Source organism: Schistocerca cancellata, chromosome 8, assembly GCF_023864275.1.
Source record: "Schistocerca cancellata isolate TAMUIC-IGC-003103 chromosome 8, iqSchCanc2.1, whole genome shotgun sequence".
NCBI lineage: Eukaryota > Metazoa > Arthropoda > Insecta > Orthoptera > Acrididae > Schistocerca > Schistocerca cancellata.
This window is the reverse complement of record NC_064633.1, coordinates 428225620-428341808: the sequence shown is the minus strand read 5'-3', so window position 1 is coordinate 428341808 and position 116189 is coordinate 428225620. Positions and strand designations below refer to the sequence as shown.

The 116189-nt window shown below is 41.0% G+C and overlaps 1 protein-coding gene across 1 annotated transcript; it reads right to left on the bottom strand.

Annotated features, from left to right (window-relative positions):
- Positions 1–23401: 23401 nt before the first annotated feature.
- Positions 23402–84886, bottom strand: LOC126094696 (myrosinase 1-like). The gene is made up of 11 exons (XM_049909222.1): positions 84713–84886; positions 67617–67750; positions 65789–65923; positions 63672–63794; positions 57690–57873; positions 51362–51456; positions 47472–47616; positions 43195–43343; positions 37363–37497; positions 34661–34767; positions 23402–23794 (listed from the first exon to the last, which is right to left on the bottom strand). Exons 1-11 carry the CDS (start codon positions 84864–84866, stop codon positions 23671–23673), a joined length of 1485 nt encoding a protein of 494 aa, XP_049765179.1. The 5' UTR covers positions 84867–84886; the 3' UTR covers positions 23402–23670.
- Positions 84887–116189: the final 31303 nt, after the last annotated feature.

Below are 116189 nucleotides of genomic sequence, written 5' to 3'. Positions count from 1 at the left end.
TCGAATGTTGTTCTGTGTGCCATCGATACCAATGATCAACTCATGATGGGAGCTGGAGAGATGGGGTATTAAAAGAGAGGTAGCATGAAGCTATGACGAAAGGCGCGGTTTTAATGATTGCATGTCTCCTCATTCTTCTATATTCACTTAACAGGTTGTTAACTGCTGTGTTAGTTCCTCATTAAGTGGTCTTGTGAAAGAGGCATTCTTACAACATGTCTCACAAGCCAACGAATATGCTTATCTTGTTTCTTTTGGTTCTCTGGCACTGTCTTCTTTCTGCTGAATGTGTCTCCTCATTTGACAGACAGTGTCTTAATGTGTTGCCTGGCCCACTTGTGACGTAACAGATTGCTTCCTCCTTCCACCCCTGTCTCTGGCATGATGTGAATTAGTTTTAACAATTTTTCTCTCGATCTCTACCCCTTACTATTCTAGGCCATAACGGAATGCAAGCGTGGGTTTCTGCAGCCACTGTCACAGTCCATAAAATTATTCTGAATATGTGTCCATAAAATTCTTCTGAATGTGTGACCACACTGTCAATGTGTAGAATCCACAAATGTTGGAGAATTTTACATATTGACAGTGTGTTCACATACCAAGAAGAATTTTGTTGAGTATAATTGTAGAATTAATTCTGTTTCAAATAAGGAAGGCAGTCTAAATGCAGGGAAATAGTAGAGAACCTGAAAAAACCTTGCAGGAGAAACTGGCGCTTTATGAGAAAAAAAAATTTTAAAATGTGTGTGAAATCTTATGGGACTTAACTGCTAAGGTCATCATTCCCTAACCTTACACACTGCTTAACCTAAATTATCCTACGGACAAACACACACACCCATGCCCGAGGGAGGCTCGAACCTCCGCCGGGACCAGCCGCACGGTCCTTGACTGCAGCGCCTTAGATCGCTCGGCTAATCCAGCGCGGAGCGCGGCGCTTTATGAGAACATCAGTCTAAAAACGAGGAGAGTATTTCAAGTAAAATAAATGCTGTGCCTACTTAGGAAGAAATTAATCAGGTAGAGGAACAAATAGCTAGTCATATTATTGCTTCGCAGAATGTTGAGCAAGGGGTAAAATTACTTAAACTCAACACAGAATAGAAAACAACATGGACTGAAGGGGAAGTTCATTAAATGGCTATCAAAATAGATGAGTTCAGAGCTGTGATAGAAGAGCTGTTCGTAAATGTTGAGTGGATGTAAGATGGGACTGTACATATAGTAACTGGGGACTCTAAGGGAGTTAGGTCACTTTTGCTGTTTAAGGAAGGTCAGACAGAGATACGCCAGAAGAGGTACGAATTAGACTAGAAGTTGTAATAAATCGTATCATTTGTTGAGGAAAGGCTGGGCGATGAACTTTTTAACAAAAATGGTCTCATTAGAAGTCATATTTCTGATGAACAATACAATTCAGAAGCTGTTCGTTAACAAGAACCGCAGCATACGGCAGAAGACAGATTCACCGCAGTTGTAACATTTTAATATTGGAACTGTGTTTTGAGGAGGCTTGCCAGGATTTAATTACACTACATAATCCTACACATAAGAACTTGGAAATTCATGTCTTCTTTACTGTCATAATTCTCACTGGTTTTCGGAAATGTAAATTAGCAATTTTCAACGAATTATTAATGAGTTATCGAAGGATTACTCTGAAGAATTAATATTCTCAAGAAAAGAGTTTATAACAAGTATGTGCACCTTTATTTTCGAAGCTATGGCATACTGGATAAGACTGACATGGGTAATCGTTCAGCACGCAGTTTAGAAGCGGAAAAGCTGCTAAGTCACACAAGAAGCGAGGGCTTTTACTGCAGGATTGGAGGTGTTGGTAAAGTTATGCAGATTGTCGAATAAACTACACTAACTTAGTCATAATTCATTCTTATTTAATTTTATCTATGCAGATGATAAGTGTGCTACATCTGTATACACTGGAACCACGTGGGGAAGCTGAAAACCAGGTCACAAGGCTCATACCAGCTGTCTAATGTGAAGGCTTTTCATGCTTTGGTGCAATGACATACATTCTGCAGCAATCTCTTCGAATTTCGTTCTTAAGAATGTGGCACATGTGGTAGGATTTAAATGGTATGATGTTAATTTTTAACCTTGATTTTGGATAAAATGTGTGCAACAGAAGCCTATTCCTTTTTTTTCCTTACAAGTCAGCAGATTTCAGATTGATTATTTTGTGAAGATGAATGAAGCAAGACGGGAAAAATTTCCGTACATGATTAAAAAAGAAGGTATGTGTGATAGCATGATGAAAGGAGGGTTGGCCGTAATGAATAACCCCTTTCGCAATAATAAAGAGCCTTAATGTCACTCAGTATATATTGCTACTGCACCATAAAAGAAAGCAACTGAACACTACAAATATTTTCATAGTGGCAGTCATATTAATGTCTCTTTGATGACTTGTTTCAGTATCTTATATATTGTCTTTCAATTCACATTATTTGTGTGTAGTTTTCACTACAGTGAGAAGGGTCTGTAGTGCTAAGAATGGACTAAGAGTGTGCTCCCACGGTGAGTACTATTGCTCTGAGAGCGAAGGTGGAAGATAATTTTTCTTACTTCTAGCATGCAGCATGCTGGATGGTATATGCTCTTGCTTATGATATTGTTCACTAACTATCAACTTCCCTGCCTTTTTCTAAAGGAACCGCTGGTAGAGATAAGCTATAATTGAGGATGTGATTCATATGGGAGATAGTTTTTTGAATAATAATCTTTTAAATTTTTTATAGGAGTGTTTCATTCTGTCAATGTATATAATTTTGAACCATCGAGTGTTATGAAGTGTTATGTTTTCTACTAGATAACAGAGTACATGCAGTTTGCTGCTGCAAAGAGTGTACCTGCACATGTTTTGTGGTCATTGTATGTTATTTCTTTTTAACACATTTTCTAGGTCAGTTGACACACTATTGATTAACCATTAAATAGTATGAACTGGGATCTCTGTACTAAACATTTGGTGGTGTCATCTGCGTCTAGTGCTTAAATGATCATGTAAACATCCTCGATGGTCATGACAGTTGATCACACAGTTCATCAGTAGTATTTCTAGGCTCATAGTAGTAGCTAGGTAACAGGGATAGTTACCTTGCGTATCTTTATAATTTTTTTTCTGCTACTAGTAACGATTTCCTTACATTTATACACTGCACAATGCATTTTGAAAAATGATTCCAATTTTCAAGTGTGTTTTATGTGTGCTACGCCATTTATTTGTGATGTTTTCGATACATAAAGTGCAGCGTTGTTTTGCTGTCCTTACTACAGTACGTAAAATTGTAAGAAATCGAAAAACAACACGATATGCCATCTATGTTACTAAATGGCTACAGACATACTGTCACAAAGGAGGTTGCCTATCAACCCGCTCCCAGACACAATGAAAAATTGATGTTCAATGCTTCCCGTAATCTCTGACCAGATAGAAAAAATTAAAATATTGTCATAATCTACTCATTAAGAGGTGTAATATTAAGTAAAATATTAAACACTATAAGTCAAGTATTAAAGTTAGAAGCTCTGTATACCCACCTTGAAGCAGCTTACATCACGCCACACAAATTATCCAGACCTTATTCAACAATCTCAGACTTCCAACAAACGTGACACATAATTTCCAATCTTTTCTCATCTTTTTACGGCTGATACTCCACAAAATAATGAATATTTTGTTGCTTACTACATTTCAGATGTTATTAAGTAGAATATCAGCATTAGTCATGATGTTTCAATTTATTACGTCTTTACTGCTAACTCCGTTAACAACACATACTGCAAGCAGTATCCTCACAAGCCATTTAATGTATCTGCAAAATTATGACACGGAACTACGTATGATTCGGGAGATATGCTTTCACATACATTGCGATCGATGAAAATCTGGCTTTTATTAAAACGAAACGCAGTTTACATAAACTTTATTCACCCAGTGTCTGATAAGAAACTCATTTATCTTCAAACTAACTTTATACATAATTTCGAATCATTTCTAAACTTTTTATTAGTCTATGTGTGAACAACCCAAAACAAATAAAAGTAATGTAGTTAGGGCTTGACCTCTTAGACCATAATGGTTTTATATATGTTAGGCACTAAAAACCCATGAAGTCAAGATTACACATGAAATAATCTTTGTTTGGATAAATTATTAGTTTCGGCTAACAATGTAGCCATCTTCAAATAAGATGATACCATACATTTGTTGATTTCTATTATGAAGTAATGTACATACTGATTGAGTCAGTTACTGAGTTTTAACGGTATAATGCTCGTTTTTATAGCCACCATTCAATTATACTGGCTACTAACGTTGAAAATCTGTTGTTAACTATGTCTTCTATGTATTTTGTTTTAAGACAGATTTTAACGATGTCTGAAACTGTAATGGTGCCAAAAATAACAAAGGACATTTTACTATCTGAACATGGCTTGATTGTTAGTAAAAATTAGTAATCCATCCATATAAAGAAGAGTTCCTGTGTGTTGTGGACTTCATAGTTCATTTACAAGATAAGACATATCACCTATTTGACAATATTAACAAACTTGATAAAGCTTTTCATGCTTAATGTTAAATATTTAGCACATTAACTCTGTGGTAAAGTAACTAGACGTTTGTAGTTGTTTTATACATGGTAGTTCGATGTTTTAAACAACTCGAAGGCAAGTATTACTGGTGCTTACTAAGGACTTTGTACCTAAGTACAATTTGGGGCATATCTTCATTACTAAGTGCAAGATGCCAAAAATTAAAAGTTGGTCAAAGCATCCTTGTGACTGTTTAAAACCACTAACTGACTAACATGTGTGTGCTTGTCTGTGCCAGCTGTGGTTTGTAGATTGTGACACAGGTGGCCCACTAGTATACACAGTTATAATTTAAAAGGACACATAGAAATAATTATTAATGTCTTGACAACATTTATTTATAACAATTAGTGAGATAAACGCGAAAACGTACATGAAAATGGGCCTCACAACATAAATATCAAATTCACAGTAGTTGTGTTGAGAATACATAAGTACAGATATTAACCATAATTATCAAACAGGAGGTAACTATTAAAACGATGGTCAAAACCAGGAAACGTAATTTCCATGTTTTAAATAAAATGAATACCATGTTTTAAATAAAATGAATACACACGAGAAAAAATGCTTAAATGTTTCAATTGTGGCTAACGGTCAGTGGTCTGTCATTGCGACTGACGCATCACTTTCAAGCAGGTATATGTAATGGAGATGATGTCGAAGCGTGTGTGTTGTGAAATTTGGCAACGATTGTGGATCCATGCTCACAGGCGTCCTTGCAGAACACATCAAGACCGATACATCAGCACAAGTGCTTTCAAAACTGTAAGCTTCCATCACTTTTGAAAGTAGTTTTGTATACACCTCCTCTTGCTACGCCCACTAATCTCGGTTGTCTAGAATGATGGGAGAGCCCTACCAAGTTCTGTCGGTCCAGAAAGTTCAGGTTGGATGGAGTGGTGAGGAGTGGTACTATTTTGAATTGCCTGGAAGCAGGCTCTGTCGTAGGGAGAAAAAACAGGTCATAAGATAAGAACGTAAAGGCAGAAGCAGTAAGGCTGGGAGAAACGTAATTCATCCACGAAATAAATGGTTTACAAAACACTACTACTAGTATTACTACTACTGCTTCTGATAAAATCACGTTACATGATAAGTTGCGGCTGATCTGCGAAGCAACCACATCATGTTTCTGCTAGAATTGTATAGATTGGTGCGCTCTATTCGATAATGTAGCAGATAAGAAATCGGGGGAAAAGTCGACTCATTTATCCCAAAACAAATGGGGGTCTGGAGTACGTATTGAGGAGTATAGACAATAATCTTTTGCTGTGTCAGGGCGTGAGTAGTACTGATATGTTATGCGCTCCTCAGTGCACTGTATGGAGGCTTGTTAGGTATTTGCTTGGACGTAGGGTATTCATGGATGACGAAGTTGTGTATAAGACAGCAGTAAGAAGTCGTTGGAAGGTCAGTGAGGGGGGCGGGTGTCGGGCGTTTGTGACAGTGTAGGAAGTGGTAGTTGATCTGAACATAAACAAATTAAAATATTGCGCATAAACAGGTTCAGATATCGTCTGCACTGTTGCTGCAAACATTAACTGCCATAAAATACAAAAGCATATGTCAGGCTCAGATTCATCTGCAGGAATCTTAAGGCAATGAGTTTAAAAAACTCTACTACTGATAAGATAGCGATTCAAGATTGGTTGTGGCTGTCACACTAAGCAGTCACATCGGTATATATGATCCAGCGAGTGTTCCAAAAAACTTCGGGCGTGCAGCCGCATGAATTTCTCTTCTTCTTCTAATATTTCGGCTGCATATCGTCCAGCCATCTTCAGAGTGAGCCGAGGTGACTGACGCTCCAGCACTTGCTCCGTCCTCCTAAACCCCACGGACCGCGCTACTGTACATGCGGCCACAGACGTTGATCGGCGGAAAAGAGGTATAACATATGAAAGAAGTTAGATCCATGCTTCCACTGACGATACACATGGTGATTTCGATGTATCACAGTGAGCGGGACCGTCGCATCTTTGTGAGTTGATCACATAAAGTGACGGATTCCATGATTTTTCCAAGCTGAAGCCGCTATCTCTATTAACTGAAATCGTCGCCAACCGAATTTCAATGCTTCTTTCACTACTGAGTCCCAGAAAGATGAAATCAAGGCTAAAATTTCGACGTTATCGTACAACGTAGAACGCCCAGTGTCAATACAGTGCTCCTCCACCGCAGATTGATTAGCCTGTAAAACCGGGTGTACCTGCGATGCTCTGTGCATCTTTCATGGACTGTACATATCGTCTGTCTGATGTATGAACGGCCTCACTCTCAGGGGGTTTTTGTGAACCCCAGGCTTCCAAAGCACCAGATCGTCTTTAACGGAACACATAAGTGCTGCTGTCTTTGGTGGAGGACGAGAAATCACTTTCACTTTGTGTTTTCTGAGAATCCATCTTATCGTTGACGATAGGCTTCCAACATATGGCAGAAAAGCCATGGATTTAAAACTTTTCGTGTCTTCTTCTGTGTTCCTTATACCCACTATTGGTTTCATTTGCAGTGCCTCACGTACCTGCTGTGGAGACTACAAGTTGGCTTTAAGAACTCTTCTCGTGTGTAGCAGCTCGTCCTCCAGACTGCTCTCGTCTGCAATGACGTGTGCTCCGTGTAGGAGAGTTCTGAGAACACTCATCGTCCGCGAAGGATGGTGGCAGCTATTTGCACGTAAGTATAATCCCGTAGGGGTCGGTTTCTGATATACTGCATGTCCCAAAGTGACAGCGTATCAAAACATCCAAAAATGGAAGGAACCCATCTTTTTCGATTTCCATATTGAATTTCAAGCATATGTTCTATCTCTTTGCCGCCGATCAACGTCTCTGGCGGCTTGTGAGTCCGTGGGCTCATGAGCACTAGCGCGGTCCGCTGGTGTCAAAGAACGGAGCAAATGCAGGAGGGTCAGTCCCCTCGGCTCACTCAGAAGATGGCTGTACGAAATACAGCCGAAATGTTAGAAGAAGAAATGAAATTTCTGCGGCTAGACGCCAGATATTTTATGGAACAGTTATTGCGCTGCGAAAATATGAAGATGAAGATCCAGTGAATAGCTCTGTATACTGCTAAGTTCATATTATGTTGTGGGGAGACGGCATATTTCTCGTGAAACACTATCGGGTGAATTTGAAGGCACTGTATTCTTCTACAACCCTGATCGGGAACTCCGTATGTGGATGTCCGACTTCTGCATCTGTACGAGCTAAATCCCAGCCACATGCCACATAGAGCGTGTAAAGTGCAATTGGCTTCCCTCTTTGGATATAAGTGGTTCGTTTCTAAAAGTAACTACTAACTGGTGCATTTATATCGCTTATCTGGGAATCATCAGGGGTCTCTGAACATAGGAGCTACCACTCAGTGCGAATCAAGTTTTATAATATATAGCAGATGTTTGCTGTCATAGGGAAGACATAGGAACAGTAATTTCTTATTTATCGAGTGCTTTTCCGACTTTAGAAAAATCGGTATATTAGGAAACATTCAAATGATTGCTGAATTATGACGTTGTAGGAATTATATAAAGAGAAGTGCTGTTGTTGATAAGCATGTTACATTTCAACATCATGTTTTGTATACGACTTCGTTCAATTTATCGGGAGATACGTAAGTTATTGATCACATAATCCTTAATAGTACCACCTTGTGTTGACAGAGTGCATATGGATTTTCACTATTCCACACATGGCATTCCTTCTATTGAACACGCTCTGTCTTGGTGACATGGTCTCATTTATAAACAACACAAAAGCAGAAAAACTGTGATATTTTAAGCATTGCTGTAGAAACCTTTTTGAAAACTCAAAATAGCGTGGGGATACCGCTGGGTGCAATGACTACATCTTCCGTTTTTTGATGTGGGACGAGATGTTGCTCATGTACGATTCTGAAAACAACTGTTTGGCTTGTGCTTTGAAATACCTAGTTGAAGGCATCTGAAACGATCTAAAGTAGGACGCAAAAACCATATGGTAGAGGTAAAATCATTTGCAGGAATACTGAGGGAATGCACTCCAGCCACGAAACATCACTACTATTAGGGTGGTGCATAAGGTTGTAGCGTTCTTCCATAAGTTTGGTAAGACATCAAACACATAATAAAGTCTTTAGTCGTCAATAATATATTATTTCACCATTTTCAATAGTCTGTCAACGCTGGGGCAACTTTTTCATTCCACGACTGTACAAATCACACATGAACTCGTCAGCCATGTTCGGACCGCATTTTCATCCCCACAGAAAGTTCTTTCCAGGCTATGGAAAAAAATGAAAATCTGAGGGCACACGACCAGGTGAACAACATGGGTGTGTAACAACTTCCCAACAAAACACCTATACTGTGTTTTTTGACAGCCTAGCAGAATGGAGGGCGTATCGTTTTATTTTTTTTAGGGGCTCTTCTGCAAGACGTTTCAGATATTGACAATAAATGTAACTAGAGCTCGTTACACCTCAGGAAGGCAATTTGAAGAACACCATACCACCGCTGTTCCACTTGATGCATAGCATAACTTTTTATGGACGTGACAAGTCGTTGCGTGTGGAGTTACTCCTTTTCTGTGGTCAACCGTTCCTTACTTTTCCTTAAGTTAGCATAAAGACCCCATTTCTCGTCACCAGTAACGAACAGGTTAGGAATTGTCAGGTTGATGACGAGCCATTTGATGACGAGCAAGCAGAGATGCTCATATGGCTACCTGCTCACTTTTGTGACTTTGACTTAGAATATGTGGTGCCCACAAACCTAATTTTTGAACCTTCCCCATTTCATGCAAATGGGGCACTATGGTGGAATGACCGCAGATCATCACATCTGCCAGTTCTTGAGTACACTGACGGGGATCATTGTGGATTAACGCGTTTAAACGATCTTCATCAAACCCCGAAGGTCTTCCTGAATGTGGAAAGTCACTAATGTCTAAACAGTTCTCGTTGTAGCGGTAAAACCATTTATCCCGCAATGCTCTGCCCTATGACATTATCACCACACACAGTGCTAATGTTTCTAGCTACCTCCGCTGCTGGCAACCCTCTTCTGAACTCAAACAGAAGAATTACTTTTGAATACATTATGGGAGTGACAGTGATCAGTGTGTTACAAATATTTGCTATTAAAGACTATAAAGATAATTAATCGTGATCAAGACCGTCTTTAATAGTAAATATTCAAACAGAAAAGTATGTCGGAAATGTTTCGAATTCTCCAGTTGGCACTCCATTTTCCAGCGTCCGCAGCTCCACTCACTATCTCCAAACAACAAAACAACAAAATGTAAACTCAAGTAGCAACAGTGAACTACAAACAAAAAGTGAAAGTCGATAAATAAACCGATATCAACAGAAATACCAACTTGCAAAAAAAAAAGAAAAAGAAAAAAATGCTACGAACTTGTGCACCAACCATATTTTTGTAAAATCTCCTTGCATGATTGTTTGCAGTTCCTTTGAAAGCAATTCTCTTTCTAACACAGTGGATGTCTGGGGTGCTGGAGAGGTACATCTGTGTTAAGTAACAGTTACACTACATATTCTTCATGAATGGTATGTGGATGGATCGTACTAACAGCAGAGGAGGATACGCGTAACGGCTCTTTGGATTGGCACACTGTACCTCTGATTACTACGATAGTGAAATTTACAAGAGGGGTGAACTACTTGCTGCGAGCTAATAAAGTATGAGTACCTAATGGAATGCCAGTCGTAGATTAATCAGATGCTATGCTGAAGTTTGAATATCCTACTACATGTGTTTCACAAAATGACTGCAACTAGAAATAGAATCTAATACAGACCAAGTACTTTGGTGGTAGGCGCTGCATTCTGTATGTCGTTACTATACAGGAGCTTGTAGTCTTAGAGTTTGCAACCAAAGGGTATGTATATCTTTATGTAAGTCAGAATAGTGTATCAGAATGCTGGAACACTGATAATACTATATAATTCATGGCGACTGAGGGGTCTATTTACGAAATGAGAACCTAAGATTAGTGGCATCTACCTACATACAGTGCACATGTCGTAGGCAGTCTGTGTACAAGGAGATGTCTCGTCCGCTATGGCGCTGTGTGTGGGATGGGAGGATGCTAGGACAGAAGTATATGTATTCTGTATTGTGAGGGGTAGGAGAAGGAGGTGGCTGATGCACCTGCGCATGTGTACTCTGTTCATCTGGGGTTCCTAACGACCTTGGCGAACCATATAAGATTCCCTACTCAGTGAAAAAAGTACTCAATGTACTGAACCTGCCACAGAAGAAATTATGTTAATAACACTTCACTCTTAGGAGGGAGAACCTGTATCTATGATGCTAAAACAGCGTGCTTCAACATCTACGTGATTACTCCGCTGTTCACAATAAAGTGGCTGACAGAGGGTTCAATGAACCACCTTCAAGCAGTCTCTCTAGCTTTCCACTCTCGAACGGTGAACGGTGCGTGGGAAAAACGAGCACATAAATTTTTCTGTGCGAGCACTGGTTTCTCTTACTTTATCATGATGGTCATTTCTCCCTATGTAGGTGAGTGCCACCAGAACGTTTTTGCAGTCAGAGGAGAAAACTGATGATTGAAATGTCATGAGAAGGTCCCGCCGCAACGAAAAATGCCTTTGTTTTAATGATTGCCACTCCAATTTACGTATCATGTCAGTGGCACTGTCTCCCCTATTTCGTGATAATACAAAACGAGCAGCCCTTCTTTGTACTTCTTCGATGTCATTCGTCAGTCCCACCTGATCTGGGCCCCACACATCACAGCGAAGCTCCCGAACAGGGCGGACAAGAGTAGTGTAAGCAGTCTCTTTAGTAGACCTGTTGCACCTTCTAAGTGTTCTGCCAGTCAATCGCAGTCTTTGGTTTTCTCTACCCACAACATTATGCCTAAGTATTAAGTTAAGTTTACAGCTTTAAGATTTTTGTGACTTTTCGTGCAATCGAAAATAGCAGATTTCGTTTAGTACTCACACGAATAATTTCAAATTTTGTATAGTCAGGGTCAATTGACACTTTCCGCACCATACAGATATCTTATCTAAATCAATTTGCAATTCTATTTGGTCATCTGACGACTTTACAAGACGGTAAATGACAGCATCAGCTTCAAACAGTCTAATAGGACTACTCAGATTGTCTACTATGTCGTTAATATAGACCAGGAACAAAAGGAGACCTATTCCACTTTATTGGGGAACGCTGGATATTTCTTCTGTTTTACTCGATGACTTTCCGTCTATTACTACAAACTGTGACCTTTCTGACAGGAAATCATGAATCCAGTCGCATAACCTAGTTGATATGTCATAGGCATGCAGTTTGGTTTGAAGACGCTTGTGAGTAACGGTGTGGAAATCTAAAAATATGGAATCAATTTGCCATCCCCTGTCGGTAGCGCTCATTACTTCATGAGTATAAACAGCTTCTTGTGTTTCACAATAACGATGTTTTCTGAATCAGTGCTGACTATGTGTTAAGAAATCGTTTTCTTCGAGGTAATTCATAATGTTCGAACACAGTATACGTTCCAAAACTCTACTGCATATCGACGTTAGTGATATGGGCCTGTAAATCAGCGCACTACTTCTATTTCCCTTTTTGGGTATTGGTGTGACTTGAGCCATTTTCCAGTCTTTAGCTACGGAACTTTCTGTGAGCGAGCGGTTGTATATAACTGATAAATATGGAGCTATTGTATCAGCATACTCTGAAAGGAACCTGACTGGTATACAATCTTGACTGGAGGCCTTGCCTTTATGATGTTATTTATGCTCCTTTGCTACACCGAGGATATCTTCTTCTATGTTTCTCATCTTGGAAGTTGTTCTTGATTGGAATTCAGGAAAATTTACTTCGTCTTCTTTGGTGAAGGAGTTTCGGAAGAACATGTTTAATAACGCTGCTTTAGTAGCTTTGACATCAGTGAGTTCACCGTTGTTACCGCGCAGTGAAGGTATTGATTGTGTCTTGCCACTGGTGTCCTTTATGTATGACCAGAATCTTTTTGGGTTTTCTGCCAGATTCCGAGACAGAGTTTCGTTGTGGAAATTATTAAAAGCATCTCGCATTGAAGTACGCTCTATATTTCGAACTTCAGCTATACTTTGGCAATCTTGGGGATATTGCGCTCTTTTGAATTTTGAATGCTCTTTCGCTGCTTCTGCAACAGCGATCTGACCGGTTTTTTGTACCATGGGGGATCAGCACAATCACATGTTTATTTATGTGGTATGTATCTCTCAGTTACCCTCGACGCTATCTCTTTGAAATCATTCCACATGTTTTGTACGCTTACGTGATCAGATCGGAAGGAGTGGTGACTGTTTCTTAAAACGGCGTTAAGAGCATTTTATCAGCTTTTTCAAGTAGATGTACTTTGCGTATCTATTTGATGGTTGTGGGTGTTACGTCATTGAGCCTAGCAACAATTGTCTTGTGCTCGCTAATGCCTGTATTCGACATGATACTCCCTATTAGCCCAAGATTATTTGTTGCTAGGGGTCAAGTATGCTTTCGCAACCATTTACGCTTAGAGTGGGCTCATGAAGTAATTGTTCAAAATAATTTTCTGAGAAAGCATTCAGTACAATTTCGGATGACGTTTTATACATGCCGCCGGCCTTAAACTAAAAATTTTTGAAACATATCGAGTGTAGTTTGAAGTCACCACCTCTTATAATTGTATCAATGGGGTACCTATTTGAAATAAGACACAGGTTTTATGGAACTGTTCAGCAGGTATATATTCTGAGTCGGGGGGTCGGTAAAACAATTTAATTAATAGTTTAATCCGATTGTCAAGTATAACCTCTACCCATACTATTTCGCAAGAATTATTTACTTCAGTCTCACTACAAGGTAAACTACTTCTGACAGCAACAAATACTCCACCACCAACTGTATTTAATCCATCCTTTCTGATCATTGTTAAGTCGTTTGAAAAAATTTTGGCTAAACTTATTTCCGGCTTTAGCCAGCTTTCCGTACCTACAATTATTTGAGCCTCAGTGCTTTCTATTAGGGTTTGGAGCTCTAGTTCTTTCCCAACACAGCTACGTCTATTTACAACTACAACACCGATCGTTTCTACAACTACGTTACTGCTTTTTACCTACCCCCTTTTAGTCGGACGCCCTTTCTGTCGTTTCCTGAGACCCTCTAACCTGAAGTGTGTTATTATTATTATTTCTTTCTTTCTTTTCTCAGACGTTATGTCTGGTCAAAAATCGAAAGTGACGCGGACCTTGATCAAGCGTGACTTCCTTTTAACTGTCGGGTATATGTTATATTGCATTTAGGAACTTTCGAGTGATTGAACACGTATCATTAATTACGGATTTCTGTAGTTGTATATATAAGTTTGGATGTAGCTGTATTGCATTGATGTATTGGTGGATATTGTGTGGTATGACTCCTGTAGTTGATAGTATAATTGGTATAATGTCAACTTTATCCTGATGCCACATGTCCTTGACTTCCTCAGCCAGTTGGATGTATTTTTCAGTTTTTTCTCCTGTTTTATTTTGTATATTTGTTGTATTGGGTATAGATATTTCGATTAGTTGTGTTAATTTCTTCTTTTTATTGGTGAGTATGATGTCAGGTTTGTTATGTGGTGTTGTTTTATCTGTTATAATGATTCTGTTCCAGTATAATTTGTATTCATCATTCTCCAGTACAGTTTGTGGTGCATACTTTTATGTGGGAACGTGTTGTTTTATAAGTTTATGTTGTAAGGCAAGCTGTTGATGTATTATTTTTGCTACATTGTCATGTCTTCTGGGGTATTCTGTATTTGCTAGTGTTGTACATCCGCTTGTGATGTGTTCTACTGTTTCTATTTGTTGTTTGCAAAGTCTGCATTTATCTGTTGTGGTATTGGGATCTTTAATTATATGCTTGCTGTAATATCTGGTGTTTATTGTTTGATCCTGTATTGCAATCATGAATCCTTCCGTCTCACTGTATATATTGCCTTTACTTAGCCATGTGTTGGATGCGTCTTGATCGATGTATGGCTGTGTTAGATGATACAGGTGCTTGCCATGTAGTGTTTTCTTTTTCCAATTTACTTTCTTCGTATCTGTTGATGTTATGGGATCTAGAGGGTTCTAGAAGTGGTTATGAAATTGCAGTAGTGTAGCCGATGTATTTAAAAACCTCTCTCACACCGGCCTGATTTAGCTTCACTGATCAGGATAGTAAGAACATGCTATATTAAGGGAATTTTCATTGACAAAGCAGGCTTATCACATTCACACAGTTCAATACTGTTCTATCCTGATTAAACTAAGCTTAACTTAAATTCCATAAGGCAGTGAAGCAATTTCGAAGTCTCGGTGCGACGAAAATTGTCAGTAGATCTCCTGGAAACATTTGTAATAATTATTAACTTTCGGTGATCATATGGGGAAGACCGGAGATCTGCTGGTAAGGCCGTGTTAGCCTATTTATTTGAAGTAACTGGATATCTTGAGCATACAAAACGGCAGGTTCGTCCAGTGTAAATCAGACGTTCCCCACTGATCCCGTGCAACACAGCGTAGTAAGCAGACACTGTCAATAATAATCAGTTAAATAATACGCGAACACACTTACTTTAGTTTAGTTCATGTATTAAATTCCTTCTCATACAGAATCTCATCAAGATGGCGACTAGCTCAACAATACATACATATACATCCTTCTTTCACGACTAATCGGTAAGAAGTCCACTATTCTTTTCGTAAGAGAAAACATAGATAGCAGAGAAGCTATTCCATGGAGTAAATGGACGCTCCAAGGAATAATTGGGCTTGAAACTACCTTGCATTGATAATCGGTAAGATAAGAAGAGATATTTCGAGATATGTACCGAGTTATATAATTTATAAAATTTCTGAAAATATCGCGGAGAGACCGCTGCAAGAGACATTACAATTGCTTTGTGTATTTTGCTAGTTTCTGCTCGTTCTAGAAAGAATTTTCTTAAATTGTCTACCTGTCCATAATGTAGGTTTTTTATGTCAATAAATCCCCTTCCTCCTTCCTTTCTGCTTAATGTGAATCTTTCTGTTGCTGAATGTATGTGATGTATTCTATATTTGTGGCATTGTGATCGTGTAAGTGTATTGAGTGCTTCTAGGTCTGTGTTACTCCATTTCACTACTCCAAATGAGTAGGAGTATTATTACTATTATTATTAATATTGTTATTATTATTAGATGTTCAATTAATTTAGGTGAGATACAGTATGTGGAGAGAGACTGTACATCTTAAATTTGCGCCCTGGTTGAATAAGTTTCGTATTAAATGCGATTTTGCTGTATGGTTCGTTTGAGACTTGTGGCATGATGCGCCACTGCATCCCATTCTCTCTGAGCTCGTTTTTGAGACCGTTGCCTTTGGCTGTTCACTCTGGCTGCCAGATTAGAAATGATAAGGTTCACTCTGCCAGGTGCGAACTGTAAGCACAAAGTGATCGGTTCCCTCTACCCTCAACGCTATGTAAAACAAAAGTATCTTAGCGGCAGTGGCTGCATTCTGCATCTCGGATGTGAATCGACTGTAAGAGCAACCAGACCCAATATGCAGCAGCGGTGGCGGGATGAGTCTCTAAGAAGTAATTGTTACACAGTAGGCATTTGCAGAAATTGCCAGCTGTGGCTATCCTACAGGACATGTTCCACATTGTTGGAGAGGTGCTGAATCGTTTTGTTTGTTTTTAATATAAAGTGCATAGCTACTCTATTTCCTACTCTTGGTGGACAAGTGTAGGTGATAGGGTTAATTAGTGATGTCCTGCGTGTGTCTGTATAAACGCCTGTACTTAGACTTACCACAATTATTCACAGTTCCATAATAATCTTACGGTTATAGACTCCTCTCAGGTGAAATGAGAGTGATTTACCACAATAATAATGCACACAATAATTCCTTATGTTGAAATAAATGTAGCAGGAGTATGTTTTCTGCATTATGATTATTTGTACTCCGTGAACTACTGGGATATCAACGTATATGTTTAAATAATGCGTAGTGAAAATAGTGAAACATTTAAAAGTCCTGTATTTATGTGTAAATTCTGGAAAATTCGAGATGGTTTTCAAAGTATTAATGAACTGTAAACAGCGTCACACGGTGCGCTGCAGGCAGAAAATTCACGCTGGTAGTATCTGTTGAAGACTTACAGTTCCATGTTTGCATGAGTAAGTAATCTTAAAAAATACGAGAAAATGACCAGATTGTAATTAATCGCACAAAAACTTCAAACAGTGTCATGTATTTGTGTGATTTCTCGGTACAGAGTATGGTGGTAAATGTTGACATTTAAAGAATCTTATTTTCATGTTTATAGTTGAAAAGTGGGAGAAAACTGGCAGATTTTTAACAAATTGCCTCAGAACGGTAAATAGCGTCATATGCCTCAGAAATTACCATTCAGTACGATAGTCTGCTGGAAAGAAAAAAAATGCTCAAATGTGTGTGAAATCTTATGGGACTTAACTGCTAAGGTCATCAGTCCCTAAGCTTGCACACTACTTAAACTAAATTATCCTAAGGACAAACACACACACACACGCCCGAGGGAGGATTCGAACCTCCACAGGGATCATCCGCACAGTCCATGACTGCAGCGCCTTAGACCGCTCGACTAATCCCTTGTGGCTGTTGGAAAAACCTAAATTGGAGTTGCTAATATCGTTTGAATTTACTGGTGTTCATCGACCAAGGTACAATGCATGAATGCTAAGTGTCTAATAGTAATGCGTACCCACAGAGTGGTGATGGCAGGGGGCTGGTGGTTGGGGACCAAAACGAATGTACTACATGGCATGGGAGGGGACATTTTTGAATCACACATTATGGTAATTTAGATTTAGTTGAAGCTATCGGGATACATGGGTAAACATGAACGCAAGTGCACTACTCAACAACGCTCTTTTGACATAAATTACGATAATACAAATTGTATTGATGGGCTATTAAGTATATCCCAATTAAACAAGACTAAGAGTCCAAGTGAGTGTCTTGTTTACATGAGGGTCACTGAAATAGGATAGGAAAGTGGCCGATTTGTTTACGTAAGAGAATTATGTGCTCTTGGTCTTATAACGTATATAGCTCCCCTGTTAAGGGTATAGAGTGAATGCCAGACATCACTCACTTCCTGAATCAATGACCCGCTTCCTCCGTCTGACATTACACTCTGACTAGGGTTTTCTGCTGCTACTGTCAAATGGTTTGCTGTATCTACTACAGTGGCCCATCTTCTGTTGTTGGATGTACTTCACAAGTTGAACACTAAATAAAATTTTAGAAGTGACTGTAATCATACTAGTTGACAGTACATGATGAGTGATCTATAACGTTTCAGCAAAAGTCTGAAATGCGAAAAAGTTTAATTGCAAAAATCATAATAAAGAGACAACAAAATGTGGACATCCCCATACACCCGTTTATGGAATTATGACTGGTAAACCTTCAGTGATTCATTTCCTGTATTATAAAAGTTCATTTTTTTAAAAGTACAGTATCCATCGTCGAGAGCCATGTTTATCACAAGTTCCTCTCCATTTGTTCAGTGGCACTTGTGTGATGTATCTCGAATGCTACATATCTGGAAACGTGTAAAAACGGTGTTCTTTGATAAACTTGTTTCAGAGTTGTAGAGAAACATCTTACATATGCGTTCGCGATTGTTATGCCTCCACAGAAGACCCTGTTTACTCAGCTTTAAAAACACATTGTCTCTTGTGGGCAAGCAGCAGCATTTAAATAATACCCGCAGTTATTACTAATGTCATTCCCACCCACCCATTCGTACACACACGTGCACACACACACACACACACACACACACACACACACACACACACACTTGGTAAAACTGCAAAACAATGCTAGAAAATTATGTGCATTCTGTGGCCGTAAACGACTCGCTCGGTTGTTACCTTTCTTATTGGACACGCACATCTCATTACGATTGTATTTATGTTATTATAGTGGGCAACGTATGGCATAAGACATCATTAGCTTGGTTCACTTCAAGAGGGAGCAGCTGTGAGCCATTGCTTTTAAGCCTAAATATTTTGGAAAAAGATACTCTATAAACCATTAAATAGTAGAAATAAGTAGTTAGCAAAATTGAATATATATGGAAGTTGTTCAATACAGATCACCAACCTACCACTGTGAATACTGGCAAATGAAAGACCATGAAGATTATGACAAAACAGCTTCCTGACCATCTGAAATTCCTATGAGGTTATAACTGCTGTATTCATATTACCTGTTTCAATTATGTAGACAATTACGTGGAACCACAATACATTAATAAATTAAGCAGACACAAAGATATAAAAGATTACAGAGATGCTTGGCAAATCTCTCTTTGTGTCGTTTTCAAATTCAGATTAAAATTATTTTTAAAGCATTAAACTATGAATATTCATACGTTCGGAAAGGTGGGTAAGGGTCTGGGAATATTCTGATGTGCTACATTCATGTGAAATGAATTTGTAGTAATGGGACAATTTGAGTATGAATTTAGTAAACTGTATAGAATTTTGTATACATGTGCCTGATCATAAAAGTAGCAGAGTTTAGTAATTACTGATATCGACAGCTTTCATACTACACATCATGTGCAAGCGATGTATGATTGTTTGTTATTAACTGTATAAACTATTGTAATTAAATCATTTGTAACTTTGGAAGCATGCGGTTTAGAGTGAAGGTTAAAGATGCATTCGCCTAGTCCTGTCACTGTAACTTGTATGAAGTGTCTGTTTTCTGCATAGCATGTCTGTAATGCACATGATGCATTATACAGGATGTAAATTTTAAGTTGACAAACCAGAATAGCTCGAAAAATAGGCTTCACAAGAAAAAATGTGTAGACTCCAAAGTTGATTATTTTTGAGGGGGACATCTGCTGGTGCTAAAATTAGCCCGCCAACATAGACCCCCGGGGTTGGGGTGGGAGGCAACTTTAAAATTTCGAATGGAAATCCCCATTTTTTACTGCACAATCAGATTCTACGTAAAACACTGCGTACTTTTTGTCTTAAACTTTTATATTGATTCTTGGTAGTTGTCGCTGTAATTCAAGAAAACCCATGTTTTCATTTTTGCGTGGAAAATGGTTATGGACAAACAAAAAGTACTTATTTACTTCGTAAATTTTGACTCTCTAAAACTAAAGCTCTCCCTCTCTCCCCATAGGTCGGGGTTTGAGAGAGGAATTAGAGTTTTACAGATGTTGACCCAATATTAATTTTTTCCGCAGATTTATATTTGGGTCAACATTTGTAAGACTCTAATTCCTCTCCCTCAAACTCTACCATGTGGTGAGAGAGGGGGAATTTTATTTTTAGCGGATCAAAATTTACGGAGTAAATAAATATCTTTTATTTATCCGTAACCATTTTCCACGCAAAAATGAGAACATGGATTTTCTTGAATTACAGTGCCAACTACCAAGAATCAAAACAAGTGTTTAAGACAAAATGTACGTAGCTTTTATGTAGAATCTGTTTCTGCAATAAACAATGAGGGCCCCCCAGGGAGCTGGGCTGGCGGGCTAATTTTAGTACCAGCAGATGTCCCCCTCGAAAATAATCAATTTTGGATTCTACACGTTTTTTCGTGTGATGCTTATTTTTCGAGTCATTCTGGTTTGTTAACTTAAAATGTACACCCTATGTATACATACAACCCACTGTGACCGCCTCTGCCTATTACATCCAAAAGAAACCAGCTCTGCTAAAACTGCTTCGGGACCTTCCCCTAATCTTCAGAAGTCTGTTGGCTTCTACATGCGTGCTCCAACAGCTGCTAGCCAAGCCTCGGCCTGCTTGTCCACTAGCTGGCCCGTCAACTACACTCACTGTTTCTGGCCCTGCAAGCCTGTCGCTCGTAATGTCACAGTGCGTCTGTGACAGATTGACGTCTGACGAATATTTAAATAATCATATCCTTTTTATTAGTTATCAGTCAACTGACAGCTTTGATGCAACCCAAAACGTATTCCTCTCCCAATCCAGGCTTCTCATCCCAGAGTAGCACTTGCAGCTTATGTCCCCAGTTATTTGCTGAATATATTCCGGTCTCTGTCTTCCTCTACAGTTTTTATCCTCTGCAGCTCCCTCTACTACCATGGAAGTTTTTCAGTGATGTCTCAACAGATCGCCTATAATCCTTTCCTTTCTTCTTGTCAGTGTTTTCCATTTATTCCTTGGAACTTCCGCCTTCCTAATCGGCCTACTGGAATACGATATAAGTGACCGTGGTTGCATATGCCTAAAGAAATTTTATAGTGAATAAGGCTATCGTTACCAAAGGAAAATAACACCTGTTAGTTAAAGTGTACAACAGATCCTTCTGAAGAAAGAATCTATTCTAAATACTTATGACAATTCTGAAATGGGAGGAATATAGTGCAATCGGTCACGAACCACAGAGGGAGGAAAAGGTTACCAGGTAATATTTACTGCAAAGATTACTGATAATACGAAGAAAACACTAATTTGCTAAAAAGGGGGTAATTAAACGGTTACCAACTCCCTAGGGCAATGAATCTCCAGAATCTTAAGAAAGGCAATGGCCAAGAAATTAAAGCAACAAAAGGTTGTCACGGTTTTCCATGACACAACAGTTCACAAGAAAGTAAATGAGTCAGACAGCACTGAGTTTGCGGTCACTTACTCTCAAACACTAAATTTTGAAAGTAAAGTGGAGTTACTGGTTAAATGAATGACTGGCTTAACTTAAACTTTGTTATGTAAAAATGACTTCCCGTAACCTCAGAGTAACGTAATCCAAAATTCAGAAAAAGGCCAGCAATTTACTTCTGTTCAATGTAAGATTGAATTGAATTTACTTTAAGCAAATGAGCAGCTGATATTACTTTCAAAATACATACCAAGCCAGCAGAAGTCACTCGCTGAGCTAAATACAGAATAAATAAAATGTGCAAACTTAATTTGTGATGCATCTTTAGTTATTGGTTTACCTCGTGGAATTTTACATAACTTTATGTGACTGGGGTTAATACCCAAAACAGTAAATTACTTAAGGCTCTGTTATGCAATACAAGAATGAGCAGTTACTGTGTCGGAAAATTTAGACTGAAACTGGTCATTAGCAAACACGCAACCCTGGCAGTAAATAGTTAATCACTTTTCATATTCTTACGACACTCAGTGATCGCATCGAAAGGAAAGGGACCCACCTGGTAATGATATCTGAGAACATGACAACACAGGTGTCCTACAAGTTTTAACTATTGCAAGTTATTATATAAGTGAGTCATACTTTATGTAAGAAATGCAACTGGGTAAAGCCTCTACAGAACTGTACCTGTCAACCAACGGTCTTACGATGTTGTAATGTTGTACCCGAGCGGACGACGAAGAATATAGCCGACGGCAATGCTGAGCTGCTGCTGTTGCTGCTGCTGCTCTTTGATAAACCCGAGTCGCTTCCAGAGCCACGGGACAGGTGACAGTTCGTACTGCAGTTTCCTCCACCTGTCCACTCCAACAGTGCTCCCAATACTCGCGGGTTAACGAATCAGACGCGCCCACACTGGCGAGAGCATAGCTGCACACCGCATCCGTGAGAGCGCCCGACAAACACTTGCGCACTCTGTCATCACTCAGGATGCCCTGCTTCCTCTCTGCTCGCAACGCGACAGAGGCTCTCCACAAGCAAAGATAAACAATGGTATAGCTACTGCCATTTCGTTGTTGCTATCGATAAATTTAAATAAAGGACCCTTGGCTATTACCCAGAAATTTACAATATTTTTTGTGTTACATCCTTTCCTCGCCGATTCTCTGGTGAACAGGAATTAACATACTTTCTGATTAATTTTACATTTGTTGTCATAGACTTAGAGAGGCGTTCTCTAGTCTTGCGATGCTTCCGCGACCTTTGGCAGTTATGTGAGGCATGATTTTATAGACTTCGTGTTCCGCCTTGATCTGGCTGTTATCACATTGCCTTCTCGACCACAGGATCACTAGGCTTCTCTTCTAATCTCTGCTATTAACAACGTGGATATCCCACTGCCCCCTCGGTCCAGCTTACCAACATCACTTACCTCTACAATAAATCGTCTATCATTAGTCACCTCGATAGTTATTCATAGGCAACACAGCTTGGACCATTCCATAAGTCGTCTAGATTGTTCTCATCTTTAATAATATTTTCCTTTCACTGTCGCGAAGTATTTTCTTCCGATTTGTTGTCATATCACATGAGAAGAACGATCGGTGCTCTAGTTGTCACTGACCTCCCCTCTATGGTAATGTTTACTTACGTCACCATGCGGATTTAATGCACTACGTAAAAGCTTATGTACAACCAAAGTCTTAATGCCGTTTATAAAAGGACGTTGTGTGTATTAAACGACGAAGTCAAACGCCATTTAAATAAGCCCATCCTTATGTAAGAGAATCAGGAAGACGTTCAACAGTTTGACAAATCTTCACAATAAAATTGTTAACTTTGAATTGGTACGTCAGAAATTGAGATGAACATCAAGTAGATGATGTGGCAGTCATATGATAAACAGATACAAGCAGAAATGCATCGCTAAAGGGCACAAAAGGAAGTCGAATATCAGTAAATATAGTACGTGTAGGTTTGTACACTCAAGAAAAGTTAAAATGTTGAAAGATGATGTATTAAAAAATGTGAAGTAATTTGAAGTATAGCAGTATCTCTCGGTTTATTAAAACACTGAGCTTGAATAAGAATTGAAAAATACAGGTATGGATTACTTTATTGAAACTGGTGCATGGGGCAGGTGGCCACATTTAACGTGAACAAGGCGTTGACATTTACCAAAGAATGCTAGAGAATGAACTAATATAGTGATGATTTCATGGAAATAAACGGTAGGGAATAGCAGTATATTTCCTATCATACTGATATTGATACAAACCTAGGACTATATACAAGTTAAATACATTTTTGTCGAGAAAGAAAACCTAAAAGAGTCAGGAGTTACTTCGAATATCTACCAAGAAGAAGGTATATTACAGAGTGTAAGGCTGAACTTAAAATTAGAAGTACTCCTCAGGAACAGTCCTGTTCCTGTAAATGCCACCAATGAAATTCGCCGACGCCTTGGGAGTCCTCGTTCGCTCTGTGCTGTTGAAGTCCACGTGATAGACGCCGAACTTCACCCTACAAACAATCAAATAAGACAACATTCTTTGGCTTATCCAAATGCCACAAACTAAAAATTAGTTTACTGACAGACAGTATAAGGGATATGCTTGTATTTACTTGTATGTGATATTGTAACGAGCGTCTACAATTATTCACGTTCTTACAAAGGAATTACCCCAGCTCCAAGACTAAAAATGGGCTCCATGCACTATGGGACTTAACATCTGAGGTCACCAGTCCCCTAGACTTAGAACCACTTAAACCTAACTAACATAAGGACATCACACACATCCATGCCCGAGGCAAGATTCGAACCTGCGCCCGTAGCAGCAGAGTGGTTCCAGACTGAAGCGCCTAGAACCGCTCTGCCACAGCGGCCGGCTTCAAAGTGTGAAACCTGAAAGAAAATTATTTTAAAATACAAATATACGTCTGTTATAGCTTCCATAATGGTTATGTATGAACAAAACTCTGCTTCTATGTAGAATTAACGTTTGAGGATTAACAAATATAAGACCTTCTAAAGCTTAAGTCTGTGTAATTGGCAATTTCGATCATCAGATCCACAAGATTCACTAAGGAGTTACTATTTGGTAAAAGGGTGGACACATGCTTCTAACATATAAGTTAACAGATGAAGTAGTTACACATCCATATTGCCCGACAGTGAAGCTCCTATGTTGTACTTTCTTCACTTATCCGTCATCGAAAAGGAAATACGGGGTTTCTGTGAAATCACTAAAGCACAACGATGTCAGACAGTCTCTGTCAATGTGTGTCCAGCATGCAGTGGCTGAAACTGGTCTATAATTTTTATGTGGTTACAGTAACTATTAGAGGAACTGTTTTGTAGAAAGTTTTATTTATTAATTGGTGAGAAGTTTCAGACAGATTGTCCTTTATCAAATCATGCTTGCACACAAGTTTTACAAAAAGCTACTGGCCATAAAACAAATAAAATTGGCAATATACAATGTAGTGTCCACACACGAATGTATCTCAAAAAGTTTTGAGGTTAAGTGATGTTAATGTGTATTGCAGCGGTTATATGGTTTGCGGCCAGTAACTCACATGCATTCTGGCTATAATGCAGTACTTACGTTCATGGATGTTTTAATAAAAATACAAGCCGTCCGGAACTAGTCGTCAATAAATAAACTTTCTACGCAACTTGAGACTTTTCCTCTAACAATTTTTTAGGGCTGAGGCACTGATCTCAATAGTGTGATGACTGTGGTGTTTGATTCTGGACAACTCCATTACACATACACTGGTAGTTATGCAGCATGTCCTCATACATTCGCAAGTGCGCACGCTCTCGGTGAAGTTAATGGCTGTAGATTCCAACGATACACTGACATAAAAAACTGAAAATGGCTCACAAACGTAGAAATAACACGTACTCTATAATAAAAGTAGAGCAGTCAGCGTGTCTGTCATATGAAGGGTCCGGTTTCAATTCCCTATATTTATCATGGTGGGGTATAATGCCTACGCATCTACCTGTCGCTGCTGTGGTAGATATGATGATGGCTGCAAAGCTGAAGGAGGTAATCAATTTCAATAAAGTTATGTATGACCAAGAGAGATTTTAATCAGTTATTCAGATACAAAGCTCACAGTTCCGATCAGGAAACAAGGCGAACTTAGGCTGGAGAGGCCAGTTCAGGAGCTCCTGAGTGGGAAGTAGCTGAGCGGGAAGATTGTAAAATAAACAACGCCGTTTCACACCGTATCCAAATGAGGCTGCTCGGCGAAGATAAGTCGTGAAATATTCAGTGCCTGATCGCGGAGTTCAGTTCAATAGCCTCTATCACATACCACATTAGCGTCTAATGGCTTCCTGAGGTGTTTACCTAAAACAAAATCATAGAGTATGCGGAATAAGGAAAATGACTGCTTAACGGTGAGAGCACTGACGCTCAGCTTCACAACTAGATGTAACAGACTAATCAAGGTAGTGGCTGATATGGATCATAAAACGCGGTACTATGTTTCGGAAAAAGACTATGATATTTGAGAGTAGGGGAAAGTTGATACAGTCTGTAGCTCCGAGTAAACATCAGGTAGGAGGTGGGGTGACTGGATAAAGGAGTGTGTAAGCCTGTCTGTGGGACATTCAAATACATTTGTGGTATCGATAGTGGACATAGTGAAAATATGATATTACTTTTTAGACATTTCAGTAAGTGTAACGTTTCCTGGTAAGAAGCTGGAGGCCAAAAATTACAATCCTGCAAGCAGAGTATCAAGTTTCGCACCATCGTCGTACACCGAAGAGCAAAAGAAATGCTGCACCTCCCTAATATCGTGTAGGGCCTCCGAGAGCACGAAGAAGTGCCTCAACACGATGTGGCATGGACTCGACTAATCTCTAAAGTAGCGCTGGAGGAAACTCACACCATGAATCCTACAGGGCTGTACATACATCCGAAAGACGGCCAGGGGCTGGACATCTCTTCCAAATAGTGCGTTGCAAGGCATCACCGATATCCTCAGTGATATTCATGTCTGGGGAAATTGGTGGCCAGTGGAGGTGTTTAAATTCAGAAGTGTTCCTGGAGCCACTCTGTAGCAATTATGGAAGTGAGGGATGTCGCATTGTCCTGCTGGAATTGCTCACTTCCGTCAGAATGCACAATGGGCATGAATTGATGCATGTGGTCAGACAGGATGCTTACGTACGTGTCACCTGTCAGCGTCGTATGTAGACGTATCAGGGATCACATATCACTCCAACTGCACACGCTCCACTCTATTACAGAGCTTCCACCAGCTCGGACAGTCACCTGCTGACATACTAGTACACGTCCATCTGCTCGATGCAATTGGAAACCTCCGACCACACAACATATTTCCAATCATCAACAGTCCAACGTCGGTGTCGACGGGCCCGGGCAAGGCGCAAAGCTTTGTGCCGTGCAGTCATCAAGGGTACACTCTGAAGTTCCACATCGATGTTCTTTCGTTGAACGGTTCGCATGCTGACACTTGTTGATGGCCCAGCACTGAAATCTGCAGCAATTTGCGGAAAGGTTCGACTTAATCACGTTGAACTTCAGTCACGTTGAACGATTCTCTTCATTCGTCGTTGGTCTCGTTCTTGCACGATCTTGTTCTAGCAGTAGCGATGTCAGCGATTTGATGTTTTACCGGATTCCTGATATTGGCGGTACTCTCGTGAAATGACGTACATGAAGTCCCCACTTCATCGCTACCTCGGAATACTGTGTGCTAACGCTCTTGCGCCGACTATAGCACCACTGTCAAGGTCAATTAAATCCTGATAATCTTCCATTGTAGTAGCAGTAACCGACCTAACAACTGCGCCAGACACTCTTTGTCTTATGTAGGCGTTGCTGACGGCAGCGCCTTATTCTGCGTGTTTACCTTTTTTTTTTGGGTCATCAGCCTTCTGACCGGTTTGATGTGGCCCACCACGAATTTCTCTCCTGTGCCAACCTTTTCCTTCAGAGCTGCATTTCTACCCTACGTTCTCAGTTATTTGCTGGATGTATTCTAATCTCCGTCTTCCTCCACAGTTTCCGTCCGCTACAGCTCCCTCTGTTACAGTGGAAGTCATTCCCTCATGTCGTAACAGATGTCCTATCATCCTGTCCTTTCTCCTTATCATTGTTTACCACAGTTTCTTTCCTCTGCGAATCTGCGAAGAACCTCCCATTACTCACCTTATCAGTCCACTTAATTTTCAAAATTCGTCTGTAGTACCACATTTCAAATTCTTCGATTCTCTTCTGTTTTAGTTTTACAACAGTCGATGTTTCACTATCATACAACGCTGTACTCCAGACGTACATTCTCAGAAACGTCTTCCTCAAATTACGGCCTATGTTTGTTACTAGTAGAGTTCTCTTGCCCAGGATTGCCCATTTTGCCATTGCTAGTGTGCTTCTGATGTCCTACTTGCTCCGTCCGTCCTTGGTTACTTTACTGCCTAGGTAGCATAATTCCTTAACCTCATCTACTTCGTGGCCATCAATCTTGATGTTAAGTTTCTCGCTTTTTCTTATTTCTGCTGCTTCCCACTACTTTCGTCTTTCTTCGATTCAGTCTCAATCCATATTTTGTACTCATTATATCGTTCATTCCATTCAGCAGATCATGTAATTCTTCCTCACTTTCACTCAGGATAGCAATGTAATCAGTGAATCGTACCATTGATATCCTTTCACCTTAAATTTTGATCCCACTCTTCCCTCTTTTTTTGCGTCCATCAGTGCTTTTCGATGTATAGATTGAACAGTAGGGACGAAAGAATACATCCCTGTCTTACAACCTTTTTAATCAGAGCACTTCGTTCTTGGCCGTACATTTTTATTAGTCCCTCTTGGCTCTTAGACATATTGTTTATTAACCGTCTCTCCCCACAGCTTACCTATGTTTTTCTCAGAATTTAGAACATCTTGCACCATTTTACATTGTTGAACGATTTTTCCAGATCGACAAATCCTATGAACGTGTCTTGATTTTTCTTTAGTCTTACTTCTATCATTAACCGCAATGTCAGAGTTGCCTCTCTCGTGCCTTTACCTCTTCTAAGGCCAAACTGATCGTTATCTAGCACATCCTCAATTTTCTTTTCCATTCTTCTGTATATTATTCTTGTTAGCAACTTGGATGCGTGAGCGTTTAAGCTAATTGATGGTTCTCTCGCACTTGTCGGCTCTTGTAGTCTTCGGAATTGTGTGGATGATATTTTTCCGAAAGCCAGATGGAATCTCACCAGACATAGATTCTACACACCAGCGTAAATAGTCGTTTTGTTGCCACTTCCTCCAATTACTATAGAAATGCTATGGAATGCTATCCATCCCTTCTGCCTTATTTGATCTTAAGCCCTCCAAAGCTCTTTATAATTGTGATTCTAATACTGGATGCCCTATCTCTTCTAAATGGACTCCTGTTTCTTCTTCTATCTCACTCAAAAATTTTCCTCTTCATAGAGACTTTCAATGTATTTTTTCCGTTAGTCCACTCTCTCCTCTACACTTAACAATGCACTCTTAATGTTACCACCCTCGCTTTTAAGCCTTTTTACATATCTCTGTATTTGAATACGCATGCCTATACCAGTTTCTTTGGCTCTTCACTGTATAAACTAGTCAACACGAAAAGAACTGATTTGTCTCTTCCAGCAACTACATCTAAATCATTATAGAGATATTTAATATTTAATACTGACACAGCGACCTACAGCCGACAATTTAACGATTTCTTCACCATTAACTGATGCTTAAAGCATGCCTTAGGGTCTTGAGATATATGCATCCATATTGCACCTACATCTTTTCTAATGTCATTAACTCACGATTCACAGGTCGTCGTCTCGATCCTTATTTACTACTTGGAATCCAGCTAAGAGCTCCCTGGTACATCTAATTCTGATTTCTATAGCTGCATGCCCCACCCACCTCAATTTTAGTTTGTGAAAATTACGTTTTATACTCCAGCTGTTTCTCCCACGTATTCTCAAGATGCATCTCTTCATTATGTACTTGTTTTTAATGTCGTACGCACTAAAACAATCGATCTCACATCCGCAGCTTAGAACTGGTAACTGTGAAGCTTTTTTCCCGGATATTCTGAAAACTATTTGTTTATCCATAAGCACTCGGGGCCAGTGTCTATATGCGGCTTTAGCATCCATCCGCGTTCAATACGGAAACTTGTCTAGTCTACGACTATACTGTTTATTTGTACTACTTTTTTTCGGTGTGTTAACTGAAATAGAGGCTAACAGTATGTCAACGAACATGGGACTGACAGGTATGTGTAATCTCCTTCCTGAGTCATCTTTCAATTCAGAATCCGTACTAACTGAGTGTAACGGAATCTGAAACATTAGCAGATATGTTGTGAGACATACTAACTTAAGACGTTCGAGATACGACACGAATTGCTTGCAGAAGGAAGGAAAACCTGGTAGAAGCAAAAATTGGAGAATATTTGTTCGTGTTCCAAGATTATACCACTACTGGATTTACAGAGGGTCTTTGAAAATGAAAATTAGAATAATCTCTTTCAAATTTTGAAGGTAGCAGTGATAAAATACAGGGAGCGATAAGCGACCTACAAGTTTTATAGAAACTTTACTGCATATGTAAAAGTGGAAGGGCATGAAAGAGAAGCAGGAAGAGAAGCACGGAGAGTGGGCTGGACATGGCTGTAGCCTCTACCGGATGTTATTCTCTCTGTACATTCAGAAAACACTAATGGAAACCAAGGAGGCATTTGGAAAAGGAATCAAACTTCAGGGAGGAAAAATAAAACTTTGCGGTGTACCGATAACATTGTAATTCTGTCATAGATGGCAATGGTTTTACATGAGTATTTGAACGGAATGGATATACTCTTGCAAATGAGGTTAACGATGATGTCAGCAAAAATAAAAACAAGGGTAATGGAATGTAATTGATTTAAATCAAACGATTCTGAGAGAATTATATTAAGAACTGACACACAACAAGTGGTGGATGGGTTTTGCTATTCGGACAGAAAAGTAACTGAGTATGGGGAAAGCAGAAATGACATAAACTGTCAACTAGCAATAAGTATAAAAGCGTTTCTGTAAAAGAATAATTTGTTGAAATCGAATCTGTAAAAGAGGAATTTGTTTAACATGCACGTAGATGTAATTGTTAGGAAGAATTTTCTGAAGACATTTATATGGAGTGTATCCTTGTATACCAAAAAAAAGGCCGAGACAGGTAGAGAATATAACCTTTTGAAGTGTGATGCTACCGAATAGTGTTGAAAATTAGACAGGTAGGTCGAATAACTAATAAGGAGGTTCTGAATCGAATTCGTAGAAGAAACAAAATTTCTGGCAGATTATCAGTAAATGGTGGCATCATTTAATAACACAAATCCTGAGATGTCAAGTAGTCACTCTGGTAATGGAAAGAAGTTGAGGAAGTTTGGAGGGCAAAGATTATGAAGGAGTAACAGGGTTTGAATACAGTAGGCAGGTTCATGAATGTTGTCGTACTAACGCAGATGGCTAATGGTTCAAATGGCTCTGAGCACTATGCGACTTAACTTCTGAGGTCATCAGTCGCGTAGAACTTAGAACTAATTAAACGTAACTAACCTAAGGACATCACACACATCCATGCCCGAGGCAGGATTCGAACCTGCAACCGTAGCGGTCGCTCGGTTTCAGACTGTAGCGCCTAGAACCGCACGGCCACTCCAGCCGGCACTAACGCAGAGATGAAGAAGCTCGCATAGGATGAAGTAGCGGGCAGCACTGCATCACACTTGTCTTTGTGCTGCAAGACTAAATCACGACAGCAATCGAAAGCTTCCATCAATCCACGAATACCAGACGAACCTGTTGTCCCCTCCCATTGACATTTTACACAATATTTTTCAGGACTTTCTAACGTTTCTGAGTCTGTGTGTTTGTGTTTCGTTTGTGTATGCGTGAGCCTTAAGAGGGTTCAACGGCGAGGTTAATAGCACTGGTCGGCACTTACAAATGGTCCATTGTGCAATCTACATTTCTGTAGCCACCTTGTTACTTTTCCCGAATACGATGCTATGCCCTGGGATTACAAAAGTTATGCGGTAGCGATATGCACATACAGACGGCGCCAGTATCGCGTACACAAGTTATAAAAGGGCATTGTATTGGCGGAGCTGTCATCTATACTCAGGTAATTCATGTGAAAAGGATTCCGTAGTGATAATGGCCGCACGACGAGACTTAACAATCTTCGAACGCGAAGCTAGACGCACGGGACATTCCATTTCGGAAATTGTTAGGAAATTCTGTACTCCGAGATCCATAGCGTGAGGAGTGTACCGTTAACAGCAGATTTCAGGTATTATCTGTCACAATGGTCAACGCAGTGGCTGACAGCCTTTACTTAACGACCGAGCACAGCGTCGTTTGCATTGAGTTGTCGGTGTTAACAGAAAAGCTACACCGCACGAAACGGCAGCAGAAATCAATGTGCGTCGTAAGACGGACGAGTCCGTTACGACAGTGAGATGAAATTAGGCGTTTATGGGCTGTGGCAGCAGGCGACTGAGACGAGTGCCTCTGCTACCAGCACATCATCGCCTGTGGGGCTCTCCAGGGCTCGTGACCATATCGGTTGGACTCTAAACGACTGTGAAAACCGTGGCCTAGTAAGTTGGTGAGAGCTGATGATGGGCTTCGAATGTAGCTCCCACCCCAAAAAGCCATCAATCGAAGTTGTCAACAAGGCACTGTGCAAGCTGATGGTTCTCCACAATGGTGTGGGGTGTGTTTAGACTGACTGGACTGGATATTCTGGTCCAACTGAACCGATCAGTCACTGGAAATGGTTACATTCGACTACCTGGAAAATTTCTACTGTCATCCGTATACTTCATGTTCCGAAACAACGAAGGAATTTTTACGGATTTCAATGCCCTGTATCACCAGACCAGAATTGTTCACGATTGGTTTTAATAAAATTCTGTATAATTCGAGCGCATGATGTGGCTACCCGTCGAATATTTATAGGACATAATCGACAGGCCATTTCGCGCACAAAATCATGCACCAGAAATACTTTTGCAATTATGGACGGCTACAGAGGCAGCATTGCTCAGTATTACTGTAGGGGACTTTCAACGACTCGTTGAGTTCCTGCCAAATCGAGTTGCTGCACTACACAGGGATGAAGAAAGTCCTCAAGATATCAGGATGTATCCCAAGATACATCAGTCTATTTTATTTCTATACGGTTATCAAGTATATAAGAGTTTTCTAAATTTATTCACAACTGCGGAATATTTGTGACATTAGCTGCATTAGGTATGAACATATAACCTGTAGTAACACACAACAATTTGCCCCGAGTCCGGACTCGAACCTGGATTTCCCATTTGTAGCCAGCCATGGCCTTCATAACTTCAGCTGTCTGAGCACACTTCCACAATCGACACAAACTTCCATACTTGTTACTGCCTACGTACGACTCCATCACCGACAACTTTACTTGGATTCCCTCCAAAGGGGTTCAAGGCGGCAAAGGTACTCGACGTTTGCCCATCGAGGCTTCTATTATTTGGTTTTAAAAATGTCTGAAGAATCAGACATTGGTGACGATCTTTCAGTTGCACGAAATTTATGAAATTTCTTCACAATTCATAACTTTAGTTCAGCTATAAGATCGTCGTTCTAGATATTGCATGTTCTGAACGAAACTATCGAAGGGAGCTAATCATGGCTATGTACAGGGTGTTTCAAAAATGACCGGTATATTTGAAACGGCAATAAAAAACTAAACGAGCAGCGATAGAAATACACCGTTTGTTGCAATATGCTTGGGACAACAGTACATTTTCAGGCAGACAAACTTTCGAAATTACAGTAGTTACAATTTACCAACAACAGATGGCGCTGCGGTCTGGGAAACTCTATAGTACGATATTTTCCACATATCCACCATGCGTAGCAATAATATGGCGTAGTCTCTGAATGAAATTACCCGAAACCTTTGACAATGTGTCTGGCGGAATGGCTTCACATGCAGATGAGATGTACTGCTTCAGCTGTTCAATTGTTTCTGGATTCTGGCGGTACACCTGGTCTTTCAAGTGTCCCCACAGAAAGAAATCACAGGGGTTCATGTCTGGCGAATAGGGAGGCCAATCCACGCCGCCTCCTGTATGTTTCGGATAGCCCAAAGCAATCACACGATCATCGAAATATTCATTCAGGAAATTAAAGACGTCGGCCGTGCGATGTGGCCGGGCACCATCTTGCATAAACCACGAGGTGTTCGCAGTGTCGTCTAAGGCAGTTTGTACCGCCACAAATTCACGAAGAATGTCCAGATAGCGTGATGCAGTAATCGTTTCGGATCTGAAAAATGGGCCAATGATTCCTTTGGAAGAAATGGCGGCCCAGACCAGCACTTTTTGAGGATGCAGGGAGGATGGGACTGCAACATGGGGCTTTTCGGTTCCCCATATGCGCCAGTTCTGTTTATTGACGAAGCCGTCCAGGTAAAAATAAGCTTCGTCAGTAAACCAAATGCTGCCCACATGCATATCGCCGTCATCAATCCTGTGCACTATATCGTTAGCGAATGTCTCTCGTGCAGCAACGGTAGCGGCGCTGAGGGGTTGCCGCGTTTGAATTTTGTATGGATAGAGGTGTAAACTCTGGCGCATGAGACGATACGTGGACGTTGGCGTCATTTGGACCGCAGCTGCAACACGGCGGACGGAAACCCGAGGCCGCTGTTGGATCACCTGCTGCACTAGCTGCGCGTTGCCCTCTGTGGTTGCCATACGCGGTCGCCCTACCTTTCCAGCACGTTCATCCGTCACGTTCCCAGTCCGTTGAAATTTTTCAAACAGAGCCTTTATTGTATCGCTTTTCGGTCCTTTGGTTACATTAAACCTCCGTTGAAAACTTCGTCTTGTTGCAACAACACTGTGTTCTAGGCGGTGGAATTCCAACACCAGAAAAATCCTCTGTTCTAAGGAATAAACCATGTTGTCTACAGCACACTTGCACGTTGTGAACAGCACACGCTTACAGCAGAAAGACGACGTACAGAATGGCGCACCCACAGACTGCGTTGTCTTCTATATCTTTCACATCACTTGCAGCGCCATCTGTTGTTGAAAATTGTAACTACTGTAATTTCGAAAGTTTGTCCGCCTGAAAATGTACTGTTGTCCCAAGCATATTGCAACAAACGGTGTATTTCTATCGCTACTCGTTTCGTTTTTATTGCCGTTTCAAATATACCGGTCATTTTTGAAACACCCTGTACATGCCAAATGCTCAAAGTGCGTATCATACATACAACTGGTCTAAAATTTCAGAAACTGCACATGATTCAACAAATTTAATATTATGTGACTTACGAGAATCCAGAAGTCCATTCAAGGTTGTCGATGATGCTCCATGTCATGTACCCAAATACATTCACTCCATCTTCGTTGATAGCTTTAAGCATTTCAGCCAGATAACTCTGAAACAGAAACAGTAAAATATTTGAAACAGTTATAGACTAACTGGAGACTGACTGTGAACTAAGCTATCCCTCACAACGTGGGCCTTTGCGATGAATATTCGGCACTTTCTAAGTTAGGGACGCTACTGACGCTTGCATGAGGGTTCATTCACAGCTGGCCGAGAGCGTCTTACAAACAGCTAATGATTAAAGTTACACAAGGCAGCCAACATTGTGGTAGTTAACAACAATATGATAAAAACTTCGTATCTGTAATACAGTTTTTATGCATAAAATAATAATTTTATGTAATGGTATCAGCATAGAAGCTTTATTTTTGATACAATAAATATGATACTTTAACTTAGCGTCATACTTTGTCCTAACTAATTCACATGATGACCTGTTATACCTTAAAATACCACAATTTGAGTAAACTTCTCAATAAAGCCATTATTCAATTTGTAAGCAAAATACAAAGTACTTTAAGTACGTAAAGATACGAAAAAACTTCTTATTTTGCAGATCAAGTTTTCACAGAAAAATTTCGTATGTAGTAGTGACTTTCGAAGGTGCTGAGTAAGCCCGCATCTCGTGGTCGTGCGGTAGCGTTCTCGCTTCCCACGCCCGGTTTCCCGGGCTCGATTCCCGGCGGGGTCAGGGATTTTCTCTGCCTCGTGATAGCTGGGTGTTGTGTGATGTCCTTAGGTTAGTTAGGTTTAAGTAGTTCTAAGTTCTAGGGGACTGATGACGATAGATGTTAAGTCCCATAGTGCTCAGAGCCATTTGAACCATTTGCTGAGTAAATGAGTACTTCCAGTTTTACGATAATTTGCTTTCAGTAACACGCAAACTAGTCTCTGCTGATACTTGCAAAGACACACTGTAACCAAAAGCGATATACAGAGTGTACGTTCTTTGAGTTCTCTCCCTGAGATGTTGTAGGGGAAGTATGGTCACCTGTGACATTCTTGGGCGCTTTCAGGCAGTCGCTGCACTGTTAATTGAAAGCGCTGGCTCGTGGACAGCTTTGAAACACACTTGTTCTGAGAGGTCAGATGTCAGATGTGGAGCTGCGTGTTTGCAGTTGTTGGTGAGAACGCTTCATGTATTCGAAATACTTGCTCATAGGCAAGATCTTGTAGTCAAGTCTTTCGTATGGTGTTTGCCTTCCATAGCTTACTTTTATTAATTCCGCCTGTTAAACTTGCTATGAATTACAAAGGTGAGCTGACACTCAGGCATGTGCTTTCACTAAACGTGAAGCTGGTTGCAGGATCCTATTCTAGTCATTGAGTCCGAAGTATTATGTTTTCTAAATCTACATGTATGTTATTACTCTGCTATTCACAATAAAGTGCCTGGCAGAGGGTTCAATGAACCACCTTCAAGCCGTCTCTCTACCGTTCCACTCTCGAACGGCGTGCGGGAAAAACGAGCACTTAAATTGTCTGTGCGAGCCCTAATTTCTTTTATTTTACCATGATGATTATTTCTCCCTATGTAGGTGGGTGCCAACTGAATGTTTTCGCAATCGGAGGAGAAAAATGGTGATTAAAATTTCATGAGAAGATCCCGTCGCAACGACAAATGCCTTTGTTTTAATGATTGACACTCCAATTCAACGGATGTCAGTGACACTGTCTTCCCTACTTCTTGATAATACAAAACGAGCTTCCCTTCTTTGTACTTTTTCGATGTCATCCGTCACTCCCACCTGATACGGATCCCACGCCGCACAACAATTCTCCAGAATAGGGCGGACAAGCGTGGTGTAAGCAGTCTCTTTAGTGGACCTGTTGACCTTCTAAGTGTTCTGCCAATGAATCGCAATCTTTGGTTGGCTCTATCCACAACATTGTCTATGTGATCGTTCTAATGCAGGGTACTTGTAATTGTAATACCTAAGTATTTAGTTGAATTTACAGCCTACAGATTTGTGTGACTTGTTGCGTAATCAAAATTTATCGGATTTCTTTTAGTACTCAAGTGAATAACTTCACACTTTTCTTCATATATCTTATCTAAATCATTTTGCAATTCGTTTCGGTCATTTGATGACCGGTAAATGACAGCATCACCTGTGTACAATCTAAGACGCCTACTGAGATTGTCTCCTATGTCGTTAATATAGATCAAGTGTTATTTTTCAAATAAGTATATAGATTTGTTCCTCAGCTTTCCATTTAAGTCTTCCGATGATTCTCAAATATTTGTTTATGGAGATTGTAAGTCTGTTTCCACATTTCATTTTCCTGTCACTTGCTAACGTTACGTGACCTTTCTTTCAGATATTTTTTCACAGGAAATTTGTGGATCCACTGTGATTCTCTTTCCACTGAGGGCTATTTCTGTCCAATAGGTCTACTTTATCATAGAGCTGCTTTTCGTCGCTCATTGTTTTAATTGTTGCATGTGTGCTTCCCGGGCAGCGTGATTGCCATACCGGTAGATATACGCAGACTACTTCTGCTCAAATTAGTTAATACTGCCTTACTCCACAGGAAAAAGAAGTAAGATTCATGAAAAGAGATACAATGTGATACATTTTTTACCGAGATAAATCGATGCTGAGTCTACTTTTAACAGAGAATTCAGGCATTGTATACTTACGCCGTAGTAGTTGATGCGCTCTTGGTCATCGAGTTCTCCATAGTCTGCGTAACCATTCTCCGTTACAATGATTGGATATCCTGCGTACTCTGTGGACACCCAGTTCAGCACCTTTCGGAATCCCCATGGCACCACCTGTAATTAGTAACATAATGCGAAGTGAAAAACAGGTGTAAATGGCAAATATGTTATTTCTGGCGCATAGATGATAATGTGAGTACTATTCACAAAAGTATAAGCCAAGTTAAAATAGAAACTGGAGAAACAAATGAAGCATCAGTAAGTGAAATAATCCGTAATTTTACAACGGCTGTACACTTGCCTAATTAAAATAGTGCAAAGTTACATATTGCAGCAGACAAGCTTAGACACAAATCGTTCCAAGCTGACAGATGGAAAATAGGGCTAAATGATACTGCAGATGATAATATAAGCGAATTACTGCTCTGGTTTCCTACAAGTATTTCTTACTTTGGGCCTACAGCAGGGGTGAAATGTCAGCTTATGTTTTCCTTCCGGTCTTGCGGTGCTTCGAGGAAATGTAACAAACCGTCAACGACACAAAAATGCCTCTCTCTTGTCAGGTTCCTCCAACTGCAGCTGTACATACTCTCTGCAAGCTACCGTGCGGCGCGTGGCGGAGGGTACCTTGTACCAGTACTAATCATTTCCTTTGCTGCCCCACTCGCAAACAGGAAGAGGGAAGAACGAATGTCTATATGCCACCGCATGAAGATTACTCTCTCTCATCTTGTGTCCATGGTACTTACGCGAAACATATGTTTGTGGCAGTAGAATGGTTCTGCAGTCAGCTTCAAATGTCAAAAATGGCTCTGAGCACTATGGGACTTAACATCTGTGGTCATCAGTCCCCTAGAACTTAGACCTACTTAAACCTAACTAACCTAAGGACATCACACACATCCATGCCCGAGGCAGGATTCGAACCTGCGACCGTAGCGGTCACGCGGTTCCAGACTGAAGCGCCTAGAACCGCACGGCCACAGGGGCCGGCTTCAAATGTCGGTTTTCTAAATTTTCTCAGTACTTTTCCTCGAGAAGAACGTCGCCTTCCCTCCAGGCTTCCCATATGAGTTCCCGAAGCATCTTCGAATACTTGCGTTTTGCTCGAGCCTACCAGTAAGAAAACCAGCAGCCCGCCTCTGAATTGCTTCAATGTCTTCCTCTATCTGAGCCGGGGCGGATCCCAAACACTCAAGCAGAATTCAAGAATAAGTCGTACCATCGTCGTATATGCGGTCTCCTTTACAGATGAACCACACTTTCCCAAAATTCTACCAATAAACTGAAGCCGACCATTCATCTTCACTACCACAATCCTCACATGGTCATTCAATGTCATATCGCTTTACATCGTTACGCCTTGATATGACAGTGTCAAGCAGGACATAGGCAATACTGTATTTGAACATTATGGACTTGTTTTTACTACTCATCAGCATTAAATTACATTTTTCCTAGTTTCCATTCATCACACCAAAGATAAATTTTGTGTAACTGGGCGAAGAATATTAATGAACAATGGAAACTGATAAACGAAGAGCGATGAGTACAACAAGAAGTATCTATTGACGTGACATCGTCAAAAATATATTTCGTTCTGTAAGACCACAGACAGAACACATAGAACTGCGGTGGCACCGTCATTCACTGCGAATCAGGCAGGAAATCTTTCCCATCAGGTTACCTTCCATTCAGAAGGCTGTTTCACTCAGCAACTGTTATATTGACTTGTATATAACAGATTTCAGGTATCAGTCGCATTTTTTTTAATTTAATCGGCAGATATCGATTTGAGCTAGAAACTAGCCATTCTCAATGCACTATCATCTTTGATCAATGCACGTAATGCCCGTTGGTCAGGCTTCATCCACAGTTCATTGGTCATTCAATGAACTGTGGATGAAGCCCGACCAACAAGCATTACGTGCATTGATCAACAATGATAGTGCACTGAGAATAGCTAGTTTCTAGCTGAAATCGATATCTGCCAATAAAATTTAAAAAGGACGACTGATAGCTGAAATCTATTATTTACAAGGAAATCTTTCTTCCGCTCAAACTAAAAGATCTGCTTCTCGTTTTAAGACTTATGTCTTACAAAATATCACTAGCAGGATATTTTAATAGAGGCAAACCAACAACCTGGATACTGAATAATAAAGGCGTACCTGTAGTAGGCCGAAACTGTGACCTAAAAACGAGAGTGAGTAGGGTGAGTTCCTGAAACTAACAAACACCTGTTACTGGAACGTGTACGTGGATCAGCGACTGCTCTGTTAGCTTCTTCGTTACGAGTACACATTTGGCCGTGAATCGAATGTGATTAATTTCTTTGCCATCGATTTCATTATGACAACTGAAATCTTTACATCTCTCATAGCTTCGATAACGTAATAGAACTACCTTATCTCCCTGATGAACTTCATCGATAATGTGGTGTTGTAAGTATGAAATTTTCACCTTTGGCACGCATCGAAGTTCTCTTGTAAGTATAGTTCAAGACTTTTACGTAGTTTTGATTCACGTTGACATTTATTAGGCTATTCCGCACACTCATCTCAGCAAATGCTTTGTGGCACTCAATGAATTCTTGATGTATTTTTTTTAGGACTAGTTGAACGATTTGGGTATGTTTCACGTTGGGAATAGATAACAAAGCTTTTAAAAATTATGTTTGACTTGTTGGTAGAAGTATAATTCTTTGGTAAGTTTATTGGTTGGTAATTTAGTGAAAACCTGAGATGCTACGCTCAAAGATTTACAATATACGAGTATCAATTCTAATTTTGACTCGGTCACCCAAATTCATTAACATGATTCCTTTACCATTTTCCTGATGTTTTTTATCTCACTAGTTGGTGATGGTGCCTGTTGTCTTGGATGTGCCTCAATGGTTAACACACAGAGCGACCAACACAAAACACATCTAAAACCTTGGTTACTGGAAATCTGTCGCCCTTTGCTCATATTACTACTTGTTTTAGACCCTCTAGTTGCTATTTCGGCAAAATTTTTTCCTTCTTCTGTTTTAGTTTTGTTGCCTGAAGGTTTTAGGTACTGTGTCTGTGAGAGGTGTGATCTAATTTTGAGACACCAGCACTTCCACTCCAGCAATCCATTTCCATGGCTAGTTGTTGATCCTATACTCCACCTGTTCTGATAGTGCGGTGGTGCTAAAGGAAAACCCACTGTTTTCCTTTCGTACGTGAGTCTATATCTTGAAGGTATTTCCAAATCTTATAACTTCAACTGCGTCCCGTCGAAGAAATAGCTTTTAGAAAACCATTCTGATGCACCAGTCCTTTATTTTGTCTTAAGAAGGAATTGTTTCTTTCTGAAAACAATCTAATTTGAGAATGCCTGAACTAGTCTTTGATTACCAACCGTCTGACATGTATGTATCATAGTTACTTCTTCAATGTAATTCTTTTTGTTACTGAGGAAATATTCTATCGCATATCTGATCCCCTACGAGGATTGCTACCTTGTCTCTGATGGAGTGCCTCAAATGATCAGTCGGGGAGTTCTATGTTAGAAGGAGATAAGGGAAACGGAGTGCGATCCACAACGGTGCACCGTTGCTTCCCAATTAGGAGACGCCTCAGGAGTGGAAAGTATCTTTAACGACGTGAAGCCAAACTTGCTAAGCAAGCAAAGCCCAGTTTTAAATTCTAGTAGGCCAAACTGTGGTTGATGCCATGGAAATGCACCAGAAAAAAAAGTGGAATGCAATAATTCACAACCAGGTCTTGAACCTGGATGGATTTAATTGAAGACCGCAGTCGGTAAGATAACGGACAGTCATTAGAGGCGCATGGAATATAAAAGGGATCGTAAATAAATCAGATGTTTTAAAGAAATAAATAAAGCTAGAATGGATGTAATAAGTCTAACAGAAACGAGAAGAAAAGGAGAAACATGAGTAAATGTCTGAATACAGTGGTAACCGAAAGCAGAGTTGCATTGCACTCCAAGTGTCTTCTATTGACTAGGGCAATGCTTCACCACAACTCGAACCAGTCGAATAGATCACATCACAGTTCTGGAAATACCTGTACTAACAGTTTACTAGGGCTGTGCTTCAACACAACTCGAACTATTCAAATAGCTCACTTCACACTTCTGGAAATACCTGCACAAATAGTTTACTAGGGCTGTTCTTCAACACAACTCGAACTGTTCGAATAGCTCACGTCACAGTTATGGAAATCTAGTTAATAGAAGAAACATTACATCTCGGGAACTGTCAAGAAAATGTGCCTTATAAGTAGAATTAGACATCAGGACAAGAAGCAAAATTGTGGCAAAGGACAGTCCGTATTAGGTAAGGCAGGTATCTTGGAATAGGTCAAAAGAAATGGAGACCTAAGTGAAAGAATAGTGTTCTGGACTAAGAATAAGGAAGCCGCAGGATTAAGTTTCCTTAATGGCCAGAAATGAGAAAATCGTTATCAGAATCTTTTGCCTGGGATGGAGCTAAATTCGAGAATAAAAGCTCGTAAGAGGAAGTCGAAGGAGGCAAAGAAGATATTAAAATACCAATAAAACCAAGGCAAAATGTTAGCAGACTGAAAATGTTAAATGTGCTAGTGCAGGAAGTGGTGGCAGTTAACTGCTAAATCTTCGCCATCATTTTTACTAAAAACTTAAATGTTAACTCTCCGTCTTTTGCGTTTACGAAAGGAAGTAGAAAGTTTTGTACAAATTATAGGAGTGTAATATGGTTAGTGGCTAGCCTCTACGCAAGAGTTCTCACACAGAATTCAGGAACATAAGACAAAACTGCTCAGGGCCAGTCAGTCATGTGTAGGCATTAACTTCATACATAAACAACGAACAGAAAATTGTACTGAACGAGGGCATACAGACCATTTAACATTTTTTGAACTAGAAAAGACGTATGACTCATTGTCACTAAATAAGTTGTGGCTGTGCATGATGAATAATGGTGTCGTAATAATCTATATTAATGCAGTTTGGAACCTGTGTACGCGCCAGCTCAGTGGAAATGAGTAACGCGTTACAAAGGAAACCAAAATTAGCAAAAGGTTTCAATCGGGTTGTCCGCTGGCTCCGCTATTGTTTAAATTTTATTTGGAAGGACTGTTAAAGAGATCGAAGAGTAAATGTAGCGTGACGGAAACGTCAAAACGAGATGATACACTGTACTCTCTCTTAATCTTTGACGATTAGGTGATAATAGGTGAAAATAGTATCGGCTCGATCTTTAAGGTGACATAGTTGTTGAAATATATGGCTAACGTAGTTCAAAAATACACATAAATCAAATTTAGTATACGGCAGCTGGAGGTGACGAGCAGCATGATTTTAATTCTGATCTTCGTAATATGGAATTTTATTCTCCTTTTAAATGCCCGTCTGTAACCACAACAGCGAATTAAAAAAAGGAGGGTGTAAGAAAATAAACATAAAAGTGGACAAGAGCAAAACTTTATTGCTAAACTGAACTGAATTCTTTGGTATAATAATCGGAATGAAAAAGGCTGTATACGAAATGAGAAATGAAAGCATTCCATACATGACTCAGAAGTTTGCCATATAAGAAAGAGGCTAAAGGATCAATAACTACCCATGGAAATGGATTACTGGAGTTGAAGTGCTGGTGTCTCAACTTTAGACCACATAAAAAATGGTGGAAGTGGAGCGTATAGACAACTATAGAGTGTAAAGAGTTATTATTGTATTCCCATTTATAATGGGTGATAAATTGTTAACAAATTATTGTTCGAAGTGCACCAGTAAGATACATCAGGAATATTCGAAGACACAGCGGCTTCTGAACCTTACCCTGAGCCACCGTACTGCGCTCTCTGGCCACGACTCGTTGAAGGAACTGGTAATTCCGCTGTCTCGTTCCAACGAAGGTGAGGCGCCCCACTCTCCAGGCTTGACTAGTTTCGTCGTGTAACTGTTGAGCCCAAAGAAATCCGCCGACCCTTTGAAATACAAAACAGATTCATTAGCAACGTTCCTTGAAGAAACGTTATAGAAACACTGTGCAGAGCGACTCTGTTACCAGCTTGTAGTCTGTCGACTGATCGTAATCCAAGGATAGCATCTTTTAATTCAAACTAAAAGAATCGGTCTCCCTAGTTGGATCGCTCTTTTGTTTCAGAATCAAAATCGTGAGTCACAGTGGCTGAAGACTTCCCGTAGGAGGAGTCATCGTCATAATGACAACAGGTTTTTCAAATAAGGAGGAGGAGCGAACAGGTTCTTGATTCCTTCACATTCCCCTAAAGCGGGACAATACAGGGTGAATAGTGAGAAATGATCGGCGACATGATGATTTCGACGGCAGTGCGTAAAGAGTGTGCAGCTGGACAAGGAGTCTGCTAAAATAATATCGCGATGACAATAATCTTTGTTCGCACTTTCGGACCTCAGGCTGAAGACAGCTTACGGTGGAGTTACAGGAGGTCAATGCATGAAGTAGGTGTCTTTGAATCGGAACGTGGGACGATAGAAATATGAAAATTGTAGAAAAATCGGGGAATCTGAAAAGAGAGATTAACGGCTTATAGTAGACAGAGATTTCCGACGTGTAATGGAAACAAACTGATTTCTGGACAGATGGTTATAGCGTAACAAAAACAGCATCAATGAATGGTGTAGAACTATCAGAGGTTGGCTTCGATACCAAAAAAAGTTGTTAACAGGCTGAGTAAAATTGAGACACATTGTAAGTGAATTAGTTGTATGACTAAAACTAATCCACAACCAATGACCATATAGACGACTATGAGGGTAAATAAATTAACTGATAAAACCGTAGATTCCATACAATACTGGTGATGTACGAGTTCTACGATACATCAGCCATGGAATGAAAGTACGCTTTTCGTTTGTAGTGGACATGAATATGATGTAAGTGTTGCGCCGAAGTAGTCGATTGAAATAAAATTCTTGAATGATACGGCTGTGCTTGTTCGTTTTCTGCAATTATATGCCTCAAATTTCTTATGATTCCATGTTCAGGTATGCACAGATTTACTTGTTGCCAGCTACGCTTCGCTAAAACCTACATTGAAGTTCTGTTTGCTGCCGTGATATTTTCTAGCACAGCTGTTAAATCATAGCGTGTCTTTCCCATCCCTTAAATCCTCGCTCGACACGTTCTTGTCGAAGGGGTACTGAACAATACTTTTGAACTTTACCCATTTGTACTCACGTGCTCAGAACGGAACAGGGGAGTTTCGCTACTCAAATACTATACATTTTGTACCCAGTAACACTTCTTAAGCGAAAATATGATCCTACCTTTCTTATCATTCCGCGTAAAACACGAAGTACTTGATTGTATCGCAAACTTACGGTCGGTGATATCCTCATCTGCGTAAACTGGTTCGAAAATCACTGTTTGTTGTTTGGAGATATATGGTGTTAGCTTCAAGACTTAATATTCCTCTCGAATACTCGAACTTCTTTTCGGATGCGACATTCTGAATAACCTCTCACTAATCCTTGTATCGGACAAGATCTCTGATCGCGTGAGTCTCCCCGACAAATTGAAGTCTCCAGCCATTATAATAGTACGATCAGGGAAAGCACTCACGATTCTGTGCTATTACTTTCTGAAGCGAACTTACACTACAGCGCCTGACGCAGGTGGTCTGTCAAAGTATCAGATTACCATGACTGACGCACGTTAAACAGTAAACTTCACTCAGATTCTGTCGACTATATGGACTTCAATTGGAGAAACCCACTGACATAGGCGGTTTCAACGAATGGTGGATTCTTGTGGCCCGGCTGGTCTCGTGCTGCTGTTGTAAGAATCAAAGGAGAGTAGTTGAATATCCACGACGTTCAGAAACTTGCCTTCTTTGTCACCCCTGACAACAGAGTATCATCCTGGTGCAGACACAGGTGATTAGGAGCTGATCGGTCAGCGAAATTGAGGAATCCCAGCGGTCGTCCCTTACTTGAACTTGTAATGACCCAACGACATTGACAATTACGATTGCAGTGGGCACAAGATCATCAAGATTAGAGTGTGAATCTATGAAAATGTGTCCCCTAGACGGACGAATCGTGTTTCTTGTTAATCTATCTCGGTGGTCGTCTCCAGATACGACGTCAGACAGGTGATTATCTCGGAACATAAACCACGCCACTGACTCAGGCCGATGTAGTATGCTGTGCGGGAGATTCTCCAGGATAAATATCCGTGTCAAAATGCCAGAGTCGCACTTCACTGGTTTGAGGAGCGTGACAGCGAACTCACGCTGATGTCATGGCTGCAAATTTCACCCAATGTGAGCCCGATGGAAACACAGCTGAGGCGCTATGGCGCACCAGTTTAGCACTCAATAACCAATTGCCCGCAGTTTACTGGAATCGAATGATCTGTGTGTGTGAACGTAATTTATCACTTACCATTTTAAATTTAATAGACCAGTGATAATCTGATGGAGATGATGTTGGTTACGCATTATCAAAGAAAATTAATGGAGGAATGTCGATTTTTAGCTTCTTCTGGCACATTTGATGACAAAACAATCCACTGTTGTCATTTCGGCTGTTGGCGCCCGAAGGGCGTAATGTTTCGGCGACTGGTCCTGAGACGTTCATGAGGTGCTTGGTCGGCCTGATTATTAGTAAGCCTGATAAGAGCGTGGCCCACTCGACGTATTGTTGTGTCTTTCGGATGCCAGCAGCCGGCATTATGCCGCGGATTACTTTTATAACACGCGACTGTGCCCCTTCAGATCGTATAACCATGTTACGTACAACCACTGAACTCTATAAAATTAAACCACGATGCACCATTAAGAAATTATGCGAATGGGACAGACACCGGTAAATGTGACGTACATGTGAGGGGAAACAAATCTTTACAATTTCAGAAAACTAGATGATTTATTCAAGAGAAAGAGCTTAACAAAATGAGCAAATCAGTAATGCATTGGTTTACCCCTGACCCTTATGCATGCAGTTATTCGGCTTTCTGTGATTGACACGTTTGTTGGATGCCCTCCTGGTGGATGTCGTGCCAACTTTTGTCGAAATGGTGCATTAGACTGTCAATATCCCGAGCTGGTTGGAGAGCCCTGACCGTAATACTCCAAACGTTGTCAATTAAGGAGAGATCCGGCGCTCTTTCTGGCCAAGATACGGTTTGGCAAGCATGAAGACCAGCAGTAGAAAATCTCACTGTGTGCGGGTTGGGATTAACTTGCTGAAATGTTAGTCTAGGATGGCCTGCCATGACGGGCAACAAAACGGGGCGTAGAATATCGCCGAGGTGCCGCTGTGCCGTGATAGTGGCACAGATGACAACGAAAGGAATGCTGCTATGAAATAAAGTGGCCACCCGGTCCATCACTCCCACTGCTGCCCTGGGCGTCTCCAGATTTGTCTTCGGTCTGGAATCTCATTGACTGGAGTGGAATTGTCTTCAGTGGGTGAGTATCCCTCACACCGCGTTGTGTTTCTACTGCTTGTCTTGGTGGTTGTGAAACACTACCTTGACCAGCTAGGCCGCCGGATCTTCCCCCAATTGACAAAGTTTGGAGTATTATGGGCACAGCTCTCCAACCAAATCCCCTTTCTGACGATCTAACGTGCCAATTTGACAGAAGGTAGCACGATATCTCTTACGAGGACATACAACAATTCAGTCAATTAATGCCTAGCCGAATAACTGTTTGTATACGGGTCTGACTTGCTCAATTCGTGAAGCTCTTTTCTCTGACACTATACTCATTTATTTGTCTGTACATGTACATTGCATCTACGGACTTCAGTCCCATTCTGATAATTACTTCGTGGAACATTTTTTGGTCTTAGAGTATGTGTCGGAAAGTAAAATGGGAATATACGCTGGCTTACAAATTGCGATGAGTTTCAATGCCTTTATAACAGTTCAATGTGGCCATTCGCTGCGAAAATTTCATCAAAAAAAAGAAAATAAAAAGCAAACGATTACTCAAGCGCCTTTCCCTCAACTGAAGCAACAGGGTTCCTTACAGGGTGGGCTTCGAACCATGCCGGAGACAGCAGAATATACATTACGGTGAAAAATATTGCCCTCTAATGACGGCCCCCATAAGATGTCCTACCTTTGATGTACTGCTTCTCCTCTTCGGTGAAGCTGGGCAGGCGGGACCTCGGCCGCCCCTCTGCCGCGCTGTTGTTGTCAACCCTCTGGCGGACCACGGCCGGGTAGTCTCCATCCACGAATATCGGGTGGCCGTACAGCCCCATCTGTAATCAAATTGTCCAAAATGCTTAACAGTTCTTCCAGTTATTCCATTACCTAATTGCCAACATTTTTATGCGCTTATCAAGATCGTTTATGATTGTTGTTGTTGTGGTCTTCAGTCCTCAGACTGGTTTGATGCAGCTCTCCATGCCACTCTATCCTGTGCAAGCTTATTCATCTCCCAGTACGTACTGCAGCCTGCAGCTTTCTGAATCTGCTTAGTGTATTCATCTCTTGGTCTCCTCTACGATTTTTACCCTCCACGGTGCCCTCCAATACTAAATTGGTGATCCCTTGATGCCTTGATGTCCTACCAACCGATCCCTTCTTCTAGTCAAGTTGTGCCGCAAACTCCTCCCCAATTCTATTCAGTACCTCCTCAGTAGCTATGTGATCTACCCATCTAATCTTTAGCATCCTTCTGTAGCACCACATTTCGAAAGCTTCTATTCTCTTCTTGTCCAAATTATTTATCGGCCATGTTCCACTTCTATACATGGCTACACTCCATACAAATACTTTCAGAAACGACTTCCTGACAATTAAATCAATACTCGATGTTAACAAATTTCTCTTCTTCAGAAACGCTTTCCTTGCCATTGCCAGTCTACATTTTATATCCTCTTTCCTTCGACCATTTTCAGTTATTTTGCTCCCCAAATAGCAAAACTCCTTTACTACTTTAAGTGTCTTATTTCATAATCTAATTTCCTCAGCATCACCAGTCTTAATTCGACTACATTCCGTTATCCTCGTTTAGCTTTTGTTGATGTTCATCTTATATCCTCCTTTCAAGACACTATCCATTCCGTTCAACTGCTCTTCCAAGTCCTTTGCTGTCTCTGACAGAATTACAATGTCATCGGCGAACCTTAAAGTTTTTCGTTAATGATTAAGAGAACAGAAAATATTTTGAAATTGGGAGTTCACCACATATTGTGTCTCAGTTTCTGTGGAATAGTAAAAGAATAAGGCTGTATCAGCAACCAGACCATTAAGTAAATCAGCAGAATGTGAAAAGCAATTTGTACAGAAATGTGTGACTATTTACAAAAGGAATTTTAAAAGTGTGGAGCAGTGTTTCTGAGCAGAATTCATTCGTCCTATTCAATGGAGCTATTAAGTAGTTGGAAGAAGTAAGTTTTCAGGAGCGGCTACCTGGTAATCATGACAAGAAAACTGTGACTGTGAGGCCACATCGGTTTGCTCGGTGCGGCTGAGAGTGACCTAGTGTTCAGTGCTTCAGATCAAACTTTTTGTGAGGTTATGAATTTTGTCCTGAGTCGGCAATTTCTCTGTGTGATCATATGCATCGAGTATCTTAAGAATTTTTTTTTTTCAGGAAGAGCTTCAACTGAAACTGACTGGAGATAGTAGATAAACCAAAGTCATTGTGAGGCATTACCGAGATACACGTATCAAACGTAGGTAACATTAGTTGTCTGAAAATATCACGAACACTGTGAGCAACGATGCGTGAGATTTGAAATGGAACTATCACATTATGATAAGCTTTCTTAAGACACCTGTTAACAGCCGAGTGTTATAATATACATGATGAGACAAAATGAGTCACATTCATAGGGGAAATTTCATCTTTTTTTCATTTTTTTAAAGGACATTTCATTAGTTCAGCTTGCGGGGTTTCTCAGGGCAGAGCAGTTTTATCCCTGGTAAGCTCAGACCAACGATATAACCAATTCCTTAGTTATCACCTTGGCCGAACTTTCCGTGGTTTGATGGGCAATGAGGCACCCTCATGGCCATTATAGAGCTCAGTTAGGAATATTATGGACCGTGTGAGGAGGAGGGGAGCGGCATTGGGTGAACGGCTCGTTTTTCATATCATGGCTTTCAAAGCCACTCTTCTTGCGGCCGTGGGACTCGCCAAGGCTGGATAACACTGCTGCGTTGCTCCACTTACTGCTGGCTTCGTTTCCCGATTTCAGTTGCATTTCACGCATTTCAGATGCTGTAGTATGTCATGCCGCGAGACTTGATTTCTGGAATATGATTTGGCGTTATGTTAAGGGCTTAAAGAACTCAAATACTGGATGTCGCATGAACAAAAAGAGCGCTACTAATCCTCATTTTATAATGAACAAATCAGTTTCGGCTATGTCCCAAAACTTTTCCTCTACATTACTTTTACCGTTTTCTAAACGGTTTTCCCAATTTGCTGGCATTATGTTAGCTGCAATATGCTATTTAAGATCACAGACGGTCATTATTCAACATGTGTCGGTGAGAACTCGATAACACGGTTCCTTAACCGTTAACATTGTTAAATTTGATGCGGAATGGTTGTCTTTGTAAAGAGGATCTTGGAACTGGAAAACGTAATTAGACCTTCTGCATAACCATTACATAATGCCTTTTCCCTTTGTGAGCATAAGAACCCATTGGTGGCCTCGTAAATTAGGAAGAGGATTGTATTTAAATATTGGAACAAGGCTGATGGAAATGAGTAAAACTACTGGGACAATACTACAAGTTATTTCACGATGTGATAACCACTGATACAGTCCGAACAGTTCATAGAATGAGGACTGCGTTACCTGTTCGGGAAACATAGATATTCAAATAGTCAAACCGAATAAGTGATTCAAGTATTGATAGTAACAATATACAGGCATCACCTTTAGCTGGATGGATACAGAAAATCAGACTACTTAAGGTACAATCTAGAACTAAGTGTAACGATAAAGAAGTACACAAATTAATCAGCATTACAATAATAGGATCACGTGTTACTATGAATGCTTTACTGACTCATAGTGATAATTATTTCTAAATTACTTCAAAAATACAATTTTCAAATAATATATATGAAATAAAAAACACATGAACCACGATTTTTTAAGTAGTTAACTGATCTCAATAATGAGAAACAGGATTCTGGACCACTTTGACCTCTGCAATTCATGTCGCCTATGTGCCCTATATGCAAAGGCAATGATGTCATCAAGATGGTGCGAAATTCAAAAATGAAAACTGACTTTGGTAGGATATTCCAAATTACAGTTGGTTGGGATTTAATTTTTTTAAGTCAAAGATGTCATTTGGGGGGTGGGGGGTAATTTAAGAAAATAATCTTTGGAATACTATAGACTCAGCAGTAAATTCTGTATAGGTAAGAAGTAGAGGTGGCGTGTTTTGGATACTTACTTCTGGATAGATTTCCAGATCACCCAACTACACACCTCTGACTACTTTTTGAAACATCATCGAAAAAACACAAAAAAATGAGATGCGTTTAGGATTTTTGAGGGGCAAGCAATTAGGAAACAAATGCTCTGATACAAAATAATTTCTGCTTGTAGAAAGAGCTATCTTTGATGTGAGAGAATATATATATACTCTCACACACACACACACGCACACGCACACGCACACACACACACACACACACACACACACTCACTCTCTCTCTCTCTCACTCTCTCTCTCTCTCTCTCTCACACACACACACACACTCACACACACACACACACACACACACACACACATATATATATAGACGATAATAATAAGCAGTCACAAATTCACTTTCCAGCGACAAATTTCTGAAACTCGCACTGGTCTGCTGCCTCCATAATATTAGTCTTATTAATGTAATTTTATCTGGGTCGTGCAGGTGACACTTTTCTTAATGACATAAAGAGCTTCATGACTATTTCAGTCTACTTGTCAAAGAAATATGTTTCTTATGATTACTCCTGTTTGTAGCTAGTTGTTTGTCCCTACCTCAAACTCGAACTTCCGCCTCTGAGCATCGCGGCACTCTTGCGTGTCTTCCGCCGGCTCATTCCAGTCAGTGCTAAGGGTAATGCCGACACTCCCTGCAAAACATACAGATTCACATGGATAAAATGTATGATTAGCACTTAAAAGTTATTCATTTAGTGATGTTTTCAATTGTTAAGAAAGTAAATAAATTAAAATAGACATAGATTCTCTGACTGGCGGCACTAAGCTGGAACAAATCAGCAAAACCTTTTGTAAGGAAATACGACCGAAGTTTCTACATATTTAGTTTAAGCTGTGAAAACTGAGTCATACTTGATATTGGAACGGAAGGCTTGGAATCCTTCCTTCATAGTTCACAATTTGATAGGGTGTCGACGATTTAGTTTGAAACATGTTTCACGGTCAGTTAACAATAAGGACTCCATGTGGAAATACTCTGAATTCAAGGCACCCACCAGCAGACTCTAACAGTAACTTATGCAGCGAGCATCACGTCAGAATGGATTATTAGAGAAATATCTTACTCGTAATGCTGGTCATTAAAGTTTTTTGTCATAAATATAAGATAACTGCTACTTGACATAAACAACTATTATACATTTTACTTTTGTTCATAACTAGACACGTGCGCCTTTTGAGTCTAGGTATTTTCGTTCGTGTCTCTTGTATTTTATCAGCCTTAAGAATCATACCAAATTCTTCATCTAATAGTACTTGCATACAGTCTCCTTAAATATATCTTCATTATATTCCAGTCTCGAGCTGCACTTACTTTAAAGTTCCATCTATCCCCATGGAACTTGCTCCCTGATGTCTTAAGACCAGTCTTATCAACCACTCCGTTCTTCTATTCAGTATTTTCCTCATATTCCCTTCCTCGACGACTCTGCGGAGAACTTCTTCTTTTGTTACTCTACCAGTTCAGTTAACTTTCAACAGACTTATGTATCTTCTATTGTCTTCCTTCCCGGTTTTCCCGTAGTCCATGGTTCACTACCACACAATGCTGTACTCCAAACGTAAATTGTCACCAATTTCTGCTCCAAACTGCGCCTTATGTTTGATGTTAGTAGATTTCTTTTAACAAGAAATGTTCAACTTGACTCTGTTAGTCTGCTTCTAGCTTTTTAAAAAAGAAAAAAAAAAAAAAACGTGTATCTTTTTCTGTACAGTAAAAAATATCCCACTTCCTATCAACCTAGTACCTCAATAAAAAATCATATTTGCAACTTTAGCGATATAGAAGTCAGTAAGTTAATATACTTAGCATATTTTCATTTGTATATGCCTTATTGGATAGTATCCTGCGGTAACTCTTCCCTTAGGCAAAAATAGGCAAAAATTATTAACTGCAAAAAGAAAGTAATTAGATACATGTGTGAATTTCACACAAGTATGTCCTACAGGTAACTCTTTTAGCGGCTGCGAATATTAACCACAGCTCCACAGTATATTTACTGGCATACAAAAGTGTTATCAACAACCTATGCAAGTATGAAGGTAACAGAGACATTCACAACACTAGAAAAAAATTATCTGCGTTACTCTTTAATGAATCTAATTATGTCACAGTAATAGATGAAATACATGGCTACAATCAGCAACTTCCTGCTATGAATAACAAAATAATTTTTTGACAGCCACAGGGAGAATTGATCATCGTAATAAAACAAGAGAATTCAGATCTCGCATGGAACAATTTAAGTAATAGTTTCCTTTCAGCGCAGCTCGAGAGTGGAACGTTAGAGAAATATTTTCAATGTGGTTCAGTGAATCCTCCGCCAAGCACTTAGTTATAAATTCGAGAGTAGTCATGTATATAAAACTCTTTGACAATATATCCATGGAAATAAAATGTCCGGCAGATAGCAGACGTTTTTTCAAATGTGTATTAGAGATGTTTCTCCTTCACAGTTCCTTCAATAAGACAGAGGAGAGCTTAGGTAGAGTTCGTTGGGAAATAAAAACCTATAAATGACCGGTATGTAGCCATATTAACATAATGTTTTCGTTTTATGATTTGTATATAGTGATCTCTGTTTGTTCTATTGACACGTTCCACACCATAATCTATTTCGTTAATTTGCTCTATGGTGCATGTAACTGCTGTAACTAACTAACTGGTTAACTAATTGACTAGCTCCTTCTTGCCGTTCTCGTTATGGGTTATTTAGCTTCCAAGATAGCAGAAGTCTTTCAACTAGTCTACTATCGAGCCTCAATCTTTTATCTTACCTTTATCTCTAATCTGATTTCTGCTAATTATCATTACTTTCGTCTTTGTACTGTTCATTCTAAACCCACAACCTTTCCTCTCTAGACTATTTCATTCAATACGTAATACTAGCGTTTTTCACTTTCACTGAGGATAGCAATGTAATCAGAGAATCTTATAATTTCAGTCTGGCTTTTGATCATAGTTCACAGTCTGTCTTTTAATTCCATCATCGCTTCTTTGATACATAAATTGAACAATGGAGGAGGAAAGCTGTATGTTTTACACCGTTTCTAATCCGAACATATCCCTCTTAGTCTTCTATTCTTACTCTTCCCTCTTCGTTAAACATACTGCGTAATATATGTCTTTTCCTACAATTCAGACCTGGTCTTTCTTTTATATTTTAACATGTAAATTGTGTTTAATACATAAATAATGTTTTCAGATATTCTTCCTATTTCTTGCATTGTATGGCATGTGTGCTATGTTAATTTTCAGTTCGTCATGAACCTGAGAATGACTATAAAGCCGAAAACACGATTGTGTAAAATAAATGAACAATTAACAGTCAAACGGCGCAAACTTCTTTAAAAAAAACTTTAAATTATCATGTCCCCCAACGAAGCCAGGACCTATTTTTCTGTGAATTTCGAACCTTTTTCACCAAATTAGTTGTCCTGAGCAAGTACCTCCATTCTTGTCCTGTCTTCCTTAATTATCAAGGATATCGGAATTGCGTCTGTGATGCCTTTACTTACGCTGAAATCAAACAGATGTAATATTTTCTAGTCCTCTTAATTCATTATTGTCAACAACATCAAAGTTTTTAAGATGGCTCTGCGAAAGTTCTCGCATTCATCTGCCTTGATAGCTTCACTACGGTGTGGACGATATAGTCCCGAAAATCAGATGTTTTGTCTCCACTCTCATAGATTCTACTCCTTTAGGTAGCTGCTCCACACCAAGATATTACTAATCCCCTCAGAGTCTACTAATGGATTCTCTATGTCTTCTAAATCAACACCTCTTCCTCCCTCTGTCATTTATGCATTCAGTTCTTTCCCCAATACACCCCATCAATGTGCTTTTCCCAGCTATTCGCGCTCTCTGCTGCCAATAATGTCTCAGTCTGCAAAAGAATCACTAGCGTATTTATTTGTAGCCAGAAAAATGAAAAATTTGTTTCATCTGGCAACATGAGGGACTTTATGCACTCCCTTGCTTAAAGACATAAAGAACTGATGTTCACGTGTATGCTCTCTGCCATAAAACCAGGCCGGTGGCCGACCGCAGCAGAGTCTAAGTCCGCGAGGGTTGCGACCTGGAATATATTGGATGGCAGTGCTTGTAAGTCCAACTATCTGCGCTGGCCGGCACAATGTAGACTCCAACAGTCTTCTGTTGGTCGTTTAGTCGTTCTCTGAGACCTCTATGCCGAGGACCTATCGGTAAACCGCGTGGTGTCTCAATACAATGTCTGGCACTCGAGTCAACTCGTCGTCTAAATTGTAGTACTGCCTTTCGTCTCAGTGCTGAATTCATAAGTGTAGTGGAAGAACAGCTGCAGTTCATTTCACTGACTAACACACTAATACTAACAGTTCTGTCCAGTAATAGATTTCTTGGCAGAGTATCTGTCTTCAAACGCCACTTAAGTCACCACTTTCCTGGACTCAAGCGCTGACGGTGGTGATGAGCTTCCCCGCCCTTTGTCGAAAGCCGCAGTTACCTCTTATTGCTCTGGATAGTGCATAGTGCTTTGCTGTTTATGAGTTACACATCACAAAAAAATGTCTACGATTTACATTTCGTGTTGCAGACCAGTGCACTCTCAGTTACTATCATCTGTTCTATTTAATGGAGCTGTAGATTCCTAGAACAGATACTTTAACAAAATCTGAATATAACCTTTACACAGTAAGTGTTCTCACAAGGTCGACTGAGTTGCCTGTGTTAACAGTCACAGATATCTGCTTTGCCACTATCAAGCTACTGCACTATAAAAACATCTACGAAGAGCTTCGAGTCGACTGTCGTAGATACTAATTTGCGTTTTGTTCAGCACGTAAGACACATATGTCACGGTAATAGTTATGAGGGAAAGATACCAATTAATATAGCGCCTCTGTGCTAAATCTCTGTAGCAGTAATTTTGCACCCTGGAGACATTTGTTAACAACTTTCTTCCACAATACATAGGTTAAATATAGAGAATTTTGTTCGTTTCAGTCTAATTGAATACCTTAAATATGTATCGCTTTCGATCAGAATTACTTTCTCCATGAACAAATATGAGGATCCAAAATGCATAGTTTTCCTACTTTGTTACCGACCATGCACTTAAGATATTCACACAATTTGTGGTTTGTATTTACCGTAGGAAATCGAACGACTGTAGAACACATTACACCACAGTTACTCACTGTCGCTTGAAGAAAACATACACATTCCGGAATTGCGTGTGAATTGCTTGTGAAACGAAAATAAACGAGATTTAAGGCATTAATAATAACATTAAACAATATAGCGAGGTATTTTCATTGGATTACAAACTACGAACTCATGTCTTGCATGTCAGCATAGTGCAATACTTCTAACATTTAAATGGGTCGCCTGTATGCGTCGCTATCGAGCGAGAAATGTAAATCGTAGACACTTTCTGTGGAGCATCACTCAACAACAGTAGAACACTATGTAATATCCATAGTTAAGAGCGGTAACTTGCGCTTTCTACAAAGGGCGAGGGAGTTCAGGACCGCTGCGGCAGCCGTTGTCGAGTGCCAGAAAATGGTTCCCAGACAGATGTGGGGCATGTGGCGCACAATGGCAGGCATTCTGCCCAGAAATTTGTTGCAAAAATGTTATTGGACGGACTTGTTATGACCGATTTATACGAAAGTAAAAAACATTGTATTTACTTAACCATTCCACTCAATGACTTGAGCAGTTAGGGAAAAGGCCCTTAGTAAATTTAGAGGATGATTGGTGTCGACTGTTAAACGTTGGCTGCGTTCAGACACCACGCAATTTACCAATAGATCATGGGTGTAAAAATCACAGAGGTCCTCGAACAGAAGACAGGATTTCATTCAGAAGCTGACATAGCCTACTGCGTCGGCAGTTTGTGCAGACAACACTACCTAAGAATACTAACATGTTCTTTGTCCCATATTGTGTTCGGTGCGGACTTAAGACTGTGCGGTGTCTGGCCGTCGGCCAGGTTTAATGTCAAATAGTGTACTTATGGTTACAGTAATGAACATACATGATATTACAGTGTTGTTAGTCTTATTGGCATCGTAAATAGTTTTATTACCATGTTACTGTGGAATGGGAGCAGTGGCATAATGTGTAAGAAGCTTAGCAGCAGTACCGATGTAATCATACATAGAGAACAATTTGATGGGTACAAAGAAGAGCTTGAATAAAAACGAGGATGAGAAGGGGATATTAATAATTTGGGATAAGGAAACCTGGGATAGTGATGACAGATTGAGAGAAACACTGATTATCTTCTGTTCCAAATAAAGAAATATCGAATATTCCTAGAGGGAAATTTTGCCTACGACACCATATAAAACACAAGAGTCGCCGTAAATGTTGCTTGACGTTGGAACAAACACAAGTAAACTGCTACTTGTTTCGAATGGATAAATAAATAAATGAATCGTAATGTGTTACTGTTGACGCCGACAGTCTGGATCACGTTGGAAAGCTGTTGTTTTTAGGATCCTAAAACGTAATCTCATGTTGTGGGGGTACACAGTTAACATCGCTTTTCCATTTAAATCGAAGTGATCGTGATTTTCCAGGAATGGATTCACTTTGTCTATGATCTTTTAACGTTGCGAGTTTATTTTAGACATTACTGTATTAATTTTAATATCTACAGAATGGGGCTGCGCGTGATGATGTGGCTTTAGGCCGAGTAACTGATTGTGTTCTAATATACAACAATTTTAACAGCTGTTAGCGGAATTCTTCCTAACATCATGCATTTTATATCATTCTTAGCTGAATAATCTGTAAACAGTGTAAAGACGCAGCTGCCATGTAGCAGCACGTAACGTTTAACTTAGCCAGTCTGTCTCCTAGTGAAACGCTCACCATTCTGTGTGGCGCGGAACTGCTCGTCGTACAGGCGGTAGACTTTCCCGTGGGCGCGGATGAGTGTGTGCGCCGCCAGGTAGTTGCCGATGCCCGGGGCATTCTGAGAGGGCGCCCGCACGCCCACGCTCGAGTAGCCGCTCGTGACTCCCACGGGCTCGTTGAACGTGATCCACCACTTCACCTGCAACAGGGCACAGACTCTTCTAAACAGGAGTCCTTCACCTGACTTAGAAACAATTCAGGCATCAAAGATTCGCTTCTCTAGACTCCTACATTCCCTCCCCTCATATGTAACTAACAATCACCTCAAATTTCAGAGCGACACAGAGCCTAAAATTTTGACAATAATAACGCTAAAGTAAGTACACTGTGCAACGGTATAACAGGGTCACTTTTTCGAAACCCTGTAATTGTTTGCCATTCCGTTTCGTAAGTCTGAAACTTGTCTCAAAGTTACTTACAACCCTCCTCTGTAATGATGTGTAATGATGCAAAAGCGTGACGAACTGCGACGTCACTTACGGGCTCAGGGACGCTTCTGTCAGCAGTGTCGACACATAAAAAATAAGAAAAGTCCACATCTCAGAGGTTCATGTGAGTTAGGTTAGTGATGTCACAGTGACACGACATTTTACCGCATTCTGCCGAACTCCACCACGGATCAGTCACACCATGGGAAAGTCGTCATACCTCCTCTTACCCACATTTCACGCTTTCTATCGATCCTCTGGCAGGAAGGACAGGACCACAACAACGAACGATGAAACCACGTTGTTTTCTTGTGGATGGCCGAGGAAAATATGGTTCTGCTCTCCCTTGCAAAGGCGACAAAAGAAAGAGCGGAATGTGTGTAAGAAGGGCTCTGGGTGGGGGGTGGTAGTGTGTGACGACCTTGCCATCGTGTGACTCGTCCATGTTGGCTCTGCGCAGAGGTTTTTGACGCCGACGCCTTGCTGTTTGAAGCGTCGTCGCGCCCGAGGGTGACGTTGCAGGGCATCATGCTTTTGCACCGTTACAGAAGAAGGTTTAGACACCTTTGGGCCAACATTTCAATTTATAGGGCAAAAGGAAAGAATTAAGTGGTGGTGGTGGTTAGTGTTTAACGTCCCGTCGACAACGAGGTCATTAGAGACGGAGCGCAAGCTCGGGTTAGGGAAGGATTGGGAAGGAAATCGGCCGTGCCCTTTCAAAGGAACCATCCCGGTATTTGCCTGAAACGATTTAGGGAAATCACGGAAAACCTAAATCAGGATGGCCGGAGACGGGATTGAACCGTCGTCCTCCCGAATGCGAGTCCAGTGTGCTAACCACTGCGCCACCTCGCTCGGTGAAAGAATTAAGGGCTTTCGAAAAAGTTATCCTTTATTTCTGTTGCGCAGTGTAAAGTGTTTTAATATAAGATATACTTATCTTCTTTACCCATTTGTGCACCGTATACTTCTTTGTCGTTAAGTTCAAAATATTGCGATAAAGGTAAATGCAGTATATTGAAAAGTATTCATCCTAAAATTGGAGAAGTATTTGTCTCATTCAAATCATTTAAAAACCATAATAGCAGAAAACTCTCGGCTTTGAAAACATCGTAATTCACACTATATAAATATGTGTGTTCTTACCACTGAGAGTATTTTTCTTAGCACTAAAATTCTGATCCCGTACTTGCAGACATGGCGTCATCAGAAATTTTCCGGGTGTGGGAGGAGGGGCAGTGGTGGTGGGGTCCGGGTGATGGCAGGTGTGAGGAGCAAAACAGTAAAATTGCAATTTTTTGTTATAAATCGTTCAGTCTCGAGTTGTGTAATGCCACAAAAACTTAATTGTAGGCGAGAGAGTTGATTGTTATCAACTCACCAGGAACCACTGCAATGAATCTCCGTGTACAGTAGATTTCAGATTTGCAGAAAATGTCCCAGTATGAGAGCGAAGTACTCTTTGAACCAAGAATGCTCTCTGAAGTTCCTCAGACTGTGGTAGGTGGCGAGGACAAGACTGTGTCGATATGCTATCAGCAGTCGTGAAACCAACACCGTTTCTTCAGAAAACACGCACATAAACGCCAAATCGCACTATTTTACTGTTGTGAAAAGTGAAACAACCATCGGCACGTACCCCCGAACAGCCATCCTGCTCTGCTAGTACGATCTGTAACCCATGCTCCGTCATATTTGTTCTTGTAGTTCGTTCTGTGTACCCGCCTCTGCGCCAAATTTACGACAGTTCGATGTCTTATCACTGACTTTTATCACTTGTCATTTTGTAGAAGTTTTTCACTGATGATCTTCCTCACCAAGCACCATTTTAGAGGGGAAGAAGATAAGGTGTTATGTTCAACACTAGGAAAATACAGTTGTTGTTACTGACTGTCTTTAAATTTTCTGTACATTGTGAAAATTCCAACGTTAGTTTATGTTTCAACAGGTGTCCATCGTGGTTACTATACAAAGGAACCATAATACTTACCTCTAGAACGTTTACTGACTATATCGTGTTCTCTTCTCATAATCAACTACTAAGTAACAGCAAGAGCGAATTCCAAGGTAATATGTATGGCACGTTCAGTCACTTGACACTTCAGGACAACAGACCGTACTGAAAATGATTACTGCCGTTCGGCAGCGCTTCTCCCATTCCCCCCACCCGTCCCTCGCACCCCCTCCCCCGTCCCACACTGCCACTTGTACACTGGGGTATTTGCATGTCTGATGAGGTAGCCACATCACGCAACATGGCGTTGGGGATTATGTGACGTGGAACCAGAGGTGGGAGTCAAGGGGCAGCATTCAGCAGCTTTCTAAAATGCGTTTCGGTTTTGCACTTGCAATGGATGAAGTTTTACCAGTCTTCTCAATTTTACTTGTGTGACAACACGTGGTGATTGGTATCTTTCTGTGAGTTAACTATCTGTAAATTCAACTGGTTAACAAACGAGTTTCACACGGCAGTAAGATTATGTCTCAAGACTTTGTAAATCTATTTTTGTGTACCTTAACGTCATGATGATTACACTGCTTTTTCTTACATTACTGCTTTTTCTTACATTACTTCACTAATTCTACAACGTGTATCCAGCCTCCCATGTTTAAATACTTAATATCTGTTTCATATACAACGCGCCGCAATCACTTATACTGGAGCTGGCTCATGGACTAGGCGACATATGCGTACAGCGATCGCATTTATCTTCTATAAGAACATTTCGGCAATCTCGCTAAGCTAACGCTGATATAGACTGAGGTAACAAAAGTCATGACATACCTCCCAATCTCGTGCCGGACCTCCTTTCGCCCAGCGTAGTGCAGCATCCCGAAGTGGCATGCACTAAACAGGTCTTTGGAAGTGCCCTGCAGAAATATTGAGCCATGCTGCCTCAACACACGTCCATAATTGCGGCAGTGTTTCCGGTGGATGTTGTTCATGAACTAAACTCTCGATTATGTCCCTTAAATGTTCGATAGGATTCATAGTGGGTGATCGTTCAAATTGTCCAGAATGATCTTGAAACCAATCGCTAACATTTATGGCTCGGCGAAATGGCGCTTTCTTATCCATAAAAATTCCATCGTTATTTGGAAACATGAAGTCCATCCAAAAAATGGTTCAAATGGCTCTGAGCACTATGGGACTCAACTTCTGAGGTCGTCAGTCCCCTAGAACCTAGAACTACTTAAACCTAACTAACCTAGGGACATCACACACATCCACGCCCGAGGCAGGATTCGAACCTGCGACCGTAGCGGTCTCGCGGCTCCAGACTGTAGCGCCTAGAACCGCACGGCCACTCTGGCCGGCATGAAGTCCATCAATGACTGCAAATGGTCTCCAAGTGGCCAGCATAAGCACTCCCTATCACTGATCCATTCAGTTGGGCCACCAGGAAGCTGTCTACTCTGTGTAAACACAGCCCACACCATTATGGAGCCACCACCAGCTTGCACAGTACCTCGTTGACATCACGGGTCCATGACTTCGTGGGGTCTGCACCACACTCAAACCCTACCATCACCTCTTCCCAACTGAAATCGGGTATCATCTGGGCTTCTCATGGTTATTCAGTCGTCTGAGGTCCAACCAGTATGGTTACCAGCCCAGGAGAGGCGATGTCGTGTAGTTAGCCAAGGCACTCTCGTCGGTCACCTGCTGCTACAGTCCATTAACACCGCATTTCGCCGCACTGTCTTAACAGATACGTTCGCTGTACGTGCCAAATTGATTTCTGCTGCTATTTAACGCAGTGGTGCTTCTCTGTTAGTACTGAAATCTCTACGCAAACACCGCTGCTCTCGGTGGGTAAGTGAAGGGCGTCGGCCACTGCTGTGTCCGTGGTGACAGGTAATGCCTGAAATTTGGTATTCTTGATACACTCTTGACACTATGGATCTCGGAATGCTAAATTCCCTAACTATTTGCGAAATGGAATGCCATATGCCTCTAGCTCCACCTACCATCGTGCGTTCACTGTCTGTAATTCCAGTAGCGCGGTCATAATCACGTGGGAAACAGCTCTGCCAAGGCACTGCCATTTTATACGTTGTCTACGCGTTGCTACTTCCACCTGTATATGTACGTATCGCTAACACGTGACTTTTGTCACCGCTGCTTAGTTTATCTACGTAGATTCGGCATCGTCATAAATTATGATTTCTCCATTTTTAGGTTATCAATCTGTGACAGGTGACCAACACATTTGTCCCACACGAACTGTCCCTATAAATCTCGATTTTAGTACACTTTGAGGCAGTACTGTATGAGGTTCACAGTCTATTTTCTAGTCCAGTTGTGTTCCTTGCAAGTAACTCCGTTCCTTCGTAACGCTTTGCGCATGCTTTGTCGTCTTCGAACTTAAGTTGTCAAATCTGATTGCGTTGTTAATGGGCCAGATTCAGTTTCTGGGGCTAAAATTCAAGGCAGAAGCCGTGTCCTAATCTTGTGTGACCACTCAGGTACAGTTTTTAAAGGAATGGTAGACTTACGAGTTGGTAACGTTAGCCGTACATAACGAAGAAGAGTCTGTGCACTTTGACGTCACAGGACGGCTCCCTATATTCTAGGAGAACAGAAATGTCCGCACCCAGATTTCTTCCTCTTCTTATTTCCAGCATATAATGGACATCACACAATGGAAATGGAAATGAGTGTTTGGCGTCATTGGCCGGGTGCCGCCTTGGTGCAGATATTACAACATTCGACGCCACATTGGGCGACCTGCGCGCCGGATGGGGATTAAATCCCCATGATGAAGACAACACAACACCCAGTTCCTGAGCGGAGAAAATCTCTGACCCAGTCGGGAATCGAACCCGGGTCCCTTAGGACGGCAATCCGTAACGCTGACCATTCAGCTAACGGGGTGGACATCACACAGTGGTAATCTGCTATATTGTTATTACATATGCAGTAAGTATCTTCATTGAATAAAGTACTGCAGCGCCGGCCAGTTGGTTCAGTACATAGAGTGTTACGTTAGATTCTTCAAGGTGGAGGGTCTGATATATTAACTAGGCAAAATCGCGTTTGCTAATTTTAGTCTGAGTACAGAAGTATCCAGCTTCTTAAGCAGTTACAGAAGATCGTGTAGCCGTGAAGTTACTTATAACTAACACAGAAATGAGAATACAGCCACCATTCCACTTAAATATATATCTTGCCTTCAGAGATTGACTGTGTTCTACAACGCACTGCATTTCTTTTGGATTTCCTATCTATCGTCAGCATCACTTCCTCTGTCTTTGACAACTCCACCTCGTTAATATAAAACATGAATACCACACATCCTCTTTTTGCTCCATCTCTGCTTCGCTTATCCTCCATTGTTACATTTTCCCACATGCAAAGCACTTACTTTTATTGAACCATACTGAATGAAGAGACACGTACTAAATTTGATCACAGTGTTGCAATTTTCCATTCATTAATTTTCATTTTGTGCTTAAAACATCTAATAGACAATTTTTTACGAGAGTTAATGTAATTAATACTCACCCTGTCACCAAAATTCTGGAAAAGTATCCTGGCGTATTCAACGAAATAGTCCGCTAGGATGGGGTTGGGCCAGCCTCCGATGTACTGCAGAGCTTGCGGCAGGTCCCAGTGGTACATCGTCACCTGAACACAAATGTGTGTTTCAGGAGCCAAGTTCAACATGTCACAGCTGCTCACGGTAGTAATCAAAAACGAGCCAGCATGAAACACTGTAAATAACTAATTGTTCCTTCTCTAAGCTAATTCTCCTCTTTTGCTAAACTTATTTCTCTCACCCCCTGCCGCAACAGGCTTTTACTTGGCATTGAAGTGTATTTTCAGTACCATATCATATACGGGCGTTATTATTTCATCTTTACAGTCACAATTATTGCTTCATTACTATGGCTATTAAAGTGCTTAAAATATAACGTTGCCCTTGCTTTCCTTAATCACAACATTCTTTTCTCTTGTTCACCATTTTTCTTCTTTCAGATGCATTTATTCAGCTTGTCACCTACTACAGCATCCAGAGGTCAGAAAATATTTTTGTTAAATGTGACATTGTCATATTGGAGCACTAGATCTATTCTAGACAATATTATTTTATTCACAACAGTCTTCTTCGCTTTTGATTGACAACAGTTTACCGGTTTCAAATAATCGGAACTATCAACTTGCTACTTCAGCAGTACGTCGTACAGACAAATCAGTTTAGGCAACTATTCGGTATCTGGTTTTCGTAACAAGTAGCTGGTTCTGGAGATTTTCAACAAGGGTCAAAACTGGTAATCTGTTATGAGTCCATTCAATGCGTTCAAGACAGTTATGAATTTAAAAAAAATCAGAAAAAATATAACTTCGTAAAATGTAGGGTATTTGCTGTCATTAAACTGAATTCACGCTCCATTTTAACTTAATGGGTCTTTTCATATAGATGTAGAGAATGTGGTCAACCGACCATCGTATTTTGACGTTTTTGTGCTTTAACTATTTTTAAATAAAGCAATTTCCTGACGTTTAAGCTAATGTGTAGGTTTATTATTATTCATTACGTTGTAGATCACACATTCGGCTTGATGAGGTGACATTTAGATTAGATGTGCCTATTCATCATAATCTTCATGATCATAATCATTTTGAACAGTTTCCAGCCCCAGGCTGGGTCTGTTTGGAACATAAGCCTCACCATACAGTCTTGTTTTCACACCATCTTTCCCAATTCAGTCTGGCCCAGTCCTCGCCACTTTTTCCAACACATTCCTCCACATCTTTCAGCCATCTCCCCTTGGTCTTCCTCTTGATCGTTTAATTCCCATCTCCATTTCATGAATCTTCTATCAACTAACTCAAAAACTTTCTCTTCATTTTTGCTTTTTTTTATGTCTCAGTTGTGTGTCATATCCTTGCTGCGTAAAGGTAAGAGGTCAGCTTTAGATTTTCTACTGTTGAAGAACCGTCATAGATGACAGCGATGTTCAAATATCGTAAACGGAAATTGTGTCTTGTGCTCCGAGAGAATGTTAAGACATTAAAAATCTTCTAGTGAATTTGACATTACATGCTACAAAAGTGTAATTACTAGTGTTCATTCCTCATATTTTTCTCCTGGTATCAACGAAGTCTAATTTAGAATAGCGTTCATATTTCTGCGTGAAGCACAGATCACTTAAGGGCAAACTGTAACATCTTACAGTGACTGCTATTATTTTATCTGCTAAGCTTATCTCTATTGGGCAGATAAAGCGCAATGTTTGGGAGCAGCTTCAATCAGTTGGCCTCTCCGATTCTCAGATTAAGAGATAATGTAACAGTTATCTGGGAAGAGATGAACTCTACCTTTGGGTAACTGTAGAATCGGTAAATTTTGTGACCTTTGATTAGAATGTTTTCTACTGACGTTGTATATGAAATGTTTATGTAATGAGCTCACTTAAAACTACAAATGAGATTTATTCTTATTATACTTTTACCGACGTGACTAGAAGCTCAACCTCCCACGCTTAACATCTCTATCGACAAATAATGTGCGGTATGTGCTTTGAACAGGCCTTGTTAAAATGTTCACCTTACACTACATTTGAGAAAGGTTATGCATTTTATGGCACATTTCTGGAACGTAAAACAGTGAATCTTACAATTGGTTCGATGCCGTTCTCGAGGAGCAGATTGATGAGGTTGTTATAGTAATCGATACCAGCTTGGTTGATCACGTCCAGGTCTCCTGTAGGCAAAATCCTCGCCCACGAGACGGAGAAGCGGTATGCGGTCGCCTGTAGGAAAATACAAACTTAGTGCTGATACTGAAGTCAACTAGCAGTAAAAGTACTACAAAAGTATTGGCACTAGGAGGAAATAAGGAAATAAAAATTATGCTAAATGGAGAAGCACTAGAACAGGTGCAAAATTTTAAGTATCTTGGAAGCAGGATAGACACCGACTGGAAATGCACCACAGAAATTAAAACAAGGATAGCAATGGTAAAAGAGGCGTTTTATAAGAAAATGAGAATCTTCTGCAGCGGTCTGGACAGAGAACTCAGAAAGAGACTCATAAAATGTCTTGTATGGAGTGTTCTTGTATATGGCGCTTAAACATGGACTATGAGGGAAAATAAACAGAGAAAGGCTGGAGGCTTTTGAGATCTGGACATGGCGGAACATGGAAAGAATAAGTTGGATGGACAGAGTAAAAAATGAAGAGGTACTGAGAAGAGTGGGAGAGAAAAGACAGTCACTACATGTAATAAAGAGAAGAAAAAGAAATTGGATTGGGCATATATTAAGAAAGAATGACGGACTGATAAAAACAGTTTTAGAAGGTTATGTAGAAGGGAAAAGGAAGCGAGGAAGGAACAGATTCCAGATACTGGATGACATGATGGACGGTACAACATACAGCAGCCTTAAGAAGGAAGCAACGGATCGCAGAAAATGGAGAGGCAAAGGAACTGCTAATATAGCAGATAACTGATGATGATTAGCAGTGAAATGCAGGTAAGATAATAAATATTTCCTTAAGGAAGTGATCTACAGAGCAAGATAACCCCATTTATGAGTTACTAATTTGTAATCTTAAGGAAGTGTCTTCATTCACAGAGCTAAATTATTACATACTGCTTAAATTTTCTTTTTTGAAGATTATTACGTAGGAGTAACTTGATTTTCTTCATGTTTTCTGTTTCCTACCATTGTATGAAAACGTCCTTTGGGAGTTAGTGCTATATCTTTATCATCGTCTGCTACCTTTCACGTCTGCTACATCCTCCATTACAAGATTAGATAATTGAACTAATATTGTACCTCATTTCTTTGGTCCTTTTCCGGCTTACCCTCAATCCATGTTATGCCCACTTAAGACAGTTCGTTAAAGACGTCCTGTAATTCTTCACTGAGGATAGGAATGCCATTAGCGAATCCTATTATTAATATCTTTTCATCTCGATTTTCAATCCCACTGTTGAACCTTGCTTTTACTTACGTCATTACTTCTTTGGTGTACAGCCTGAACAGCAGGAGTGTAAGACTGCATCCCAGTCCTACATCCTCCTTAATCCGAGGACATCGTTAGGGGTCTTCCAGTCTTATCATTCCCTCTTCGTCATATTCCACTACACGTATAAAACTGATTCGTTCCACATAATACCGAGAAGTCCCTACCATGATCCACGGAATACGTAAATATCTGTTAACCAAGCAACAAAGGACTAAATTGATGAAAAGAGGTGTCATTCGGGCATTTAAATTACACTTTCGTAAAGCATGAGACAAAATGTTAAATCGTTTCTATTTCTACGTCACATATATTTTTTAAATGTAGCAGTAAGCGTGTATCGTATTTGATCTCTCTGAATACATTTTTAATTGGTGCTCTTCATGCGAGTCGGCTTCCATCACTGGATGACGTTTCTGAGATACACACTGGAAACATTTCAAATCATATGAGGCGAAGATATGTTGGACTTACCCCGATGCCTTTGAGAGCCTCGACGTCCTCAGCATACTTGTGGTACGAGTCGCAGGCTACGTCACCGTTATCACCATTTTTTGAGAATTTCGGATGTTCGTGCAGCATATGATCCCAGATGTTTTCGCCTTTACCTGTAACGTAGCGTTGAAGACGACTTGAGAGACAAGCGGTGTATGCAGATGTCAGAGAAACTGAAATAATCGAAACTCAGGGAAAATATTAAATGCTGTCTAGAAGTTCATCAGAATCAGTTTTCGCCTTTTCTGCTTCAGTTTGAAAGATGGTGAGACGAGAGAAAGGCTGTCACTAGTCTCTGGGTTAGTCTGATTCTTCTCTTGTCTTCATTACGCAAGATGTATCTCGCAGGAAATTAGTTGGTTTTGGAACTTCCGGCCGAAAAAAATTTAGAATTAATGCATTTATTAGACAGCGTAAATTGCGCACGTATTTCTGTCATATTAGCCAACATACAAGGATAACCCTAACTCCACCTAAAAAACTGCATTGTCGGCGCTTCAGTCTGGAACCGCGCGACCGAAACGGTCGCAGGTTCGAATCCTGCCTCGGGCATGGATGTGTGTGATGTCCTTAGGTTAGCTTGGTTTAAGCAGTTCTAAGTTCTAGGGGACTGGTGACCTCAAAAGTTAAGTCCCATAGTGCTCAGAGCCATTTGAACCTTTTTGCATTGTCGGTGTTTCCTGAGCGTTTTATTATAAGAGACAAGATGTCTCTGGTGCCTTTGTAACACCATAGCTCTTATACTCTACTGATTTATTTTGCTTTTGTTTTATTTAATGTTACATCGTTGAGCTTCTGTAAATGTTTTTGTTTGAATCGATAACATAAAATTTTATACTCCTTTCTTTGTAAGAACTTTGATGTCATAATTTGATTCTATGCAATGTAGTGTATCTGTCATTTAAATTCTTTGTCCAATTTGGAGGAAACAAAACTTACGGTATATACTTGTAATTTCTGTGTGAATAATTTTTATTTTTAGAAATGTCAATATGTGCAAATGTTCTGTTTTATTTAATGCATTTGTTTGTTCTCTGTTATGTAAACTGCTGACCTTCACTTAGGATCCTTAGTTCTTTAGTATATAAAAGGTGTAGTGGTTGCCCTCGGGAACGGAACTGTGTAGCGCGCGCAAATTGTGGTTGGCCTAGGTAGAAAAGGTGGAACCAAGAGTCAGTCGGGGGCGAGCTACCAAACTGTGCACTGCCCGTGTAAGAGTTGTATATTGTGCTGGTTCCGAGAGCGGCTTTTCCTGCCGCTTACCAATGCCTCGGATGGATGGATAAATAGCTGGAACGATTCTGGAATTGGTATCCATCATCGCCACCAAGAAGGGACAGAGTCCAGCAATTCTGCCTGCAAATCCACCTACCAACATGCAGTTGCCACCACATTGCGCAATCACTTTCAAGGAGTGCTATAATAATGTACAGTGAAGGATCAGCTTATTGGACGTGTTAGTGTGCACAAATATAAGGTAACTTATAACTGAATTTATGTAGCTACCTTGATTTTTTCCCTATCACAACACCTCTCAGGTTCCTCTCCATCTGAAATATGATTACCGAGTGTCCTATTTTGTGGAAAAATATGAAAGCCTCAAAGTTAGACAGTTAATTACATAATATTGTTTGATCTTTGATGAGAAGGGCATATTCAGATTTACTGTGGATTTAGTGAAATTGTGGGAGGCAGTAAATGTAGTTTTGTGAAGTTTCAAAGTCACCTATTTAATCATTTAGCCTACTTGAAAGTAGAAGACTGTGGTAATAAAAATATTTTTTTTTCTTTTTATAAATTAAAGTTCTTAAAATTGAGGCTTATAAAGTTTTGCTTAGTTAATGATCACAGTGCTGCCTGTAGTAAATTTTAAAAGGTGAGTCAGTTTCTTGTAAATTTGTCAACATCGTGTCTCACTGTAGTTAAGATCGTGAACTGCATTTATGGAAAGTTATACACTCATGCTTGCTAAGCACTTGTTTCCTTTGGCTATTGAAAGTGCATACTAATAGTGTGATAAAATCCACAGGTTATCCTTTACTATTATTTATGAAAACAATAATTTCTTTATGCAAAAGCAGTAAGAAATAACCTGTTAGTGAATTCCATGTAACTTTCATTCTAAACAGAATAGCATTCAGTTGAGAGATACTTAACCCGTGACCAGTCCATAATTTTGCAGTGTACTACATTTATAATTTCATGCCAGCTAGGAAAATGTTTGAACAATAATACTGAACCTATGTCCTATTAATGATCCTGCAGTGAATGTTACTAGTTATAAAGACCATTCAGTTTGAACAAGCCCTGAATGTAATAGTGTGTTTCGGTATCTGTTATATTTTTGCGAATAGTTTGTGCTGCTCTAGCTGTTAGCTTCAATCTTACCGTAAACATATGTATTTGCCAGAGTTTATTGCACTCACGTGTGACAAAGTATAGGTTGTGTTTATCCGTTAAAGTTACTAATAACTATTTTCTTGAACAAGAATGTTAATCATTCTCTTGCCTAATTAGGCTGGCGACCGTTTTCTTTATCCGTTAAACAGCGCAGATAGGCAAAAATTTTGTTTGTTACTGTTCAAATATTTACGTTATTCTGACTTTCATTTCCGATAAGCCACCCCCGTTAGGTACAACTCGATCAACACAACAAAATACCTCTCAGAGGGCAACACTGCTCTGTTGCTTTATACCATAATTGTTTTAACTAGATAGTTATATTTCACGACCTGCCTCCTACTTTAAGGTTATGGTATAGCAGTAGCAGACAGGAGTGTTATACCTTGTTTCACAGTAATCGCGTTTTGTCGACTTTCACCGCCATGTATCTTTGTATCATATTACAGAGGGAATATCTACACAACATTGGCAATCTAGATGGTATGCGCTGCGCCTGTTTGAAAACAAACGTTTTCCTTGCACTCAAGGTACTTGCTCTTTTAAACAGTGATGCTCACTTAACTCTTTGGCCTCAACCTTGGATTCGGTGCTGCTCTGTTTCATGTCGGGTTGGTTTTTCCAGCGGTGTTGTACAATAGTTGTATGCATAGTTTCACTGATGAAGATTTGGGCGATTTAGATGTCGTTTATAGATTCAGTGAATGCAGTGAGAAAGCTGCACAGCGAAACTACACTAAGCTGTTGTTGCAGCGACTGGAACCGTTGTATGTGCTGTGTGTTTGTGTGTGTGTGTGTGTGTAGTTTCAGGGTCTTTGCCTTCACATTCTTTAGGTGTTGTATCCATGACAGTACTAAATCAAATACGCTTTCGGGGAAAAATTATCACACCTCGAAACATGCCGTCGATTGTGATCTGATGACGGAGTATGCCACCTGCGGGATAGAAGATATGCTAATAATGGATAAAACTTAAGTTTCAGAGGTTGGAGAAATGAGCTGCTGACAAAAATTTTTGAATTTTCTTCAGATGAATGTGTGCCTGTTGACTTTCAACGTTATTATTGGAGTTGACGAGGCTTGAAAACAGCGAAGATTTTATCCAATCATGCCGCCGCGAAAAAGACTCCGAAGACATATACCGATAATTGTTTCAACGTCTTCCGCCAATAGATAGCATTGTGCCGTAGATACCAGAGTGCCACATGTGTCTACATTTGCATAGGGAATGTCCACAGCCACAAGGTTGAGTGTGGTGCAAATGAGTGAATCAAGCAGGCAACCATGCCACGTAGACGTTCTCATGCTTCCTGCCAACAACTGAGCTAGTTTGAAAGGCGTCCGATTGTAGCCTTCCGAGTCACGGGACGATAATTTCTTAGAATTGCTACACTAATTGGACCTGTTGCAACGATGCTGGTGTCACGTGTCAAGTGAATTCTCACGCCCCTACATGAGGTTCTGACGCAGTACAGGCGCCAGCCAGGGTGGTCGTATTGTAAGCGCACCAGTGGCTGATCGTCCGGCTACCACGGTACTGATAAGAGGACTTGTGAGCCCAGATATGTCAACAAAAACTGTTTGCGAACCAGTTGTTAGGAGTGGGATTACTGGTACGCACACCTCTAGCCCATGTTCCACTCACACCACAGCACTGACATACGTGCCTCGACTGGTGCCACTTGGGTCAGTTGGGAAGATGGAATGGCTCACCGTGGTCTTCGGCGATGAAAGTAGGTTAAGCCTGTGCGCAAGTACCTACCGGTCCTTGCACGTTCGACGTAGACCTGGTAACCACCGTCTCTTAGAGTGCAATCGTCCAGGACACACTGGTCCCACCGCAGGCCTTATGGTCTGGGGAACAATAAGCTACAACTCTAGTTTACCTATGGTTTTTCTGGAGGGGAATGGTGATCTGCAATCGGTATGTGCTGAATGTTGTTAGGCCCATTCTTTTTCCATTCTTACAACAGGAACGTGATGTGTGGTATCAACAGAATAACGCTCTCCCACACACTGCCGATGAAACTCTATGTCCTCTGCAAGACATGTAATAACTTTCCCTGGCCAGCACGATCAAGCAAGTGTAGGATATGATGGGACGAGAAGTGATTTGGGTGAGTCGTCAATCAGCATCTCTTACAGAAGCACCGTGAAAAGGTCGAGGAGGTGTGACATGACGTATCCCAGGGTAGTATTCGTCATCTATAGGATCGACTGGATGCCAGAGCTTATAGCTTGCATTGCCGCTCCGTGGTGGCTACACCATGTGCTAATATGTGTGTTTTAGTGTGGATCGACACCGGGATCTCACAACCGCTTCTTCTACTGATTTGTAAAAGTAATCATTTCATCTACTCCATACGCACTGCTGGAACAATAGATCTTGAGTGAACTGGAAATCTTTAAATAGGTGTACTATTTTTTCCAGCATTGTATAAGGGTCAAAAACCACATAGACTCTTTAACATGTAGAAAGGTGTATCTCATTTACAAGTCACGAAAGTTAAAAAAAAAATGTGACGAGAACGTTGAAAGTCAACTGGCACTCATTCATCTGAAGAAAATTTAAAACTTTTCTCAGCAGATCAGTTCTCCAACCTCTGAAACTTAAATTTTATCTGACGAATATACGTTTGCAGATTTAGGATAGGCACAAAAAAATGCAAAATCGTCCATAAATAAGGAGCATTCCAAGGCGCTCCATACAGTGGAAATCCTGCTAGCAGCTATGGCACAGAATTTAACACTTAAATACTCCTCTGAAGAACAACATTCCAGTGCTGAGAACGATCAGGCAGCGCTTCACCAACCACGTACTTCTAGAAGCATTTTGACGTAAAGGGCCGAAATAATATGAGTGGGCATCCATGGAAGCCGCATTTATGAGATATTTGTAGACCAATATCTGTTTTTCTTGGTTGCAACAAAGATTGCTTTGCGGTTGTTATACCTGACTGCCTATGGCATTGGAAGATATTTTGCAAAAAAAAAAAAATCTCTTTATAATGCTGTCTAAGTAGGAAACCTGGCTGCGTACCCGTCCCCAACAGTCAGACTACCGACAGTTAATCGTCACCTACTGAGCCCCTACTGAGAAAGGCTTAACAGATGAATGGTCACTGATCTCCAGATCAGACGACGGTTAAGAATTCGCTGCAAGATCTTTCCTACACAGGTCGGTAAAGCGACACTTCTGTAACTGTTGGGGCAGGTGTGGTCCTTTCCTGGTTTGAGAAGAGTTATCAAAATTACCTTCTTCCACAAGTTGATAGCCGGCCGGAGTGGCCGTGCGGTTCTGCGCGCTACAGCCTGCAGCCGAGCGACCGCTATGGTCGTAGGTTCGAATCCTGCCTCGGGCATGGATGTGTGTGATGTCCTTAGGTTAGGTAGGTGTAATTAGTTCTAACTTCTAGGCGATTGATGACCTCAGAAGTTAAGTCGCATAGTGCTCAGAGCCATTTTGAACAAGTTGATACATTGTCATCCATAGAATTAAAATACCGCAGGGAAATTTTATTTGATTAGTTTGAGAGCATCGCAGATTGCTGCACTTGATCCGGTCATAATCAGGCGCAGTATCGTGAGGGGGAGTTACCCGTCTTAGAATTTTAGGGTCAGGAGTCCAATCCACTCCTCTCGATGATCACACTGTCAGAGCTGAATGCTGGATGCTGGCTGTCAATGACAACGGTCACCGCAGAATTATCTGCATTACTCCTGGAGACCCCTCTGGATGTTGTTTGGAGACAATCCTGCTTCAGCACTGCTGCTGTATACAACTAACTGCTTTTACCGGAAATCCCCCTGATGGATTCCTCTTCTTCTTTAATGCAAGTGGTGGGAATAATAGATTTAAGTAACACTTTCCATAATCTTTTCTTGTTGACCTTGACTGTTCCACTATTGATCAGTACTTTAGATGCTCGATGGTTGCCTCGGGAACACATTACATTTCCATAGTCCCCAAAGCGGAGCAATTAAAAAGAGGTCTCCATGATCTCACTGTTTACTACCTATTTATTTTTCTCCATGTTTGAAACTACCCTTTTGTTTGTCTATTGAACGTTTGTAGCATTGCCAGTTGTTCCTTGTTTACCGTGGCGCGTCTGTCGAGGTGCTGGAACTTCTGCAATGGAGGCAACCATGGCCATTTCTGAGTTTCTGGACAGAGCTAGATGTTTTGTGGCAATAGTGATTTGGCAACTGCACTTACGAATGCAGGTGTCAGTATGGCACCGCGTACCTGTGTTTCTCTAGTGCCATTGGCTTCCTGATATTGGCTTTTCCAGAGCCAAAGCGACCAGTGTAGTGAAAGTAGGGGCTTGCATAGCTCTATTTACATATTTGGTTTCAACATACGTAATACAGTAATTTATGAGAACATTTCTCTTGGTGCACAGCAGGTTTTTTTATTAGTTAAAAATGAACACACCCGCACTAGCGGCTGTGACTGTTCATGTTCATTCTGAAGACAATCCTGCTTCTTTTCATTTTGACTTCTGTATCTTCTTTTCTGCGAATCATACGTCACGATCTCTATTCCACACAAGGTGATCTTCAGGGCAATTAACAAACCTGGAAGGAGACGAAAGTCGACTCCAGAGTAGGCACCATTCCCATATTTCTCGCAAATGGCTTTTCAATTACATGCTAATGAGGTATGTCTAAAGTGGCATTTAAAACGCAGCACGGATTTGGTATAAAACGTTTCATTCTTAAACTATTAAAATCCTTCCATAATGTGTTGGGAGTGTGTTGTTGTTGAATGGGAAAGGAAGGGTATACCACGGTTGCTTCATGTTTTCTACATCTATCGCACGTAACTGCACCTACTCATCTTTCAGATGTATACGTATTTTTAATCTTTATAACATCGCTGCATTATATCACAACATCACTGCCGTTTGAGGTGTTGCGCAGCACTGTTTCGATGACATAGTCATCCAGACCAGGGTCGGACACGGCATGTAAAGCTTCACGCGTGCGCAATAGCGTGCTTCCTTGCCGTCTGAGGCTCGGTCTGTCTCGGCCCTATTCGGTACGTCTCGGCTTTACTCGGTCCTCCTCGGTGTAATGTGATATTTCATTTAGCAGTGCAATGCGACACTTTGTTCCAGCATTTTGTGTGGCACATTTTAGTCGGCACTATTTGCTGCAGTTCGGCAAAATCGTGGGTAATCGCTGTTTATCCTTTGCTGTTTGTTCGTGGTATAAAGAAACTTCACAGGTGCTGCGGCTGTTTGCGCAAAAAGAGGCGGGGTACCGATCTATCATCTGAATCCTTAAAAAATTAATGGGAATCATCGAGGATAATGATGAGAACTCTCAGCATTTGTTATACATTGCATGATCGACGGGTACCATAAATTTGCTCTGAAACAGCGTTACACCACGCAGAAAGAATTTAAAGATTTAGGAGACCATGAAAGAAGTAAAATTTATAACGATCGACAGACGATTTGTACGGGATTCTGTGCACTGAGAAGTACTTTGTGATAATTATACAGGCATGGAACACGTAATGGAGTTTCTTGATGCAAATAGTAAATTTTTCAGAAGTCTGACGCATCATAACATTCTCAGCTGAACAGATATTGACGGAACTGAAGGAAGCGGATGGTGACGTTATTTATTACTGCATACTACATGGGTTAAGTGAAATAGCGTGCCTGAAACGAGTTTTCTATTTAAAGCCTTCTACTGATGAACTTCTGAAGAAAAAGGGAAGAAAGCACGAAAATTAGAAGATCCATAATGAACTGTAAACCTTTGCATTTCAAATAGAGTTGACAGCAGACTGCCCCAATTACAAGATGAGAAACAACATATTTCTGATTTCATGGTGAATGCGGATGCACTTAAGAAGAAAATCGTATTGTAGAAGGGAGAACGTCTCACAAGGAACACCGTCCATATCCCTAAGTAACTGGTTACGGAACTAAGTAGGTCCCGATTACATGGTAACCTTAGGTGAGGAAAACCTGCGAAACAGAGTCTGTCCAAAAACCGACAGTTTGTGCCAGATATAAATTTTGTTAAATATTCAGTGCGCCCAAGATAATTAAATAATACGAAAACTTGTTGGTGAGAAATCTGAAATTAAGCTAAATACCGCAAGTGGTCCTTCCGCTGTTCCCTCGCCCTACCCCTTCTTGCCACTCAGATACTGTGGCTCGATAGAGGAGGAAGTCTGCACTCAGAGAGTTGGGAAAGTGTGCACGGGTGCCACACACACAAGCAGATTTTTTTGGGCGTCCCTGATCTGGACGTTAATCTGCTTACAGTTTTGTTGCTTCTTCTGCGCTAGATGTTTCAAAGAACAGAGTCTCGTTTCTCAACCTATTTATAGATTGCAAAGTTTCGACATTGACCCATTTGAATAATGAAAGGTGAAACTTTTCCCAATTGCCCACTATTCTCTTAACGACTTAGAACATATTCGTACGACCATTTAGGGAACAAAAGGTCCATCCAGACAGGGTCCTACTTGCTCTTGTAACAGCTGGGCTCTGATAGTTGCCAAAGAGGTGGCTTTTTCACCCTGACTGTCACTCTGCCCATCAAACGTTGCACCGTCGAACCGCACTGTGATTGCTGAAGCGTGCCCAGAGCTTACCGATGCGTAGCACTCGCGACGCCAACCAGCTCCCAGCTCAGGAAACCTAGACCGCCAAATCTGTACGCAGCAAAAGGATACTGAGCTGCTGCCCACTGGGAACGACGCGGGAGACGAGTGTGGTTTATCGAGTGCCACGGACGCCGTGAGCATTATCCCAGTCGCCACCAGAATCATAGTAAAACTTCCTGGCAGATTAAAACTGTGTGCCGGACAGAGAATCGAACTCAGGACTAAGTCTCGGTCCGGTACACAGTTTTAATCTGCCAGGAAGTTTCATATCAGCACACACTGCGCTGCAGAGTGGACATCTCATTCTGGAAAATCATAGTACTTTCGCACTATTTTATGTTTCATGTTTTACATTTTGTAAGTTGCTTATTACAGCCTTATTATTGTTGTGAAGGTATTTTCACAGAAGCAAGCGTAAAGGCGATCCTATCTAATAAACCATAACTAAATTATAACTCTGCAATGAATTAATGGAGTCAGCACGTCCCTTTACCAAACTATAAGGAAAATTTCCCGGACCAATCTTCCAAACTAAATCGAGGAAGCCCGGGTTCACCTCAGCTCCTCCTTTGACCTACAATACTAATTGTTTGACAGCAAAGATTGTAGACTCGATATTGGGAAACGTCGAGAGAAATGCGGAGCAACAAGTGGATTACTGTAATTCAGTTACGTATCATCGGGGTCGACTGAAGACCAATGTGCGGTTTCCTGAAATGATATGTAAGTCGTGGTGAAAGTCATGATGGAAATCAAATAAGCATTACCAATTCTACGAAAGCTGTCAGGGGGTAAGTGCACAACACATATTTTCCAGTATGGGCGGTGTTACTGTGGACAGCTGACGACGCGCCGCTTGTCGCTCACACCTTCGCAGAAGATACTTGTTAACAGGCCGCCACAGCACCGCCGCGAGCCTCGCTGCCTGCCTGCCTCCCAGTTCGCCGTTGCCTCGTGCGTGGCGCTGCGGACGCCACCAGAGGGCTCCGACTTCGCTTCGAATCTCTGCATGCGAACGTAAGCCTCCATGCAACTCTTTTAAGAGGGGGTCGTACATGAAAAATACACACTATTTGAAGGATGCACCTAATCCACACTTTTGACTATACAGCAAAGAGATTTTGAACCATGCTTCACTGAAATTAACACATTTGCTATTAAGTTCCTTCGATGATAGATATTTAACATTTATACCGATTAAACAAAATTATTTTCAAAAGGTAAGATATGTAACTTTTTCTCTGGAACTATTCGAGAGATTCCTACAAAGTCTTCTCTGTTTTATCTCTTACATACAGTAAGCTTCCCTGACAAGGTTTTTTTAGATATACCGAATAGGATAATTTTAATAATTTTTTAAGTCATAGATCTATAAGTACAATATAAAACTCAAGCAAAATTCTATTCATTTAGCCCCATGTCTCAGCTTACACGTACAAATTCTAAACTTACTCTTGGAACTACATTAGAGAAATAAACGTACGAAATTTTGTAAGCCTCCATAGTATCTGAGAAAAAGGGACATAAACTTCAAAAAACATAATATTGTGGAAATGCAACTTAAATTTCAACCTAACTGTTTTTCTGAAATCACCTATTCAGAAGGCCTTAGATTTATATTTAGAGTCCTCTGTCTCATTGGGCTGCTATCCTGATTTCTCCTTTTCGGCCTTCTTTCCATTACCAGGTTTCCAACTGACTTTCCAGAGTCGCTGTAAATCTCATTTTTCTTAAAATGTCTTGTGCGAAATTTTCTTTCTATAAGTATATTCTCCTAAGTTGCCATTATAAAATACAAGAACTACATCATATGTTGTAATTCTAGCAACTGTACTGCATGAAAATGTGGGTTTATCGTTTCCGTTGTTGTTGTTGTGGTCTTCAGTCCTGAGACTGGTTTGATGCAGCTCTCCATGCTTATCTAACCTGTGCAAGCTCCTTCATCGCCCAGTACCTACTGCAACCTACATCCTTCTGAATCTGCTTAGTGTATTCATCTCTTGGTCTCCCTCTACGATTTTTACCCTCCACGCTGCCCTCCAATGCTAAATTTGTGATCCCTTGATGCCTTAGGACATGTCCTACCAACCGATCCCTTCTTATAGTCACGTTGTGCTACAAACTTCTCTTCTCCACAATAATATTCAATACCTCCTCATTAGTTATGTGATCTACCCACGTAATCATCAAAATTCATCTGTAGCACCACATTTCGAAAGCTTCTATTCTCTTCTTGTCGAAACTACACTCCTGGAAATTGAAATAAGAACACCGTGAATTCATTGTCCCAGGAAGGGGAAACTTTATTGACACATTCCTGGGGTCAGATACATCACATGATCACACTGGCTGAACCACAGGCACATAGACACAGGCAACAGAGCATGCACAATGTCGGCACTAGTACAGTGTATATCCACCTTTCGCAGCAATGCAGGCTGCTATTCTCCCATGGAGACGATCGTAGAGATGCTGGATGTAGTCCTGTGGAACGGCTTGCCATGCCATTTCCACCTGGCGCCTCAGGTGGACCAGCGTTTGTGCTGGACGTGCAGACCGCGTGAGACGACGCTTCATCCAGTCCCAAACATGCTCAATGGGGGACAGATCCGGAGATCTTGCTGGCCAGGGTAGTTGACTTACACCTTCTAGAGCACGTTGGGTGGCACGGGATACATGCGGACGTGCATTGTCCTGTTGGAATAGCAAGTTCCCTTGCCGGTCTAGGAATGGTAGAACGATGGGTTCGATGACGGTTTGGATGTACCGTGCACTATTCAGTGTCCCCTCGACGATCACCAGTGGTGTACGGCTATTGTAGGAGATCGCTCCCCACACCATGTGTTGGCCCTGTGTGCCTCGGTCGTATGCAGTCCTGATTGTGGCGCTCACCTGCACGGCGCCAAACACGCATACGACCATCATTGGCACCAAGACAGAAGCGACTCTCATCGCTGAAGACGACACGTCTCCATTCGTCCCTCCATTCACCCCTGTCGCGACACCACTGGAGGCGGGCTGCACGATGTTGGGGCGTGAGCGGAAGACGGCCTAAAGGTGTGCGGGACCATAGCCCAGCTTCATGGAGACGGTTGCGAATGGTCCTCGCCGATACCCCAGGAGCAACAGTGTCCCTAATTTGCTGGGAAGTGGCGGTGCGGTCCCCTACGGCACTGCGTAGGATCCTACGGTCTTGGCGTGCATCCGTGCGTCGCTGCGGTCCGGTCCCAGGTCGACGGGCACGTGCACCTTCCGCCGACCACTGGCGACAACATCGATGTACTGTGGAGACCTCACGCCCCACGTGTTGAGCAATTCGGCGGTACGTCCACCCGGCCTCCCGCATGCCCACTATACGCCCTCGCTCAAAGTCCGTCAACAGCACATACGGTTCACGTCCACGCTGTCGCGGCATGCTACCAGTGTTAAAGACTGCGATGGAGCTCCGTATGCCACGGCAAACTGGCTGACACTGACGGCGGCGGTGCACAAATGCTGCGCAGCTAGCGCCATTCGACGGCCAACACCGCGGTTCCTGGTGTGTCCGCTGTGCCGTGCGTGTGATCATTGCTTGTACAGCCCTCTCGCAGTGTCCGGAGCAAGTATGGTGGGTCTGACACACCGGTGTCAATGTGTTCTTTTTTCCATTTCCAGGAGTGTATTTATTGTCCATGTTTCACTTCCATACATGGCTACACTCCATACAAATATATTCAGAAACGACTTCCTGACACTTAAATGTATATTCGATGTTAACAAGTTTCTTTTCTTCAGAAACGCTTTCCTTGCCATTGCCAGTCTACATTTTATATCCTCTCTACTTCGACCATCATCAGTTATTTTGCTCCCCAAATAGCAAAACTCGTTTACTACTTTAAGTGTCTCATTTCCTAACCTAATTCCCTCAGTATCACCCGACTTAATTCCATTATCCTCGTTTTGCTTTTGTTGATGTTCATCTTATATTCTCCTTTCAAGACACTGTCCATTCCTTTCAACTGCTCTTCCAAGTCCTTTGCTGTCTCTGACAGAATTACAATGTCATCGGCGATCCTAAAAGTTTTTATTTCTTCTCCATGGATTTTAATACCTACTCCTAGTTTTTCTTTAGTTTTCTTTACTGCTTGCTCAATATACAGACTGAATAACATCGGGGAGAGGCTACAACGCTGTCTCACTCCCTTCCCAACCACTGCTTCCCTTTCATGTCCCTCGACTCTTATAACTGCCATCTGGTTTCTGTACAAAATGTAAATAGCCTTTCGCTCCCTGTATTTTACCCATGTCACCTTAAAAATTTGAAAGAGAGTATTCCAGTCAACATTGTCAAAAGCTTTCTCTAAGTCTACAAATGCTACAAACGTAGGTTTGCCTTTCCTTAATCTTTCTTCTAAGATAAGTCGTAAGGTCAGAATTGCCTCACGTGTTCCAAAATTTCTACGGAATCCAAACTGATCTCTCTCGAGGTCGGCTTCTACCAGTTTTTCCATTCGTCTGTAAATAATTCGTGTTAGTATTTTGCAGCTGTGACTTATTAAACTGATAGTTGGGTGATTTTCACATCTGTCAACAGCTGCTTTCTTTGGGATTGGAATTATTATAAACATCTTGAAGTCTGAGGGTATTTCGCCTGTCTCGTACATCTTGCTCACCAGATGGTAGAGTTTTGTCAGGACTGGCTCTCCCAAGGCTGTCAGTAGTTCTAATGGAATGTTGTCTACTCCTGGGGCCTTGTTTCGACTCACGTCTTTCAGTGCTCTGTCAAACTCTTCACGCAATATCGTACCTCCCATTTCATCTTCATCCGCATCCTCTTCCATTTCCATAATATTGTCCTAAAGTACATCGCCCTTGTATAGACCCTATATATACTGCTTCCACCTTTCTGCTTTCCCCTCTTTGCTTACAACTGGTTTTCATCTGAGCTCTTGATATTCATGGAAGTGGCTCTCTTTCCTCCATAGGTCTCTTTAATTTTCCTGTAGGCTGTATCTATCTTACCCCTAGTGAGATAAGCCTCCACATCCTTACATTTGACCTTTAGCCATGCCTTCTTTGCCATTTTGCACTTCCTGTCGGTCTCATTTTTGAGACGTTTGTATTCCTTTTTGCCTGCTTCATTTACTGCATTTTTATATTTTCTCCTATCATGAATTAAATTCAATAATTCTTCTGTTACCCAAGGATTTCTACTAGCCCTCGTCTTTTTACCTACTTGATCCTTTGCTGCCTTCACTACTTCATCCCTCAGAGCGACCCATTCTTCTTCTACAGTATTTCTTTCCCCCATTCCAGTCAATTGTTCCCTTATGCTCTCCCTGAAACTCTGTACAACGTCTGGTTTAGTCAGTGTATCCAGGTCCCATCTCCTTAAATTCCCACCTTTTTGCAATTTCTTCAGTTTTAGTCTACAGTTCATAACCAATGGATTGTGGGCAGAGTCCACATCTGCCCCTGGAAATGTCCTACAATTTAAAACCTGGTTCCTAAATCTCTGTCTTACCATTATATAATCTATCTGATACCTGTTAGTATCTCCAGGATTCTTCCATGAATACAACCTTCTTTTATGATTCTTGAACCAAGTGTTAGCTATGATTAAGTTATGCTCTGTGCAAAATCCTAACAGATGGCTTCATTTCTTAGCCCCAATCCATATTCTCCTACTATGTTTCCTTCTCTCCCTTTTCCTACTGTTGAATTCCAGTCATCCATTACTATTAAATTTTCGCCTCGCTTCACTACTATCGTTTCCATAAGAGCTAATTAAGAGACTCTTTTGCGTTGTGGGTTTCTGATGAACATACTCTCTCTAGAAGTTCGTGATTGGTCGGAATCCTGGTAGTGGGCTTGACATCTCGCAGGACACAATTTGGAAGCCTCCCCCTGTGAATGTGGCAGCTGTTATACCTATGAGCCTATATACATCTACACCAGCTAATTTCGGAAATGTGTGATAAGGACTATGGTACCATACTGCTGAGGTCATCGGTCTCTAGGCTTACGCACTACGTAATCTAACTTAAACTAACTTAATCTAAGGTCAACACACACACCCATGCCAGAGGGAGGACTCGATCGTCGGACGGGAGCAGCCGCGCAAACCGTGAAAAGACGCCCTAGACCGTACGGCTACCCCGCGAGGCACATCAGCCAATGTGGCACAGGTGATGGATGGGGTGTTCATTTGCTGACACCATGCGCAAATATGTGGATCATACTGTACTTTTCATGTCAGTTACACTGCATAATTTCTGTCCCATATCCTTGCGATAATACAATTGAAAACTCTGCATAGTCTTTGTGAATCTGTTGTGTCCACCTACGCTCTTTCCTTCTTCCAACATTTTGCCCGCCACACCGCTGACAAGTTTCCTCAATCTAGGACCAATTCTCTTCGGGATTTATCCTATGCATTCAGGTTTCTCTGTTGAAAGTTTGCTTGAAATTAATCCAAGAAATCGTTGTTAACCGAGCTAGTACTGAAATGTTGGTTCACGAAATGGGCGTGGCTCGGAGTTCGCATTACACATTTCATTCAGGCACTTCGGAAGCGATTTAATCACTGAAATTGTGGGAACTTATTGTCCATGAGTCCTAACAACAAGTACAAAATGAACTGAAAACAGACATTCTCGGTCAATTTCATGGACGTCCGCCTTAAAATGCCGCACACCGACCTCCGCCGAAGAGCTCAGAAGACTGGCAGTGAGAAGAGAAGTATATAGCACGACAATACTAATATTGTAATAGATAGCGTAAACGTTCTATCCTTCAGCAGGCCCTGGGGCGCCCATAGGTAACGTCCGACCACATGTCGTCCTCGGCAACTGTCGTCATCAGATGCGGTAAGGAGTCACTTTGAATGGGCACAACGCTCTCCTGGCCATGAACTCGAACGGCTACTGCTTGGTCAAGCAGCTCCTCAGCTGGCATCAAGAGGCTGAGGGGACCCCATACCAGTCGTCCCACCCAGGAAAAATCCCTGGCACTAACGGCCGGGAATCGAAACCGGTTCCTTCGCATGGCAGTCATCCGCGCTGATAGCTACGGAGACCGACTGCAACAGCTAGAAATCAGTGGCATATTGTAACAGCTAACAAGTGACTCAATCAGAGACAGTGTAGGACAGGGAATCAGTGATCAAAACACATATACTTAATTCTTTATCCTGTAAATAGTGTGAATAAGTGTGATGCTTTATTCACTTATCAATGTTTTCAGTGTACTACGCTCCGCATGCAGCTATGGTGACGTCACACTTCATATAAAAGGTTTTTATCCCTCCCGTATCTCTTTAAGCTCTAAGCGTCCGCAATATTTAAACTATCTCTGACTGAAAGAACGAAGGCTATACTCGTACGCTCAAGTGTTGTCTACATTCGTGTTAGAGACAACGTTCGAATAGAGTAGCAAAAGAAAGTCACAGAATATTGGCTATCACTGTTTCAGAACATTAGTACTCGACTTGGGGTTGAGGCGCGTTAGGGTGACCACAGGAAACTGGTATTAGGGTGACCACACAGAGCTAAGAACGCCTAGGTTTCAGTATCGCAATCTGACCTCTCTCACAATGCAGTGACTAGAATCTAATAATTGAATGTATTATACGAATAAGAAGAGAAACATCTTCTATAGACTAACAGCACTTTATTTTAACAGGAAGTGGATCTGGAATAAATGTAGCTTTTACAAAGAATGATTAAATTAATAATAATTAAATTAATACATGCCAGTATAGTAAAGTTTCGGATTTCATAATACAATGCTACTAAGTATAAAGAACGAAATTAATAACCGACTTTTTCTATCACGTATGAAAATCTGCGGTCTAGGCTATTTAGCAAAAGTAACTTTCGTAAAAAAAAGAGAAGAAAACACAGAAATTGGTCTATGATATTATAGTACTATGTACGAAGCTGTTGACACACATATATGTAGTGAGAGTAAATCATTGAGATACGTCGCGTTAAATAAGTTCACATTACAGTTGATTCGAAAAGTAGAAATCTTAGGTAATTTCATATCAGCTGTGAGCACTCACCATCCTCGTTCCAGGCCCCTTCTATCTGATAGGAGGCTGTGGCAGCTCCAAGCAGGAAACCTTCCGGGAACTGGTTGAGGGAGCTATTAGACGCAGCTCTGGTGAGATGCAGTACAGCCAACGTGGACAGCAAAATTGTTAGACCCCTCGCCATGGTCTGTTGTATGGACACGGTAGTCTGGACTCGTGTCCGTCGCAGCACTACTGTCTGAATATAAAGCCTCTCATTAAATAATGACCGGGAAAAGGACGTTATCAAAGTACTAGCTGATCTTATCTGTAAAATTTTTTGAGGATGTAGTTCATCGTAAAAATTGTAAAGATAATCATGACGAGCAATAGAACTATACGTTGATATCAGAGATTGATATTATTTGATAAGGAACCTCGTAACGCTCATTACTGTTAAGTGTTGCTTCCGTTTGCTATTATTCAAGTACTTCGATCAGCCAAATAAGTAACAGACCGTACTACACTGGCCTTGTTCCGTTAACAATTAATAGTATTTAGAAATAAGAATATACACAACTGATGTATAGAGTAACTGATTAAAGGTTTAAGAATTGGCCAGAATGGGTGATGTGTAATTAACAATCACCTTGGTCTGCAATAGTTTTGGAGGACGGAAGGCTTGTGTTTTCGCACAGTTCCAACCATTGTGATAATTCTCTTCATCAGCATTATTTTTCCTAGCTAGCGGGAGGTGAAAAAGTGGTCACAAGTAACGTTACATCCTATCATACCGTAAGGTGAGTCTGATACAACCATTAGGCCTCGGTCCTTTACAGGGCGCTACCTGATCGTTTCCCAGTTTATGGCTGATTATTCTATACCTAACTTGTTATATTATCATAAGGTACCATTACTTTACGCCATACCTTGCTGGTGTACTAAGCTTATACTCGTGGAAAGAACAGTTTCCCTTGAATGGAACAACATTAATCAAGTGCAACAGACACACTGGGATCCTGCCTCTCTGTTCCCAGTTCTCCCAAAAATCTCTTCTAGATGCCAGCTTACTTTACTCACATCTTCATAGCCTTCGGACATGCCCGAAAGAACAGATACCATCTTCATATATAGTGGAAGGCGGGGCAAGACGGAGAGGTGGGGTAAGACGGGGAAGGGCTATAAGCTACAGTTAGAGTGCTGCCATCTGTGGATAGCTACGTCAACATCTTCAGTACACAGGTCGCAGTGTGTTGACGGTGCTGAACCTTGTTTTCGTGGTGGTTTCTGTGATCTTTGCAAAGTACGTACAATTGTTATGCTGATTTGCAATGTTTTACACCTTTCGAGGTCCTAAAATATGTGTTTCGTGAACATTTGTCCATACTGTATAAATAGCACTGAATAGTACGTCTTACTAACAGTATACTGCTGAATCAGTAGTCAATGTTCACTAAATAGTGTTTATGTACGCGTAACACAACCCGACAGCATGGTAGGGGACAAGACAGGGTGGGGCAAGATGTCTTGCCCCTACTATTTGTCCATCCATTACGTTCTTATCGTCTCATGTGTTTAGCTCGCTGCGGGTTTGTAACACGTACATTATACGTTGAATACAATTGTAAATAGAATGGTATTCATTATTCCAACGTTTCCTAATTAATTACAAAGTATGCTTTAGGCTATATGGTGAATAAAAATACACAAAACGTGCAGAGTCGGTATTCTTGCTATGATTTAACGACTGACTATTGGAAATATGTTATTTACTATATAGTATAGATGACCAGGAATGATCTGACTCAATAGTACGTTCCATGTGTTATTATTTCAGATGGTTCGCTAGTATCGGCGACAAACGTCTAGGCAAGATTGATCATTGGAGTCAATGGAAGGCGCTGTAAATGCTGTTATAGACGGTCATATTGGTTCTTTCAGGGCTGCTCGATAGTTCAATGTGCCACAGACAACGACTGAACGACATGTGGCAAAGAAACGTGCTAATCCTGCCTATACAGCTGTGAAAAGGTTAGGACCAATCACTAGTTTGTTTACCCCAGAACAAGAGGCAGAACTAAAAGACTGCTTAACACAGATGGAAGGACAGTATTTTAGCCTAACACTTAAAGAACTTTGTGAACTTGCTTTTCAGTTAACTGAACGAAACAACATCAAACATCCATTTAATACTGCAGCCAAATCAGCTGAAAGAGATTGGTTAAATGGGTTTCTTGCACGAAAGCCTACCTTAACAATACGAAAACTAAAGGCATCAATAGCACGAGCAATGGGGTTTAATTGAGTTGCTGTAGATCAGTTTTTCGATCTGTTAGAAAGTCAATTACACACATTCAAGTTTACGGGAGACAGAATTTTCAATTGCGATGAGACTGGCTTAACAGTCATTCCAAAAGGTCACACAAAGGTGGTTGCTTTGAAAGGGCGCAGACAGGTGGGAGCAGTTACCACAGCAGAAAGAGGCCAGACTGTGACTGCAGAAGTCTGTGTTTCAGCGTCGGGGTGCTACGTACCACCTATGTTAATTTATCCTCGAAAACGAGTGCAACAAGCGTTTGAGACTGGCCTGCCCTCTCGCGCCTGGACAGAGGTTCAAGGAACTGGTTGGATGACGAAAGAACTACTTTTGACTTGGTTTAAGAAGTTTATTGCATTTACTGGAGCGTCAAAGGAAAGACCAATACTTCTCATGTTGGACGGCCACAAAACGCACACCAAGAATTTACAACTGATAGATGTGGCCCTCGAAAATGGGGTTGTCTTGCTGTGTGTGCCACCACACTGCTCACACCGTCTGCAACCATTGGACGTGGCATTTATGGAACCTCTCAGTAAATTTTACGAAGATGAAGTAAGATCGTGGCTTCGCACCCATCCTCGAAAAGTTGTTATGCTGCATCAGATCGCAAGTTTATTCGGCATAGCCTTCATTCATTCAGCTACAACGTCCACAGCAGTGAACGGGTTTCGGAAAACAGGCATTTGGCCTGTAAATAGAAATGTGTTTCAAGAAAGTGATTACGTTCCCTGTTCAACTACAGATATTCATCAAGCTCACACATCTGAAGTTACAGAAACGGAAGACCAAATACCAGAGATGTTGTCAAGACATAAAACACCTGAAAAATTAACAACTGACGATCAAGCCTCTGTTTCGTTTAACTTTCAGGTTACCAGCCCTGAAATGGTGTTAACTATTCCAAAGGTGGATAAGAAAACCAAAAGGAAACCATCTAACAGGCATGGAAAACCCGTTGCTTTAACCGAAGCTCCTTATAGAAGTGAACTATCTGAAGAAATTAAACGAAAAGGAGTCCCCAAACGTGCTGCATGTAAACGAAAACTCTTCTCAAAGACGTTTAATAAACCTGGGATACCACCAAAAGGACATAATGACAACGATAAGTGACGCACGTTACTGACGTCTTAACCACCTCTTCATGCTCAAGGGATAATAAACTGAGGTCGAAGGACAACGAGGAAGAGAGTGAAGAATGTTTGTACTGCTATGACTTCTCTGAGGGAGGCTGGATACGGTGTATTAGCTGCGGACGCTGCGCCTTCGACACTTGTGCACGGATAGAAAGTGATTATGACGATGCTGTCCACACTTGTGTACTATGTGAAAGTAAGAGGCCTAAATAAAACCTAATACCTGATTCTACAATTTGCAGAACCATGTTTCGAAACCTTATCGTCACAGGATTTCGTTATTCCAGTCCTTATTTAAGCCTTACAGATGAATTCATGCTAGTTCCCCATCTTGCCCCGCATATGGGGCAAGACTGGCAATTGGTAGTTTATGTTTCAAATCGAGATATATCTAACTAAATGTAATAAGTTTGCAGGTCGCTTTGCATGCTATTGTAATTCAGTGGTTAAGTAAAGAAATGATAATCAGACCTACTCGAAATTGTTTATTTTTGTTCCTTTTGTAAGGGTTTAAAGTTAGCTTCCCCTTCTTGCCCCGCCTTCCCATATATATATGGCCACAAAACGCACACCAAGAATTTACAACTGATAGATGTGGCCCTCGAAAATGGGGTTGTCTTGCTGTGTTTGTCACCACAGACTGCTTAACACAGCAGAGTTTTCGTTTACATGCAGCACGTTTGGGGACTCCTTTTCGTTTACTTGTTTATTTGTATATATACATATATACCCATATATATATATATATATATATATATATATATATATATATATATATATATATATATATATATATATATATATATAGTATACGTTAAGGAGTGAGGTTCTGATCTCAAAGGATAAATCAACAGAATGGAAGGCAGAAAATCTACTTCATCTGGGACGACATGCAGTATGTAATACAGATCATCTAACTACAGGATCAACACTGTATGCCACTTCTCTCCTTACAAACAAGTACGTGACTTAGCTACTTACAGGCGTTGATATAAGTCAACGGGAACAGTTGAAAATATGTGCCCCGACCGGAACTCGAACCCGGGATCTCCTGCTTACATGGCAGACGCTCTATCCATCTGAGCCAGCCAGAACATAACGAATAGTGCTACTGCAGGTACCTACCTCTGGCACGACTCCAGTGAGAGCTACATTCGCAGCTTTTGTCCCGCACTATATTCATAGTGCTCCTGCCCATCGTACCCATTACTCGCGGCTTTATCGCCGATTCTCTGAGAGTTCGGGCTCTGTGTGTGCATCCGCACAGATGAAGATGGTCAAATGGCCGATGAGCCTTATATATATATATATATATATATATATATATATATATATATATGTGTGTGTGTGTGTGTGTGTGTGTGTGTGTGTGTGTGTGTGTGTGCAGCTAAGTCACGTACTTGTTTGTAAGGAGAGAAGTGGCATACAGTGTTGATCCTGTAGTCAGATGATCTGTATTACATACTGCATGACTGCATGTCGTCCCAGATGAAGTAGGTTTTCTGCCTTCCATTCTGCTGATTTATCCTTTGAGATCAGAACCTCACTCCTTAACGTATACTATTCTGACGCATCAGTTGAGTTCTTCAGTGAAGATAAACAGTTGTATTCCGAAACATGACAATCATCCTCCACTATCAGATATTTTTAGCAGTGTGTCTGTTGTTTCATCATCTTGCAAAGAGCCCATTATCTTAAGATAAAAACACTTACAAAAATATGAAATCTAAAGGTAAAGAAAAGTGACCCAAGTAGAAGTGAACCACCTTGTGAGCTGATTTGGTTACAGTAAAAATAATGACTTGCGCTCCTTCTTCCCTCATTTCCACAGAAACAGGCAATACATTATTCAACAACAATGATTTCGCTTCATTTTATTCACCTTACTGTCTATATATGCGTCCCATTGTTGAAAAATTTAATATTGTCAGAATTTTCTGTAATAATGAAGATTAAAAGATTCAGGTTCTAAAGGAACCCGAACATCTTGAGAAGCACTATTTCAGCGAACTAGGGCTCCAAAATACTTTTTTTCTCTCAGAGTATATTTTAGTAAGCTAGGAACAAATTCAAGGTAGGGAGTTTATGAAAACAACATGTTTTCAAAATGATAGTTCATCAGGAATAATTATGCGTCATAATAGGTCCAACCACCTCATGAAGGTTAAGAAAACCTCGTAATCTATGTAAATGATAATAGAAGCACAAGAACCTAGCTATGTGAACGTCCGATGTAAGTGTGTGCAGCAGTCATGAAGAGTGATGTACAACTATAGTGGGCAAAATTTAAAAAGTAAACAGGGAACAGACAGTGAATGTGTTGCATAAGGACAACTTCTGCTATAGTTAAATGTTTTATAGACTCTCCTCCACCAATCCGCTGGACATTAAGCTTGTATGAGTGAAGAAATTTTAAGAAAACAGAGTACACCCGCAACACACGTTTTTTCTCTCCAGGAAGCAATACTTATTTATTTGTGACTGAAAGCTGTGTACAATTGTTTCTCGTGTAGCTGCCACCATCTCATAGGTGGTTTTCCTCAAGGCTGTCCCTTTTGCTCTCACCTCGACGGTCCCACCTTTTTGATGTCTCGAATCACACCGACCGGAACAACTGGCTATACATCTATGTACCAAGAAACGAACAACAAGAAATATTTCCCTTTCTTATGTATAATTACAATTCTTGTGAAATGAGTCTCTAAAATCCATTGTTCCTCCATGCACAAACGAGATTGAAGTAACGAAAGAGACAGTTCATGAAGATATGCAAGCGTGCGAAAATAAGATTGAGTTCAAATATGTGTGAATTCCTAAGCGAGCAAACTGCTGAGGTCATCGGTCCCTAGACTTACACACTACTTAAACTAACTTAATGCTAAGAACAACACACCCAGCCATGCCCGAGGGAGGACTCGAACCCCCGGTGGGAGGGGCTGCGCTATCTGTGACATGGCGCCTCAAATCGCGCTGCCACTCCGCGCGGCTAAGATTATGCAATCCGTAAATACGAACGCAATCCTGTGGATGATAAATCTGTATCAGAGAGACATCCTATTGAATATTTTTGCATATGTATTTAAAAACTTTTGAAACTAACCTGCGTGATTATATGACTGAAACACTCCAACATACACCATGAGAGCAAGGAAGACTCATGATAAAATACATCGACGAACATCGACAACGCAAAAATTAAAGAGAATTGAAAAAGGCAATAGCTAAAAAGAAAATTTCTGTAAAAAGGAATAACAAAAATTTTGATGTCTGTCAAACGCAATATAATCGGAAAAAATGTACACCGTACCAAAAATTAATAACAATGTCCTCAGTTCACAATAAAAGGAAAGTAATGCAAGTTCTCCGTAAAGGAAAGAAAGGCTTACCTTGGCCAAATTAATAATCCATTACAAAAACCAAAGAGCTATGTCAGAATGGCGTCAGGTTTGTTAATTGCATGAATAAAGTCTTTCGCTATTAGGGGTCACATAATATACTTTATATTTTAATTACGAAATATTAGGAAACTCGCATGTCATGCGGTGCTGGTCAGAGATTACTTAATGACGCAGAGGGACAGTTTGATGGCACAGAATATGAATCCTGGCCAATAATGGCAGGAGTCGCTGGGCACTACAGAATAATACAAAACTAGTGACGGCCATCTAAGTCCTCTTAGTGTTAGTTTGTCGTAGAATGCAGTCGTCTCAATATAAAGGTACCTGCATACTTTGCAGTAATAAAATTTATTACGTGTTAGAGTATATCACCATGCATGTATTTCATTCCAGTTTAGAAAATATGTTAAATAAAAAAAATGATAATCATTAATCAGAATTCAGTGTAATTACCGAGATATAATTGTGTCGTATATTAGGCCTTATCCGAAATGGCAATTGATAGAAACGAGAATTCAATCCTCATATTTAATTCCTCAAATGAAGAACCTTCTACCTTATCCATTAGTTCAAAGATTTTTATTAAACTATATTGGAAAGAATTAAAGTCCTAGTTAATAGTTGGTCACCAGATAGGGCAGTAAGGATAATATCAGTTCTTTCTTCTCTAAGACGGTCTTCCACATAGTAATACAACCCTTAATCAACGTATAAGGTATACACTTCTCAACAGCGAGATTTAGAATCTGTTGCTACTTTGCCCATAATTCCTCTACGTTCGTCATACTGGAACTACAGCCTGACACAGGGGTGGTCAACCTTTTGTACTTACCATCCACTTTTGTTCGTCCGCTAACAGTAAAATTTTCTAACTGCCCAACAGTTCCCCAGTAAAGGTGATTTAAAAAGCATCCAAGTAATTTTATAGACAAGATTTGCAGTTGTTAATGCATATAATCATAATAATTACCTACCAAACACTTGATGTCAAAAATTTTTGGAAAAGTAATAAACATGTCTTTAACCCACAACCACCTGTCGCTCACAGTGGAAACTGGAACGCCTCTCAGTGGGCGTTAAAGGCCAGGTTGAGTAGGGTAGACTGGTTATGGTTGAAACAATGGTCGGTTGAAACAAAGTAAATATTTCTGGAACGGTTACGCAGGGAGTGGGAGGGGGGAGGGGGGGCGGATTGTAATGGGACAACGACGTGTGCGACAGATCGAACACGAATCTCTGTGTTGCGCAGCTTCTTGCGCGTTGTCATCATGTACAAGAGGCCTTTTGTGTTTTAATAACCAAAATTAAGTATTTTTCTTCTGACTTGTATGTTAATATCGTGTATTTAATTTGAGAGGTGGCATGAGCACAATCTTATATTTCTCTGAGTAATTCAATCTTCGTCTCTAATTGCATACGGTGGAAAGTCGCTATTCCTTCACATGCGGACTTCCCGCGCAGCGTCTCTCGTCATCCAGGCGGTCCTGTGACAGGTGGGCTCTGCTGATCTTGAAAGGGTTAAGCCGAGGGGTGTGAGGGAGTTGAGTGAATGCTTTCCAGACGCCGACATTGTCATAAGAGCGGCGGCGACACACCCACAGGGGCCTGACGGAGCAGCTGGGCTAGAGATTCTGTTGCTTCGCAGAAACTTAGTGAAAACCGTTTCTGGCGGGCTACCAGCGAGGCATGGGAAAGACTTGTGTTCCCAGACATTCTTGGCGGGCAACTTCCCGCGTTTTCTGCAAAATCGTAACTGATTGGATTCCTCAGGGCGTAGCTCCATGACGTAGCAAAATCGGCGCAGAAATTGGCACCAAGAATCTCCATTGCTGGAAAGGTAGTGCTTCGGCAATAGAGTGGAATTTTTCGCCGTTTTCGAGTTGCTGATTGGAACGTTTTAACCACGGTCACTATCGTGGGGGTGGGAATGTTCTGTGTTCGGTTTGTACGGGTGCTCTGGAGAGAGTCGGCTCTCGCCTTTTGGTCAGAGTAGGTTATAATACTGAGCTCTTTCTGCTCTGGACAGCCTGTCTTCTGTTGGCTGTCTAATTTTCTTTTATTTGATTGTAAGTGTTTGACGAAGTTGCGGAAGTTTCGACTTCAACGTAACGTTCCGAGTACAGTTGGCAATTGAACGTTCTGCGTACAAACGGCCTATGTTGTCTGTCTTGAGCAGTCTTGGCTAAAGTTGACTGTATCGGAGTTACTGTGTGACTTCGCTTGTTAAAATCAATCACTGTACCATCAGTGATTGTGTGGCGAGCCTTCTTCGTCTCCCTCTGAGGCGCATTTGTATTGATAGGAAGTCATTAGTCTGGAACAACCTGATGAGGATAATTTGTTTCGGGCTATACACGCGACATTATCATCACCACGACGGGACGTCGAAGCAACCAGCCACTGCTTCCGGTACGCCAGATCGTGTCCTTGCAGCTAAGAAGACAACTTGGTGATGTATGTCCGGAGCATCGGCTGATTAGGGAATTCACACTGTGATAATCAGAGCTCAGCAGAGCGCGCCTGTTCCCGTCTTTTGTTACGTGGTTCTGTCTTCGATGTACATTGTCTGAGTTCTCACTACTGTAGCAGCAATTAATGTTGGGTTGGCTGGGTGTTTCTCTTAAGATTTGAGTTGCAAGGGATTGGCTCGACATACCTCTTTGTCATAAATGTCACAGTCTAGTTTATCGACAACTTCACCTTGACAGCATTTATTTCAGTATCCAATTTGATCCAATTCGTTGTATTGTAAATGTTTCATGTGTTTTGTTTATGATTTTGAGTTTAGTCATTATAAATCAAATTGTTATTTTGGACAGAACTTTCATTCTGTTAATCGGTAGACCAACCCTTTCATTTCACACTACATTACGGAAACTTTCCTTTATTTAATTAATGTCTATCAAATTAAATTATTGCAGGTGCCAAACTCTTTTCTACTCTACTTGCAGGGTCGATTACAGCCAGTTCGCGTTTCTTCTTAATCCATGTGCAACTGCAAAAGTCGAAGTTAGAATAGATGGGCTTAGAGCATCATTTACATATGAAGATTCTAGATGAATTTAGTGTTAAATACACTGATAGCCCCGGCACCTCGCAGAAAATGGCGACCCTTAGCTTCGAATCTTTCCTTTGAATCGCTGTTATGCAAACAGTATTCCCAGTAGGAACATTCAAATTTTTATTGTACTCTTTCAATGATTAATACCGAAGTTCTTTTTCTTATAGTTCCGCGATTAGTTTTTAAGTAGCGGCGCATGATTACAGTTTTTGTTTTAAGTGTATTTTTTTTGTTTGTTCATTGTTTTTGTTTGTGTTTATTTTATGTGGTGTCCATACCATATCACACTTTGTCGAGTTTGTGTGCGGTTTCTGTACCACAACTAATCGTGCATGTAATTGCAGCGTTGGAACGACGTTGTTGAAGTTTTATGTTTATGTGTAAAATAAATATTGGGAGTAGATTATTTTTATTGTGCATTATTTGGATAAATTTGTTTTTCATGAATGATCACGAGAAGTCAGGCAAGACTATTATCGAGCGAAGATAAAACAAAAGAGGATAGCATAATGGATAAGAGGCAGGTTACTGACGGGGTAGGTTCAGCCAGCTGCGGTGGTCTCGCGGTTCTAGGCGCCCAGTCCGGAGCCGCGCGACTGCTACGGTCGCAGGTTCGAATCCTGCCTCGGGCATGGATGTGTGTGATGTCCTTAGGTTAGTTAGGTTTAAGTAGTTCTAAGTTCTAGGTGACTGATGACCACACATGTTAAGTCCCATAGTGCTCAGAGCCATTTGAACCATTTTTTGATAGGTTCGGAGATGAGATGGGCACATTTTTAGCAGGACAGGGTGGCTGGTTCATTGATGAGGAAGGTGATTCGGACGCGATCTTAGAGCAACGTCGCGGCCGTGATTATGATAGTGAGGTAGAGGATGAAACAGAGACAGGCACACAGGTCGAGACGGTAGCACAAGTTTATAGTCAAACGAACGAGAGCAGACAGAGGCCAGCTCGGTCACGTCAGAGCTCTAGCGCCCAGGTGTCAAGATTTACATCGCCCATGTGTGACGAGGATCAAAAAGATGACATTCACCCAATAGTGAGCTTCCTACGATCAATGAAAGAAGAAGCTGACGAACAACGTAAGAAGCAGACTCAGACTATAATTTCGCATATAGGGGAAATTCGTGGGGAATTACTAATAATAAAGAAAGAATGTGGAGAGGCAAAATAAATGTCAATAGCAGCACAAAATGTAGCAGGCCTCGCCAATACGGCAGCAACATTGGCAATGAAAATCGCAAAAGCAACTTCTCAACTCGCATGGCGCTTGCGACATGCGACACAAACCCACTCAAAATCCCTTGCGGTCTTTAAAACTCAATGTAATATTGCGGTTACGAACATCACGAAGCGAATGAAAGAAGTAGAGAGTCGGATAGCAAAACTAGAGCGAAACGGGCACACGAGCACTGCGCGTTCGGATACCAATGATGGAGTACACAGAACTGTGTCTTCGAGGAAAAGCCCGCCGTGCTCTAGCCCAGTGACTAAGAATGTATACGCAGAAACAGCGAGTAATAGCTCCAATAATTGCAGCCCACTTAGGAGAGAGAATACTGAATGCCACTTCCACTGTGATACAGAGGTAGCACATCACAGTTATCAGCAAGATAGATCAGGACACTCAGCAGACGTGCAAGTATCGGAAACAAGTGACAACACCAGTGCGAGGATCGGACAGGATATTAATCACAATCACTTCCTGTCGATACTAAAATTCCAAAAGTTCAGAGATAATGGAGGGTCGATCCATCCCATCAGCTGGGTGATGCAGTTTACAAATTCATTACCGTCATCATGGCCAACCCTGGCAAAATTAGAATTCATGTGTGGACACATCGAAGGCCAAGCCGCAGAAAAGATGCTGGGTGTGGCAGCGACGTATTAGACTTACCAGGAATTTGTTGATGCGTTCCTGCGGATCTACTGGTCAAAGGAAACGCAAGACAAGATTAAAGAGGAAATAATATTTTGTCCTGAACTGGAAGTGTCCGGGCAAAGGAGCGCAACCAAATATTTTGATGATTTACTCAAGATGAATCAATTTTAAGATAGTCCATATAGCATGGGAGAAATCATCAAATTTTGTTTCTCCAAATTGCCAGTTAGGTACCAACAGACACTTGTCGGGAAGTGTGGATCTGACATAGAAGCATTCAAGAGTCTATTGCGTGAACTCGAAGTAGTCTTTGACAAACAAGACGCAAAGGACAGGTAGAAGGGGAAGAGTAACAAATACCAACGACCAGCAATGGAGGACGACAACAGATGACATAATCGCACTGGTCATTTAGGAAACCAGGGTTACGGAAATCAAGATTACGCTAACCAAGGTTTTGGAAACCAGAACGTCAGGGAACAGTGTCATGCTAGACAAGGAAGCAGTGACAGGAGGATTAACGAACACCGTAATTGGAGAGAGCCAAATCAAGGACAACAGGAGAACCAGGAGATTGAAATTAGACCTGAAAATCGTAATGCACGTCAGAGGAGGGGTAGTCTAACAAGGGATTGGCGCTAGTCCATAGGAATCCTCCACATCTTTCACACAAAGAAGTTCGTGGAATAATAGTAGTTTAAGTGGTGTACATAGTAGAATAGGCAAATATATTAACCTTTCTTTGGGGAACAATTATCGTTGTATTAATAGATTAAGATTGCTAAAGTATTAACACGCTGCGTTGTCTCCCATAAGAATTTACTGCTGCTATCATTCATTGTTTATGTTCGCGACTTCCAATGTCGATGGAGTAGGAGACCCTACCTTTCCATGAGCAATGTTTTTGTCCTTTCCTGTCTGGTGTCCATGTTGAGGGATAATGATGAGTGAGGAGATGTCGCACAAACTGGCGCATACAAGAACGTGCTCTTAGGAGCGTTCTGAAAAGTCGTGATACGCTTCATAGCAGCCACAACCAGTTCGTGAGACGTTCATACCAATGCTTACAGGCACGCGTCAGTGCATTGCAATATTGTGGTATATTGCGTGATTTCGAGGATGAATATGGGAAGTATAGGTTTTACAGTGATGCGCCAGCATCGTTGTGTTGCAAGTCGGGGCGAACCTGTGAGCGTTTGACTCCAATGGTGCCCTAGACGGTAGAAATGCGGGCAGAAAGCCTACCATGCCAATGTGCAGATTGGGGATTTAGCGTGCTGCTCGTGACTGTCACAGATGAATAACCAAGGAATTATACTTGGAGATTCGTGACATACTGTGTGTGGTGGGCGACGGAATCCTCAACAGGAACCAGTCCTGGCTTGGTCATATTACATTGCCTATGGAAAGGTGTGCTTTGATGGCGAAAACCGCATCACATAAAAAAGGAAGTTGCAACTATTAATTTATTGTCTTGTATAGCCACGGCTAACCCAGTCTCTGGAGTTTCAGGGAGGCGTAGTGAGAGCTTGGTGGCCGTGTCGTACGGCGCGCACATCAGTTTCGTCGTCAATAGCGGCGAGCAGCGTGACATCTCAGCGCAACAGGAATTATGTAAGAGTATTGTACAAGGTAAAAGAAAAGAGTACCATATACTAGGATAAGTTAAACTTTGGGATTTAGCAATAACTAGATCATTGATATTGTGGGGGTTTTCAACCACAAGTGTTGTTTGGAGCGCGCCTGTTGGGATGCTATTTTTCAGGTCACTAAACCACAGACCCCGACATGGAGGGGCGACGGGCGAGCGAACGTAGAATAGTTGCATGTTCTTTATAGCTCAGTAAAACTTCCACCTGCATAATAACATAATTTATTCGAAAGACATAGAATGTAGATCGTTGGCAAATGGTAGTTAACTCTTGAGCATGTCTACTGTCGATATATATAAGTAATAGTAATATTAGTGCGGGCCCGCACATGTAGTTGTTCATCCAGTATAGCGTCACACACCATGTACAGTAGTAAGATCGGTCTCTACACAAATATCAAGATTAATTATTTCCATGTCTAGGTTAGATACACCAAGATTTTGTTATAATGATAGCCATAGATTAATAACTATAAAATTAAAATAAGAGTGTCTGAAATGACAGAGCATCAATGTATCGTTATGTAAATTTATTATAATATAGAAAGTCATGGGAATAAGTTAGGCATAAGATTTTTGTCAGAATGGTGCAGATGATGGGTATCCTGGCTATGCACAGGCCAGCTGGATCAGATACAAGAGGTCATCGGCTACCTGCAAGAAGGGGAGCGTCAGCGCGCCACCTGACGAGAAGGGCACAGGAGTGTCCGGTCGTACAAGCTGTCAGTCACCGGGCCGCATACCTGAGGGATTAGGCGGGCGACAACTGTCGCCGGGCCACAAGCGAAAGTGAGGCTGGCCGTTGACACTGACACGCGACCAGCATGCAACAGCCAGCTTGCTCTCCGGACGCGGCAGCAGTTTTGAGGGTTTCCCTGCGGCAAGCCACGTTGTCGTGAGTACACGAAGAAGATCACATACGGTGTCAGAACCTGCGCCTTATGTGCCTTAGGACAGAAAGGGACGCTATATACACACCTGTTTGAGTTTTTACAACTCACTAGCATTGGCCGATCTGCATACACAAGGCAGTATCGTGCCACAAACTCTAACAAATGAATTGTCTCATTTCTAACTTCTCCTCTCTATTATAGAGCAGTTGTAGCAGTCGTCGCTCCTATTTCGATCCTGTATGGATGACCTCACACACTTGTGGAGACACTCCTCGTGCCATCATCCCTCGTCGAACTTCAATGTTGGGAAACGTGAAGTACTGTCCAGGAAGAGAGGAGATCTGGACTAGTGATGCATCCCAACTAGTAGACCTCAGAGACAATTAATCGACGTGAGGAGAGCCTATCACTGTGTCTTCCTACTGTACTGCCATGATAACATGCGTGGGTCTTGCTGCAATCTCAACAGCGTACTGCAAATGCTCCAGCACACTCCATTGCTGTTGCAACGACGTGGCAACAACACCCGACGTTTAGCCCTATGTGTTTCAGTACTGTGGCCCCATCCCTCCGATGCTCAAGACATGGAACCACGTGCATCAATGCATATGACTCAACATACCTACCCCCTCAGAGATACCAACGAGTTTGTGAAGTGCTTCGAATATTTCTAACAATGTAATTTAGAGCATCATTCTCAGCACAGTCATGAACATTGTGCAATGTGCAAGCAAAACTTGACACCCTATGAACCTTGTTTTTTTCTTAAATTTCTTTCTCCAGTGTTGTTTTTGTAATGTATGTTATACCTTGTATGTGTTTGTGTTTTGCATTTTAATTCTAATGTAAGTAATAGAGTAGGGCACATGAATTACTGTATTGTTCTCTACACCATGATATTTTTGTATTCTGTATTTATTGTTGTGTGTATGCAAGCAGTGTGCCTGAAGTCCCTATATACTGAAGCAGATACCATCACTGTCATTGTGAAAGGACCATCAGTTCAGGGAACATTTTGTAAAGGTTTTTCTTGCTGCAGAATAAATTGGGGGTTGTAATTAGATTCTGAAAGTTCATAAAGAGATTGTTAACTTAAATAGTATAATGTATTATTGAGGTCAGGTTAGTTTAATGATTGAAATTGTTGTAACATCTTGGGCATTTAATTGCGGATTTTAATAGCCAAAAGTAAGTATTTTTCTTCTGACTTGTATTTTAATATCGTGTATTTAATTTGAGAGATGGCATCAGCTAAATCTCATATTTCTCTGAGTAATTCGATCTTCCTCTCTAATTGCATGATGTGCAAAGTCGCTATTCCTTCCCACGGGGACATTCCACGCAGTGTCTCTCGTCACCCAGGTGGTCCTGTGACAGAAGGGCTCTGCTGATCTTGAAATGGTTAGCCGGTGGGTGTGAGAGAGACGGGTGAATGCTTTCCAGACGCCAACATTGTCATAAGAGCGGCGGCGACACACCCACAGGGGCCTGACAGAGCGGCTGGGCTAGAGATACCGTTACTTCGCAGAAACTTAGTGAAAACCGTTTCTGGCGGGCTACCAGAGAGGCGTGGGAAAGACTTGTGTTCCCAGGCAGTCTTGGCGGGCAAATTCCCGCGTTTTCTGCAAAATCGTAAATGTGATTAGCTTGCTCAGGGCATAGCTCCATGACGTAGCAAAATCGGCGCAGAAATTGGCGCCAAGAATCTCCCCCTTGCTGGAAAGGTAGTTTTTCGGCAATAGAGTGGAACTTTCCGCCGGATTTCGAGTTGCTGTTTGGAACTTTTTGACCACAGCCACTGTCGTGGGGGTGGGAATGTTCTGTGTTCGGTTTGTACAGGTGCTCTGGAGAGAGTCGGCTCTCGCCTTTCAGTCGGAGTGGGTTACAAGACTGAGCTCTCGCTGCTCTGGACAGCCTGCCTTCTGTTGGCTGTCTAATATACTTTTATTTGATTGTAAGTGTTTGATGAAGTTGCTGAAGTTTCGACTTCAACGTAACTTTCCGAGTACAGTTGGCAATTGAACGTTCTGCGTACAAACGGCCTATGATGTCTGTCTTGAGCGGTCTTGGCTAAAGTTGACTGTATCAGAGTTACTGTGTGACTTCGCTTGTTAAAATCAATCACTGTACCGTTAGTGATTGTGTGGCGAGCCTTCTTCGTCTCCCTCTGAGGCGCATTTGTATTGATAGTAAGTCTTTAGTCTGGAACAACCAGACCAAGATAATTTGTTTCGGGCTATACTCGCGACATTATCATCACCACGATGGGACGTCGAAGCAACCAGCCATCGCTTCCGGTACAGCAGAGCGTGTGCTTGCAGTTAAGAAGACAAGACAGCTTGGTAATGTATGTCCGCAGCATCGACAGATTAGGGAATTTGCACTGTGATAATCAGTGCTCAGCAGAACGCGCCTGTTCCCGTCGTTTCTTATGTGGTTCTGTCTTTGATGTTCATTGTCTGAGTTCTCACTACTGTAGCAGCAATTAATGTTGGGTTGGCTGGGTGTTTCTCTTAAGATTTGAGTTGCAAGGGATAGGTTCCACATACCTCTTTGTCATAAATGTCACAATCTAGTTTATGGAAAACTTCTCCTTGACAGCATTTATTCGAGTACCAAATTTGATCCAATTTGATGTATTGTAAATGTTTCATGTGTTTTGTTTATGATTTTGAGTTTAGTCATAATAAATCAAATTGTTATTTTGGACAGTACTTTCATTCCGTTAATCGGTAGAGCAACCCTTTCATTTCTCACTACGTTACTGAAACTTTGCTTTCTTTAATTAATGTCTATCAAATTAAATTATCGCAGGTGCCAAACTCTTCTCTACTCCACTTGCAGGGTCGATTACAGCCAGTTCGCATTTCTTCTTAATCCATGTGCAACAGCAAAACTCGGAGTTAGAATAGAGGGGCTTAGAGCACCATTTATATATGAAGATTCTAGATGAATTTAGTGTTAAATACACTGCTAGACCCGGCACCTCGCAAATTTTACTCCAAATATTGACTGTAGGTTTGTAACTTTTATGTAGCTTATAGCGTTCGGTATAATGACTAGTTTTAATGTGTTATTAATACCACCGGTACTATAAACTGTCTTTTACCACAGGTCCGGCTGGGGTAGATTGAAATGATTGTTGTCGTTACGGTTGAAACAGTTAATATATTATTTTTATTTTGTTTTGTAGATGCCTTGAGTTAGGGTGAGAAAGACATCCAGATGGAAGATTGAGTTTTCGGAGTAGAAAGATATCAAGAGGTAAAAGCTGGAAACCCACTACGAAAAGCAGCGGACTAGCATGGAATAAACCACTGTTCTCTACTGACGTATATAGGAAAGCGAAATGCGACTGGTGAGGACAACGAACGTATGGGATATAGAGCACACAACATAGTTTTTAATGAAGAACAAGAGCAAGAATTATAAAAGTATTTGATTCGATGTGCAGATATGTATTTTGGACTCTCTAAGAATGAAGTGAGAACATTGGTGTACGAACGTGCCTTTAAGCATAATTTATGAGAACGTCAAACTTGGGACAACAACGAAATGGCTTGTGGTGAATGGTTTCGGATGTTTACGAGACGAAACCCTGAACTGTCCGTACGCTCCGCGCAAGCTGCAAGCCTGTTCAGAGCGACTACCTTTAGTAAAACTAACGTCGATGCCTTCTATGACAATTTGTCCATTGTCATGGGCTTCCATAGCTTTGAACCCCAAGTCATATACAGGGTGATTATAATTAAAGTTAAACTTTTAAAACTCTGCAGAAATAACGTCACTGGTCAGAATGAAGTCAAATTGCAAAGGAATATTATCAGTGAAGGGGGAAAACATTTGGCAGAAGAAACAAAGCTGTGTGAAAATTGATCAATAGATTTAGCCGTATGTGTCAGAACACATAAATCAAAACAGCTGTCATTCGCACGACCCATTGAAGTTGGTATAAACAAGCCGGGTACACAGCTTTTCCTTCTTTTGCGTTCGCGACGTTCGCCATAACTGTCTCGATAAAGGATCGCGCTCTGCTTGTAAAGCTGTATTACAAGAATAATGACTGTGTACACGTCGCTCTACAAAAGTTCCGGACGCTGAAGGTTTTGAAAAAAGGCGTTGGTTCGATGACTGGTCTGGAGAAAATAATTCGGAAATTCAAAAAAACCGGTTCTTTTGTTGTGCAACCTGGTAGAGGGAGAAAAGGAATTGATTCGACGTCAGTGGAAGCAGTGGCCACAGCAATGCAGGAGGAGACGAGGGCTGGTGTGGAAACGTGTAGTGCACGGAGAATTGCCAGAACATTGGACATACCCGTGAATATGGTGCGTAAAATCCTACGAAGTATCCTTCTTTGCTACCCATTCAAAAACACCCATGAGCACGAGTTCCTTCCTGTTGACCTGCCAGCGAGAGAGACCGTTGCTTTAGACTTTATTGCTCGCATGGAAGTGGACAATGATTGGCTATGGAAGATTTTGTGGACAGACGAAGCCCACTTCAGTCTGACAAAATACACTCCTGGAAATGGAAAAAAAAACACATTGACATCGGTGTGTCAGACCCGCCATACTTGCTCCGGACACTGCGAGAGGGCTGTACAAGCAATGATCACACGCACGGCACAGCGGACACACCAGGAACCGCGGTGTTGGCCGTCGAATGGCGCTAGCTGCGCAGCATTTGTGCACCGCCGCCGTCAGTGTCAGCCAGTTTGCCGTGGCATACGGAGCTCCATCGCAGTCTTTAACACTGGTAGCATGCCGCGACAGCGTGGACGTGAACCGTATGTGCAGTTGACGGACTTTGAGCGAGGGCGTATAGTGGGCATGCGGGAGGCCGGGTGGACGTATCGCCGAATTGCTCAACACGTGGGGCGTGAGGTCTCCACAGTACATCGATGTTGTCGCCAGTGGTCGGCGGAAGGTGCACGTGCCCGTCGACCTGGGACCGGACCGCAGCGACGCACGGATGCACGCCAAGACCGTAGGATCCTATGCAGTGCCGTAGGGGACCGCACCGCCACTTCCCAGCAAATTAGGGATACTGTTGCTCCTGGGGTATCGGAGAGGACCATTCGCAACCGTCTCCATGAAGCTGGGCTACGGTCCCGCACACCGTTAGGCCGTCTTCCGCTCACGCCCCAACATCGTGCAGCCCGCCTCCAGTGGTGTCGCGACTGGCGTGAATGGAGGGACGAATGGAGACGTGTCGTCTTCAGCGATGAGAGTCGCTTCTGCCTTGGTGCCAATGATGGTCGTATACGTGTTTGGCGCCGTGCAGGTGAGCGCCACAATCAGGACCGCATACGACCGAGGCACACAGGGCCAACACCCGGCATCATGGTGTGGGGAGCGATCTCCTACACTGGCCGTACACCACTGGTGATCGTCGAGGGGACACTGAATAGTGCACGGTACATCCAAACCGTCATCGAACCCATCGTTCTACCATTCCTAGACCGGCAAGGGATCTTGCTGTTCCAACAGGACAATGCACGTCCGCATGTATCCCGTGCCACCCAACGTGCTCTAGAAGGTGTAAGTCAACTACCCTGGCCAGCAAGATCTCCGGATCTGTCCCCCATTGAGCATGTTTGGGACTGGATGAAGCGTCGTCTCACGCGGTCTGCACGTCCAGCACGAACGCTGGTCCAACTGAGGCGCCAGGTGGAAATGGCATGGCAAGTCGTTCCACAGGACTACATCCAGCATCTCTACGATCGTCTCCATGGGAGAATAGCAGCCTGCATTGCTGCGAAAGGTGGATATACACTGTAGTAGTGCCGACATTGTGCATGCTCTGTTGCCTGTGTCTATGTGCCTGTTGTTCTGTCAGTGTGATCATGTGATGTATCTGACCCCAGGAATGTGTCAATAAAGTTTCCCCTTCCTGGGACAATGAATTCACGGTGTTCTTATTTCAATTTCCAGGAGTGTATGTCAACATGCAGAATTGTCGAACATGGGCAACGGAAAATCCACACACAAATCAACCAGTACCACTTAATCCAGAAAAGGTCACCGTTTGGTGCGGGTTCACGGCATGGTTTATCATAGGGCCATATTTTTTCGAAGGTGCTTACTGTCCTGTTACCTGCACCGTCGCTGGTAAGCGCTATGAGTGTCTTTTGCGCATCCACGTCATTTCAACTCTCCAACACCGTGGTTGTATGGATGGGATAATTTTTCTGCAAGATGTCACACCTTCACACATTGCAAGTCCATTTATGCAGCTGCTGAAGCGACATTTCGGAAATGCTAAAATTATCAGCCTCCATTTCCCTACAGCCTGGCTGCTCCGATCACCTGATCGTAATCCGTGTTACTTCTGGCTGTGGGGCTACCTGAAAGATGATGTGTTCAGTGTTCCGATTGCATACTTAGCTGAATTAAAGGCACGCATTGCGCAACATATTCTGAACGTGACCCCAGAAGCAGTTCTATTAGTTGTGGGACATATTGTTTCTCGATTTCAACTTGTTGCAGAAAACGGTGGACAGTATGTTGAACATGTTTTGCGCCAGTCACATGGAAATTAGTAATCAGATTTGATTTTGATTTGTTCTTTTTATGCCGTTTTTGGCCTCAAGACAACTAAAACCAGATGTGAGTGATTCTTTTTAAGCGGTTTTTAGCCTCAGGACAATTAAAAACTGATATTTACCATCCGATGAGATATGACGTTGCCGTGGATGGGCTTATGTGACTAACAGTATCACATCAGTACACCCATGCACACAGAGTAGTACAGTTTGTTTAACGTCAAACGTACATCTTAGGCATTGTCGTATGATTCATTTTTCATTTGTGGTGGACCACTATTAAATCATGATGCTCACAGTGCCGTCTATTGCTACACTTTATAACTATTTATTTTTCTTCTGCCGTACGTTTTCCTCCTTCTCCTATAATATTCCGTTGTAATCTGACGTCGCTCTGACCATTGGTGTTATTTCTACAGCGGTTCGAAAGTTTAACTTTAATTATAATCATGCTGTATAACACCAACCAAAGAGGTATAACAACCGTTAAAAACGAGACAGAGTTGTAGCTAGCGTGGTGCTCGTCAAGTAGGTTCAGCAACTTCAGCTAAAAGGGGTACTTTAACAGGAAACGCCATTGCCATTGTTATTCCTCAATTCCTTAATTTTTCCACGAGTGCGTTTCCAAGACCACTTTGTTAGGGATGGGCAAGTAGAGCCTGCGGGAACTGAAAATCTGTCTCGTTGGATGCAGGATGAATCATACATCAGTTGCCTGGAACACTTCGACAAGCACGCAAATGTACCTCCGTCTCATAACGCGTTACTCATACTTGATAACCACTACTCACATGTTCATATTAACACACTGGACTTTCGCAAGAATAATGGCATTGTCCTACTTTCCTTCCGTCCCCATTGCTTTCACAAACTTCACCTACTCGACTGATCTGCTTATGGCCCTTTGAAGAGGGCTGTAAACTCGAACTGTGATGCGTGCATGCGAAGCCATCCAGGAAAAACAATGTAGATTTACGATATTCCTGGGGTTGTAGCGTCTGCTATTCCATCGCTCTGGCATCTTCCAACATTCAAACCGGCTTTCGCAAAACGGGAATTTAGAAATATAATCGGCAGCTGTTTACTGAGCCAGATTTTGTTGCGGATGGACCTAATCCCGAAAATACAGCTGAGTCTGCGTTAGCAGAGGCAACAGATCAACAACTGGCTATGAATAACTCACCTGTTCCGACAACCAAGCAAGAAAACGTTGATGAACGTATGTAAACTCTGAATGAATAGGGCTACACGTCTATACTTTGGAGCAGCATTACCAATCAGGAAACTTCACTGAACCCTCTACCAATCCACAAGCAATTTCTTATGATGCTATTGTATTTACACGAGAAGCAATACGGCCATTACAGATAGTTCCCCCGAGGAAATATAACGGGTCTAAAGGGCGAGAAACTAGAAAGTCTACAATTTACTCTGATACACCAAAGAAAGAAGAGATAAACAAAGAACATGAAGCAAGATTGAAGCGGACCAAGACTAAGCGAGTTAAGAAAAAATTGGATGGAGGAAAAAGTAAAAAAAAATATAAGAAAAAGAAATACTTAGCAAGAAATGCCATCAGAAGAGGAAGAGTGGTACTGTATTGTTTGTTTATCACCATATTCAGAGAGCATATCCGGAGAAAAGCGGATTGAGTGCACCACTTGTAAACAGTGGAATGCACTGAAGGTGGTCTTAGCGATGTTTGCCACAACTGTGACTCGGAATACTCAGATCGCTCCATAAGCTAAATGTTTAATTAACTGAAGAAATGTTCGGTTTTAATTTCTTCTGTAGGCTATTTTTGTTTTACTGTAGAATTGTTTTAGTTTATTATTTAGAAATATCTTAATAAGTGTTAAAACCATAAGACTGATTAATATAGGCATACAGTGTCATATTTATGCATAGAACTAGAATCAATTATAAATAAAAAATGTTGCAATAATATATTTTGTATCATTTGCATACGTTCAACTGATTACAATCACTGTTTCAACCGTCTCTAGTAGGGGGACGACTGAAACAAAACGGACATTTATTTTAAAAATTTACAATATTTCTAAATATTGCACCCCAACAATAAAAGTGGTATAGCCGTTCGCAACTGGAAACAGGCTCTTTAATCTGACATAAAATTGTTCTTGGTAGGTTTATAAACAACAATAATATGAACGATGTAACCCAAATCGTTTTAAACGTACTCCGTCTACCCTACTATTGGTCTAAGATACATCGTTTCAATACTCACTGCAGTGGAAATTGTTACCGTCTGATAACTGGAGCTATGCTATCGCCTTTAACGGCCGTAAAACAATCATAAAATTATTGTTCGTCATTAATAATTAGTGTACTTAATGAAAGGAATAGTTATTATAGTTTCTCCTTCACCAAATTTGTCAAGAGACATGAATGATCGTGAAAGAAATGTAAAAACTGCCTAATTTCACTGATTCAATGGCATAAGCTCAGACTTCTTTATAAAGAAATACTTTAGAATGTTTCTATAACTGCAGCTTATTCTGCTGAAAACAGCAGAATACAAACGCATATTTCACGCATGAAAGGCATATATTTCTATTGTCTGTTCTTATAATTAGAGGCAATTTCCTTGACGCGGTACAGTTTTGTATGGTATCTAACATTCTTACACTCCATTCGACTATCTAGCATGAATATATTTGTAAGTTTTAGTTTTGCTTCAAAAGGGAGTGTGTTGAAGATTCATTCCCTTTGTGTCTCATAACTTTGCAACAGTTGTGAGATTGGTATCCTCTCTGTTGGAAAACTGTTTTATCGATTTCGATATTTCATTAATATACCTGTATTGGTTCTCCTACAGCTACAGTTGTGGTATCTTACTTCGTACGTTACATAATGTAGACATTGCATTCCATACAAGTTTTCTATGTTTCACATTCACTGATTTGACTGAAAGTACTGAGAAAAAAAACTTTACGTTCGTCACTAGCTACATGGAGATTTTATGCAAGAAGTCATATTTTTTGGTGTTTTTTAGCCTTCTATTATTCTCAGAAAAACATTCTTCAGTAAATACCTGCAGGTTGCAAGACATTCGTAAATAAACTGTCCTTTAACGTACCGTGTCATATCTTCTAGAGTCCTTAGAAAACTGAAGGTAGAAAAATATAGTGTAATTTTTTAAGTAGTACCGAATTTGATGGCACTATATACTCGCCGTATTGTAAAAACTATGTTAAAATCAATGTAAATGATACTATTTGCAGTCATATGAGACGTGAATTCAGTGCTGATATTAAATACGGCAAACGGAGAACCTACTGCCTTATCCAATAGTTCTAAGATTATCTTGTATTGCAGTGACTCCAAAAGAATTAAATTCCTAATTAGCCGAATGGCGACATATGGGACAGGCGAGGTTAACATCAGCTCTTTCTCCTGTAAGACAATGGACCACGTAAACGTACACTTCTCCAGAGCGCTATTTGCAGTCAGAGCGCTATTTACCCATAATTCCTCTGCGTCCATCTTACTGGAATCACTGTCTAACACAGGGGTGTTCAACCATTTTTACCTAGCTCCCATTTTTGAATCTGTATTAGCAGTAACTTTACTTTATAAATTGGCATCGTACTTGGAAGGGTATTTTTCTGTTCTATTGAAGCGCTGCTATCGCAGCGCATAAAAAAATGAGCAGCAATGTCTGTGGTACACTGTACTGGGACTAAAAAATGTCGATTCATTGGTTATACAGGTTTCCAAAAATTGTTGATCGGATCTTTCCAGCTTAAAAACTCTCCTAGCCTTCTTAATAGATTCGTTAAATTTAGTAACTATCGACTCTATTATGACATCTTGATCATTAATACCACTCTATGTACTGACGTTGCCGATAGTGCCGCATCTCTTTGGAGCTACAAGGATTGAAATGTTTTTGTTGTGTTAAGGTCGTAGCTGCTGAAGACAGTTTTAAAAAAAAGTGTTTAGAACTACTTCACAAGACTGTGGGTCTATACCGCCTTCAGTGAATCGTTAGACATCCCAGTCTGTACTCGATAGGTTAGAGTATCCTCCAAACAATATTGCGTGATCTGGGTACTTCCGCGCCACTGAGATAGACACTCTGTGAATTACTCGACGATTCTTAGGGCTTAATCGTGTGGCCGGTAGAAGCATCCGATGATTAACTTGAGTTCACGTAGGCTGGATACACGCGTCCAGATTTATTCGCTGTGACATTCGATTTCGATCTCGAGACGCAAAATATTCTTGTTGATTTCACTGAGCATAGCCCTTCCGATGGCGTATAACTTGTGTTTTTGATATACGATCCATGCCTTCTTAAATATTCCGTAGCTTTCTATTTCGGGTTGCGTCCAGTTCTCGGTTCCGAGTATAATTTGACTGTGACAGCTTTCCTGGAGAGGTATATTCAGGCAGCTGGCAGTTAAAATTATGACACTCGAAATGTGATTACTTAGAACTTAATTTGTACTTTGCATTTAGGAGAAAGGACAAGACAGAGTATGAGATTACAGTAGTATCCTCCTCATAAGACACTACGTCATACTAGAACAAGGAATTCCAAGGTACTTGTCAGAAAATTAAAATAAAAAAAAAATACACACTGGGTTTCTACAATAGAAATACTGTTGCACACATTCTGTTCAACAGTGAAGACAAGATTCCATACACAGAACACTGTGAAATGTACAGGGTTTTCTGCATTTAGCATGGAAAATTATTAACGTCATTTCCTAGATTGACTGAACTTGAAAGGAATGAGACAGATAATGATGATTCCATCTTTGTCGAACAGACAATGAACGATTGTCATTCTTATGGCATTAAATGTGATATTCTTTACAGATAAAATCAAGGCAGAAAACGAACAGAGCTGTAAAGTCTCCAATTACTCTTGACATATAACAGCAGCCAGTTAACATTGTTCTCACTTTAAGATGATATAATTATAAATTGTGTTAATGTTTCTCATTTCTCACATTGATTGTCTCCTTTCTTCGTTTTGTCACTCCATCTTTTACTTTTCGTCACATTCACATAAATTATAGAAGTTTGTGCCAATACTCACTTGGTGCAATGTTCTGGCATTTATATTCATATGCTTTTAATCTTAGGGTAGAGTGCAACATTAACTTTATTTGTAACGACCTTTCCTGTATGTATTTCAATACGCTTAGGACAGTTTACGAGCATGGGCATTATATATATGTCTAACTTCGGTAATGCAATACTGAACCATGAAGTGCGGGGGGGGCGGGGGGGAGGAGGAGGGGGGCTCGGTGTCGATTTTGCGTGTCTTGACTTCGGGCATTATTCATTGTCAGTGCGAATCGATTGTGGCTTGTCTCTGATTATCTCTGGCTGAATGAGTCCTAAAGTAGGCCTTAAGCAGCGTTGGGAAGGCAGCAAGACCCAGGCAGCGAGTGACAGAAGACTAGAGGGAATCACGGACAGAGTTTTGAACATAGTGGGTCAGTCGGCCATTATCTCTGCTTATGACAAGACTTGGTTTAACTGGTGAAGTCGGAGTTACGACAGTGAAATAAGTACAGAGTCCTTCTGTCCGCTCCCGCTGATTTGTCCGGCTTCGAAATTTTACGCTTTACGGGTCTTGGTGCTGGATATTTCCGGGATTATGATGTATCCGCCACATCGTGTGTTTACTGTCAGTATTTCTCACACTACGATATGCCCACCTCTGTTGCCTGCTCTTGGTGGCTTCCTGAAATATTTGTTTGAGTAAATATCTGAGCTACGGATGTGTTGCTTCAGGTTAATTATATTTCTGATCAGTCGAATATTGGCTGTACGCGTAATTTTGACTATATTGGGGATTTTTGTGTACCACTGAGAGCTTCATTGTAGTGTATTTTAGCTGGCTATAGGCAGCGTGAAAGACTAAAGTCAACGGTTAACCTTAATGTTAGATTTTCCGATTGATATGGCTGTCGGAAAAAATTTTGCTTGTTAAATTGTGATCTTAAGTGCTTTTAAGGACTTGCATTGCAACTATTCTACTATGTTAGCTTCAACAGAAATTTCCTGTATTTAGTATATGTGTTAAGCTTGTGTTGTATATTTCCGTGTGTAAATACCATGGAAGGAACCACTGCTTGTAAGATCCAATTATTAAATACTGCCCATCAGAAGTAAGCTTATCATTTTCCTTACGTAACTGTTTGGTCCTTGCCACATGGTTTGACTAAACTACCGTCAGATCTTATTCTCTGTGTATTTATTAAGTTTTCCTGTATCAAATTTTATTCAGCTGAATGGTTTAACAGATCTTACCTTCGTCATTATTACGCATTCTTGATATTTCGTAAGTTTGCGTAAAGATTTTTTTTAACTTGGTGGCATATTAAGACGCCTTATGTTGGCCATTTCCAGAGTAGGTGGACAATAATAATTGCTCAACTTGTTTGTTAGGTCTATGTTTCGCTGAAGTGGTGTTTGTTAACTGTCATAGTTAGTTTCCTGAGCTTCACGCCGGTTTTCCGGCGGCCGGTGACGGCAGGAACCCGTTTATGTTACGCTCTGGCTTGGTGTCTATTGGCTACCTTTGAGAACGTCCACGATTGGATTAGCGCGCTGGTTCGCGCTACCTGAAAATCAAGTTCAGCTAAGTGGATCTTCTGATCAATTGAAACTTAAGTTCTACTTAAAAGTTGTACATCTCCTTCGAAACATGTTTATATTTCCCATGTTATGTATTTCGGGTAGCTAAGTTTTTTTTTCTTTTTTTTTCTAAACGTATCTAGGCCCAAGGTACTTGCTTTATTATTACGTTATGTGAATATTTTCGAAGCATTTAACCCTAATTACTGATCTGAGCTTAAATTGGGATTATACTTCCCTTATGTGTGGACGACCTCAATCTATTTTTCTGTTTTGGTACTTGATAAAATTTTCAGCGGTTTATGCTGATTTCAGCAGTGTTTGCCTCCTTGTGTGTTAGAGGCGTCTGTTTGATTAATACAAATTTTTTTTTTTTAAGAATCGTTTGCAGGTCCTCAGTTACATTTTCTTAAATTTTGTAAGAGATGTATTTGCTGTTTGCCTTTGAGCAGCTTTTATTTTGTAAGGAAAACTTTTCTTGAAAATATTTTTTTTCCTAGTGTATTTTTATTCTAGTACACAGTTTTGTGGTTTGTTGAGGTAAAATCATTTGTCAAAGCCGATTATTGATGCAAATGCCTAATTAGCCTTACCCAGTGGCTCACAGTTATTTGTGATTATTGTATATATTTATTCAGTTCATTATGTGATGGTTAACTAAATGTAACCATTCAAACGACAAATGACGCTGCTGTTCTGGGATCGCCTTTCCGTGCTTTCCTTGTCCTACCCGCTCCTGTGTTTATGGATTACAAATGCCATTAGGTATTCAGCCAGTGGATTTAGGGATATATAATTAGGATCTAAAACATGCAGTATATTTGAAATTAACAGCCTTCGTACAGCAAGAAGCTCCCGTTGTTATTCTGTGGACTGTCTGGTCTTGCCTGATGATGGCCAAGAAAGCTGAAAGCCGGGTGACAACAGAATATGAAACAAGTACAGCTCGGAAAAGTACTACTGTGTGTTCCTCCTAGTAGGAATGTAACATGTTGTTGCTGTTCATGTGGTCTCCAGTTGAACGACTGGTTCGATGTAGTTTCCCATGCTGCTCTATCCTGTGCAAGATTCTTTATTTTCGAGTAACTACTACAACCTACATCCCTCTGAATTTGCTTACTGTATTAGTCCCTTGGTCTCCCTCTACGATTCCCCCCCCCCCCCATGGTTCCCTTCAGTAGTAAATTGTTGATACGTTGAAGCCTCAGAATATGTCCTGATCCCCTCTTTTAGTCAGATTGTACCAAAAACTTCTCTTCTTCCCAATTATATTCAGTATCTCCTCATTAGTTATGTGATCGACCCAACTAATCTTCAGCGTCCTTCTGCAGCACCACATTTCAAAAACTTCTATTCTCTTCGTCTTTAAACATTTATCGTGTATATTTCACTTCCATACATGGCTACACTCCGTAGAAATAATTTCAGAAAGGATTTCCTGACACTTAAATCTATAATTGATGTTAACAAAATTCTCTTCCTCAGAAACGCTTTTCTTGCAATCGCCAGCCTAAATTTTATATCCTCCCTACTTCGACCATAAACCGTTATTTTGATTTCCAAATAGCTGACTCATTTACTACTTTCAGTGTCTTATTTCCTAATCTAATTTCCTCAGCATCACCTGATTTAATTCGACTACGTTCCATTATCCTAGTTTTGCTTTTGTTGATGTTCACCTTATATCTTTCTTTCAAGACGCTGTCCATTCCGTTCAACTGCTCTTCCATTTCCTTTGCTGTCTCTGACAGAATTTCAGTATCATTGGCGAACCTCAAAGATTTTATTTCTTCTCCTGGACCTTAATTCCTACTCCAAATTTTTGTTTTTTTCCCTTTACTGTTTATCGCTTGCACAATATACAGATTGAATAACATCGGGGATAGGCTACAGACCTTCTCAACCACTGCTACCCTTTTGAGCTCCTCGACTATTATAACTGTCATCTGGTTTTCTGCACAAATTGTAAATAGCCTTTCGCTCTCTAGATTTTACCTCTGCCACCTTTACAATTTGAAAGAGAGTGTTCCAATAAACAATGTCAAAAGCTTTCGCTAAGTCTAACAATGCTATAAACATAGGTCTGCTTCCCCTTAACCTACCTTCTATGAGAAGTAGTAGGGTCAGTATTGTCTCGTGTGATCGTATATTTCTCCAGAATCCAAACTGATCTTTCCTGTGGTCAACTTCTACCGATTTTTTTCATTCTTCTGTAAAGGATTCATGTTAGTATTTTACAGCCGTGACTTATTAAACTGATAGTTGGGTAATTTTCACACTTGTCAGCATCTACATTCTTTGGATTTGTGACTATTATATTCTTCTTGAAGTCTGAGGGTATTTCACCTGTCTCACACGACTTGCTCACCAGATGGAAGAAATTTGTAATTGCTGGTTCTCGCAAGGCTATAAGTAACTCTAACGGAATGTTGTCTACTCTGGAGCCCTTGTTTTGACTTAAGTCTTTCATTCCTTTCAAATTCTTCACACAGTATGATATCTCTCTTCTCATCTTCCTCTACTTTCTCTTCCATTTCCATAATATTGATCTCAATTACATCCCCCTTTTATAAACCCTGTATATACTCCTTCCACCTTTCTATTTTCCCTTCTTTGCTAAGGACTGGTTTACCATCTGAGCTCTTTATATTCGTACAGCTGCTTCTATTTTCTCCGAAGGCCACTTTAATTTTCCTGTTGGCAGTATCTATCTTACCCCTAGTGATATATACTTCCACATCTTTACATATGTCCTCTAGCTGTTCCTACTTAGCTGTCTTGCACTTCCTGTCGATTTCACTTTTTCTACGTTTGTATTCCTTTTCGCCTGCTTCATTTATTGCATTTTCATATTTCCTCCTTTTATCGATTAAAATTTAATATCTCTTGTATTCCCTAAGGACTTCTATTAGCCCTCGTCTTTTTTACCTACTTGATCCTCAGCTGCCTTCCCTATTTCATCACTCAAAGGTACCCATCCTTCTTCTACCTGTATTCCTATCCCGTGTTCTTGTCAATTGTTCCCTAATGCTCCATCTGAAACTCTATAACTTCTGGTTCTCTCAGTTTATTCAAGTCCATCTCCCTAAATTCCTGTCTTATTGGAGTTTCTTCAGTTTTAATCTGCAGTTCATAACCAATGAATTGTGGTCAGAATCCATATAAGCCCCCGTTAATGTCTTACAATTTAAAGTCATGTTCCGAAATCTCTGTCTAACCAATGTATAATGAATCTGAAACCTCCCGGTATCTCCAGGTCTCTTCCACCTTCTCTCATGATTCTTAAACCAAGAGTTAGCTATGACTGAATTACGCTCTGCGCAAAATTCTATCAAGCGGTTCCCTCCTTTATTCCTTTCGCCACAGTCCATATTCACTTACTACTTTTCCTTCTCTTCCTTTCCCTACTGTCGAATTGCAGTCCCCCCCCCCCTCCCCCCCATGACTATTAAATTTTCAGTTCCCTTAACAATCTGAATAATTTCTTTTATCTCATGATGTAAAAATGGTTCAAATGGCTCTGAGCACTATGGGACTCAACATCTTAGGTCATAAGTCCCCTAGAACTTAGATCTACTTAAACCTAACTAACCTAAGGACATCACACACACCCATGCCCGAGGCAGGATTCGAACCTGCGACCGTAGCAGTCCCGCGGTTCCGAACTGCAGCGCCAGAACCGCTAGACCACCGCGGCCGGCTCATGATGTAACGAACATTAAATAGCCTTCTATTATTTCAGACAGAGGAATGATATGTGGTACAATTTAAGAGACGATAAAAAAATTTCCATTTGTTGGCGTTGCTGCAACTTATATGCAACGTAGCGCTACTCAAATGTGGTTATATACGCACCAACAAGCGTGTGTGGTAAACGCCGAAATGTGAATTATGGTGATGTTATTACCAAATGCGTCCAATCAGGACAAACGTGCTGCTGTTCTTTTCTTGGCAGCTGATGGACAAACGAACCCTTCAGAGAACGTGTATCAGACATAATGTCTGCCGAAAACCACAGTTGTGG

Bases quoted from the DNA above. Each gene is read 5' to 3' on its own strand.
- LOC126094696 (XM_049909222.1), bottom strand. From the start codon at position 84,866: ATGGCGAGGGGTCTAACAATTTTGCTGTCCACGTTGGCTGTACTGCAT. The intron at 51,457-57,689 runs GTGAGCGTTTCA...TATGTTTTGCAG, and splicing joins GTTCCGCGCCACACAGAATG to GGAGTGTCGGCATTACCCTT. The intron at 47,617-51,361 runs GTAGGGACAAAC...ATTTGATTACAG, and splicing joins GGCGGAAGTTCGAGTTTGAG to ATGGGGCTGTACGGCCACCC.